General features: G+C 44.2%; 1 protein-coding gene across 3 annotated transcripts; it reads left to right on the top strand.

Moving 5' to 3' along the window:
* Positions 1 to 26880: 26880 nt before the first annotated feature.
* ACBD5 (acyl-CoA binding domain containing 5) lies at positions 26881 to 128118 on the top strand. 3 transcript variants are annotated; one of them, XM_029588651.1, is made up of 13 exons: positions 26881 to 27327; positions 51735 to 51855; positions 61307 to 61379; positions 70530 to 70644; positions 70823 to 70855; positions 91397 to 91537; positions 103440 to 103646; positions 110290 to 110396; positions 111628 to 111901; positions 113033 to 113232; positions 124548 to 124601; positions 126313 to 126422; positions 127512 to 128118. In XM_029588651.1, exons 2-13 carry the CDS (start codon positions 51758 to 51760, stop codon positions 127522 to 127524), a joined length of 1425 nt encoding a protein of 474 aa, XP_029444511.1. In that variant the 5' UTR covers positions 26881 to 27327; positions 51735 to 51757; the 3' UTR covers positions 127525 to 128118. The 3 variants fall into 3 exon arrangements, with proteins under 3 accessions (XP_029444511.1, XP_029444509.1, XP_029444510.1); XM_029588649.1 differs by having other exon boundaries at positions 26881 to 27371; XM_029588650.1 differs by lacking the exon at positions 70823 to 70855 and having other exon boundaries at positions 26881 to 27371.
* Positions 128119 to 144179: the final 16061 nt, after the last annotated feature.

The following is a 144179-nucleotide window of genomic DNA, read 5'->3' as shown; positions in this document are numbered from 1 at the left end:
TACGGGATTTCCTCGAGGGTGATATGGAGTGGTTCTGGATTTAGTGCCTGCTATTCTGCATAGCTCTGAAATGAGTTCAGATTCAAAATTGGCTCCTTGGTCACTATGGATTCGTTTTGGAAATCCATAGTGGCAGATGAAATTCTCCCACAGGGTAACAGCAACAGTTCTTGCGGTCTGATCTCTAGTGGGATATGCCTGAGCATACTTAGTAAAGTGATCCGTGACTACCAAAACATTTCGTGTATCCTTGTCGTCAGGCTCTAAGGTGAGGAAGTCAATGCAAACTAGCTCCATGGGGGCGTAAGCTTTTATATTTACCAAGGGGGCTGCTTTTTCTGCCCTAGCTTTTCTCCGCACACATCTTTCGCATGTCTTCACCCATTGCTCTACCCCATGTGCCATTCTCGGTCAATAAAAACGTGCACGTGCTAAGTCCAAGGTCCGTTCACAACCCAGATGGCCAGTTTCATCATGTACCCCCTCCAGAGCTTTCTGACGATATTTTCTTGGAATCACAAGTTGTTGGTGTGGTCCTCCACTCCTCATCACTTTTCTGAAAAGTACTCCCTCTTGAAGACATAGTTTTTGCCATTCTCTGAAGAATAATCGCAATTCTGGATGCTCCCGATTCCTGTCTCGATCTTCAAATTTCTCACCTCTTTCCAGCATCATTATGACTTGGGATAAACATGGGTCTTCCCTCTGGAACACTCTCCAGTCACCCAAGGTAAACCCAGGTAGGGTGGGTTGTCCAGGCCACAGGTCCGGGTCATCAAAATCATCTGGAACAGCATCTCCTCCTGCAGGTAAGATTTCCACCAAGGCACCAGGACTGCACTCAAACTTGGAAGTAGAATGAGGTGTAATGGGAGTGTCGTAGTCTTCCGAATCTTCTGAAATATGTGTCAAAATAGAGACATCATGCTTCTGGAATGCCGCCTTACATATTACCTTAGATAGAGTGTCCATTCCTTCTTGATCTGTCTTCACACGAGATAGCATCTTGGCAACCCTCTCTTCATATTTCAAAAATTCTTCATCATCTTCTTCAGGATCATGTGGTCTCCTAGACAACCCGTCAGCATCTATATTGGCTTTACCAGATTTGTATCCGATGTCAAAGTTGTACAGGGAGAGGGATGCTAACCATCGATGACCTGTGGCATCCAGTTTAGCAGTCGTCAGGACGTACGTCAGAGGGTTATTATCTGTCACTACTTTAAACTCTGCACCATATAGATAATCATGAAATTTTTCACAAACTGCCCATTTAAGGGCTAAAAATTCCAATTTGTGGATAGGGTAATTCCGTTCACTTTTAGTGAGCCCACGACTGGCATATGAAATCACTCGCAGTTTTCCTTCTTGAATTTGGTAAAGTGCAGCGCCTAGCCCTGTAGTGCTGGCATCAGTGTGTAATACATAAGGTAGCTTCCAATTTGCGAAAGCCAACACAGGGGCAACCGTGAGTTTTTCCTTTATAATTTCGAATGCTTTCTGACATTCTGAGGTCCACCGCGTACCCAATAGCTGCTGACTTTGAATCCGGGCTTCTTTCCTATCCTTTCGACTGTTTGTTAGTCCCACCAACAGATTACTGAGCGGCTTCACCAAGCGTGAGTATTGATTCACGAATCTTCGGTAATAGCCTGCAAATCCTAGAAAAGATCGCAGCTCTCTAATGTTTTTAGGTTGTGGCCACTTAGTAATGGCTGAAATTTTCTCTTCATCGGGGAGCACCCCCTTCTCTGAGATATGATGACCCAAATATTTCACTGACTTCTGAAAGAATTTACATTTAGATGGAGAGAGCTTCAATCCGCATTTCAACAGTCGTTGTAACACCCTCATCAATCGGTCCTCATGCTCTTCCAGTGTGTCCGAGAATATTATAAGATCATCCAAAAAGGCCACAACTTCATGTAGATTAATATCAGTCATTACTTTCTCTATCATTCTTTGAAAACTTGCTGGAGCATTTGTCAGTCCTTGAGCCATTCTCTTAAATTGCCAGTTTCCAAAGGGCGTGGTGAATGCAGTTTTAGGCCTATCCATTTCTTCTACCTCAATCTGATAATACCCACTCTTGAGATCTAGTACTGAGAACCACTTGCTACCTGATAGGAGAGTGAATGTCTCCTCAATTCGAGGCAACGGATAGGAGTCTTTTCTGGTTATGTTGTTCAATTTACGATAATCAACAACCATCCTCAAGGTACCATTCTTCTTTCTAACCAATACCACAGGTGAAGCATAAGGGCTATCAGATTCCTCAATCACTCCTGTGGCTAATAGCTCCTTCAGGTGCTGCCTGAGATCCTCAAAGTCAGCTGGGGATACATGACGTGTACGCTCTTTAAATGGAGTTGGATCCAACAGGGTGATTTTATGCATTATTCCTGGAATACATCCATTATCAAGGTCATGACAGGAAAATGCTCCTTTTGCCTCTTGATTAATTCTCTTTTCTATATGCTGTTTAAACTCTTCAGATATTGGAGAATCTCCGAAGTCTAGCGACACCTTCTCAGACTCCATGTTACCCTCTCCAATAGATTCTAGTTTAGCACCATCCTTATAGGTCGAGCCTGTAACGTTCATGGTCCTCACTATATCGACTGGCTCACCTACACCCAATGTCCTTCTAGGAGGCAAACTGATGCTACAATCCGATATATTCTTCAATAGCACCCTAGCCTTTGTGTGCGACTTACTGCCAGTTCGGATGAGTTGAGGTTGTACTAGTAAGCCTCCGGGTAGAGGATAATTTTCCGAAGCCTCAAGCAATATGGACAAACTCTGACCATGCCTGGGCATTCTCAGAATGCATTCCACTTCCTTCGCTTCATCCCTTTCGAACACTATTGGTCTGGTGCTGGTCAATCTAGCCATCATTGGCCTAGTAACTCTTTGATTGGAACTTTGATGAGAAACATAGGTCTGATATGTAGTTACCCAATTTTTCTCCATGGCTAACTCCTTAAGGTAATTTGGGCCAGCCAGTTCTTTACAGTCATGTATTAGATGTCTGAGAATATTCGTTCCCACTATTAAAGGCAGGGGTTTGTTCTTTTGATCGGGACAGACTAGAGCAAGGACAGAATATTTGTTCCCACTTCCACAGGCCTCCTTGGGAAACTGTACTTCAACTTCAATATACCCCAGATAAGGAACAGGTTGACCTCCTGCACCCGTAACACAAAGTAAGTCTTCTAGCGGGTATAGCTTCCGATGTGATAAATAGTCTTCATAGAAGGTTTGTGTTATGCACGTCACTTGAGAGCCAGTGTCCACTAAGCAAGGGCACTGCACACCATCCAAATAAGCGGTTGCAGAACAAACCTTTCCCACGAGGCGTTTCAAAACATCATCTGGTAGAGGACATGGTGGGATATGATCACTGGATATTTTTCTTTTGGGACTTATCTGAATTGCATTTGGTGCCTTTGTCTGCCCCTCGCAAAAGCACCTTTTTAGTTTAAAGGAGTATTTGAAACCTGCCTAATGCTGGGGTTTTTTTTTTTTTCAAATTTTTCCCGCAATTTCTGTTGGACTAGAGCAGCATTTACAGGATTGATGCATTCTCCCATCATGTGTCCATTCTCTCCACAGTTATAGCAAAATGAAAGTATCTTGGGATGATGCCTCCCTTTTTGAGGCATCTTCTCTATCCAAGAGTTTCTTCGCATCATGCTGTTTGCAGCAGGGCTATTTACTATTTCTGAATTGGCAGCTCTACAATGAGTGATCAATGGCGCGAGCAAAACATTATCTTCTTCTCCTGAAAATGTTCCCAACTCAGATCCCACCTTAAACTCACTTGCCTCTGGTGTCATATGTTGAGCAATGTTTATGTCATTTGCTAGGTAAGTCCTGCTTACAGGTTTAATCTGGGTAACTCCCAATTGACGTATTCTCCTAGATTCTTTCATGTTTCTTTCTTCCTCAATCGTTCTGATTTTAAATAGCAGCTCCGAGTACTGTGGCAGTTTCTTCTGTTGTAGTAATTGCCTGTCTGGGGCGAGCCCAAAGAAAATTCCCCGCTCCACGACTTTCTGTAACAGGACCTGAAGCCTTCTCAAATAGTCTGAAGATTTTTCTTTGCCATTCTGGAAAGTTTCAATAAATTGAAAAAATAATTCCTCTCCATTAGTTACACTGCCATATGCCTTCTCCAGTTCCTCTAAACACTGCTCTGCTGTGGCGCTCTTATCTATGTAAGAGACAATATTTAAAGCTGGAGGAAGGAGACTTTCAATTAATTTCCTTTTTTTTGCACCTGCGGTGAGATCTGGATCCTGCAGTAATTGCTTAATTTGAATATGCCAAGTTTCATAGTCTCCTTCATTACTAGGTTTAGGGACATTTCCAGAGAAAACTTTAATTTTGTAGTACGTATGATTCAACTCTGCGCCCTTTTCCTTAGGAGTTTTGATCACATGCTCCACTATAACCTTTGAAACATCCGCAGGAATAGAAATTGGTGGAATGGAATATTGAGAAGAATTGACTGCCACAGGATGTTGGGTTAGCATAGCATCCTGGCACTTGGGGACTCTTTTTCGGCTTTTAACTGGAGTCTGCAATATATTCTGGGGTGATTGATCCATATCTCGTGTTTCTTTTTCTTGTGACCCCAAACTCTCAATCATGAGAGCGGATGTTCTTTTTCTCAGATCTTGAATATTGATTTTATGACTGTCAGCTATATATGCTAATTCTTCTTGAAGTCGATCTGTCATATCTAAAAGTATGTCACTCACTAGTGGGTCAGTGCATGCTTCAGGGGACATTGACTCAACATTCTGTTCTGATACTGTCTCATCTAAGACAGGTAAAATTATCCACTGACTGTCCAGTTCCCCTTTTAAGCTCATTCTTTCTAAAATAATTATAGAAAGCGGTTCTTCAAACTCACACAAAACTTGATCAGATGACTCAGCTCTTAAACGTTTCAATTTTGTAACTACACCCGCTGGGCTTAATGCATCTTCTACACTTGCTAAAGATATTTCAGGATTTACAGAACTCAGAATAACAGATCTATCAGGAATACAATCATAGTACTTGCAATACTCCATTTTGTATGAGAAAGAAACAAAGAGAATACTGTGCTCATTTCACTAATGATGCTGGGTCGCTCAGTAGCAGGTCAGACAGAGAGAAGAAAAAAAAACACAGCTCCACGTTGATGCGCCAGAATTTGTTGTAACCCTTGAAGTTCAAATTTCTTTATGACTCCTTGTGTCTGAAACCTGCACTTTGATTCCCAACCCAGTATCAGAAATGAATCCACATGCTCTTTAGTGAGTAACAGTTTTATCTTTACTGGAATGAATGACTGAAATAAATCTGTTCACTTCCTAGCATCTGCATTTGTCATATAAACACATGTATATAGTACAAGAGAAAACTCAACTTTGTCATAAACTCATGTTAAGTATTTCAACCAGAATCAGCATGTGATATAGCACCCGACCTTAAGCAGTCTCTGAACAAGCAAAGTCCCAGATTGTATCCTACTGTGTGTCCATTTGAATTTAGAGCTGAAGAGGGCGTCAGTACTGCTCTTTGCTTCAACTGCCAAATCCACAATACAGCAGCCTCTATCCGAAAGAAGAGCTTCAAATCCTGACAGGGCACAGTTCAACTACTCCCAAGTTGTCCACAGCAGGGTTCCAGAAAAGAGAACCTTAATCAGCACAGATAATATTTATTAGTTCAGAGCAGGGCAGGAACTCTGTTCAAGCTGAGCAGTGATCTGTTCGCACACGCTCAATACAATCAAATTTTGAATCTCCTTTCCCCCCTCCCCCTCAGCTCTTAAAGAGACAGCACTCTATTGTCAGTCTTTTCATGTCACAATGATGATTCAACATTTCTCTGCCCTAGTTCCTAGAGGTATGTTACACATGTATTTGCAGCTACTGGATCCTGGGGGCTTCTCGCCAGCCTAGATGCAGAAAAGGCATTCGAACACGTAGAGTGGGGATATCTGGAAGCAGTCCTGAGACAATATAATTTTGGAGATGGGTTTTTGGGGTGGACAAATTTATTGTATAATCCCGCCAGGTGCACATCTTGGTAAACGGAGTTTTATCAGATGTTTTCATTTTGGGTAGAGGCACCAGACAATGGTGTCCCCTATCGCCTTTGTTATTTGTTCTTGCGCTGGAACCCCTGACGGTAAAACTCAGGAGTCTCGCTTCCTTTCAGGGTATACAAATCCGATGGAGGCTGTCAAGCTGAGCCTATTTGCAGATGGCATCTTGCTTTTTATAGAGAATCCTCAGGACTGTTTGCAGGCTATTATTGGAGCAATTACTCAGATTGGGTCTTTCTCTGGCTATCGTATTAAGTTTGGAAAGTCTGAGGTTTTCCCATTGTCTCCTGCCTTACAACGGTCCTGGACAGGTTCCTTTCCTTTGTTATGGGTCGGGGATCATTTTCGCTATTTGGGCACTCATATTGCACATACCCTTAATGAGCTGTATGTACTAAACTTTGATGCTTGCCTGCAGAATGATAGACAGCTGTAGCATTGCTGGTGAGCCCTTCCTCTCTGCAAGTCTTTATGGCATTGTATCAGCAATATCTTTTGGCTAATATGAGGGAAATCCAATACAAATGCCTTCACTGAACATACATTTCTTGGTTCAGGGTATGAAAATGAAATTGTGGGAATCAGATCTCTGAAATAAGTTCCAGGCTCATCCTGGGGATCTTTGCCACATGTTTACAGGGTATTCGAAATTGCAGCCTTTTTGGAGCAAAGTACAAACCTTTTTAGAACGGGTTGTGTGATGCCAAGTTCTCTGGTCAGGGTTGGTTGTATATTTGGACCTCTAGGTTGGCGGGTCCGCTCTGCCCTCCAGCTCTCCTCCTGGCCAAAAAGTCCATTTTGTTGAATTGGAAGTTGGAGGCAGCCCCGACGTTTGCTCTCTGGAAAAGCTTGATGCAACAACATGTGCAGTTTGAAATGCTACAAAAAAAATGAGTTTGCTTCGCTGCATTCTTTTCCTGCTAGGAGGAGTTAGTTACTATATGCTTTGGCATAAGGTTCTGCTTGCGACATAAGCTGCAGGGGCCAAAGCTGTCCATGCTGCATGGCTACTATGGGAGGAGCTACACTCCCTGTTTCCCTTTGCTTGGGGTGGCAGGGGTTAGAACACTCTGGTCTCTCGTGGGTTATGAATGTGGTGGTGTATGTGTATGGTTGTACGTATGAATGTGTTGGGGTTTCTCTTCTATTCTCTTTCTTTTACTTTGCTGTTTTTTTTTGGGAAAGTTTGGCAAGTCACTGGGAAAACTGCTTTGGTCCTTTCTGCTATGGCTGTTTTGCTGCTTTCATGGCTGCTTTTGTTTACTTGTCTGTTGTGGTCAAGAGCCATTGGAATTCCCTCTGACTCAATAAAATGAAGTTAAAAAATATATATTTCACTTTTAAATATTTTTTATGACCCAGGCCAGTTAAAAGATTTATTGAATCAAAATATGACCAGGGTGTGATGACAATGTAGAAACTAAGGAAGTAATTTTCAAAAGGATTTGTGCACAGAAAAGTAGCATGTGTTGTGGCAATTTTCAAAAGCCCATTTACGAAGAGAAAACCCAGTTTTACACATGCAAATCCTTTTGAAAATTATCTCCTAGGTGACTGTTTAGCATTAGACAAGGGTGATTAAAAGCAAGTTTGCTTAATGTAAACGGTGTTTCCTTAGATAGCAGAATGAATCAGCCATGCTGTGTTGGGCTGTCTGTCAGGCCAGGGAAGGCAGAGCTTTCCAAAGCTGTTACACAGAGTTCAACTCTGTGCGTCTGCGCGTGAGTTCCCGCGCAGGAAAAGCAGATCTCCTCAGTCTGTTATATAGCAGTAGCTTTAGTTAGAATGTGTACCTGGATGTCCAGGGAGGTGGGTGGGTCAGCATGGCTGATTCATTCTGCTATCTACGGAAACACCGTTTACGGTAAGCAAACTTGCTTTTTCCCATTGATAGCAGGGCTGAATCAGCCATGCTGTCTTGGGAGTCCCAAGCTAACTTGTCACGCTATGGCAGTTTTGTTATTCGTTGTATCTGTAGCGTGAGTTATGACTGTGGACAGCCAGTGGTACGTTGGGGTCTATATGGTATTGAGTACTGCTCTGCCGACCTTGGCGTTGTCTGTTGATTCCTGGTCCAGGCAGTAATGTGCTGTAAAGGTATGTAGGGAGGACCATGTCGCCGCTTTACATATGTCAATCGGCGGAACATGATTCAGATGGGCAGTGGAAGCGGATACTGCCCGCACCTGATGTGCATTTGGAGTGGAAGAGAGTTGTAACCCCCTCTTCTCATAACAAAATTTTATGCACTGAACAATCCAGCTGGAAATAGTTCTTTTAGCTACAGGTTGCCCTGGAGCATTTGGGTTAAATGTGAGGAAAAGTTGAGAAGGTCTGGACTCACTGTTTGTCCTGCTTTTGTAGTAAGCTAGAGCTCTTTTACAATCCAATGTATGTAGCAGTCATTCTCTCATTTTTATGCGGTTTTGGAAAAAATGTTGGAAGCTCAATAGATTGATTAAGGTGGAAGGTCGAAATTACTTTCGGCAGGAAAGTTGGGTGCGTCCGAAGAACTACCTTATGGTGGTAGAACACCAAGGGGCGGATTTTCAGAGCCCTGCTCGCCTAAATCCGCCCAAAACCGGGCGGATTTAGGCGAGCAGGGCCCTGCGCGCCGGTGAGCCTATTTTACATAGGCCTACCGGCGCGCGCAGAGCCCCGGGACTCGCGTAAGTCCCGGGGTTCTCCGAGGGGGGCGTGTCGGGGGGCGGGCCCGGTCGTCGTGGCGTTTAGGGGGCGTGTCAGCAGCGTTTTGGGGGCGGATACGGGGGCGTGGCTACGGCCCGGGGCGGTCCAGGGGCGTGGCCGCGCCCTCCGTACCCGCCCCCAGGTCGCGTCCCGGCACGCAACAGGCCCGCTGGCGCGCGGGGATTTACTTCTCCCTCCGGGAGGCGTAAATCCCCGGAGAAAGGTAAGGGGGGGGGGTATAGACAGGGCCGGGCAGGTGGGTTAGGTAGAGGAAGGGAGGGGAAGGTGAGGGGAGGGCGTTAGAGGATTCCCTCCAAGGCCGCTCCGATTTCGGAGCGGCCTTGGAGGGAACGGGGGTAGGCTGCGCGGCTCGGCGCGCGCCGGCTATACAAAATCAATAGCCTTGCGCGCCCGATCCAGGTTTTTAGCAGATACACGCGGCTCCGCGCGTATCTACTAAAATCCCGCGTACTTTTGTTTGCGCCTGGAGCGCCAACAAAAGTACGCCAACGCGCCTTGTTTGAAAATCTACCCCCAAGTATTGACTGTAGTGAACTAATGCTTGAATTTCACCTACTCGTTGTGCAGAAGTAACTGCTATCAAAAAGATCACCTTCCACATAAGGTATTTTATGTGGGAAGATTCCATAGGTTCAAATGGATATAACATGAGTTATTCAAGTACAATGTTTAAATCCCATGGAACTGCTGGTTTTCTCACTGGAGATCGAAGATGGGCTAAGCCCGTCATGAATCTGGAAACCATCGGATGCATGGAAATCGATTGGCCATTATGGAGGACATGCAAATCTGCGATAGCACTCAAATGAATCCATATTGAAGCTGTAGCAAGCCCTTCTATATATAATGAATGTAGATATTCTAATAGTTGTTCAGGTGGGCAGCGTCTCGGATCAAAGTGGTGCTGTGTGCACCACATAGTATATCTTCTCCATTTAAACTGGTAATTACGTCGTGTGGACTGCTTTCTAGCTGAAAGTATTACATCCTGTACAGCATGGGATACTCCCATGTCTGCTAGTAATGACCACTTAATCTCCATGCAGTCAGGTGCAATGACTTGTGCATGGGGCATAGGAGAGAGCCCTGATCCTGTGATAGTAGATCGCTGCAATCCTCTAGTTGAATTGGGTCGTCTATGGACAAGTTGAGTAGGTAGGCGTACCATAGTTGTCTGGGCCACGCTGGTGCTATCACAATGAGCTCTGCCTTGTCCTGTATGCACTTCTGAAGAGTGCGAGTGAGTAGAAGAATCGGTGGAAAGGCATACATTAATCCTCCTTGCCAGGGAATGAGAAAGGCATCCTGTCTTAGTGAGCAGAATTTGCATACTTTCTTGTTGTGGTCCATGGAAAAGAGGTCTAAGAGTGGCATATCCCAGCGGCGAAAGATCTGGTCTGCCACTTGTTGGTGCAGAGACCATTCGTGTGGGTGAAATATATGACTTAACCTATCTGCCCGTGTGTTGACAATTCCTGAAAGGTAAGTCGCTTGAAGGTGAATTGAATGAAGAGCCTCCCACTCCAGTATGTGTATCGATTCTTTGCAAAGGATCCATGAACCTGACCCTCCTTGTTTGTTTATGTAGAACATGGCTAGGAATGTCTTGAGTGCATTCCCGATAGCTCTGAGTTCCAGAAGGTTTATCTGGTACTTGGTCTCTCGCAGGGAGGTGATTGAGATGGGTTCACCAACCTTTGTGCGAAGCATCCGTAGTGAGAACCACATTGTGAGGTAGTGCACTGAACAGGGCTCCCTTGGTGAGAGTTTGTCTTTGTAACCACCAATCTATGTCCACTTGCATCTTGTGTGTTAGTGAAATAATTTGTGAGAGTGGTTGACGGTGTTGTGACCATTGTTTCTTTAGTCCCCATTGAAGCCTTCATATGTGAAGACAAGTATTCTGGACTGTATATATGGCTGCTGCCATATGCCCAAGGACTGTACGGATTTGATGCACTGTGGGTCGCAGCTTCTTCTTTAAGGTCTTGAGTAGTTTTCTGAGTTTGGTTTTCCTGACTTGTGGAAAGAACGATCTGCTTTGATGCATTACTAGTTGAGCTCCAATAAACTGAAGAGTTTGTGATGGGTTGAGACTGGATTTTTGGAAATTGACTACTAGTCCCAATGTTTGTAGACAGTGTATCGTTTGAGTGACGTGGGATTGCAGAATCTTGGAGTTTGATGCCACCAAAAGCCAGTCGTCCAGGTATGGAAATATCTGAATTCCCTGTTTTCTGAGGTGAGCCACCACCACTACCATGCATTTTGTGAACACTCTGGGTGCAGCTGCTAGTCCAAACGGTAGTACTCTGTATTGGTAATACTTGCCATTGAACTGAAAACAGAGGTAACGCCATGACGTCGGATGCATTGGGATATGTGTATAGGCATCCTTCAGATCTAGTGAACACATCCAATCGTTGGGTTGCAGAAGAGGCAGGATGGACTTTAAGGAAACCATCTTGAATTTTTCCCTCACCAGGTACTTGTTCAACTCGTGCAAGTCCAAGATAGGGCGTAAATTCCCCGTTTTCTTGGGAATGAGGAAATATGGGGAATAGAAACCTTTGTCCTATGATGCATGTGGGACGGCTTGTATTGCACGTTGTTTGAGTAGTTGAGTGATTTCCTGTGCTAGATGGGAATGATTCTTCTTGTTTTGCCTGGTATAAAGTAGAGAGGGAAGGGGTGGTTGGGATGTGAAATGGAGGCGATAGCCGTGTTGTACTATGTCTAATACCCAGCGGTCCGTAGTGATTTTCTTCCAAGCATGGAAAAAAGATGTAATTCTGCCCACTATGATCATTTGCGGTGGTGGCCCTGCTATCCTTAAAAAGATGATGGAGTCTTGACTGTAGAGGTTGATGTCTGAGCCTGTGTACATTGGGCTCTAGGCCTTCCACGTCTGCTTTGCTGCTGATAGGAAGGTGGATGGTACGGTGGATATGGCCTGTACTGTCTTCTTTGATATGGTTGTCTCCTAGGTGGTGGATAAAAATGCCTGGGAAATGTGGGATATGATGTGGGGTTAACCAGTGATTATACCGCCACTGACTGCTCTTTTAACTGTGAAACTTTTTCTTGCAACTTGTTACCAAAGAGATTGTCTCCCCGACATAAAAGGTTTGCCAGTTTGTCGTGAACATCTTCATGTATTGCACTTGATCTCAGCCATGCAATTCTATGTGCCGCTATTGCCGTCGCGGAATTACGTGAAGATGTTTCAAACGATTCATAAATGGTTCGTAAGAGGTGGCGTAGTCCCCCTTCTACGTCTTGGATTGGTTGAGGGAACCCCGAAGAGGAATCTGAAGGTGGGAGAAGAGTCTTTACCTGTTGTAAGCAGTCGTACAGGTACTGGACAATGTAAAATTGGTGGTGTCCAATACATGCGGTTAACATTGATGAATGGAACGATTTTTTGGCAAAGTCATCCAAATATTTGTGATCTCAACCCGGTGAGTTATTGGAGTGTGTTCGAGTCTTTTTTGCACAGCTGACTCAATGACTATGGATTGATGTGGCAATTGTGGGGTTGAGTAGAATGGTGGCTGTTTCATCTTATACTTGAGATCTGTCTTTCTAGACACGGAAGTGATATTGAAAGGGGTTTCCCAAGATTTCACAAGGGCTGAATCTAGTAAACTGTGAGATGGTACACTAGTTGGCTCAGTGGGAAGGTCAAAGATCTTCAGTAGACCCAAGGTTTCTGAATGAGGGTCAGGTACCTTCTGTATCTCCAATTAAGCGCTGAACCCACCTTATGTATGAACTTTGGGTAAGTAAGGTCTTCTGGGGGTGAGTAAGATTCCTGTGGTTCCTCAAGAGGATCGGATGGGTATCCCGTTGAGGAGGTAGGAGAAGATGGGATAGAAATTGGTTGTTGCGGTTGTAAAAGGGATGTTGGTTGCTCCGGTAGGACCGGTGTTGGAAGGTTAGTAACTGGTGATCCTGGAGAGACAATTTTAGATGGAGATTGTTCTCTTGAGCGGGAGGGAGTGTTGTGAACATCGGCTGCGGCAAGCCGCGACCGGGACTTACCGCTGGTCCCAGGGGCCGAACGGACCGTCGGCACTAGGCGGACTTCGCGTGTTTTTTCAGCGGCAGCAGCCGCTGCTGCCCCAAGATGGCCGCGGCGTCTCTCTCCGCGCGGCTAAGCTCCGCCCCCTGCCAGCTGCTAGGGCCGCGCGGGCGGCTCTGGCTTGTTATTGAAGAAACTCTCACAGGATGTGAGCTGGCTCCTTCCTGCTGCATCCCATTGGCTAGAGACTATTTAAGCAAGGTCTGTACACTCAGACCTTGCCTTGTCTTCTTGGCTCCTGCGTTTGTTTTGTTCCTGGTTCCTGTTCGCCCTCCTGCGTTGTTTTCTGATCCGGCTGACGTTCTCTCTGGCTTCTGACCTCTGGACTGGCTGCGGACTCCTCTGGCTTCTGACCCCTGGACTGGCTGCGGACTCCTCTGGCTTCTGATCCCTGGACTGGCTGCGGACTCCTCTGGCTTCTGACCTCTGGACTGGCTGCGGACTCCTCTGGCTTCTGACCCTTGGACTGGCTGCGGATCTCTCTGGCTCACGACTTCTGGATTGGACTCCTTCACGAGATTCGCGGGGTTTGCTCCTCGACCTGCTGGAGGCGCCAGCATCTGGATTACACGACCTGCTGGAGGCGCCAGCATACTTCTCTGGCTTTTGACCCTTGGACTGGCTGCGGATCTCTCTGGCTCACGACTTCTGGATTGGACTCCTTCACGAGATTCGCGGGGTTTGCTCCTCGACCTGCTGGAGGCGCCAGCATCTGGATTACACGACCTGCAGGAGGCGCCTGCGTCCAGATCTTACTCTTTTCATCAGCAAATCCCGAGAATCAGCCTCGCCTAACGACGGTGGTCTACTCGATCATCGTCGAACCAAGGGTCCACCACTTGATTCATAACAGTAAGACAAGGCCATGGACCCGGCGGAGGCCTCTGCTCTGCGGGCCATTCCCGGCCTGGCTCAGAAGATCATGGAGCAACAGGGTATGCTCGAAGCCATGGCCGCCTCCATGGAACGGCTCAACGCTCGACTAGATGCGGTGGTAGCCAGCCAGCCAAGTGCATCAACCGTAGCTCCACCGGTCGCTCCTGCTCCACTTTCAACGTCCAGCAGCCTTCGACCAGTCCTTCCACTTCCAGCACCACCACGCTACGCCGGAGATCCCCGTCTCTGCCTGGGATTTTTGGACCAATGTACCATGCATTTCAGACTACAATCACCCTTCTTTCCAGATGACGCCACTAAGATTACCTACATTCTGTCCCTGTTGGAAGGCAAAGCCCTCACATGGGCCTCTCCTTTATGGCAACGTTCTGACCCGGTATTGCAGAACTACTTCCAATTTATTGAACTATTCCGCACTACTTTCGAAGAACCCGGAAAACAAGCCGCTGCCGCCACGGATTTACTACACCTCCGTCAAGGAGGACGTTCCCTCACGGATTACAACATTGATTTTCGTACTCTGGCCAATGAACTCCACTGGGAAGAGAGAGTCCTTCGGACCATATATCTTGAAGGACTTACTGCCAAGATCAAAGATGAACTGGCTGCCCGAGAACTTCCGTCCTCCTTAAATGGTACCATCGAACTGGCCACCAGGATCGACCGTAGATTACAAGAAAGAGCACGAGAGGGCGGCAACTGGAGGAGACGGTCTACTTTTTCCCAGATCTCTCCAAACCCCACTCCTCCGCCTCAAGGAGCCCATTCCAATGAGGGTTCCAGGGACGAACCTATGCAGCTCGGAAGAGGCCCGCTGTCTACAGAAGAACGCTTGAGACGGCGCAGATCGGGGCTTTGCTTGTACTGTGGAGGCTCCGGACATCGTTTAGCTAACTGCCCTATTCGTCCGGGAAACTTCAAAGCCTAGGGACTTTGGGGGGTGTTTCCCTGGGTCAGTTTTCTCCACAACCCCCACTCACTTTACCTATCACTCTCCATATGAACGAACATGAATTCTCCACGTTGGCGCTAATAGACTCTGGAGCCGGAGGGAATTTCATTTTACAATCACTGGTGGATAAGCTCCACGTTCCAGTTCGACTTTGTCTGCAACCTCTAATCATTTCCTCCATCCACGGGGAACCTTTACCCGGCAGAATCACGCATCAGACGGAGCCCCTGAATTGTTTTATTGCACCAGATCATTCTGAACAAATTACCTTCTATGTCATCAACAAAGCCATTCACCCTGTAGTACTGGGCATACCTTGGCTGCAGCGTCATAACCCCCAGTTTGATTGGACTTCCTTACGACTGACACAGTGGGGTCCCGAATGTTCTGGGACCTGTTTCAAGGACTCTGGTTCCGCTTCCAATTATGTCTGCACCTCGCTTTTGGGAGAACTACCCTCTTCATACCACCAATTTGCAGATGTTTTCTCGAAGAAAGCGGCTGATGCGTTGCCGCCTCATCGGGCGTTTGACTGCGCTATCAAGTTGATTCCTGGTTCTATACCTCCGCGAGGACGAGTCTACCCTTTGTCTGCTACCGAGACTCGAGCTATGACCGAATATATTCAGGACAATCTACAAAAAAGGATTTATTCGACGATCCACATCGCCCGCGGGGGCTGGATTTTTTTTTGTGGAAAAAAAAGATGGGACTCTACGCCCTTGCATCGACTACCGAGGACTTAATGCTATTACCATCAAGGATCGTTATCCTTTGCCTCTTATTGCTGAATTGTTTGATCGTCTGCAAGGAGCTCAAATCTTTTCTAAACTTGATCTGCGTGGTGCATACAATTTAATACGAATTCAAGAAGGGGATGAGTGGAAGACTGCGTTCAACACCAGAGACGGACATTATGAGTACTTGGTAATGCCGTTTGGTTTAACTAACGCACCTGCAGTTTTTCAGAATTTTATTAATGAAATCTTTAGGGACCTGTTATATACTTGCGTTGTGGTGTATCTTGATGATATTTTGATTTTTTCTAAGGACTTACTTACTCATCGTCAACACGTGCTACAAGTCCTACAAAGACTCCGGGACCATCAGTTGTATGCTAAACTGGAGAAATGTCTTTTCGAAACAGAGTCTTTGCCGTTCCTGGGATACGTTATTTCTAAACACGGGTTCCAAATGGATCCAACTAAACTAAAAAGTATACAAGACTGGACTCAACCGAAGGGGCTAAAAGCCTTGCAGAGATTTCTTGGTTTTGCGAACTACTACCGACATTTTATTAAGGACTTTTCCAAGTTATCTGCGCCCCTCACTGCTCTCACTCGTAAAGGAGCTAATATCACTACTTGGCCCATGGCGGCCGAAGAAGCATTTCAGGCCCTTAAGGATTCCTTTTTACGACAGCCCTGTCTTCGCCACCCGGACCCAAGTCGCGCATTTACTGTTGAAGTTGATGCATCCACCGAAGGTGTAGGAGCAGTATTAAGTCAGACCACTGTCAAGGGTACGTCTCATCCCTGCTCCTACTTTTCAAAGAAGTTCTCTCCCGCGGAGCGTAACTACGCTATTGGCGACAAAGAATTATTAGCCATTAAACTTGCATTAGAAGAATGGCGACAGTGGCTGGAGGGGGCCCAGCATAAAATCACCATCTTCACTGATCATAAGAATCTGATTTACCTACAACAAGCCCAGCGACTTAACCCACGGCAGGCCCGCTGGGCTTTATTTTTTTCCCGTTTTGACTTTGAGCTCCGGTATCGGCCTGCCAGTAAGAATATTAAAGCGGATGCACTATCCCGGTCCTTTGTCTGCGAAGATGGTGAAGAGGTATTGCAGACCGTCATCGACCCTGCCCGTATCATTCTGGCACCTACTGTTCCGGTTCCGATAGGGAAGACGGTGGTTCCCAGCCGACTCCGTAACAGGGTTTTGAAATGGGGACATGATTCCCAATTCGCTGGACATCCTGGACGCAAGAGGACACAGGATCTCCTTCAGCGCTTCTATTGGTGGCCGGGGATGAACAAAGACATTCGGGCATACGTGGACTCGTGTCCCGTTTGTGCCCAACATAAGACTCCAGTGGGCAGGCCGTGGGGACGGCTACAACCTTTGCCGGCACCATCCAAGCCTTGGACACATATCTCCACCGATTTTGTGGTTGATTTACCTGCTTCTGAAGGACACACTGTGATTTGGGTAGTAATTGATCGCTTCTCTAAGATGGCTCATTTTACGCCCCTGCCCACTCTTCCCTCTGCTCCTCGGCTGGCTCAACTGTTTATGTCCCATATCTTCCGCCTTCATGGACTGCCTTCCCACATTTCCTCCGATAGAGGTTCCCAGTTCACTGCCCGGTATTGGCGGAGCCTTTGTGCCAAATTTCAGGTTTCTTTGGACTTCACGACCGCCTTCCATCCGCAAGCCAATGGCCAAGTTGAGCGGACTAATCGTACTCTCAAGCAGTTTCTGCGTGCGTATGTCAATTCCCGGCAGGATGACTGGGCGGCTTTGCTACCCTGGGCGGAGTTTTCCCATAACTACCACCGGAGTACCTCAACCGGCTCCTCCCCGTTTCAAGTTGTATTTGGCTACCAACCTACTCCGCCGGTGCCTCTCCCTCTGGCGGTCCCCTCGCCGGTGGCCCAGCTTACTGCCACTCAGTTCCGGCAATTGTGGGTGCACACCCGCCGCATGCTCCGCAAAGCGGCTCGTCTGGCTAAGAAGTTTGCTGATCGACATAGGAGGCCGGCACCTCAATTTCATCCGGGCGATAGGGTGTGGCTGAGCACCAGGAACATTCGTTTACGTGTCCCTTCGATGAGATTGGCTCCCCGGTATATCGGTCCTTTTTCAGTGGCCAAGCAGATCGGTCCTGTCACTTATCGACTGCATCTACCCACCTCTCTTCGCATTCACAACGTTTTCCATGTCTCTTTGCTGAAACCTCTGCTCCTCAACTGGCCTTCCCGTAAGGTTCCTGTCTCTTCGCCCGTTCAGCTGGAGGACGACTCTACCTATCAAGTCCGTGAGGTTCTCGATGTTCGAAGACGGGGTCGTCGTTGGGAATATCTTTTGGCGTGGGAAGGTTTTGGGCCTGAAGAGAACTCCTGGGAACCTGCTACTAATATCTTGGATAAGGATCTCCTCAAGACTTTTCATACCGCTCACCCGGATAAACCCAAGCCTTCTAGGGGGAGGCCTAAAGGAGGGGGTACTGTTGTGAACATCGGCCGCGGCAAGCCGCGACCGGGACTTACCGCTGGTCCCAGGGGCCGAACGGACCGTCGGCACTAGGCGGACTTCGCGTGTTTTTTCAGCGGCAGCAGCCGCTGCTGCCCCAAGATGGCCGCGGCGTCTCTCTCCGCGCGGCTAAGCTCCGCCCCCTGCCAGCTGCTAGGGCCGCGCGGGCGGCTCTGGCTTGTTATTGAAGAAACTCTCACAGGATGTGAGCTGGCTCCTTCCTGCTGCATCCCATTGGCTAGAGACTATTTAAGCAAGGTCTGTACACTCAGACCTTGCCTTGTCTTCTTGGCTCCTGCGTTTGTTTTGTTCCTGGTTCCTGTTCGCCCTCCTGCGTTGTTTTCTGATCCGGCTGACGTTCTCTCTGGCTTCTGACCTCTGGACTGGCTGCGGACTCCTCTGGCTTCTGACCCCTGGACTGGCTGCGGACTCCTCTGGCTTCTGACCCCTGGACTGGCTGCGGACTCCTCTGGCTTCTGACCTCTGGACTGGCTGCGGACTCCTCTGGCTTCTGACCCTTGGACTGGCTGCGGATCTCTCTGGCTCACGACTTCTGGATTGGACTCCTTCACGAGATTCGCGGGGTTTGCTCCTCGACCTGCTGGAGGCGCCAGCATCTGGATTACACGACCTGCTGGAGGCGCCAGCATACTTCTCTGGCTTTTGACCCTTGGACTGGCTGCGGATCTCTCTGGCTCACGACTTCTGGATTGGACTCCTTCACGAGATTCGCGGGGTTTGCTCCTCGACCTGCTGGAGGCGCCAGCATCTGGATTACACGACCTGCAGGAGGCGCCTGCGTCCAGATCTTACTCTTTTCATCAGCAAATCCCGAGAATCAGCCTCGCCTAACGACGGTGGTCTACTCGATCATCGTCGAACCAAGGGTCCACCACTTGATTCATAACAGGGAGATTGCACTGGATCCAATGGGTGAGGCAACGGAAGTGGATATGCCAATTGTAATGAAGCAAAAAGCCCATATAGAGCGGTGGAAATCTGCGTCAGGGCTGTTGTGCAAGTTCTGGCATTTGAGGAGGTACTGGTGATGGTGGCTCTAATCGTGGTAAGGGTGGAAATAAGTCTTTTGGGGCTCCTGGAACTGGTATTATTGGTCGCGTTGGGAATTGTTCGCTACGCTACATCCCCTTGTCAGATGTGCAACAATGATGCAATTGTTCACTACGCTACATCCCCTTGTCGGATGTGCAACAATGATGAGGTATCCGAGAAAAACTGTAAAGAGGAGGATGAGGCTGGAGATGAGTGTGAGGAGACCTGTAACCATTCTTCTGAAGCTGTGTGCAGCAGAGGAGAGTTTTGGCCAGTTGAGCTTTGTGATACAGGTGCCAGCTTTTTCAGTCGTTGACGTGACGCCTTTGCACTGGTGTAGGGGTACCCGAAGTATGTGGGTACACTGTATGTTTACTCTTACGAGTATGCTTTGCTGGTCTATATTCAGATGGTCTAATTATTGCTGAATGACCTTCGTCCCGTCACTTTTTGGTAGTCCCAGGGAGGTCTGAAGTGCTATGACTTCTCTTATGGGATTTTTTGTGTGAATGGAGTGATGTTTTCACCCGCCCTAATGGGTGTGTCGGTTCCGGTATCGGCACTGATAAATGCATCAGTGCTGGGAAGTTACTCGGTGCCGGAAGATGCGTCGGCGCCGGAAGATGCATCGGCGTTGGGTGTTGTGTCGGCGCCGGAAGGTGCATTGGCGCCAGAAGATGCATCAATGCAGAAGAACGTACCCACTTCGATTTATGTGGGCGCTCCGAGGCACTAGATGATGAGTCGTGCAACGCTCTAGACACTTGCGGAGTTTGCGTCGATTGCGGTTTGGATACTTCTTCCCCCAAAAGGCCTGTATCTACCTTTTCTCGGCGTTTGCTTCCCTCACCCTGGCCCAAAGAGGAAGGACCTAAGGAGGCTGCTCTCTTCTGAACTGGCCGCACTTGTTTCCCTGGTCCTGGAGAAGAGTGTGATTCTGAGGGGGCGGCCTTCGAACTCTGATCCCGTTTTAAATTTGCAATCTTTTCTGCCCTTTGGCATCTAGCCCTCGGCGACATGTTTCCTCAATGTTTGCGGAGAGCCTGATTGTGGTTTGGGCCCAAACACACGTAACAGGCAGAGTGGCCATCCGTCAGAGACATTGTTTTCCCACAGCCTTAGGGTTTGAACCCCAATGGCCTGGGCACTCTACCTTCCCTTCTGCCGTGATAATCCGCTCTTTTTGTGGCTTCCATCATGAAAAATTGTCTTTGTCTGAGGAGATGAGAGCTCTGCGTGCGCGGAAAAAACAGACTGAGGAGATCTGCTTTTCCTGCGCGGGAACTCACCCGCAGCCACACAGAGTTGAACGTTGTGTAACAGCTTTGGAAAGCTCCGCCTTCCCGGGCCTGACTGACAGCCCAAGACAGCATGGCTGATTCAGCCTGCTATCAACGGGAAACTTTTTAATATCTGCTATTTTCAGTTATGTTTGCGGTGAAGATGAAGGCCCGGTGTGCCGTTCACGGTGAAAAGGGAAGGCCCCCGTGTGCCGTGCTCCATTCGCGGCGAAGATGAAGGCCCGGCAAGCTGTTTGTGGCGAAAAGGGAAGGCCCCCGTGTGCCGCAAACAGTGCGCCAGGCCTTCATCTTCGCCGTGAATGGAGCACGGCACACGGGGGCCTTCCCTTTTCGCCGTGAACGGCACACCGGGCCTTCATCTTCACCGCAAACGGAGTGTGTGCCGCGGGATTCGCTCCGTTCGCGGCATGCCGGGGTGTCCTCTGCTATTTTCTGCGCATAATTTGGCAATTCTGCGCAGGGTTGGAATTCTGTGGAAATTCTGCATTCCGCAGTAGCGCAGAATTCCCCCAGGAGTATGATTTAGATAAAGGAAGAGCTTCAGAAAATTTTGAAAATGCTGAAACACAAGCTGCTTATGAGACATTATTAAAAAACTTAATGTTAAAGTAAAGCTCATCATCTCTTTCTTACAGGCTTAAGTGATCCTAGCCCCCCAAATGACTGTGTCATTCTCAGGACGATAGTGCAGTGGTTTGCTGTTGCCTTCTGCAATACTGCAGCACCGGATCTTCCCTGATGGGGTAAAGGTGAAAAGGAGGTTCTGCCCTGCTTTTGGGCTACAGCTTTGCCTCTGAGCCATGCTGTGGCTCCCCTGAGCAGAGGCTTAGCCCCCCCCCCGGAAAGGGCCTGTTTACTCTTCTAATCCCAGACTTCCAACTACGCCCCTGGGGATCCAGATTAGTCCTCAGGAATTTATAAGGGGGGTTGCTGGGAATGAGACAGCATTCCTGACAATTTGAGGGCAGAAGGCCAAGCTCTGAGGATCCAGAGGAGATGCGCGAGTCTTGTGTATCTGTGCTTGTAAGACTAAGTGCTGAATGATTGTATTAATCTGAACTGGACAGAACTGCACTGTGAGCTGGCCTTCTGAAACTACTTAAATTATGGCTGAATTTTTAATCCCTTTGTTGTCCCTGAGGAAAAGAGACCTGTAACCTGATACCTAATATTAGGAGGGCAGCACTTGCTGGTGTCAGGGGGGGGTAGCCCTCCGGCCACTTCGTAAGCCATTTCAGACTACAGGTGGACCCCTGTGTGGTGAAGCAGCAAGACGTACCACTGATGAGTCTGACCACAGGTGAAAGTGCCAAAGAGGGACCTGGGGAGGCTTAACCAATACTAACAGTTGTTCCCTCAGGTTGAGCCCTTGGTGCGGATGACCAGCAGGACTTAGGCGGATCCCAAGACACAATCAGGCACAGACTGAAGCCAGGAGGCAGTCCGGGGTCGAGGCTGGAAGCAGGCAAGCAGAATCCAGAACAGCCCAAGTAAAAGATGGGCATCTAGCAGGCAGAATCCAGAACGGTCCAAGGTCAAGACAGGCAGAAAGCAGGTAGGAGCAGCATCCAGAACAGGCACACAGCAAACACGACAGGAACAGGCCAAGGAACCTATTGCAAAGGCAAGTAGACCAGGTCCAGGCAGGCTAAGTAGTTTTGAGCAAGTAATATCGTCCTTGGGGCAACCACCTGACTCTCTCCCCAGAGTGCACAGAATCATGTGCCCAGATGCTCACACACGCCCTATGCGTTCTTTTGCCGGGTCCTAATAATATGCACATCAGAGCATGAAATAGTGGCTCCCTGCCATGCAGTGAGTATCCAATGCTGAGGAGTCTGGGAAGGAGGTTGAAATCTAACACCTAATCCTGCAAGCATAAACCAAGGCATATTTTTTTTCTGTTAAAATATATTCTAAAATAAAGCCTTGTTGTGAAATCCTAGACTGGAGTAGCTTTCTTGCAGATAGCCCCAGTAACCTGGCACCTATTCAGCTACTAGCCAAGCCTTTTCTGTTTAGCTTCCAAGAGCTGTCAAGATTGGGCTCTCCCAGGAATGTATTGCTGGGGGATACAGATACACCAATATAACAACACGAGTAATTACAGACCCTTCACGACAAGTATATATTAGGTGGGAAGAAATAAAACTCCTCACCTCAACTGGCTATACTATAAGATCTGTTGACTTGGTTTTTCATTTGTATTATGCTGTACATTTGAGTTATATTTAATAAATAGAATGTTTAAAAAAAAAAGAAATAAACCATATATGTATACAAATGATAGACGGGTGTCTGTAATATAGGTGTTAAGGCAAAAATGCTCTGACTGACCTTGAAGCAGGGTCTGCTCATGCAGAGGCTGATTGGTGTACAGAGTCACAGAGTATAGCGTATAAAGCCTGGTCTTACCCTAGTGCCACCCCTGAAGAATCTGATTGGTCCTGAGGGCTTTAAAAGGGAATTCAAGGAACAACCCCAGTGTTCCCAGCAATTTGGCTTGAAGGTTAAGCTGTACAGACCCAGTGAAAACTACCTTGACCCTAGACTAGATTTTTAGACTGATTAAAATCTTGCCCCAAACGAGTGATGTACATGAAACCTGCGTGGTATTTTTACATAACATACAATATACAACCCAATTTTTTTCCTGTTGTACAGCTTATGGGCCAGATTTTCAAAAGGTTACTTGCGCTGGGCCTATTTTCAAAAGGCCCGGCGACGCACGTAAAGCCCCGGGGCTTGCAAAAAGGGGTGGGGAGGAGGTGGTCGGGGGGGGGGGGGGGGGGGGGGGGGGGGGGGGGGGGGTAGTCCGGGGGCATGGCAGGGGCATGGCCAGAGGCTCCCGGCACAGCGGCCATTTGCCGCTGTGCCGGGGATTGCTCGCCGGCAGTCGGCTGAAGTAAGTTTGGAAACAGAAGTTAAAAAAAGAAAAAGGTAGGTGGGAAAGGGCAGGGGAGGTAGGGGAAGGGAAGGTGGGGGTGTAGGGACGTTCCCTCCGAGGCCGCTCTATTTTATTCAGCTTAGAAATGATATTCCTAAGAGAAGACAAAGATGGGAGCCTTAAGATTTGAAAGGGAAAAGACATTTCTAATTTGGCTCATACTGCAACTCAGGGAAATACCAAGATGCTAGATGTGTGCCCAACATACAGCAAGAGGCTGAAGGTCTCAATGGTGATGAGTGGCTTGTAATGAGTGGCTTGTATGTGGAAGAGACTGACCCTGCTACATACCGTACAACAGTTTTGTATTTTGATGACTTCACCATTTCTGCAGATGATCCAATTTCAGTGAAAAATTATTTGGAACTGTTAACAAAGGGATTGCAAGGGCTACTGCAATAGCAGCAGTAGCAATGATTTTTCATTCTGAATTGAAAGTTTTAAGTGGAGGTTTAGACATCGAGCCCTGTAAGTCATTCTCAAAGGCAAAAACAGCACCCTGTATTCCTTATTTCTGATAATTAAAGCCGAAATAATAACTTAGCAAGGTCCTCACCCTTGCAGAAGGGCTGTGAGTTTCCTGACCTGCTCTATGCCTCCAACAGCAGGGAACTTTGGGAAGACCTTAACTGCTTCTCTTCATCAACATTTAACATTCTCCAAGTTCAGGAAGCAGGAAAGCAAAACTCAGAGGACTCTTTTACTTCAGTAGCAAGAATGAGATGTCAGTCACTCATGAGGAGTCATTGCTTTCCTTTATAGGAGAAAGAAAAACCCTTTCCAGGTTTGTGGAAGGAGCTTTGCCCTCTATCTCCCTCTCCCAGCACAGAGATTGTGTCTGATAGTCTCTTAATTAGGGATTCAGTGCACCCAAGCATAGGTGCTAGGGATTTCCATTTCTACGCACTTCCCAGAACTCCATTGTGGTGACCCAGACTATCTAACTGACCTCTTAAGTCGGTATGAATCACATGTTCCTCCCTCCCACAAGGTGCCCAATGTCATGAGAGCAATCTGTGCTGTGCTGATAAGGACCCTAGCCCCGTCCTGTGATTCGATGGAGTGTGCAGGCTTAACAACGATTTACTGCCTGGACATTCAAAACAGAAATTTTCCTGTTTCTTCGCTCCATTGCTTCTGTCCTTTGCCATGCCCCCAGACTACCCCCTCCCCGCCCCTTTTTGCAAGCCCTGGGACTTTTGTAGCTAACAGTTTTACATTTTCTCATAGATAGGACTATGCACCATCTATTATGGCCACGATTGGTAAACAGCCAAGTTTTAATTATCTGTAAATAACTCTTCAGTTCACTTACAGCTAAAGACAATGAATCTTTTATTGGAAAACAAAATTGAATATCGTCCACAAATATCTTAAACTCTAATCCTAAACTCTCCAAAAGATTGCATAATGGAGCGATGTAGACATTAAATAGAAGAGCGCATAGGCATGATCCCTGGAGCATGCCATGTTGACAAGAAGAGGTTTTATTTTCAAAAATAGCCTAAAAACCTCTGTTCAACACAAAAGATGAAAACCATTTTCCCACCGCACCCATTATTCCCAATTCGGCCAAAAGAAAAAATAATAAATGATATTCAATGGTATTGAATACTGATGAAATATCTAAAAGAAGCAACAAATAACTTTGTCCACTATCAAAGGCCCTCAAGATGGTATCAGACAATGGGGCCAATGCAATACATTGCGCTCAGCTACGCGCACTGTTTAACCCGCAGTTGGATGCGGATTGTTTAGGTACATCCACATCCCCTTATGCAATAAGGGGATTAGCGCATCCAACGCGCTGTGAAACTAATAGCACTCATCACATGCAAATACATATTGATGAGGTTATTAGTTATTCATCCTAAATTTAAAAAAAAAAATGTACATCCAAATATGCACATTTTTACACTCAGAAATTAATACCTGCCTAGAGCATGTGTTAATTTCTGAGCACTCCCACAAGCTAGACAGAAAAGAAAAAAATATTGCTTTTCTGTACATCCTCCAACTTAATATCATAGTGCGTTTTAGTTGCATTGGCCCCAATGTTAATAACAGAGACTTGGTACTACTATAGTCTCTTCTGAAACCACACTGACTGGAATTTTAACAGAGAATTTTCCTCCAAATAATCATCACTTATGGCCCTCTGGCTCTTGGAGGAAGCAAAGCTGTTTACCGAGACAAGGACAGCTACATGGCTTTGATTCAGGTATGTGTATGTATTTGTGTGAAAGAGTTCACACCTGGCCTTGGTCCTGCCTCTTTGCACAGCTCAAGCCTGGCCCTACCCACCTCATCCTTCCAGGGTTCCATTTCCTTTTTGTCTACAAATTAAGTTCTGATATATGTATATATTACCTTAAGCTATGCCTTTTGCCTTATCCCTATACAAATATACTATATATACATTCTGCATTCTCATCATCCTTCACCTCATGACCCTTCCCCCTTCATCAATTACTATATTTTATTTGCATCTTTATTATCCTATGCATATAAATCATGTGGTAACCCTGTACCTCTCTCTTATACTATGGGACCAAAGTGCTAAACTGCATTAATGCAATGGTGTTAATACATATTAAACGCTACAGCAAGGTACTTTTTATGCACCAACTAGTTTTCAAGAGTGTAAACAAAATCTATTCTGAGGTAATGAAATTGCAAAACCGTGCATTTACCTATTATGCACATAAAATACTTCACAGGCGTATTAAGATAACTACATCTTTCTAAGGTATAGTTAAGTTTAAGTTTTTACAGTTCCTTGTTCATGCCTCATTTGCATTTATTAACACCCAATAAGCACCGCATTTAGGGACACTAAGGATCAATTCTAGTGTACTTTAGTACATCAGTCCCTGTTTCAAATGGCAAGTATAGTTACCGGAGACAATCTTGTGTGGAGGGACACCTTCTACTAATGGTCCCCGACTCCTGTAGCCCTGATCCCAGCACGCGTCACTCATATATTGTCAGATGTGTCTTTTTTATTTTATTGGTCGTCAGAAAATTCACTGACGGTTGGCAGCCCCGCTTCCGTTCCTATGGTGCCTAAGCGTTCCCCCAGCCGACCTCGGCACATTTCGGGTCGCCTACAAGCAGCCGCTGACTAGCGATTGCCCTGGAGGGGGGCAATCCCAATGCTTAGCCCGCGCTGCTACAGCCTCTTCCCTGCGTGGGGCAGGGGTAAATACTCGCTGCTGCTCCTGCAGCAGCGACGTCTGGAAGAAGGGATTTGTGAAACAAAGAGAGAGAACAGTCGTAAGCAAAAAACATATTAGCCTGATTAAAAACACGCCTAAGCTAAGTTATGAAATAACACGAGATATCAGTAGGGTATGGATGATAGCAGCGGTGCAGTGGACACTCCCCACCAGCGCAGAAAGTCCTTGAAGGCAACGGTAGCTGCTGCATCAACGCCGTACAAACGCCAGAGAAGTCCCAAATGCTTCGGTACCAAGAGCTCACAACTCTTACGTCGCCACGAGGCACGTGACAGGACAAACCAATGAAAACGCAGATCCCGCCCCATAATAAAGAAGGCGGAAGCAGGGCGTCTCAGGTGTCAGAGGAAGGAAACGCTGAGCATGTCCGAGCACATTAAAAAAAAATAAATTAAATAAAGCGCAACTCTATTTCCCACCATCCCCTGCAAGCCGCTAGGATGCGACACTGATGATGGCGTGGTGGTGGTGGTGGTAATGGTGTTCGTAACGTCACCGGGTTGCGATTCAGCCCGGAGCTGGTGACCGGTGGTGCTGCAGTCGTCCCAGCATGAGTCTGCGGGGGCTCTCGCGGTGGTGACAGGAGAGAGAGACGGAGCTGTTATTGCACGCGCTGCTGGGCCGGGACCCCGCTCCCCCCCCTGTCGGGCTCCAGTTTGTGTTTGGGATCTTCCTCCGTGACCCCCGGCGGCGTCTCTGGATCTCTCATGCGACGCCGCTGAGGCCGCGGGCTGAGCGCGAATATGGCGGACACCGGTGCCCTGCATCAGACCAGGTTCGAGGCCGCCGTGAAAGTGATTCAGAGTTTGCCCAAGAACGGTAAGCGCCGGCCCGCATCAGCTTGTGAGCTGGCCAGGGGAAGCGGTGCTGCCGCCGCCGCCACCTTTCGCGTTGTAGAGTCAAACTACATCTAGTAGTCCACATGCATTAAACCTTTTCCTTTGCATTCTTCAGTTTTTGTGATAAAATAAAAATTTGACCAAAGAAGTAAATGACAATTTGCACCCCTGTCACCGACGCCTAAAAACTCCAGCTTTTCCTAGCGTGTAGCAGATGGACTCAGGACCAATGGGTATAGTGTACTCCTGAAAGCAGATAGAGACGGATCAGATTTCAATCTGACCTCAGCCCTAGTACATATACCCCTGCAGGAAGTGCAGCTCTTCAGTATTTTCCGTCCCCATAGCAGTTTGGGACTCTAGCACAGCGTTAGAGTAATTTAGCAAAGAAAACCAAAACAAGAAGAAATCTTCCCTCCACAGACGAGCTCCGCTCTCCTGCGGTGAAACCCATTGGGTCCCTCCCCCAGTTGAGAATTCCTGAGGTGATTTCTGCGATCCCTCGGAGGTAAGCCTCGGTCTGGCGGCTGACCCTCGGCGGGGACCTAGCCCCCCGACATCGGGTAAGGCTGAGAGGCAGCAGGTGCAACTTTGAGCGCGACGGTGAAGGTATTTTCCCTCTCCCCCTGCAGCCGGAGACCGCCCGGAACGAGACTGGGAAGCGCCGAGACAAGGTAAGGTAGAAATCTATTTAAAAGTCTCTGATCTCCGAAGCTCAAGGAGTCGCACAGGTCGCCAGCCGGGACCAGTGCCACCGGGTTGATCTGCCCTAGCAGGGCTAGACCCCGGTCAGATCCGAGGGACCTCCCACGTGGAGACCCTCCGAGGTGGTCGCCATATTGTCCATGTGGTCGCCGTCACCATTTTGATCTGTTCGCCGCCCTGTCCGCCGCCGCGAGCCGTGCGCACAAATATCTTGTGCGCACAACGTTGCGCGCCCAAGTACCGGGCGCACAAGCGATGCACGTACCCACGCGCTTACTGTGCTGGGCGCATGACTTCGATCTGTGCACACAACAGCGCGAACGTCTCCCTAAGCGCGTACCAATCCTATGCGCACAACTTTAACGCACCGGAGCGCATAACTAAGCCACCCGGGCCCTGTATTTTATGTGCGCAAGCCATGGCACCACCGGAAAAGAAGCTCAGGGCCTTTGCCCAGCATGTCACATTAGAGCTGCACAGCATGAGGAGGCTACGGCCCTGTGTATACAGTGCGAGGAGACCCTGGGGGATCCAGCCCATGGCCGTCCCCAGCCGGTACTGGGTTCCAGCTTCTCGAACAGTACGCTGGACCTAGCGTCTCCCAGCGGGACCCTCCCTCAAACAGGGCTCCCCAGGGACACAGTGCCTCTTAATTTAGACCCAGCATCTATCTCCTGGGTGGAATTCTTCAAAGGCCTGCATACCTTCGTCCACATGCAACCGGACCCTCCGATAATATGGCCACAACCTCTGCCAGAGGACCTCAACATCCCAGGACCCTCTATGCCCAGGAAAGTGATTCCAACGCCCAGAAGCTCCACCTTCAGAGATACGGACAACTCAGATGAATCTTCAAGTAGCGGTTGACCGACTTGAGGTCCAGGTTGGGCCGGAACGTTCCTTCTTTCTTGGGAACGATAAAATAGATGGAATAATGTCCAGTATTTATTTGTTGTGCAGGCACCGGTGTTATAGCCTCTAAGGCTAGCAATCTGGTCAGTGTAGCTTCCACTGCCATCTTCTTGGAAGGGTCGTGGCAGGGGGATTCCATGAACTTGTGGAACTTAGTGGAAATCCAGGTAATATCCCTCTCGAATGATGGCTAGGACCCACTTGTCCGAAGTTATCTCGACCCATCTTTGGTAGAATAGGGCAATTCTGGAGGAAGGGGAACTCTTCCGGGGACAGAGCCCCACCGAACCATGAGGCGCTTCTTCATCAAGGATGAGCTTCCAGACCTGGATACACACAGCTTGAAAACTCGCTATCCTGGGCACAAGTGCCTCGGGGGAGCCTATGGCGAATCCCCTACTAGCAGGACTCCGTCAAACCTCCCGTCATTTACCACTATTACAAGCCGTCCAGCAGCTAACTGACCTGGAATAGGATGCTCCCCGGTTCAAAGGGGGGCGTGCCCTGGCAGCCATGTACCCTCTGGACCCAGCTGCCAAAGATCTCCTGGCATGTCTGAAAGTGGATGCGCACTACTATCCCAGTTGAAGGAGGAGCAGCACTCAAGGATGCTCAAGACAGACGTCTGGAATCCATCCTCAAACAGTCCTTTGACGTCTCCGCTATGTGTCTACAGATCGCGGCCTGCTGTGCCATGGTGACACACGCCTGCTTATCACAGACCAGGAACAACACTCCTGGAGAAGCCCTGGAACCAGCAGTATCATTCCTCACGGATGCCGCTTCTGATCTGGTGCGCACCGCAGCTAGAGGAGTGTCATCAGCCGTGGCAGCCAGAAGACAACTCTGGCTCCGAAGCTGGTCGGCCGATGGATCTTCCAAAACGAGACTCACAAGGATGCCCTTCAAGGGAACTCTCCTGTTCGGAAGCGAGCTAGAGAAACTAGCTTACAAATGGGGAGAATCCCCACTGCCGCGGCTACCGGAGGACAGGAATAAGAGAAACCAGCGACCCTTCCCCCGAACTTCCAGGGGCAGAGTATCAAAGCGCTTCAAACCATACAGAAGCACATATCAAGTGGCTCGCCCCGCAGGCAGGAGCCAGTCCTTTCGGAACAAGCACAACAAAAGGGGAGCCGGCTCGGGCCCAGGCCCCAGCCACACCCCACAATGAAAATCAGCCGACCCGTTCAAAGGAAGAAGCCATAGGGGGCAGACTTGCCTTATTCTACCAAAGATGGGTCGAGATAACTTTGGACATGTGGGTCCTAGCCATCATTCGAGAGGGATATTACCTGGATTTCCACCACCTCCTTCTGGATAAGTTCGTGGAATCCCCCTGCCACGACCCTTCCAAAAGGATGGCAGTGGAAGCTACACTGACCAGATTGCTAGCCTTAGAGGCTATAATACCGGTGCCCGCACAACAAATAAATACTGGACATTATTCCATCTATTTTATCGTTCCCAAGAAAGAAGGAACATTCCGGCCCATCCTGGACCTCAAGTTGGTCAACCGCTACCTGAAGATTCCTCGCTTCCGCATGGAAACCCTATGCTCTGTAATAAGGAAGATACAACCGGGAGAGTTCCTTACATCCCTGGTTCTGTCGGAAGCTTTTTTGTAACTGTTTAATTTATGTGTTTTTGTTTGACTTTGTAAACCATTATGATGGCTGAACCGAATGACGGTATATAAAAATGAATAAATAAATAAGCCTACCTACACATTCCGATCCATCAAGAGCATCAGTGTTTTCTATGCTTCATGATCCTGGACCATCACTACCAGTTCCGGGCACTACCATTTGGGTTAGCCACAGCACCCTGGACGTTCACCAAGATCATGGTGGTAGTAGCAGCAACACTGAGGAAGGAAGGAATCCTCGTACACCCTTATCTAGACGACTGTATGATCAGGGCAAAGTCCCCAGAGGAAAGCCAACAGAGTCAAATCTCCACTGGAGAGCCTTAGGCGGGTGGTCAACACAAACAAGAGCTGTCTGCAGCCCTCCCAATCTCTAGAATACTTGGGAGTCCGGTTCGACCCCCAAACAAGACAAGGTCATCCTGACACCGACAAAGAGATCAAAACTGATGACCCAGTTGCGAACCCTGTTGAGCGAGCTTTGCCCCACGGCATGGGATTACCTCCAAGTCCTCGGCCCCATGGCACACTGGCAGTAGTGCCATGGGCAAGAGCTCATATGAGACCCCTTCAGCGCTCACTACTATCACGATGGAATCCGCTGTCCCAGAACTACACCGTACGTCTTCAGCTCCCGGACAAAGTTCAGACCCAACTACAATGGTGGCTACAAGAAGGTCATCTGAGCCAGGGAGTGAGACTATCCTCACCAACCTGGATCCTGCTCACCACGGACGCCAGCCTACGAGGATGGGGAGCACACTGCCAGGAGCTAACCGCCCAGGGGCAATGGAACAAAGAAGAGTCTGGATGGAACATTAATCGCCTAGAAGCCCGGGCAGTCAGACTAGCCTGCCTACGGTTCGGTCACAGACTCCGAGACAAATCAGTCAGAGTAATGTCGGACAATGTCACAACAGTGGCCTACATCAACCATCACGATGGAACCAGAAGCCAACAGGTGTCTCTGGAAATAGACCCCCTAATGTCATGGGCGGAAGCGAACCTTCAAGAGATCTCGGCTGTCCACATCTTGGGGAAAGACAACGTCGCTGCGGATTACCTCAGCAGAGAAAGTCTAGACCCAGGAGAGTGGAGGCTGTCGATCACAGCATTCCAATTGATAGTAAACCGTTGGGGAACACCAACCATGGACCTCCTGGCAAACCGGTCCAACGCCCAATTGCCCAGCTTCTTCAGCCGCAGACGGGAACCTCAGTCCCAGGGAATCGATGCCCTGGTACAGACCTGGCCACAGGAAGCTCTATTATACGCCTTCCCATCGTGGCCCCTATTGGGCGCAATCACCCACAAGATAGAACACCACAGGGGACCAGTACGTCTAGTGGCCCCAGACTGGCCAAGAAGACCATGGTACACAGATATGCAAAGGCTGCTGACAAGGAGCCCACTACTGCCACACACAGACCTGCTCCAACAAGGGCCGATCCTCTATGAGGATCCAGCTCTATTCTCTCTTACGGCCTGGCCATTGAGAGGACTCGCCTGAGGAAGAGCGGATACACGGGGGCAGTAATTGACATCCTGCTCTGAGCACGCAAGTTCTCCACATCCCTAGGATACATGGATTTGGAGAGTATTCGAAGCCTGGTGTGAGGACCGCGACATCGTTCCACGTTCAGTCAAAATTCCTGCGATTTTGGAATTCCTGCAGAACTGACTACAGAAGGGATTGTCTCTCAACTCCATCAAGGTACAGGTGGCCGCATTGTCATACTACGGAACCAAGAGCGAGAGCGGCAGCCTAGCCTCTCACCCAGATGTCTCGCACTTTCTGAAAGGAGTCAAGCAGATCCGACCACCCCTAAAGTGGCCGGTGCCTCTTTGGAACCTCAACCTGCTCATAGGTTTCTTAGCAGGAGCCTCCTTCAGACCTCTTTGCGGCCTGTCTCTCTGACTATTAACATTGAAGACAGCCTTCCTGGTGGCAGTCTGTTTGGCCCGACGTATGTCCGAGCTACAAGCACTGTCCTGCCGGGAGCCGTTCCTTAGACTCACCCCGGGAACCATCTAGTTATGCACGGTCCCGTCCTTCCTCCCCAAAGTGGCTTCTCACTTCCATCTCAACCAAACCATCTCACTACCATCGCCAGATGAGCATAAGAATTTGGAAGAGTCTCGCAGTCTACGCCACCTCAAAGTCGGCAGACTCCTAGTCTGATACCTGGAAAGGTCAGAATCCGTACAAAAGATTGACCATCTATTCGTCCTTCACAGCGGGGAGAAGCAAGGGGAAGCGGCCTCGTGAGCAACCATAGCCCGCTGGATCAAAGAAGTCATCAAGGCAGCCTACGTAGAGCAGGCAAGCCACCGCCTTTTCAAGTCAAGGCCCATTCCCCTAGAGCCCAGGCAGTGTCTTGGGTGGAAACCAAAATGCTGTCACCCGCCGAGATCTGTCGGGCGACGAAATGGTCCTCCATCCACACCTTCCCCAGGTTTTACCGCCTGGATGTTCAGGCTCGAGAGGACACCGCATTTGCAAGGGCAGAACTAAGTGGGCCACGGGCAGCCTCCCACCTGGTTCGGGAGTAGCTTTTATGCATCCTATTGGTCCTGAGTCCATCTGCTACACGCTAGGAAATGGAGAAATTACTTACCTGATAATTTCGTTTTCCTTAGTGTAGACAGATGGACTCGGCATCCCACCCACGGCTGCCGTTATTCATGGAATTCGCGAGTGACATCCCTGAGAGCGAGTGATTCACGGGTAAGCCATGCTTTCCTCCAACTAGGACACCCATCCTACTGGGTGTTGACATTTCTTGGTTGAGGGCACTGGCGGTTTCCAGCTATAACCAAGTCAACCAGTTCAAATTAATCAAGTTATCCAAGTTATTCAAATTATTGCTTTTCGAGGAGAATACTGAAGAGCTGCACTTTCTGCAGGGGTACATGTACTAAGGCTGACGTCAGATTGAAATCTGATCCATCTCCAACTGCTATCAGGAGTACACTATACCCATTGGTCCTGAGTCCATCTGTCTACACTAAGGAAAACGAAATTATCAGGTAAGTAATTTCTTCATTTTGGCACCCAGCGGCTCATGAGGGTATCTAGGTTGCTTTACTGGTCAAATACTCCTTTTTTTTTTTTTTTTTTTTAAACTCTAGCATTTGGTCAGGGAAACTTATGATCGGACTGAGTGCTAAGGTTGTCCAAATTCAGATTCAAGTCTGGGGGCTCATATTTTTGGTACTTAGCCATTCCTCTGCTCGTTTCTTGCATCCTCTTCATACATTCACTTTTCTCTCATTTCCTGTGCCTCTTTCTCCCTCTCTTGGCATCCTTCCCTCAGGGGCTATTCATTGTTAGATCTCTGTCCTCTAAACCTTTTGCCCCAATATCAGGTCATCTTTATGTATACATGTGTTAATGGCAACTTCAAATCCACCAGTTCTGATTTTTGTGCAGTATTTTGCAATTATATTTTAGCTCCCATTGATTTTGTAAAAATGCAGTTTTGGGTAGCTCATGATGAGAATTTGTTCAGTCACTATTATCTTAAATCAGTATCATGTAGAAATGTATATGGCACATTAGTGCAATAAGTAAATGACATGATGAAAATGCATCACCAGATTTATTACACTGTCAAAGTTCAGTAAGCTTATTTGATATGTACAACCCCTAGTTATATTTTGTAAAGCAGTATAAGTTTCCATACTGGATCAGACTCTGTGGTCTAAGTCTAGCATCCTGTTTCCAACAGTAGCCAATTTAAGTTAAAAGTACCTGGCAATTACCTAAACATTAAGTAGATCGTAAGCTACTAATGGAAGTAATAAGCAGTTGCTATTCTCGAAGTCAACATGATTAATAGCAGTTTATGGACTTCTTCAGGAACTTATTCAAACCTTTTTTAAACCCAGCTAAACTAACTGCTTTAACCATATACTCTGGCAATCAATTCCAGAGCTTAATTTTGCGTTGCATGAAAAAGAATTTTCTCAGATTTGTTTAAATGTGCTACTTGCCAATTTCATGGGGTGCCCCTAGTCCTTATATTATCTCAGAGTAAATGTCACATTTACCCGTTTAAGTCCTTTCAGGATTTTATAGGCATATCATATCCCCCCCTCAGCCATCTATTCTCCAAGCTGAAGGGCCCTAATCCCTTTAGCCTTTCCTCATGGGGGAGCCGTTCCATCCACTTTATCATTTTGGTCGCCCTACTCTGTACCTTCTCCAGTGCAACTATATCTTTTTTGAGATGCAGTGACCAGAATTCCACATAGTATTCAAGGTGTGGTCTCACCATGAAGTGATGCAAAAGCATTGTGACATTCTCTGTTTTATTCACTATTCTCTTCCAAATAATTCCTAATCTTCTGTTTGCTTTTTTGACTGCTGCAGCACACTGAGCCGAACATTTCAATGTATTATCCACTACGATGCCTAGATCTTCTTTTTTCCTGGGTAGTAACCCTTAATATGGAACCTAACATCCAGTAACTACAGTATGGGTTATTTTTTCCCTATATGCATCTCCTTGCATTAGTCCACATTAAATTTCATCTGCCATATGGATGCCCAATCTTGCAAGATCTTCCTGCAGTTTCACAATCTATTTGTGATAACTACTCTGAATAATTTTGTGTCATCTGCAAATTTGATCATCTCATTTGTTTTACCACTTTTCAAATCATTTATAGATAGATAGATTAAAAGCACCAGTCCAAGTACAGATTCCTGAGGCACTTCATTGTTTATCTTTTTCCACTAAGAAATAAAAATACAAAACATGAAAAGTATAAAATATATAATGAATAATATAAATTGACATCTCATTCAAGCAAATTCAAAAAGGATAAAACACTCTTGTAAATGTAAACTGGTTATAGGACATTGGGAAGTTAATGTAGCTGGGTTTAAAAAAGGTTTGGATAAGTTCTTGGAGAAGAAGTCCATTAATTGCTATTAATCAAGTTGACTTAGGTAATAGCCACTGCTATTACTGGCATCAGTAGCACGGGATCTACTTAATGTTTTGGGTATTGTAACTTGGATTGGCTATTTTTGGAAACAGGATGCTGGGCTTGATGGACCCTTGGTCTGACCCAGTATGGCAATTTCTTAAGTTCTTAGAGTTAAAAACAGTTCTATAAAAAAAAATATGAATTACTAAAGGTTAAACCTAATCTAGCTATTGAGCAGTATTGTCCTAATTCAACTGATAGAATTCAGGTATTAAATACTATTGCTGCCGAATAGTATTGCTTTGAGTGCCAAAAATCTGCTACCCATGGAAGTAATTTTGGTTCCTTGCCAGATGTTGAATCGTTGTCAAATGCTATAACAGTATGTGGATCTGTTCTCAACTCCTATTGTTAGTAATAGACAACTGTGTGTCTTATCTGACATACTTAATGAAATCATAATCCTAGTTATGCCATAATCCTAGTTATGCCATAATTCCGCTGATTTGGTACTTTCATGACATGTCTAGTGCTATAAAGCATATTTGCTTACCTATAAGCAGCATATTTTCTGGACAGCAGTACTAATCAGCTACACAAGTGGGGTGACATTAATCTAACATGGAAAAAAGCTTTCCCTGTTTCCAAAAGACTGAGAGAGTCTCTTCCTGAGCATGCACGGGAGTTCTAACACCGCTGCTGCCACTGGAGCCATTTCAGTTATGTAAAGGCTAAGTTTCAATTTAGGGAGGCAGGAGGGATTGTGTATCTGATTGGATCTCCTGTACATGAAGAACACTTCTTAAAATAAGCAAATATGTTTTCTCCATGGACAAGCAGGAACAAATAGCTACACAAGTAGGGACTTAAAACCAGAGGAAGCAGCCCACTTAAAAAAAAAGGTAAGTTGAAGCTATTAATGAAATACATTTTGAAGAACTTTATGTCCAAATACAGAATTGGTAGTCTAAGCAATAGTGTTTTGTGAAAGTGTGAATGGAAGTCCATGTAGCAGCCTTTCAAATATCCTGACTAGAGGCTTGTTGAATTTGGGCTACAGAAGCTGCTTTTGTCTCTTCTTGCTGCACTGTTAACCTTTTGTGAAAGATAAATTTGTGCTTTTGAAAAACAAAAGGAAATACATTGAGGTAACCATGATGCAAGTAGTGTTTTTGTTTTTGGTTTTTTTTTGACTGGCAATACTAATTTGTTTACATCATCAGAAATAGCTGAGGCAATTTTCTGGTAAGTTGTGTTTTTCCCAAATAAGTGATTGATTTCAATAGGATGGACACCACTTTTGGTAAGAATTTTTTTGGATGTGTCCTTACCATGACTTTTTTTTTTATTTGGAAAAATTTGAGTATATGGAGGACATACCACTAAAGCCTGAAGTTCACTTATTCTTCATGCTTTGAGAGAGAAGCTTCCAGGTTAGCCATTTTAACACTATAGAAGCTTATAGTGATCAGGGCTTATAGAGAGAGGGGAATTCTGACTGGAGGTTTTAGGTATTTATTTAAAAGTTTTTATATACCGCACTAGGGGTAGTATCTTAGCGGTTTACATATTAAAACAAACATAATATCTTAACATAACAAGCATAATATTGGTAGGCCTTGAGGCTATTGATGGGTTGCGACTGCAGTCAAATTCTGACTGAATTTGATTTCAGCTTTGAGTTGGAAAGATGTAGTAGTTGAAGTAAAGTTGATTCTATACATGTAAAGAGGTCTATCTTTTAAAGAACACCACAAAGAAAATCTTTTCCATTTGAAATTGTATGAGCGTCTGGTGGGTCACTTTCCTGCTAGTAAAATGTCTTTAATCTGTCAGGAATGACATAGGCTTTACTATTCTGCTTTGTTTCCATGTTGTGAGGGCTAAAGATCAACGATTGAGATGGAGAAGATGTCCTTTGCATTGAGTTAGAAGATTTGGAAAAAATAGGAAGGTGGATTAGCGGAACCACCGCTAGTCGTTTTAGCCATGAGTGTGCTTTGATTATTTTCCCTTTTTCCTTCTGTAAGTTCAGAAGAGTTTTGGGAATGAGAGGAATTGGTGGAAATCTGTACATGAATTCTCTTTTCCATTTGAATAAGAATGCATCTGATACTGTTGCATTTTTTTTTTTTTTTTTTGCCTTTCTCTTGGAGCAGTAAAGGGGTAGCTTGTGATTCTAAGAGCATATGAAAAGGTCTATCCAAGGAGTTCCCCATAGTTGAAGGAGACAGTTAGCTTTGTCTTTATTAAAACTTATTGTTTATGCCACTAGGCACTAACCGATGTACATCTTTCTACATACATAATATAAAATAAAATATTGAACAGTTGTACAATTTCCAAAAATGACATAAACAGTAGAGAAGTTATTACAAACATTTTCAAAACTACACACATAGACTCCTGGAATATTTTGAGTGTCCCTGAATGCCATTATTACAAATAGAATAGCTTAAATAAATGGGTCTTCAGTAGGGACTCGAATATTTTTGGCCATGTTTCTAAACGTAATACTCAACAAAAGAATTCCACTGGATTGGGGCCGCAACTGAAAAAGTGCAATCCCACTTTTCACTTGAGATGAGTGTTTAACAGAAGGAACATCTAAAAAGTCCCTCTGGGAGGATAGCAACAATCTTGTGGGCTGATAATATTTGTACGATAGCAAGTTGAAAACGTCTACTAATACAATATCCCTGTTTTGGGATTGCCCAATTTAGAGAGCTTCTTCACATAATCCTGCCAACCCTGTATCTCCCTTTTTATGTAAAACATTGCTACCTGACTGTCTGTCTGAATCTGTAATAACTCAAATACCAGGACAGCATTGTAAATGGCCTTGAGTTCCAGAAGATGTGCGGTTCAGTTTATTTTGTGGACCGGCTTCCTTGAGAACATAGATTGTGGAAGTGAGCTCCCCATCCGTGCGGAGATGCATATATAGCTGACATGCTGAACTGATGGAGGATGGAATGACCTACCATGAAGAAGGTTTTGTCCAATATTTGAATGACTTGGACAGACTGGTTGCGATTTTCACCTTGTGAGAGAGTGGATGGAGGTACTGATTCCATTGGCTTTTTAGATGCCACTGAGCTCCTCGTATGCATCCGTGCTAACAGCGTAACTTGGGTTGTGGCAATTACTGCTGGACAAGTTGAGATGTTGCGCACCACCTTGATCAGGGTGCACATCCTTTGAGGTAGGAAGGTTTTTCCTAAATTGGTATTCAAATTGGCACCCTTGAACTCCAGACAAAGGATCTGTTCTAGGTGAGGTTCAATGTAATACCTAACAGTTCTAGAGTTCTAGTTATAAAACATTTATTGCTTTTGGATTCCTTATTTAGCTAATTTCCTAAATAAGGAAACACCAGGATGTCTGAGAAAGAATGCTATGATGACTAGATACTTTGTGAATACTCTGGGTGCTGCTAAGAGACCAAACAGAACAAAATGAAGGAATTTTTGTGTGGAATATGTGAATAGAGATGTGAAGTTAGTTATCATTTTAGAGCTAATGTAGCTAGCCAGTTGCTCCTTCCAGCAAGAAGTATTGTACCCAAAGAATTCATCTTGAATTTCTCCTTTTTGAGATAAGTATTTAAATCCCAGGGTCCAGTATTTGGACATAAACCTCTTCAGTTCTGGGGGAAAGGAAGTAGCTGGAGGAAAATCCTTTTCTTCTTTGGAACTTTCTGTTGTACAAGCTCGTAAAGGGATTTTATTTCTTTTTGAATTATTGAAAGCTGGTCCTTTTTATGATCAAAGGAACATGACATTGAAAATGAGACACAACTTTAAATACAGAACAGTGTTCAAAAAATGAAAAGAATGAAATTGAAGAAATTCAAAACTGCTTGAAAAAAACTTCTAAAAATGCAGCAACAGCAAGAGAAATTTAAAATTTTTCTTCTTTGGGATGCTTCAGCAGGTAGCTGAGGGCATCAGTGCAGGATCTCCTGCACATGCTCAGAACGATCATCAGTCTTTCTGAGCTAGAGAACTTTTTTTCTGGATTGGCGTCACTAGATGTCACCCTTCTTGTGTGGCTATTTGTTCATTTGTCTATAGAAACAGCTTTGTACGTTTTCTAGCTGAGTTTCAATTAGCAAGTGGGAAGGGTAATTATCTTATATGATCTGAGCTGATAGGCAGCCTCCCAGCCAACAGAGGTCCTCTTGGAGCCACCCTCTCTCCTGAGCTAGCCAACTCTTTGATGCTCCTATGATGCAGCAGGGTCAGCCCTATCTAGCCCTGCCTCTCTCACAACTCAGCATCTCTTCAAATCACTTTGGCTCTTTGCATTGGCCCACCTTATTTTCCTTTCTTCTGGGTGGCCCCCTGTGGTCTTCTGCCTTGCTTTGTGGTCTCCTTGGCCTTCTTACGCAGCCTTTATGGCCTTTGGGCCTACTAGCCTTGCTCTGCCTTGCTTTGCGGTCTGCCGAGTGCTCTTTGTTTGTTTCTCTCTTGTCTTGCTTTATATGTACCTTACTTTGTGTTTAGTTTCCTGATAGCCTTTGTCTGTATATTCCTTGTCCTGTTCTCATGGCTCTCTCCAGTCCTAGTCTTGTCCTGCCCATGGGCCTTCGTTTTCAGCCCTTGTCTCTCTCATCCTCCTAGCCTCCACTTTCAGTCCCTGTTTCTGGGCCCGGGGCATGCCTCCTGTTCGAGCCTTTGTCTCCTGTGCCAGTCCTCTGCTCGTGATTGGTTCTCTTGTGCTATCTCACCTTGCCTTGCCTTCCCTGTCAGCATTCCTAGGACTGATCTCGTTGCTGACTCGGACTGTTTCTGGTCTTGATCTTGCTTGTTCCGCTGCCTGACCTGATCTCCTACATCGACCTGTCTTTGCCTGAGCTCTACCTGCCCAGACCCCTGCCTGCTATGTACTCCTCCTGAAAAGCCCTGTCAGCCACCAGAACCTGCAGGTTCAACCGGGGGTGGCTGGTCATGCGGAAGATCCTGTCCGGCTGTGCCCTAAAGTCTGGCCCTGCTCCTGCAGGGGAAATCTCCCATCCAGCTGATTCCCCAGTCTGTGACACTTTTATATATAGTAATCTTCATGCAATTATAATTTAAAAAATGTTCAAATATTTATACATTTCTTAATTTGTAGTAAAGTTGTTAGTTTAAAATTAGCAAATGTCAGCCATGATCTGGAGCCTTCTGCCTTCCCACTGTGGTGTGGGATCCAGGAAGAAAATACTTTTTGAAATGTCTTGCAGCAGTCCGATAGCACCGTATCTCACTTGGGAAAGTCGCTTCATACAAATTTGAATTTTTGGTCATGTGTTAAATTTTATTTTTATTTCAACATTTCAGTGAAACAATCAAGGAGGCACTCCAAACAAATTTCAAAATGAATACAATGATATTCCCTCCCCTTCCTCCCCTCCCCGTTATTACCCTCAGTTTCCTGAAAATTGTTACCTTTGTCTTTATCCCAGGCTTGAAAGATATTCCAAGTTCTTTCAAATTTAGCTATAGTGTTTCTCCGAATCACTGAGAGTTGTTCCATCTGGCAGTTGTGTAGAAGCCACTTGCATACAGAAACTTTATTGGGTAGATTCCTTGTTTTCCAGTGAGCAGCAAGTTCACATCTAGCTGCAAGTAATATTTGAGTCACTAATTTGTCTGTTTCTCGGCCTCCCTTCAGCTGAGGCCGATAATATAAATACCATTGGGTTGCTGCGAGCTAGGTAATGACTGTAACTTACACACCATGTCCCAGTAAGGAACAGTCCCAGGGCAAGTCCCGTTCCCCACATTCTCTCCAGCATCGGTCAGTAACATTGAGAAACACGCTTTTCAGTCTGACCGGGGTATAATACCATTGCAGGTATACCTTTTTAAAATAATTTTCTGCCAAAGAAGCAGAGATGGACTTTTTTTGTACTCGTCCCTTCATATTTTCCCATACTTCTTTGTCCACCGAACAGTGGCATCTAAAAACCCATTCCCTTTCTCAGTCCTTCTCATGTCTGAGTAAACCCTCTGGAGGTTGATTTAGTACCTTCTAAATCTTTGAGAGGAATCCTTTAAGAGGCAACCTTTTTACATACAAAGCTTCAGAAAAAAACTACCCTTTTCCCAACAGTTTTTTGCCCAGCTTTTGGTGAGCATAGTTTCTTATTGGTAGATAAGCAAACTGGTCCTCATCCTCCAACAGATATTTTTCCCTCAGATCAGCAAAAGGCCTGCAGCCTTGCAGACCCAAGAAGTGTCCTATTGGGGGAAAGTCCCTTTCCTTTCCCATACTTTACTTTAAAACTGTGTCTCTTCCAGTCCAGCTGGGAATTCTCCATTATACCAAATGGTCATTAATGGTGAACATGTCCCCCATGAGATCATCTAATCTCTCATGGGTTCTCCTACCTCTTTAAGGTTCATCTTGTGAATGGGTTATGGATTCTCCTGCCCAGTATTGTTCTTACGTAACCAGGGGTAAGCATGTAATTGAATCCCATTTAAGAAATACTCCTCAATGTTCACCCATTGTTTTCTCACTGGGCCATTCCAATATCGCTCTAATTTGGGCCGCCTTGTAATATCATTCCACATTCGGGACCCTCAGTCCCACCTCACCATATATTATTTTTTTAAATGATTTACATTTTGGCCATGATCTCTACAGGTACTTTAAATTTATGATAATCAGATCAGTACTGTGTGCCTGCAGACCTTTCTATATCTCTGCAAATAGGAAGACTGTGGAAGACAGCTAACAGAATAGCTAGTACCCATTTTTTTTCGTTAGTTACATGGCTTAATCTGTTATTGTGGTGATCCTTGGGCACTGAAATTTTGTCACACACAACAAAATGTACTTCTTAGTTTAAAAACTTGTACTGTCTCTTGTACTGCATCGTAAACATAGTAGGTCTCATGCAGTGTGCAGCTTGGGTTTAATTACTCATCTTTCCAAATTCGAGCTCATGGCGAGTTACAAATTTAGGTACAGTAGACAGTTCCCTGCATATAGTCTAATTTGTAGATGAAGCAAGAGAGGGTGAAGTGTCTTGCCCAATGTCACAAGGCGCAACAGAGGGGAGAAACAGGATTTGAACCCCTGCTCTAACCACGAGGCTATGATGTGGATGCCTAGAGCCCTATTACAGGGCTGACTTGTGATAAAGAGTAGTAAATAGACAGTGAAACACTTTGACATGTCACACAAGAAATCATTACTCTTATTCTCCTAAGGTTTTTCTATTTTTGATCATAAGTAGCTTAATTACTAACAAGTATTTTTATAGCATTTATGTTTCAGTTTTGTGCTGTGTTTTTGCAGACGCCATAGAAGGGGAAATGCTGTATTCACAGAAAAGTACTGGGCCCCAGGGTTACAGAAGTTTGTTTAGAAACACCAAGGTTGTACTGGTACTTCAGGCCCATAGATAGCATTTGCACACACAGCGAGGGTGAATTTACATACATCTGTTTAAATTATTTATAGTAAAAAGCTAATCATAGAAATGTTGACAATTGTGCAACCTAATTTAGGGTTGTAAATTTACAAGTGTAAATCTTATTAATGTCTTATCAGTAAAATCATTTGTGAGAGTTTTCTACTGGTGTCTTGTGTGGTACTCTGCCAGTCTCTCCCCATAAGATATGCCTTTTTTTTAAAGATTTAATTAAAAGAAAAAAGTTTTTCTCCACAGCTGTTGGCTCTAAGTGGCTATTTATTGAATATTAACAGTTACTACTCCACATTGGGGAAGAATGCTGACCTCCTATGGTTTCAGTATCCAGGAAGTCCCCCCTGAAATTCATCTGAGTTGGAATATTGCAGATTTTTTATTGCACCTGTGTGCTGTCTCAAAAGGACATTGATAAAATTATGAGCCAAAACTTCAAAATATAGCAGCCTGGGCATTTAAACTGCTGGGGGGGGAGGGGGGGGGGAGATAGACAATTGGAATCATTACAGTGGTTTAATATTTGAAAATAGAAAATGTTTACTCATTTACAGGGGTAATTTTCAAAGCCTCTTTTTTGTGCAGTGTAATGTTTACGTGCACTCTAAGCAATTTCCTGAGTGTTTTTTCGAAGTAAAGTTGTGTGTAAGTTTGTTTATCCTAGCTTGTAGCCAGATGGACTCGGGGCCAATGGGTTATGTGCTCCCCTGCTAGCAGATGGAGACTGAGTCAGATTTCAAAGCTGACGTCATCTTAGATGTACCCTTGCAGTGACCTCGGCTATTCAATATTTTCATCAAAAGCCATTGTGGACATAATATTGAAAAACTTGATTAAAATTTGATTAAAACTTGATTAAAAAAAAAAAACTTGATTAAAAAAAACTTATTAAAGACCGAGAACAGTTAACTGTACTCAACCAAACATAAGCCCTGATTGCTAGTAATATTATAGATGCCCTGATCTAGGGAAAGGGCGAAGGCTTACCTGTAACATCTTGGAATCGAGATCCATCTCATGGGCGATTCCTTGGCCTGTTCATGGGAATCCATGGGCGGGATGCTGAGCCCATCTGTCTACACTAAGGAAAACAAAATTCAGGTAAGTAATTTCTCCATCTCCTAGTGCAGGGGTCAGGAACCTTTTTGGCTGAGAGAGCCATAAACGCCACATATTTTAAAATGTAATTCCATGAGAGCCATACAATATGTTTAAAACTAAATACAAGTAAATGTGTGCATTTTATGTAAGATCACACTTTTAAAGTACAATAAGTCTCTGAAAATATTACACCAGGCCTTAAGACACCAATACATCTCCTATTAGGAAAACGGACCAAGTCAGGCTGCTATAGAGTCCTACACAGAAACTACACGCCAGCAGAAAACCTCACCTGAATCACGTGCTGTCCCTCACCTAACATAGAATAAAGAGACCAAAACGCATAACAAGAAGCATGCAGACAAAAACTGAATTGGAAACTGCAACAAGCCAGAGTCTCTGTATGCAGTGTAACAAAGGAAAAAAGAAACATCACACATCCTTATAAAACAAATCAAGAAATATAAAACCATCAGCAGTAAAACTGTACTAACAAAAAGAACATATTTCGAAACAGCTGATGAGTGGAATATCCAATAATTAAAAACTCATATAAAACATTTCCAGATACCAACAAAATATTTCAAAATAGCAGACACAAAGATCCAGTAATGAAAAATAATAAGGATACAAAAATTTTTTTGCTCTGCATACCTGGGAACGTTTGATATCCAGGTGTCCTGAGATTGTTCTGAATTAGCAGGAGGTGGGGTGGTTTGCTTGGAACTTTCTCCTCTCTCAGTCACATACCAGCGCTCTCTCTCACACTGGCTCTCAATGACACACCTATACACACATGCTCTCAGTCACTCGCATATACAAATGTTTTTTCTCTCTCACTTATATAGGCTCTTAATTACACATTTACACACATGCTGTCTATCTTTTCACGCTTACACACACACAGGCTTTCAATCACATAAATACATGCTGTCTTTTTCTCTCACACACAGACTCTCATTCACATGCTTACAAACATGTCCTCTCTTTCTCTCATTTACACACAGGCTCTCAATCACATACTCACATGCTCCCTCACCTAAATCAGCTCTCAATCACACACAGACACACATGGTCTCTCTCTCTCATTTAAACACAGGCTCTCAATCACATACTCACATGCTCCATCACCTAAACCAGCTGTCAATCAGACACAGACACACATGATCTCTCTCTTACTTATACACACAGGCTCTTAATCATACATACACATGATCTCTCTCACACACAAAGGATCTCAATCATACACACATACTCTTTCAAACAAACAGGTTTTCAATTACAAACTTACACATACAGGTTCCCAATGGTAAACTTACATTCATGCTCTCTCTCTCACAGGCAGGATCTCAATCACAGACATACTCTCTTTCACATATACAGGCTCTCAATCATTCACATACATGCAATCTCTCACTCACACACACAGGATCTCAAACACACATGCTTGCTCGCTCATTCACTCTCTCTCTCCCCCCCCGGGAACTCGCGGCAGCAGCAGCCACCTCCCAACGCTAACCTCCTTCATTTTCAGCCCTCGCGGAGGCGAAGGCGGAGTCCCATCGGCCGCGGTTGAAGATTTTCATTTTCCTCCGAGCCGCGCTGCAGTCTTCTTCCCGCGCAGGCACCCGATACTCTCCACTTCCTCTTCCGGGCCGCGGGAAGAAGAGAGCACCGGCGTGCTCTCTTCTTCCCGCGGCCCGGAAGAGGAAGTGGAGAGCATCGGGTGCCTGCGCGGGAAGACCCGCGCAGGCACCCGATGACTCCAGCGCTGGCACCCGGATGACTCCAGTCGGCGTGCTCTCTTCTCCTCCCCCCCGCGGCCCGGAAGAGGAAGTGGTGAGCATCGGGTGCCTGCGCGGAAGAAGAGACCACGCTAGTGTGGTCTCTTCTTCCCGCGCAGGCACCCGATGCTCTCCACTTCCTCTTCCGGGCCGCGGGGGGGGGAGGAGAAGAGAGCACGCCGGTGCCGCTGACTCCAGCTGTCCTGCCGCGTTCCGCCCGGGCTGACAGCATTTTAAGCCCGGGCGGCGGAGGACCGGGGAGCAGCTGGGTCAGCGGGGAACCGCGAAGTATGGCGACACGTGTCTGCGAGCCAGATGCAGCCCTCAAAAGAGCCATATCTGGCTCGCGAGCCATGGGTTCCCGACCCCTGTCCTAGTGTGTAGCTAGATGGACTGAGGACCAATGGGATGTACAAAAGCTACTCCGAAACGGGGCGGGATAGACTGTGCAAAGGTTAGCATCGCCCTCGCAAAGACTGCGTCCTTTCGGGCCCGGATGTCCAGGCGATAGACCTGGAGAAAGTGTGTAAGGAAGACCACGTCACTGCTTGGAAGATGTTGACGGGAGACAGTAGTTTAGCTTCCGCCCAGGATACTGCCTGGGCCTTAGTGGAATGAGCTTTAACCTGAAAGTGTAATGGCTTCCCTGCCTCTACATAAGGAAGTGATCACAAGAACTTGATCCAGTGAGCTATGGTAGCTCGCAAAGCTGCCTTGCCTTGTTTCTTTCCACCATGAAGGACAAACAAGTGGTTCGTCTTGTGCACTGGTTCCAAGATTTCCAGATACCGTACTGAAAGCCTACTGACATTTTAAGTGACATAGGAGGCAGTAGTCTTCCGTGTCCTTGTGTCTAACTAGGGACGGTAAGGAAATGGACTGATTCAAGTGAAACTCCGAGACTACCTTGGGCAAGAAGGAAGGAACGGTGCGAAGCTGTAATGCTCCTGGAGTTAACTGGAGGAATGGCTCCCTATATGACAACGCCTGCAGTTCCGAGATGCGACAAGCTGAGCATATCGCCACCCAGAACACAATCTTCAGCATTAACAAGCCTAGGAATAGACTGTGCAACGGTCGAAAGGAAGGCACTGCTAAAAAGTCCAATACTAGATTAAGATTCCACAGGGGAACTGGCCACCATAATGATGGTCGAAGATGTTTAACCCCCTTAGGAAATGGGCCAAGTCCGGATGTGCTGACAGCCATGCTCCATTCACCTTGCCTCTGAAACAGGAGAGAGCCACTACCTGGACCTTCAAGGAGTTGAGGGACAGCCCTTTATTCAGTCTGTCCTGTAAAAATTCCAGAACCGTAGGGATTTTGGCCGTCCAAGGGGGCACCCCATGTTCTCCGCAGCAGGCCTCAAATATTCTCTAGATCCACACCTCTGCTAAGGACGTAGAGACCTTCTGCGCGCGGAGCAAGGTGGAAATTACTGCTGCCGAATTTCAAAGCTTTATCAGGCGAGCCTTCAGGGGTCAGACCGTAAGACAAAATAGAGTTGGGTCTTCGTGAAGGTTTGGACCTTGTTGGAGCAGGTCTGCATACCACGGGTGTCTGGGCCAATCCGGGGCAACTGGAAGGACTAGTCCTCTGTGGCATTCAATCTTGCGAATGACCTTGTTCAACAGAGGCCATGGAGTGCCTTGTTCAGCAGAAGCCTTCCTCTGGTCAGGTCTGAACAAGGGCGTTGATCCCTAGGAATGCTGATCTCTTCTGTGATTGAAGAATCGGGAAACCTTCACATTGTGAAATGTGGCTAGCAGGTCGATGGACAAGAGGCCCCAGTGATTTACCAGAAGCTGAAAGGCTCCAGCCGACAACACCCATTCTCCTGGATCCAGAGACTTCCTGCTGAGAGAGTCTGCTCTGACATTGTCTTTTCCAATGATGTGGGAGGCCGAGATCCTCTGTAGATTCAACTCCGCCCATTCCATAAGGGGAGCTATCTCCAGAGACACTTGCTGGTTTTTGGCTACCATTGTTGTATTGTCTGACATCATGCAGACTGCCTGGCCCTGGAGTCTGTGGCTGAATTGTAGACATGCTAATCTGACTGTTCAGACTTCCAGGTGGTTTATGTTCTAGCACGCCCCTGGGTTGTCAATTCCTGACGGTGAACTCCCCACCCTCGGAGGTTTGCGTCTGTCATGAGGACTATCCAGTTGGATGGGGCAGGCTTACACCCTTAGGTGAACTTCATGTACTTCTGTCAGTAAGTGGAGGTGAATCGAGTAGTCTTGAGACAGTGGGTTCCAATGTGACAGCAGGGAGTGTTGGAGTGGATGCATGTGTGCTCTCACCCAGAGTACTACTTCCAGGGTTGATATCATCGGACCAAGGACCTGAAGATAGCTTCACACCCTGGGTCGCATAGTGCTCATCAACCGACGCACTTGGCACATCAGCTTCCTTATCCTCTAGGGTGGGAGGAAGACTTTGTCCTTTTTGGTGTCGAACCAGACTCCCAGATACTCTAAGGACTGGGTGGGCTTGAGACTGCTTTCATCCATGTTCACGATCCAACCAAGCTCCCGAAGTAGGAACGTCACCCTGCTGGTCACCCAGAGGCTCTCTTCCAACGACTTCGCCTGGATCAGCCAGTTGTCCAAGTAAGAGTGTACCAGGATCCCTTCTTTCCTCAGTGCTGCCACCACGACTACCATAATTTTGGAAAATGTTCTGGGAACTGTGGCCAGGCTGAAGAGCAATGCATGGAACTGATAATGGTGGCCCAGTACCACAAAGCATAGGAAATGCTGGTGGTCTTGATGGATTGGAATATGAAGGTAAGCCTCTGTAAGGAATCAGGTAGGCGAGAATAAGGTAAAAGTAAAATAATGTTTATTGATATACAATCTTAATAATTCTAAGTATTAAAGGTATACAGTTCTAAGTACTAAAATATACAATTCTAAGCATATACAGTTCTAAGCATTAAGAACAATTCTAAGCATATACAGTTCTGAGCATTAAGAACAATTCTAAGCATATACAGTTCTGAGCATTAAGAACAATTCTAAGCATATTCATCTGTATTCGTGCACAATATTTTGGCCAATACTCACAACACCCTTTTCATCAGCCTGCCTCAGAGAGAGAGCCCACCACAGGCAAAAGGGACCCAGTCACTTCGTACGTCTACAAAGTGACACGCAGCACTCTGCATGCCAGCAAAGTGAAAGTATGTTTTTCGCTCTCCCCACCTTTGGGCCAGAGCTGTTTGCCTTTTATAGCCTGATGTCAACAAGTGTGCGTGCCAAACTAGACTGTGTGTTTGTGGGACAGGATTAGTCCCTAATCTTGCCAGCAGTCTCAGTCTAAACAATCCAGGCTCAAGGATGGATGGTCAGGTCATCTTTTCCCAGGCCAAATGTCAGTGCTGCAGCTGATTCTGCAATTTCCCTTACAGCCTCCGAGATATCTAGGGAGGTTAAGGACTTTCCCGGTTGGATGGCCATTATGAAGGAGCATAGAGTTTCCATGTGGAAACAAATTCCCTGTAGATGACGATTGCCGCTCTTACAGTCCAGGATTGTGCGAAAGGAACCATCCTACTTCGGTACGATGGAATAACGCCCCATGTTTTCCTAGGGTGTAGGTACTGGAATTATAGCCCTCAAATTGAGGAGCCTTATCGAAGTAGATTCTGCTGCCAGTTTCTTGTGCTGGGTGTGGCAAGGTGATGTGATATGAATATGGCCTGAGGGATGCTGCGAAACTCCAGAGTGTATCCTTCTCATATGATATCCAGTACTCATTTGACCAACGTGATCTCGACCACCACTGATAAGAGGGATAGTCGAACCTCCTCCCCCCCCCCCCCCCCCCCCCCCCCCAATCTCGTCCAGTGGATGGGTTGGCAAAACTTCATTGGGAAGTTCAGGCTGAACCTGAGCCAGCGCCTCTTTTTGGTTGTCTGCTTCAAAAGGACTGAGACCTTCCCGAGGGCCAAGGTGTCTAAAAAGACAAATTTCAGTAGGGCCGAAAGTGTTTGGGAGCCCCTGGCCTGCCTCATCCCCTCATAGATGAGGGGCACTGCAACCTCTTTCTCTTATCTTTCGGTAGCTGCGGCACTGGAGATTCACCCCATTTACTGGCTAACTTTTCCAGTTTGCTTTCGAATAGGAGGGATCCCTTAAAGGGCATCTTTGTGAGGTATGCCTTAGAGGTCGCATCCGCTGACCAATTTTGAAACCATAGTTGTCTTCTGGCCGCGACCACTGAGGCCACTCCCCTGGCCCTGATGTCCATAAATATAAGCTCCCTTAAGCACAAACTTATGCATCCAGTTGTGCACAAGAGTACGCGTGCACTTATGTGCGCGGATTAGACGCACAGCAGAACCAACCCGCACAGCATGTGCCGACGGTCTATAGGGCAAGATGGCGCCGCTGTGGCCTGCCACATGGAGTGCCCACACAGCTTGAAGCAAGGCCTAGCCCATCCGGGGAGGGGGGGTTGAGGCCGCTCAATCCGCTCGGAACCCACTTCCCTTGCCCCCAGTGGGGTCGGGAATGTCGTCGGTACGGCGCGCCAAGCAAGAGACCAGAGGAAAAACTTACCGAAGCCCTTCCATGTCTCTGAATCGGAGGAGTCCTTCTTCACTTACCTGTGCTCAGTGCTTACTGGCTGAATACAGAGACTATCTCCAGCTGTAGGGGGGAAGAGGGCTTTGGCTGTCACCGCCATGCTCTGCTTCCTGCACCCGCTGCCTTTCAGCTCCCTCAGCAAAAAGTCCAAGCTGGAAAACCAGCTACTGAACCAAGGCACACCTCTGAGGGATCTTGGAAATCGTCTCAGGAATTCTCAACTGGGGGAGAGACCTTTAGGTATCACCGCAGGAGAGCAGGGCTCAGTCTTTCTTCAATTGAAAGGTACATTTTTTTTTCCTTTTTCTAACGAGTACTGCAATCCCGCTAAACCACCAGTGCTGGTGTAGGGAAAGCACGTCCACATCTGCTAGGAGACTGAGAGATACTGAATGGCTGAGGTCACTGCAGGGGGTCTCTCTAGGGTGATAGCTTTGAAACTTAACTCTCTCCATCTGCTAGCAGGGGAGCAAATAACCCCTTTGGCCTGAGTCCATATGTCTACACTAAGGAAAATGAAATTATCAGATTTAGTAATTTCTCCATTAAAAATGCTTGGTAAGATAATTGTGTACAATATACGTGTAGTCTTCATTGCTATCCAGCTCTCCTTGAAAATTACCTTCTATATATTTTCCTGTATGATTGATATTGTATTTTTCAATATGCATCATGACTAATAAAAATAACCTGGAAAAAAGTCTCAAAACAATTGTGACAGTCACGTGTGTGTGGTTTTTTTTTTCTCTTTGCATGTTAATCAAGATAACAGAGCTTTTACATGTTTGCAAGTCTGCAATTACTGGTGTGTATGGGTGTGTGATGGCATCTCTGCAAGGCCGACCTTGGTGGGGTCCAGGCTGGGAAATCCATCCTGTGGCTGGTTTTCTCTCCTAGCATGATCCTTTCCTGGCAGCAGGAGGAGTGCAGTGCTTCTTGCTTACATCTGCCTCTGATGTCTGAGCTTGTAGTGCCAGGGGGCCCTGCATGATTCAAGTAAGAAGTGCTGCTCTCTTCCTGCTAGGGAAGGAGGGGCGAGAAGGAAGATGATTGGGAGGCATTGTTGTTCAGTGCTCTCTGGTACAAAGCATGGGGCCTATGGTCACCCCAATTCGCCTGCATATGATGCATTCAAGTGAAAATGATTTAACTTAGTATTTATCTGACTGTTAAAATGAGTGGTGTTTTTCTATTTACTTTCACTCGGTGTACAAATATTTTTGCATTTCTTTTGTAGGTTCATTCCAGCCATCCAATGAAATGATGCTAAAATTCTATAGCTTTTATAAGCAAGCCACCCAAGGACCATGCAATGTGCCAAGGCCTGGTTTCTGGGACCCTATTGGTAGATACAAATGGTAATAATTTATTAATAGTTAATATACGACCTCGGAGTTTGAACTTAGACTGGTTTATATGATGAACAGGTCCTTTTTCCCCAAGACTTCTCTGAAAGAAAATGTATTTTCTCGCTAACACTTTCCTGATTCATGAATTGCACAAACTGTTTGGATTATGTATGTTGAATCGAAATCATCACACACAAACCCCCCCCCCCCACCCCCCATATAAGGCTCTATGTGATATCAGTTCTTTCTCTATAGCTACATAATGTGTGTAATCAGGACTCGCCTTAGTGTGTGGGGCCCATGGTGAATGAACTGCAGAAGGGCCCAGGAACGCTGGCTTACAGGAAGTTACAGGAGATGGGACTAGCATGGCTGTATGGGGCCCAAGGTGATTGCTCCTGTTTGTCACCCACCCACCCGAGGACAGCCCTGTATAAAACAGCATATGATTAAAACTGCTCTCCTTGTCTTCATAAGAGAGGGATCCTGCATTCAGCTTCACAAAAAAAGCTTTCATTTTTATAAAAATGTTAACATTTTAGGTAACTTACTGTTTCTTTGATTTTGTTGAGGACTTTATTATGCAGATGCTGCTAGTTAGATATTGGTTAAGTTTTGTAATTGTTTCATGATGGTAACTACCATCAAAGGAGACCTTTTCTAGTGGAAAGCAAGTCTGAGGCTGAAATGGCCTTAGGAGTGATGTAAGGAACTATTTCCTCACAGAAAATTGGAGGGAATAGCCTCCTAGTGAGGGCAAGAACAGGATGAGATAAAAGCAGCTGGTTCTTTAGCTGCAGGGAATACCGGATGTGAAGTAAGATGTTGGTATTATAAGAGGAAGTGAAGATTTGCAGACAAGATGGACCCTGTGAGCTTTATCTGCTGTTTGTGTTCTGTGGTTGTATTACTATCTGGAAATTGTCATCGGGAAAACATTTTATATAGTGGAAGCAGGAGGAAGACAGATGGGTGAAATACAGGCCATATAAGGATGGATGCGGAAGGGGAAGGGAGGGCAAATGGAGAAATGAAACCAAAATGTGCACAGATGATATAAGTAGCTTTGTTAAAGTAAAATTAAAGCCTAGAGCATTTTGTTGGTTTTGCATACGTTATCTGTGAGGTGAACAGATTGTATTTCAATAGCCAAGGGTAGCAAAAGTGGAATACATCAGTAAAATGGAATGCTTTCTTTGTCAGCCTTTCTCCAAAAAAAGAGCAATGTGAATTTCTTTTCTTTTGAAAAATTTATTTGATCAGACTTCTTAACCACTAATCCAGCAGGGGAAAAGTAGCATCCAAAATATGCAACAAATAACTAAATACAAACCCATATAAAATCTACAAAAACATAAGACAAATAATTGATTAGTAAGTTACATATGTAACATACAGACAAAACGCTATTTTGGATGGGGATTACTTGATATAATGATTGAAAAATTGAAAAATCGGTTTTCAGAATCGGCAAATGCTGGCAGTAGATAGGTCTGTCATGATCACAAAATAATAGTGCATATTTATTTCATCTTGGCCACTGTGTTGTGAGATAAATCAAAGGCAAACCAGTAATCGAGTAAGTTAAATAACATTTATGCATGTACTGTTTTCCCTAACAGCTGTCTCTGCCAATAACCCAAGTTAATAAGTTCCCTTCTTCAGCAGAAAACAGCTTTGCTAGTATCAAAGCTGGCATAAAATTGTTTTCCTTTGCACAGAGAGATACTTTGAACTTCTCCCTACAGGTTACAATTGTAGAAAGGACATCAGGGTCTTGTTTAATTTCCTTAAAATTAGATCCATGATGTGTTTTTTTTTTTATTATTATTATACGGTTCCCCTGGGGCACCTCATGATGCAGGGATGTATTATGACTTGACAGTATCCTTTGACTACCTACCCTACAGTGCTTGACTGTTTGAGAATATCATGCTAACCATCTCAAAATTGGCCATATTGAAATGCTTCTTACAAGTGTAGAGCCTGAATTATGATTTATGCAAAAAGCTTGTAAGTTTGCATAAACAGTTTAAATCCTTGAGCAAAAGATGCCGCTTTTAATTTCCTGTATAAGGAAGTGAAAAAATTCCACAGAAGAAATTGAGCAGACAAATGATCTCACAAAGTCCTGGGAAACTTTCCCGATCCTTAAATTTAGCCCTTTTGGTAAAAGCCTTCAGAACTGTCTGCTGTGTTTTTCTTACATTTTTTTTTTCCTTTTTGAAGTTGTGAGAAATGCACTATTTTAAAATAATACAAATTGAAGCAGTCTTAACTTCTTACCACCACTCCAAGAGGGCATTCCAGGCATCCACCACCCTTTCTAGGAAAAAATGTTTCCTGATGATCCTGGGTCTATCCCATTGGAGTTTCATATAAATGACCCCTAGTTTTACAACTTTTTTTTTTTCCACTGAAAAAAGTTTGCATATTATGTGGTAATATCATTCAGGTATTTAAATGTCTCTAATCTGTTGTATTTCATCATTAAATGTCTCTGATAGATTCAGCAAGGTTTGGAGTCATAGGGGTAGTTGGGCATTTGGCATCCAGAAGAAAGGCCTCTGCCTATGCTTTATTTATTTTTTTTTTAAGATTTTCTCTTTTTGCTGCTGATGGTGTTCTACTTTTAGCACAGTACATTTGTGGACGAACCCTTTTGACAAGGTCAGCTTGAGTCAGCCATGCTGAAATGTCTCTTCAATAAAAACAAATGCAAAACACCTTGGTAGGGGCCAGGATTCTCTTCTGTCGGATGTCTGTCTGCTGAACTTTGTGCTGCAAATAAGCTGGTGTTCACAGTTTTGGATTTTAATGGCTTTGGGTCCACAATTAAAAAAAAAAAAAAAAAAAAAAAAAAAAAAGTGCAATTGGTACCTTAATTGGCAGATTATAAAAAGGCTAATGATGGATTGAGCGCAGAAGAGAAGGAGCACGTCGAGGCACTACTGACAGAAAAGTACATGGAAGCTTGCACTGCTGTTGCTATTCTACATTTTATGAATAATGGAAATCTTTAGTTTTTCTATGCTGTTTGGTATATTTTACAAACACTGAATTAGATTTATAGAAGTATATACAATATAAGCAAACAACTAAGAGCAAAACATTTTGACTGCTCTGTTTAGTCCTGTTTGTAGATTTTTCTCTTGAAGAATTGGTGCTTAGTGAATGCTGTTAGTTATCTTTACCATTTGCATAGTTTATTCAGGAATACCCCAGTGTGTTTAGAATGGAAAGGGTGGAAGACCAGATGAATCTTAGATGGTAATTCAGATTGATCAGCTCTACTTCCTTATCCTCCTGCTACACCAGTCTAGACTAATGTTATCTCCACTTTGTAGCAGATGGGACAGAGGTCACACACTTTTCAGTGACCTCATCACTTGGTGTATATAGGCTGGTACTACACCAGCAGTAGCCAGTATTTCTCTGGCTCTGGCAGTGATCCCTCCTAGTCTTTCCACAGAGTTGGTCATTTTTTAATCAGTAGATAAATCACAATTCAACAAAAACCTCCCCAATGATGATCACAAACCAGCAAAAAACCATTGGTCACTAATTATCTATTTCTTTTTCCTTTTAACTTTTACTCTCTCCAATAGAACAGAAGTCTTAATAATACTGAGATTAAATTTAAAAGTACTGCAAAAAAGAAAAACTGAAAGGGAAACACTTCAGATAGCCCACACTGGATTCAGGCAAACCCCATAAAAACAGACATAAGACTGCTATCACATGGGGAAAAAAAATACCTTTCAAATTCAGAAATCTTGCATTACTTATTTATCTAAAAAAAACATCCAATGTGTCAAACTAAGTATTCAAATAGTAAATAATGTCTTAAGTCCCAAACACATTATTTATCCAGTTAAACCTCACCATGGGACATGTTTTGCTCCATCTGTTTCAGGGGAATCTTCAGTCATTTTATTCCACATCACAATAAATGAGTTCATGCAATGATTGACTTCAGCCTACACAGTGACAAAAGAGTGTAACCAATGCCTCCATTGTTGCTCATGCTGGATAAAGTCATCCTTAATCTCCACCATGAGGATGCAGATGTACTGCATCAATCACACAACACAGACGACCAATAAAGGAATGCTGATTTAATAAACCCTTGCTCTGACCCAATATGGCAATTTCTTATGTTCTTATGCTCAACAAGCGGCGTGTCAGTCTTTTGCCTTGCAAAACAAATTTTATGTTAAGACAGTTGGGTCTTTTGCTTGCGGGTTGTCTTAACAGCGTACGGTAATTTACATGGGCATTTGATTATATAAACAACATAGGAAGTATCCCAAGATCAAGAATGTCTGTCTTAAATCAACCAGACTGGTTGGTTTCAATCATTGCCTGGACTCTGTTACTGTTGATGTGGAGTAAAATGATTGGGTTTTCAATTTGTCTTTCAGATTGAAAAATCAGAGGCACCTTTTTCCAAGGGGTTCTCTGATGCGAGATCATATGTTATAAGGTTTGCCATATGGAAACAATAGAGTATTGTGAAAAGATCACCCAGAAGCAGCAGAAATGAAATGTGGGCCACATTGGCATTTAAATGGATCACTACTACATTTGAATGCATTTTTAAGTATTGTGTTTGGGACTTTATTTACTATTTGACCATTTAAGTCTGGATGCACAAAGACATGATGTTTTTTTGTGGGAAAGGCCCCACTATCACGGGGTGGGGGGGGGGGGGTGGAGCTGTGATAGTGGGCCCTTCCCCTGAAAATTATTGCAGCTCTATTGCCGTGTTTTGTCTTGCCATTTAAATAAACTTAATATTGTGCCTGTGTTGAGCCAAACGAGGCTTCCTTTGTTAATGACAACCGCCGCCGTAAGTACTTAGCTGTAAGATCATGGCGTCTCTTAGGCTCAGTTCATATGTCAGTAAACCCCCGACTTGTACAAGTTTCGAAGCCATTCTTTTTCAAGGGTTGTCCAAACGTTGTTCATTCACTGCTGGGACAAAATTTGCTCTCAAAATTCATCGGTGCTCAATCCTTACTCCAACATTTTAAAGTCACCCGGGTGTTGGAGTAAGGATTGGAGTGCCAGACCGCCGGTAACTTGCTGGGAAGGGGGCGATTGAGCACCGATGGATTTTGAGAGCGAATTTTGTCCCAGCAGTGAATGAACAATGTTCGGTCAAGGGCAGGACAACCCTTGAAAAAGAATTGGCTTCAAAACTGTACAAGTCGGGGGTTTATTGACGTATGAACTGAGCCTAAGAGACGCCATATCTTACAGCTAAGTACTTGCGGCAGCGGTTGTCATTAAAAAAAGGAAGCCTCGATTGGCTCAACACGGGCACAATATTAAGTTTATTTAAATGGGATTATAATTTAGTAAAAATTTTACACATTTGGCACAATAATAGAAACATATATAGGAGGAGGGTTGGTGCAATAATGCTTAAAAAAAAAAAAAAAAAAAGCGGCATGGCCTGGATGGCCATAGCTTGAAAGCAGATGAAACCACCACCTTCACCCTAAAAAAATGTTTTGAAAAAAAAAATTGAATTGAAAGTTGAATAATATCTCAGGTGCTGTTTGTGTTTAAATTTAATTTAAATTAACAAGGTTGGGTTCCACAATTTTTGATAATTTTCATATACATGATGGAACCCATACCAGTGATCTTGCAATAGTTGGTGTTTTGTCTTGAGGCAGAATACTGTTGGGCCAAACATTTTGGCATGGTCCCTTTATGTGTGATGTTGGGCCCCCAGAGCAGGCAGCCACTTTTGCTTTAAAAAGTCCATCAAACAAAAAAAAAAGGCCAAAATATTCAAGCCTTATGCAGGGGTTAAATCTGACCCTTGCCCCAGGGCTGCCACTTGAGACAACCCTAACAACTAAATTAAACACATTTTAAGCAAGTGGTTACCCAAGGATGGCCCCTGCTCCCCCTAACCCAATTACCAAGTAGGCCATTATGGCCACAGGAACACCCCCCCCCCCCCCCCCGACCCTCCAAGTCCTTGAGATTCAGTGGTTTCTAGCGGGTGGACATCCTACCCTAGACCTAATAATCATGAAATCCATGTAAAGAAAGGGTCTGGGTTGTCGTTTTTCAAAATGGTGCAGACTTGACCTTGTCCCAGTCACTGGACCTCGGTCACCTGGGGCTGGGGCAAGGTCAGATCAGTGCCTTTTTGAAAAATGTTGCAGATCAGGCCCGGGGCTAGGATGTGCTCCAGGCCCTTTCTCTTCATGGATATCGTGATTTGGAAGTACTGGGATGTGGTAGGGGGTGGTGGCCTCCACTAGAAACCAACAAATGTTTAGGATTTGGAGGTATCGGGGGGGGTGGGAACCACCATAGACCAACTTCTAATTTTGGGGAGCTAGGGGGGAGGGGGTTGGATCTGAGGTGGGCTATCAGATATTTTGTGTTGTGCAAGGGGAGAGAGGGGTTTCCTTGGGCCGTAATGGACTACATGGTAACGGGGGGACCCAGTCGGCATGCAAAATTTTTATTTGGTTGTCGGGGCCACATTTGAGTGGCAGCCCTGGAGTTGAGGAGGGGGATCAGGTTTGAGCCCTGCGGAGAGCTTTACATTTTGCCACTTTTTGTTTGTTAGAAGGGCCCTTTAAATCTAACACCGGAGCATCAGGACCTGCTTTAGGGTCTCTGTTTCTCCATTACATTAAAGTTTCTCAAATAGGTATAGTTACAATATGTATAAGAGACAGTGAGACAATAGCTCATCTGAAACAAAAAAATGTCCTTTATTTTATTCTAAGATTTGAGATTGTGGGGCTCCCTTGAAACTGTCCAAGAATAATCTTTTTTTTTTTTTTTTTTTTTTTTTATGATAGACAAGCCCCTTTTTCCTTTGTAAGAACTTTTCCACCAGCTGTTAGAGCTGACAATATTTTTAGGTCCAGTTATTGCTTTCTCTGAACATTTGTCATATGTCAGGATTGACAGGGCTTGAACTGGCAGCCCTAGAAGGAAGAGGCTAGGAATCTGCAGAGGAGGCAGAGAAAGGTGAGGGGACATTGCTAATTGTCCTGCTACACTAGTCTTCACAAATGGGTTATCTCCACCTACCAGCAGATGGAGACAGAGGACACTTCAGTATCTAGGATGGTGCTGTGCAGGCAAAGGCCAGTATTCTCTGACTGAGCAGATGAATAGGCATGTGAATGATGGTACAGTAGGAAGTTTTGGCTCCCAGGCCCTCAGCCTTTGAGCCTTATCCCTGGTGAAGTGAGATCCCAGGACCATCATTTTTGCACGGTTTTCCTCTAGCAGGCTTCTAGGGCAACAACTTTCAGGCTGGTTATTTTTCCCCTAGTAGAGCAGGATGCCTGCTCCTAGGGCAGTTGTTTTCCCTAGTGGCATAAGTCTTCCTTCTAATTTTCAGAGGTTTGGCCTGGTTAGTAGCTCCATAAGCTCCTGCGGGACCTGGTTGAGCCTTGTAGGTGAGGTCCTACAAGGCTCCTTTTTCATGCAGTCAAGCAAGACTTTTCCAGGGCTTGCTTGATTGCATGAAAAAGGAGCCCAGCAGGCTTTGACGTGGAACCTTAAACAGGCTACTTTCCTTCTCTAGGTTGGGCCTTTCTCTGCTCCTCCCCAGCCCTTGCCCTTCCCACTTCTCTCTTTTTCCCCTCCTACTCTGCTCCTTTTTTTACCTCCTTAATTGGCCCTGCTATCACAGCAGTAAAGTTGTTTTATTTGAGGAGGAAAAAAAATCAAAGCAAGATGAGTCTAGCTGCAGATACTTCTGGGGGCTCCCACAGGGAAGGAAATTACAGCAGAAAAGAAGGGAATGTCTGTGTTTGGGAAGCACTCCAGGCTGTCTTCAGATATCAGCAGCAATGGAGAACCTTTTGGACAGCCTTCAGATAAGTCTGTTTCAGTCTTCGTTTGGCCACTGTGAGGGTGAGGTCATTATAATGGGTCCCCTTACAGTTTTTTTTTCAGCCAAACAGTTTTCTTCTGACGTGAAGCAGGACTGCTGTGTCTCCAGCATGGTTGGATAAGTTTAAAAAGAAAAGGAAATTTTCCTTCCTAAGTGGGTTCTCCATCTTGGGACAGCCTCAGTTACAAGTGGGAAAATGGAGTAGGCTGTCCCTGCCCCCCCCCCCCCCCCAACACACACAGCGTACTGTGCATTGGCAAGAGCAGCAGCTTGTGGTTCCCCTGCTGTCTTGCTCCAGTTTTGCATGCATGGTGGTTCCCCCCTCCATTTCTGGTTACTGTGGAAGGAGGGCTAGTGAGCCTTTAAGGTCCCTGATTGTAGCAGGCAAGCTGTGCTGCCCAGAGGCCTAGTGGGGGGAGAAAATCCGAGGGCTGCATGACAGGTGTAACTTTTCAGCCTCTTTCATACAGGGGTCAGATTCTGTGCCTAAGCATGGTATGGGAGGTGTTACACCTGCCTTCTCCCCCACTTCTTTCCCAGCGGGTTGGCGCAGGAGTCCAAGGTGGCTAGTTCCCTCTGAACTCCAGATGTAATGTGTGAGTTCTGTTTTCGGTTTCGTTCAAAGGAGATCTATTTCTCTGGTATCACATACCAGGGTGAGGAAGCTCCCCTGGAAGACCCTGAATTGAGGGGGGGGGGGGGCTCAGAAACCCCTTAGTCTTTCCTTCCCAGAAATCATGTGTTCTTGGGCAATTTGCTTCAGCTCCCATTGCTTCAGGTGCTCACTTAGATTAAGATGACTGAAACGCAGACAAGACTCAATGGATATCAGTCTATCTGTTTTGGAGGCTGCTGTTGATTCCACAATCTGCCATAAGGTAGACATCCTGGAAGGTGTGGGAAACGTCTAGTGAAGTTTGAGGAATGATCTAGAGTCTGGCAGCTAAAATTTAATGCTAAAAGAAAATGCAGGGTCATGCAGTTGGGATGCAGAATCACAAGGGATGGAAGTTTCTGAGTTCAAAACAGGAAGTGAAGGTGATCATATCTGATGATCTTAAGGTGGCTAAACAGGTAGATAAGACAAATGGTAAAAGCCAGAAGGATGCTTGGGCGCATAGGCCTGTCTCCTGTGAATTTATTCTTTGGGGGTATTTAAATGTCTATCACATCTCCCCTTTTTTCTCCAGGGTACGTGTTTAGATCTTATATTTTATGAAAACAGATGACTACTTTTAGTAGCTAACCTCTGGACAGACTCCATTCAGTTTGACAGAGTGTGTGTGTGATCTACAGAATTGTATTCAGTAGTCCAAATGAGGTCTCACTAGAGATTTATAGAAAGGCCTGTGATGGTGCATGAGTACATTCAAGAATTCCAGACTGGTGTCCTGGTAGATCAGGAATTGACAGATGTAAGTCAAAATCCCCATTTTAAATTTGTATGTGCTCATTCTACCAATAGTAACACTGATACAGAATGTTCTTTCACTGGGGAACATGATTTGATTTGGGGAAATCATGGAAGAGCTTACCTGAACAATATTAATTAAATGTTTTTTATGTTCCTAGGGATGCTTGGAGTGCCCTGGGAGATATGGCCAAAGAAGAAGCCATGATTGCTTATGTTGAAGAAATGAAAAAGGTAAGGAAACGAGAATGCTCGGGACAGAGATGGATAGACCTGAACACAGATGCGGACTTGCTTTTATTAACAAAGCAAGTAAAACCTGGGCTTGGGGCTTACTGGGTAGTAAAAGGTGAACCCTGAGGGGCTTCCCACTTGTTCTTTGAGCATCTAGGAACGCCCCTTTCTCCTACAGCTAAATCCAGCCTCCTTGTGAAATCTGACAGCTAGATTTATTTGCTAAAATGAAGGGGGGGGGGGGGGGCAGTTTTCAGCCCTAAGGTTTGTCCTGATAGTTAAACAATTAAAATAAATTGTATGTACAATACAGAATAACTTAAATATAATTCAACAATAAAATTTTAATTTTTCACCTATGAGTTTGTTTCCTCATTCTGTGGTACTCGGTTGTCTGATTCCTGAACCTGGTTGTTCTTTCCGTGTTAGTTTTTGTGTGTGTTTTATTTATTTTTTTTTCTGCATCTCTTTCCATTTCTCACTGTCTTGTCCAAACATTTCTCATTTCACTTCTCTTCATCTCACTTCCTGCCCTCATTACCTCAACTTTAATCGTTTTCTTTAAAAAATCTCACATTTTTTCACTTTCTTTTGCCCCCACTCCCTTTCCCGATCCTCCATTTGCCCCCCTTTGTTTTTTCCATTCCTTGATTACTCTCTTCTTTCAGCCTCTCTCTTTCCTGCCCCCAGTTAATCTCATTTCCTCAGGGCCAGGGCAGCAATCTGTCAGGGGGACAAAAGGAAGTTGCAGCAGGGATGCAATAACAGCAGGAGCTCTCTGCTCTGGTATCCTTTATAATAGGAAGTGCGAGGGAAGGAGAGGAGCAGCCATGGGAACTGTCGACGCACATTCGTATTGCATCTTCTGCCACAGCACTCCTCCTCCCCCTCCTCTGACTGGAGCTGATATGGTTTGGTAGGACATCTGCGTATAATACTTAGTACTGTCCTTTTTTTTTTTTTTTTTTTAATAAACTCTTTTATAGGCATTCAGTGTACAACAGCAAAAGCACAGAATATCAGAATAAGTATACAATGATTGTAAAACTTAACATATAAAACCCAATAATTTAAAAAAATGAGACATTTTGGATAAATTATAAGCAGCATACAATGTTAGAATAAAGTACAATTGGGCTGCTAGGAAGAGAGAAGAGCTATAAATCCAATAAGCAAAACTCAAAGACATCAGACCTATAGTGCTGATGATGGATCCCCCATAATGTATTGTATCTAAATTGCTCATCTTTCAAGGTATTATGAAGACACTAAATACTGGCAATTTCTCATTCTTGAGCTCACCAATATTCTAAGCATGGGTTACATTTCCAAAATGTAGCTATGGTGAAGCAGGCTGCCAACAAAAGCTGGCCAACTAGTGACCTGTACTGTCCTAATTTTGAACTCTGCCAGCAGTTACGCTTTAAGAGCACTACTTGGATTGACTGTTCCATTAAGGCTATGAGTTTGAGTGAAGAAACTGACTTGTCTTACACTGGTTTCCTGCTTGGTAATTGAGAAGACCAGTCACTTGGCATTGAGCCTTCCTGAAGTGATCGTTAATGTTTTATATTGAATGGTTGGCAAACTTTAACAAAGAACAGAATTACTGTTTGAGGTATTCATGCCACATTCTGTACTCTTGTTATGAGCTGGCACAGAGATACAGAATTGTTCACCTTTTAGGTTGCCAGTTCAGGGACAGCAGGCAGGTTGGTAGTGACAAAAACCTACCCATCTAGAAGCCAGAACATTAAAGGTGATCATTACTTTTATGAGCGGGCTCAGCAGAGAAGTCAGAGACTGAATGGACACTCACTCCTAGAGGTCATCTGTCCAAAACAGAGCTGAGGTACATTAGAGCAATGTGAAGAAGCTTCCATTGCCGCTATGTTTATATTCTGTAGATAAATGAAGGATTTTTATCTTTGGCACGCCAGTCAGTTGTGTTTGTTTTGTGAACACAACAATTCACTAGGAAAAACATTACAAGGTCCATATTGAGCCAGCAGATAAACTTACCTGGGCAGCTTGCACTGTTTGTTCAGTGGCACAGATGCACTGCTGAATATACCCAGACAAATCCCAAGCTATCCAGCTAGATTTACCTAGATAACTAAATGCCTCTCCTCCATTAATTCTTTTCTGACATCCATCCATCTTGCACTCAACACCTCAAAAACTGAACTTCTTCTCATCCATAACAAACAGACTATCAAGCTCTCTCTTTCCAATGACCCTAAACTCTCCACTCTCCTGGCTCCATCCCCTGTACGAAACCTTGGCGTCTTCGTTGATGCGCATTTGAGCCTGAAATTCCATATTACCTCTGTCATAAAAGGAGGATTTTATAAGCTCATGGTTATAAAAAAGCTCAAGCCCCTACTCCACACGCATGATCTCAAAACTGTCATACAAGCCACCTTATCATCCAAGCTTAATTACTGCAACTCCCTCTACTTAGGTCTCCCCCTCTCAACTATCAAGCCCCTACAGATTCTGCAAAATGCTACTGCTAGGATAATTAGTAATGCTCGTAAATCCGATCTCATAACCCCCATACTCAAGGATCTACATTGGCTCCCCATTTCATACCGTATACTTTTTAAAACCCTTACCTTAATACACAAAGCCATTCACGAACATAATCCTTCATGGCTTAGCGTTCCATTGAAACTCAAACACTCGACCAGACCCACTAGAACGAACCGCAATTTTACACTACTAGTCCCCCCACTTAAGAAAGCCAGTCTTACAGCCACAAGGGCTCATGCATTGTCTATTGCTGGCCCAACACAATGGAATAACCTACCTTTCAATCTTCGCCAAGAGTCAAACCTTTGTAAATTCCGCAAGATGTTAAAGACCTGGCTCTTCTACCAGGCTTTCCCAGACTAATTCCCGCCGACTCCTGCCCCTCCTTTTCTGGCATTCGATTCCAGCCTACTGCCTCATGATGATCTGCCATACCATGTTTTATGAAATATAGTTACTTCTTTTGAATATCTTGTTTTGTTTTTTATTTTACCCTCTCTGGTTTCGTACTGGTAAACTCCTACTTCTTCACTGCTTCCTATAAATTATTCATTGGTTGTCCTGTTTGCCCCCCCCCCCCCCCCCCCCGTTTTATTGTAATTTCCACCTTTTTGTTAAATTGTAAACCGATATGATATGATGTGTATTTTAATGTCGGTATAAAAAAAACTGTTTAACTATAGAGTTGCCTCTTGGCCCAACTGACCTTGAATATCTGAGCTACTTGGCTAAGTTAGCTGGGTAACTTCAACTAACACAGAAATGCCGCCCCCCCCCCCCCCCCCCCCCCAAATTCTTATCGGGATACATTTTACCCAGGCGATGAATTAAGCAAGTAAAATTTATCAGGTTAGAAGCTCAGGAATTTAAAACTTAGGGGTTGTCTGGGTAATTTGAAAGATGCCTGGCCAAATACCTTTTGAATGTGGACATCTAAATATGTAAATTTCAGATGCTTTATTTCTTAATTTCACATATAAGTATCCTGTTGCTGGGCACAGGAATTTGAATGTTATCAAGCCTGAACATGGCACCCAGTCAATCACGCGATGGACATGTGATTTGAGACCTGATTCATGTCCTAAACCTGGCCTAGCACTACTTCTCATCAGCACAGAAGGAGGGCGGAGTGAAACACACACACACGTAGATAAATCACAACAGAAGAATGTGTGGCATCAAAATATACTGGACAATAAAAATTTAACATCAAAAGATTACTTTTATTTTACACATGCACACTAGACAATGGCACGAAACTCAGTTCACATTAAACAGTTGTGTAAATGTGAAGGACCTTGACGCGGCCGTGTTTCGCATCAATCTGCGTCAGAGGGATCGGAAGATTCTAAGGTTGTATAAAGAACAATATATTTATTAACAGCTGAGGCACCCGCTGGAAAAACAGCTTAATGGTCAAAATGGAAGAGTTATTAGAGTTTAATTCGTGACATAAAGCTCAATTTGGATCCTGAAAACATCATGAGGAAATTTGCTTCAAGGCCCCCAATGTTTCAAAAGGGGAACTTTATTGGGAAGAACAAACCGGGTGGATCTCCTAACGAGAGGGGTAAGTAAGTGATGAGACCGGCAAGTCTCTTAACCCAGTGTACAAGAGATTTACAAAGTTTAAATCATGATCAAGACCGGGCACAGGAGCCGGCATGGAAGAAATTGTTGTAAATACCCGATATCTTGGAAATTGGAGGTACTAGTAATATTTAAATTTTTAATATTTATAAACCAGACCAGAAGGTTTCCAAATGTCAAAGTGAGGGGGAAAAGTCAGCAAATGTTTCAGCTGCGATATATAACAGCTACTGTTTAATGTGAATTGAATTTGGGGTCCTTCACATTTACACAACTGTTTACTGTGAATTGAATTTCGTGCCATTGTCTAGTGTTTATGTGTAAAATAAAAGTACTTTTTATGTTAAATTGTTATTGTTAGTATATTTGATCCCCACACATACTACTCGTCAGAACATGATAGGCTCAGTTATTTTGTGGTACAGTTACGATGATTTTTCTTCTTGTTCTATGCAGTTCTATTTTTGTTTTTTTTTTTGTAACTTATTTTTATTGAGTTTTGAACATAGAAATCCAAAATGTAAAATGTACAAGCAACCCACAATAACAGGTCTGTTACAATAACGACAGACAACGCAATGACACTTGTAGCAATGACATAGGATTCTGTAAACCACATGTAGTCAAGAAGCGCCAGCATATCAATAAAGCAAAAGGTTCTAGGTGTGCGGGTTCCAATCTCAAATACTAAATCAACCGATATCATAAAAGAACAAGGCAGACATAATGGGGAAGAATCAGTAGCACACACTTTGGCATTCAAGATAAACAGTTATAAACAGATTAACAGTTCCAACTAATCCCCAATCCCCCCTCCCCTTCCCCTTCCCATCCCCCCCCCCACCCCTGGAACTTGTGTGAGGGATAAGCCATAGTACTGGACTAACACAGCAAATACCTGGATGATGTACGAAAATGCCCATGGGTGTGAGTCTAGCTATGAGTGCGAATTACTCCACTGAATGATTCCAAGTGCCCACAAAGACCGTTCCCCATCCAGTACCTAATCAGGGTATTATGTTAGGCTTAAGATATAGCTCCAACGGCTTCCAAATATTACCCATAATTTTCTGTCTGTGTTCAGTAGCTGTTTGGGCACAGGTATACTCCAGAGTGAATAGCTTGATCAACAACCTGAACCATAAGTCATGTTGAGGAGGATCTGCGGAAATCCAACAAGCTAAAATGGCCTTTTTCCCAGTCAGGCTTACTCTACGTAAAAATTGCAGCTCATACTTTCCTAGTCCCACAGTGGAAGTCTGCATCAGCCCAAAGAGCCAGAGAATAGGGTCTGCAGGGAGCTCCATGGAGAGCAAAGAACTGCAGGTACCAATAAGTTCCGTCCAAAACAAAGAAATAGCATTACACGACCAAAATTGATGGGTAAAGGTGCCCGTCATTACATTACACTTGGGGCACTTGGCAGAGGACGTAATGTGGGCCAAGAAAGCCCTGTCAGACGCCATATAATACCGTCTCAAAAATTTAAATTGGATCTCCCGATACAGCACATTCGCTGACCATTCCGGGATCTTCTCAAAGCATGATAAAAACTCCTGACTGGTAAGAGTGAATTCAGGCCATTGCACCCATTGTTGCCAGATTTTGGTGACTACATCACTCTGAAGATGTAACAGTAGGGCCTGATTGAAAGTCGCAATCGTGAACTTTTGCGGTTTGTGAATAGAGACTACTTTGTGAACCACCCAGAAATGAGGCGTAATCAGCGAGGTCATTTATGCGTATTACAAAAATCACGCAATTGCCTATAGGCAAAATGGTCTGAAGGCGCCAGGTCGAATAATTGTTGCAAGTCCGAGAAGGGATGAAACTGATCCCCCTCAGAAGAAAAACACTGATACAACCAGGTTAATCCCTTCTCCCTCCATCTGTGAAAGACGGAAGTAGACATCGCTGGAGGAAAAAGTGGGTTACCACAGATCGTTAGGAAAGGTGTAAGTGACGGGGAAAATTTCGCCTGAACGCATAGATACGCCCAGGCCTTCCGACTTGCCCAAATCAGCGGTTGCGTTAGTAACCCCGCAGGCATTTGGGCTCTAGAGAGTTGGAGTAGGGGGTTTAAGGACTGCTGTTGCCACCAAGAACAAAGGAGTGCAAGGGGAGTGTATTGTGACGTATTACCCAGAATATCTTTCACATATCTGAGAAGGCACGCTAGATTATATCTACGTAAATTGGGACATCCCATACCTCCTTTTTTGGGGGGCTGAAATAGAATCGTTAAGGATAAACGAGCTTTACGTCCATTCCAAATGAATTTCCGAAATAGAGCATTTACCCCCCTACAATCCCTCCCCGTCAGCCAGATCGGGGTCATTTGTAGGACGTAAAGCCATCTGGGGAGAATCATCATTTTGAGTAATTGTATTCTTCCAGAGATAGACAAGGGTAAACCTTGCCATTTCCTCAATAAAAACGATGTAGCCTCTAAAAGTGGTTCCACATTCAATCTATGGAAATCCCGCACATCGGACGGTATCTGAATACCAAGATATTTCATATGTGTAGTTACCCATTTAAGAGGAAAAGGGCCTCGCCACATAGGCTTCACTCTACCCCCAACATCCAGAGCTTCCGATTTATCCTTGTTAATACGGAGGCCAGCAAATTCCCCATACTGCTCCAGGATACCCAACAAAGGAGTTATGGACCGCTGTGGTTCCGTAAGGTATATTAATATATCGTCCGCAAAAGCAGCGATAGAGAATGTTTGATGGACTGTGCCATAACCCGGTATGGAGGGAGAACCCGCTATTTTCCTAAGTAAGGGATCAATAGCCAAAATGTACAAAAGGGGTGATAGGGGGCAGCCCTGTCGCACCCCTCGTTGTATAAGTACCTCTCCTGACTTACCACCGTTAGCCGTTATGTGCGATTTGGGCTGAGCATACAACATATGAAGATAGGTCAGAAAGTGTCCCTCGAATCCGTATCTCCGTAATACAGAGAATAAATATGGCCAAGACACTCGATCGAATGCTTTTTCCGAGTCTAGACCAATCACTAAGGCTGGGGAACACTGCGAGAGGGAGGAGCTCATAGCTGAAAGCAATTTAAGAATGTGCTTACAGGCTGGTCTGTTTTTAACAAATCCCACCTGATATTCTGAGATTAATTGCGGGAGTATCACGTTAAGTCTGTTGGCTAAGAGCTTGGCAAGTAACTTTAAATCACAGTTCAGCAGTGAGATAGGGCGGTAAGACGCCGGAAGTAGCGGATCTTTACCGGATTTGGGGAGAACCGTTATATATGCCGTATTGAAAAATGAGGGGAATGCCCCCTTATGGACTGCATCATTAAAAAAATCAGTCAAATGGTTGGCAACATGATGTTGTAGGAGCTTGTAAAAATCAAAAGAAAAGCCGTCAGGACCTGGCGCCTTCCCCAGTTTACTAGTTGAGATGGCAGCTAAAACCTCCAGGGGTATTATAGGTCGGTTAAGGAACGATATCTGAGATTTAGTTAGATTCGGTAACTTAAGATTCACAAAGAATGCTTCTTCTTCTTCTCTGCCTCCTTCTACGTCATCTGTGTATAATTGTTCATAGAACTTACGAAAAACCTCACAGATTTCAGCTCGGGAGGAGACCCTAGTGCCCCCCTCAGTACGCATGGCAGGAATAAAGGTCTTCCCTCTATGAGCTCTAACCAAATTGGCAAGATGTTTCCCCGCTTTGTTACCAAACTTAAAAAAGTTCCTTTCCGCTACTTGAAAGGCCCTTTGTGCCCTCTGATGTAGAACACAGTTCAGATCCCTCAAGACAGCGAAATACGCCCTCTGAGAAGTAGGAGACGGGTGGGAGGCAAACTCCTGTTTTAGCTTACCCAATTTACCTTCCAATTCCAGAATAGTTTTGTTAAGATTTTTCGTTCTAGCCGCTACAAAGGAAATAATTTCACCCCGTATAACGGCTTTAGCTGTTTCCCAAAACAGTTGCGGATTCGAGGTATGTTGGCTATTGTGATTGACAAACTCTTCCCATTTGTTTTGCAAAAAAGTTTTGAAGTGCAAGTCAGAGCGAAGAAACCCAGGAAATCTCCACAGCCTTTCTCCACTGTCCCGAGCGTGAAAATGTATATCCACCCAAATTATTGCGTGGTCAGACACCCCCTGTAAGCCAATCACAGCATCAGAAACAAAATGTAGCCCTTCTTTCGGTATCAGGATATAATCTATACGTGATAGGGAGGCATGCACCCTAGAAATGTGGGTAAAATCTTTTTCTGTGGGATGTAACGTCCGCCATATGTCCAGTAAAGAGAACTCAGAACATAAGAATGGGACCCCCTTACCCTCCCTGTTAGGGAGCAAGGCACTCGAAGGCGTCTTGTCTATGCAAGGATCCGCTGGTAGGTTGAAATCCCCCGTCACAATTAAATAACCCTTGGCGTGTTCTACCAGCTGTTCCAATACAAAAATGAAAAAGGGGTGAGAGTAGGCATTAGGAGCGTAGAGAGTGCAGATAGTCACTTCTTGACCATTAAGATGGCCTGACACCAAGAGAAATCTACCTTCCTCATCTCGCACCGTGTTAGAGACAGTAAAAGAAGCAGCTTTATTTACTAAAATAGCTACTCCCCCTTTCTTCCCTTTAGCCTGAGTGTAATAGCAATCACCCACCCAATCCCTTTTGAGTTTACTGCTTTCTAGTGCAGAGAGATGGGTTTCCTGCAAACAAGCGACCGTCGGTTTATGGGATTTAAGTTGTTTGAGGATTTTATAGCGTTTAACCGGTGATCCCAGACCATTGACATTCCAAGATATTATTCGGGTGTTATCAGCCATGAGAAAAATAAGGACCCATTGTAAGATAAGGTAAGAATCACAGTTCTATTTTTAATCTTCTACTGGCCAATGTCAGCTGAATTTTGATGTGCCAGGTATTTGACAGTTTATAGGTGGGGCTTGCCTTTTAATCTGTCGGGGATTGACCATGACTCTGTAGGCAAGTGTACCTGTTCTGTATTGTGGTATATGACATTTGCTGCTTTGGACACATGCAGATCCTCGAGAGTATGCCGGTGACAGAGAAAGTGGAAGAATTACTCCAAGTGATTGGTCCATTCTATGAGCTAGTGGAAGACAAAAAGCGAGACAAAGGATCTGATATAACATCAGGTTGGAATACTGAATTCCCTTTATTTTTCAGTACACATTATAAAGCTAATTATAGATCATGAAGATTAACTTATTGCCTTAAATAACTTTTTTTGTTCTAATCATTTTTTTTTATTTTTTTTTTTAAATATCTGTATAAATAAATTTCCAATTTGTTTGTATTCCTTTCCCATGCCAGTACGACTGGAGAAAATCACACAATCTATAGAAGGTAGGAATGAAAATCTATGTATATTCATTCCTATCCTTTGTTTAATGTGCTGGTATCCCATCTGCTCTTATTTTTAAGTTCTCTGTCATGGGCACAGAATGGGAAAGAGCTTTTTTAAAGAGGGTCTCTGTAAAAAGGATGTATGCAATAAAGCAGGCTCTGTCATGGAGTACTAGCTTCCATTTTTACATGGTCTTTCTGCCATCACGTTTCTATCAGCCTATCTTATCTGCCATCCACAACTACTACTTAGCCCACTCCCCCAGAGATCCTATGTAATTTACCATGCTTTCTTAAATTCAGATACTGTCCTTCTCTCTACCACCTCCACTGGAATGCTGTTCCATGCATGCACTGCCCTCAATCTAAAGAAATATATCTTAGATTACTCCTGAGTCTACCCCCTTTAACTCATTCCAGAGCTTCCTTTCCACTGAGAGGCTGTTCATGGATACCTGGAGGTATTTAAGTGATTTTCATATCTCCCCTATCTCACTTTTTCTCTAGGGTATACATGTTTAGATCTTTAAATCTGTCCCTGTGTGCTTCATAGTGAAAAACATTGTCCATTTTAGTAGCCACCCTCTGAACCATCTCCATCTTGTTTGTATATGGTTGAAGGTGCAGTCTCAAGAATTGTACCCAGTACTCCAAATGAGGATTCACCAAAGACTTATTTATACAGAGGCAATATCAATTCCTTTTTCCTGCTGGCTATTCCTCTCTCCCTATGCACCCAAGCATTTTTTGGCTTTTGCCATCACCTTATTCACTTGTTTGACCACTTTGAGATCATCAGAGAGAATCACTCCCAAATCCCACTCTTTTTTTGTGTATAAAACAATTTCACCTCTATGCTGTACACTCTCCCTGGGGGTTTTACAGCTCAAATGCATGACTTCAGATTTTAGCATTAAATCTTAACTGCCAGACTCTAGATCATTCTTTAGTCCTCATTAGATCCCTTGTCATGTTTCCGCAACTATCTGGGTATCTACCCTGTTGCAGATTTTGGTATCATCAGCCAAAAGATAAATCTTTCCTTTTTTTTATTTTTATTTTTTTTAAATTTTGCATTTATAGATATATTACAATATCCAGAAACCATAGAAAATAGAGATTATACAATATATTCACATAAAGCAACATAATCAAAGATTTCTCATGTATTTAAATCTCTAATCGTTAAGGTAATGGGGGAGCCATGAATTAGTAATAAGGAAAAGGAGCTCAGACATTTATGAAATAGCATTGGAAATATCCCACTCATAAGATACCAACCACCTCCTTTTTTTTTTTTTTCCGCTTTACACCTCATACTCTCCCATCCAGAAAACCCCTTAATTGTTCTGGTTCTAAGATTACATATTTTTCATGATATTGTACTAGACATCTGCATGGATACCTTAGTATCATATTAGCCCCTCGATCTATTACTTCTGACCTCATAGAAATAAACGTTTTCCTACGCTCTTGTGTCGAACGAACTATATCTGGCTATATCCAGATCTGTTGTCCGTGATAGTGAGTCGTCCTATTTCTAAAGAAACATTTCAGAACTAAATTCCTGTCATATTCAAGCACAAAGGAAACTAACAACATTCCTCTTGTTAAAATTTCGGTTTGTATCAACATCTCCAATATCTCCGTGATGTTCATTGAATACTGTTCCTGTGTTTCTGTTCCCTGCAATGCTATAGTTTTCCTGGCTATTCCTCCTCAGGGAGGAATAGCCTAGTGGTTAGGGAGGAGGAATAGCCTAGTGGTTAAAAGTAGTGGACTATGAACCAGGAGACCAGGGTTCAAGTCCTGCTGTCGCTCCTTGTGACCTTGGGCAAGTCACTTTACCCTCCATTGCCTCAGGTACAAACTTAGATTGTAAGCCCACTGGGGATAGGGAAATACCTACAGTACCTGAATGTAAACCGGTGTGATATCTCGATTGAGATCAAATGTCGGTATATAAAAAAAAAAAATATAGATATATAGATATATAAAGCCTTAGTTATCACTGGAATAATCTCCTTAGGCATTTTAAGGCATTCCGTCATGTATGTTTTAAACATATCCACTGGCAACACTTTTTTTCAATTCTGGAAAATTAACCACCTGGAGATTCAAATATCGAAGAGAATTCTCCATATTTTCAAATTTTTTTCTCTGATACTATCAGATTTTAATTAAATTTGCTTGTACTTTTTCCATCTATGTTTTTTCTTCTTGTACTTTCTTCAGCTTTTCTTGACATTGAGTTACAATCTTTTCTATGTTTAATCCTCATTTGTTTGTCTCTAGAAATGCCTGAGTTAGTGTTGATATTGCAGACTTAATAGACACCAAAGCCGACCATACAGAGTCCAAAGTCACAATCTGGGTTTTCTCAAAGAGAAAACCAGTACCTGAAATTAATTTTTGCAGTTCCTGAGGCTTGCTGGTCTCTGTTCATTGCCGGTACAGCCATGGGGGGCTTGGTGTAGACGTGGTTCCTCCCAGTGGGATACTCATGTCTCCCTCACTTGCCTCCTCTCCATGCAGATCTGGGGACGCTGATTCTCTCTGCCTCAATCTCGGGGATCGCGTTAGCTCGTCCTGTTCAGCCCCAGTCTGACCTTGCGGCGGAGATGGCTTCTCTGGAGCTCCCGGGCTCAACAAGATCATCTCGGCCATAGAGAAGGAACCGAGCTCCTGGTTCCCTCTCTCAGCAGCCCTCGTTTCCAGAGTCTTAGGGGTGGAATCAAAGAAACTCTCTCAGTTTGTTTGCTGGATGCCTTCTTCTTTTCCAGGTAAAATGTTCTTTAATTTAGCTTTATGCTTTGTGTGTGGCATCTTGCAAACTTCCAAATTGAAAAGGAAATTTGAAGAAGAAATTGAGAAGTGCTAAGAGTTTCTCCGGCATGTCTTATGGGTCGGTCATTTTGGCTCCCAAGATAAATCTTTCCTGATAGCCTTTCAGCAATATTGCATATGAAAATATTGAAAAAAAATGGTTTAAGGATTGCCTGCAGCACACTACCTGTAGCACCCCTTAAGAGACAGAGACAAGATGGAAGCGGTACAGAGAAGGGCGACCAGAAAGGTGGAGGGTCTTCATCGAATGACATACGAGGAGAGATTGAAGAATCTAAATATGTACACCCTGGAAGAAAGGAGGGAGTAGGAGTGATATGATTCAGACTTTCAGATACTTGAAAGGTTTTAACGATCCAAAAACGACGACAAACCTTTTCTATCAGAAGAACCAGAGGTCACAAGCTGAGGCTCCAGGGAGGAAGACTAAGAACCAATGTCAGGAAGTATTTCTTCACGGAGAGAGTGGTGGATGCCTGGAATGCCCTTCCAGAGGAAGTGGTGAAGACCAGAACTGTGAAGGACTTCAAAGGGGCGTGGGATAAACACTGTGGATCCATCAAGTCCAGAGGACGTGAATGAAGAGGGGGTGGCTCGCATACACTATGCTGAACAAGCAGCAGCCCTCAAGATAGAAGGGCTCAGAATAGAAGAACAACAGTAAGCCGCAAAACACTGCACGGAGCGGCAGTAGCTACAGAGGCATTCAAGTGGGATGCCAGTGGTCGGTGTTCCACCTTCATGGAGTGGAAGGCTGGAGTGGCATTCACGGAGCAGGATGCTAATGGTATACCACCTTCACGGAGCAGAAGGATGGAGGGCTGCCGTCTCCAAATAAAAAAAAAAACCAGAGGGGTGGGTAAGAGTATGTAAATTTACCGGTTAGGACATAGGCTATAGGTATTGCCAATTATTAGGCTTGTTCAATATTTGTTGATTGTTAATGTGACTCGCGAAAATGAGGGCTACTACCTGGAGATGGTGCCCTTGTTCGATGTGCATGCACATGGTTGGTGAGACTCCAGCGTTGCTCTGGGCTTCAGCAGCAAGAGGAAATGTGGAAGAAAAAAAGGTTTTGCATTCACACAATGAGATGTGGCTTGCTTGTTACGGCAGTTGCTTCCCCAAAACCAGATAAGCCGATGCTTTGCTTTCGCTGCATGTCCAGCGTGGCTCTCTGATACAACGGCAGGGGGAGTGTGGAGGGGAGGATCTGTATATGGACGGCGACCAATAGGGTCAGAGTTGCATAGTCTGGGTGGACAGAGGCATGGGTGTGGCTTGCTTGTTGCTGCGGTTACTACCCCTCGCTCTCTGCATTGATGGTGGGGTGGAAGAGAAATAGAACTAAAGGGTACTAAAAACCAAGAGTAACAAGTATGTGAAAAAAAAATACATAGCTTGCTGGGCAGACTGGATGGGCCGTTTGGTCTTCTTCTGCCGTCATTTTCTATGTTTCTATGTTTTTCCTCTCCCAATCCTTTAATATATTACTGAAGTTGTGAGAGGCCTATGCTGATAAGACTATTTTGTTTCTTTCTGAGGCCTTTGATTTAGTCAGTGGTTAGGGGCTATACCAAATTTTCCTTTTACTCCTGTCTCTGAAATGTGTAAACTTGACCTCTGTAGAATTTGAGTAGAAATTTTAAGTTATGGGAATTATGCTCCTTTCAGGCAGCCTTAAAGCAAGGTGCCTCCTAATCCCATAAATATAGTATTAAATATTAATATAGGTTAAATGAGGAGAGGGTATGGTGGTATTTCCCCCCAAGCTGCATTTTTTAGAATATACTGGGCCCAAGAAAACTGCTGTACCTCTTTCCCCTTTCCTGCTGAGCTCTGACTTATTAGAGGCCAATCCAACAGTTGGTGTGTAGTATTTTATTTTATTTTAAAATATTTATAGTCAACCATTGGAAAGAATAGTTCATGGCAGATTACAAGCCTTGTAGAATCAAAAATATTCAGAAGCATATCCCCATTTCGTCACAAAAAGAATACTAAATTTGAATATCTTTTTGATGTACACAGTGGTATACTCCTAGCTTGGTGTACACTCAAGGAGCACTTCACAAGTTAGCTAGCTTTGAGTTCTATCTTTAAACAAATTATTTAAAAAGTATCCAAAGTTCAGTAGTCAGAATAACTTTAGATTAGACAGATTAAATCAAATCTAAATTTTTTCTAAGTGCAGTTGTTAGCAAATCTATATATATTCCTTTTCCCTTTGGACTGAAGGTAGAAGTGCAGAAGCTGGAAACAGTTTTGGTAAGAACATGACCATACTGGGTCAGACTAAGGGTCCAAGCCCAGCATCCTGTACTCCAGCAGTGATCAATCCAGGCCATAAGTACCGTGGCAAGTTACCAAAACTAAAGTCTATTCCAATGTTAATACTGTTGCTAGTAATAGCAGTGGCTATTTTTCTAATTCAATTTTATTTAATAGCAGGTAATGGACTTCTCTCCAAGAACTTATCCCAATCCTTTTTTAAACGCAGCTACACTAGACTGTACTAACCATATCTCCTGGCAACAAATTCCAGAGTTTAATTGTGCGTTGAGTGAAAAAAAAGTCTCCAATTAGTTTTAAATGTGCCACATGCTAACTTCATGGAGTGCCCCCTAGTCCTTCTATTATCCGAAAGAGTAAATAACAGATTCACATTTACCCATTCTAGACCCCTCATGATTTTAAACACCTCTATCATATCCCCCCTCAGCTGTCTCTTCTCATAGCTGAACAGCCCTAACCTCTTTAGTCTTTCCTCATAGGGAAGCTGTCCATCCCATTTATCATTTTGGTCGCCCTTCTCTGTACCTTCTCCATCGCAACTATATCTTTTTGAGATGCGGCGACCAGAATTGTACACAGTATTCAAGGTGCGGTCTCACCATGGAGCGATCAGAGGCATTATGACATTTCCTGAGTGAGCAGTACGTTTCTCATATGAAACGCATTGATTTGGGCTTTGTCTTGCAGTGCATGTGTACTGTGTATTTGGCTTGAATTTATTTACTCTTACGCCTGAAGATGTAATTGACTTTTGTGGAGAAAAAAAATGTTAGTGGATGTGCTGGTATGCTTTTTGTTCTTAAAACTCAAATTGCAACGCCATCTACAACAGGACTATTTAAAAAAAAAAAAAAAAAAAAAAAGGATAAAATCAAGGTACTCCAAATGATGCTGCAGGAGGAGGAAGTGATGTCATTGGCCCAAATGGAAGCTTGACTTGGAACTCCTTCCTCCATCTGGCAGAATCCTCAGCACATCGCAGCCATCCACAACTTTTCATTTGGGAGAAATTACAGAGGTAAAACAAGTGAAAGATGGTAGTGAAAAAGAAAGCAATGGACTTCTACTGCTTTTCATTTGCCAAAGTGGGTGGGGAATCTAGCGAGGACTGTGGCGGGTTTGAGACAGGCCGTACTTAGCCAGAAGAGTAGACTCTAATGGGCACAGATCCCATGGCAGAGAACGGTATACCCTCACGAGCAGATTTTAGAGAGTGGTTCTGTGAGATTTCACCAGGTTATAAACAATAAACTGAGATAATGGAATTGATGGCAGAAAATATGTGAGGGAGAAGGCAGATTTAGGATGGAGGAGAAAATTATATCCACTTAGATGCGCAAGCTGACACTATTGAATGGCTGCAGGGTCAGTGCAAAGAGCTGGAAGAGAAACACTTATTCATACAGAGAAAAACTGGAGGACCTTGAAAACCAATCTCACTGCTGCAACCTCAGTTTCAGGGGCGTGGCAGAGTCTCCTGAGTATAAGGGCAGCAAATAGTGGCTGGCACTTGCAAAATCATCCTGAATGCTAGTGGAGGTGCTGAGAGTGAGTCAGAGATGATATCGTGCTAGAACACATACCATCAAGCACTGAGCCCACGGATAATAAGCCAAGTGACATAATAGCATGTTTTTACAGCTCTTCCTTCAGGGAATGGATCCTAGGGTGGCTGCGCAAAGCCAGATGACCTGGCAAACAGGAAAGGCCTATGATTTCTCCTGCATTTGCCGATTGTTTTTTTTCTCCCAAAGCTACTTACTTCCAAAGGTAGAGGCAAGACCTAAAGGAAGTAGTCGAATCTCTCCTTCATAAGGAAAAACCATCAATATCACTGATTACATCCTTTTGGCCTCTCACTTACCTTAAACGATGCCACAGCCAGAGTGAAAACTGTGAGTGAGGTTAGTGCTTATGCAAGCAGGTTTTGCAATTAGCCGTAACTACAGTTAGCTAACCTGCCACTTTGTCTAGAGAGGATTATCCAACAGGCAGCACATGGGCAAAGAGGAAGGCATCTGAGCAAGCACTCGGGAGGTCTGCTTCATCTAAGGGATACCACATTAAAAGAGAAGGTGATACACAGGAATTCATCATATTTCCATTAGGGACTAATGTACATATTAAGCAGAGGGACTAGTTGTTGTTTGGAGTTATTGGGCTTATGGGGGTTTACCTTGGGGTTACCATTTATGTGCAAAATTTGTGGACTTTTAAGAGCCGTTTGCTTTATTTGGTATTAGTAAACAACCAACTAGCTGCCTGTGTGGAGTTGAGAACCAATTGGAGGAGAGGATCTGCATCACGGAGGTGGCAGATCACCATGGGAAAAGAAACTAAAAGGATGAGGTGATTTGGAAAATGTTTTGTATCATTGTGGGAGGTAGAGCTGAAAGTAAAAAGGGTGTATATGTGGATATCCAGGGTGGGAGTTGCAGTGTTAGGAGATATGACTGTAAAGAAAACTTAAGAACGTAAGAAATTGCCACACTGGGTCAGACCAAGGGTCCATCAAGCCCAACATCCTGTTTCCAACAGTGGCCAATCCAGGCTACAAGTACCTGGCAAGTACCCAAAAACTAAGGCTACCCCATGCTACTGATGGTGGTAATAGCAGGAGGTATTTTCTAAGTTAGCTTGATTAATAGCAGTTAATGGACTTCTCCTCCAAGAACTTATCCAAACCTTTTTTAAACCTAGCTGCACTAACCACATCACCTGGCAACAAATTCCAGAGTTTAATTGTGCGTTGAGTGTGAGAATGTTCTCTGATTAGTTTTAATTGTCCTACATGCTAACTTCATGGAGTGCCCCCTAGTCCTTCTATTATCTGAAAGAGTAAATTAACTGATTCACATCTACCCATTCTAGACCTCTCTCGTGATTTTAAAGACCTCTATCATATCCCCCCTCAGCAGTCTCTTCTCCAAGCTGAACAACCCTAACCTTTTTAGCCTTTCCTCATAGGGGAGCAGTTCCATCCTCTCTATCATTTTGGTCGCCCTTCTCTGTACCTTCTCCATCGCAACTATATCTTTCTTGAGATGCGATGACTAGAATTGTACATAGTACCCAAGGTGCGGTCTCACCATGGAGCGATACTGAGGCATTATGACATTCTCTGTTTTATTCACCATTCCCTTCCTAATAATTCCTAACATTGTTTGCTTTTTTGACTGCCAGAGTACACTGAGCCGACAATTTCAAAGTGTTATCCACTATGACTCCTAGATCACTTAGTGAAGTATGGAGGGGATTAAGATGAGTTGAATGAACAAGATTGGGTCATGTTAAATAATTTTTCTTAATCATGTCCAAGTTTAGATTACCCTCTATGATCCAGATCTGCCCACACTGGCACCTTATATAATCCCGCACCTAAACGCACACATCTAATCTCCACCAGAGACAGAGCTTTTTCCATTGCTGGCCCCTCTCACTGGAACTCTATGCCCCCTGATCTATGACTAGAGCCCTGCACTCAGAAATTTAAAAAGAAATTAAAGACATGGCTCTTCAAACAGGCTTTCACTTAACTCCCCTCCATCGTTCATCCACCATTAAACAACTTCAAGCCTCCTGTACAAAGTTTCCTTTTAATTGTAATTTTATTTATTATTGTTGCATTGTTTCACGTTCAGTGCCCTATCATTGTTCTCCCTTCTAACTCTTATCTAAGACACTAAGGCTTTAACTCTCCTCTTTATATTGATTGCAAACTAGATTATATTGTTTGATGTAACTTCTTCTCTTCTCTTTCCCCCTCATTTTTTCTATCTGTTAAATGTAAACCGATGTGATGTACAAACGAACTTCGGTATATAAAAGCTCTAAATAAATAAACAAATGTGAATGTCTGAATTCCTATCGCAGATGGCAATTTTATAGAGAACTAGAGTCTTGAAAGGCCCCTGTTGTGCTGCTACAAGAGACATGTTTTAAAAGGTAGACATGAACACTGGATGGGATCCAAGGCATATCCCCACAGATATTTTGTTTCATGTTCTAAGAGTGGGAAATATACAGGGGTGGGAATATTGTTTGCCAAAGATCTTATTTTTGAGCTTATAATGTACTATATGTATCATTTTGGTAGATATCTTATAGTGCAAGTTGTAGTGGGAGGGGAAATATATACAGTGGTAAATATCTATGCACCAAATAAGGACCAAGGAGCTTTCTTTGATTCTTTGGGGGCCATATTGATCTCTAAAGTAGAGGGCCTTTTGATCCTCTGCGGAGATTTCAACTTTACAAGAGCACCTACCTTAGATAATTCTTTTGGTTATGAGTCAGTCAAGCAAGTGCATTGAAATAAGCTCAAAGTGTTAATGGATAATTGGAATTTAATGGATGTATGGAGAGTGTGTCACTCTACATCTAAATATTATACTTTTTTCCTCTGGATTCCACAATTCATACACTGAATCTATTTTATTTTACTGGATAAAGGGTTAATCAGATAGCTGAGGCTGAACTGGAATCCATTACATGGTTTGATCATGCTTCTATATGGATTGTCATGCTTTTCTCAAATTGTGACATGAGACAGCAACATTTGAGGTTAAATGATTTATTAACAGATGATGATTTTAGCGCACAGCACATGAAGGACATGCAGGAGTATCTGAAGCTGAATGGAAATGGCAAGATGTCTCCTGTGGTGTAATCTGATATTTCTTAAAAGCAATGGTTAGAGGGAAACTGATCTCGAGCAACCTGCAAAAAAAAGAGAAAAATAAGAGGAAATTGCCTCGGAGAAAGATAGCTTGGCTGGAACAAATGCACAATTTTATCAAAAGTCGTACTTCGATTAATAAGAGCTAGAGAAAAACTTAATATGGTAGAAAACAATACCATAGCATATCATTTGGAATTGGCACATCAAACATTTTTAGGAGGGAAATAGGGCAGGCAAATGTTGGTATGTAAGCTGAAAAAGATCAACACAAAATAATGTGGTCAAAATTAAAGGACAGGTGGGAGAGATGTTAACCTCAAACCAGGAAATAACCCAATTTTGTGCAGATAGATCTATCAAAGTAGATGAGATAGAGAAGTATTTAGATATAAATCTATCAGGGCTACCCGGGGAGCATCAATTGCTGCTTGACAGGGAAATTACAATCTTAGAAGTTGCTCATGTCATTAAGAATCTCCTGTCCAGTTTTCATTTGAGCAGCGTTTGAGACGTATGGGTCCAGCAAGAAGCATCTTTCCTAACCATTTACCTGTAAATTACTCCTGAAGAAGCGATTGATATATCGCGAAACACTGGCCACTGTCGGGGGGATTCATTCTTCAAGTTGGTTTTCGGGGAACAGATGAAGTTGAGTTTGATTTATAATTTGCAAATTTTGAAGAATTTCTACAAAAAAACAACTCACCGCAAATGACGAGTGGTCCGGACGGCAAGTGATTTTCACTGCCGTTGTCTGGCTTGCTGATGCGGTATTAACATTTATTTAGAATAATTCTGTGTACATCACAGCATAGAGAATTAATATACTTTTGTCTTTTTGTTGCGTGGATTAAGAATATCAAACCAGGAAAGAGCCCAAGATTGGATGGCTTTATGGCCACGTTTTACCAGCAATTCTCACACCCTGTTTAATTGACAAGAATGTTTAATTTCCTTAGACATGAAGGTTCTTTACTTCCGGGAGCCAATATAGCTGGCATAACGATAGCCAAGCCAGGAAGAGGCCCAGCGGCCTGTGGGTCTTATAGACCGATTTCACTTTATTAATTTAGATTTAAACATTTGGCTAAAGTCTTAGCAAATCGCTTGAATGGGTTAATAGCTTCAATAATTAATTCGGATCAAGCAGGCTTTATCCCAGGTTGGATGGCTGTGGATAACATACAGAAAACTATAGATTTCATCTGGTGGGTGAAAAGAGAAAATTGTCTTGTTTTTTAACTGTCTACGCTGAGAAAGTGTTCAACATGATTCATTGGTCTTTCCTTTTTAAAACTTTGGAAAAGATTACTTTTGGGCAGTTCTTTATTCATTGGATTCACAAGTTGTATGATACCCCTAGAGCAGTGGTTCTCAACCTTTTTTCATCCGGGACACACCTGGCAGATGGTTCTCTCATGCGTGACACACTGAACATGTGACCGTCATGGGGCTAAAGTAAATATACATTTTGCATCCACAAGAACCCCCAACAATGGGTGCAGAGTAGAACTAGGGCATTACCTGTACAACTCAGCAAACTAAAAAAATATTCTGGTTCTGATGACATCTCAGTAAAAGCAAAACAAACTCCCTTTACTGGCAGGCACAATACCCCTCCTTATGAAAAGACAGTAATTTACCACTAATAAAATTTGCAGATGAAATAAAATTATCACCTCGTTCATTGTTCAGTTTTCCAGATCATGTATAAACATAGTAAAAAAAAAAAAAAAAAAAGCATCTGTCCTAGTACAGATCCCTAGGGCATTTCACTGTTTACCTTCCTCCATTGAGAAAAGTGACTCCTATCCCTTGCCTTTTTAGTTTTCTCTGGAGTTTCTCATATGAGGGACTTAATGTATTTGGATTTTCAGAAGGCATGGCTTGCCATTATCCATATGTTTGTTAAACCTTTAAAAAAAAAAATGTAGCAAATGACTGTCATTAGAGACAAAACATACTTTTAAATAAAGATGGGAGAGGCAAGACTTAATCCATGTTGGCTGTGTCCCATTAAACCATGTCCTTTATATGTGTCCTGTGATTTATTTTTTCTTTAGAATAGTTTCTTTATTTTTTCCTGACAATGAAGTCAGGGTCACTGGTCTGTAGTTTCTGGATCACCCCAGAGCCTTTTTTAAAGATTGCAAGGTGACCAATTTAACACCAATCTTCAGGTATAATAGACTATTTCAATGATAGGTTACAAATGACTAGTTTAACGTGCAATTTCATTTTTGAGTTTTCAGAACTCGTGTGTATATCATCTGGTTCAAGTGATTTACCACTCTTTAATTTGTCAGCCTGCCCTGTTACATTTTCTAGGTTCACCATGATTTGTTTCAGTTCTTCCAAATCAACACCAATAAATACCATTTCGGCATAGGTACCTCTTGGGCATCCTTTTCGGTAAACACCAAAGAATTCATTTAGTCTTTCTGCTATGGCATTGTCTACCATAAATGCCCTTTTAACCCTTCTATGATCTAATTGTCCAACCAACCCCTCGCAGGCTTCCTGTTTCAGATGTACTTGAAAATTTTTAGTTTATTTTTGCCTCTACAGCCAGCTTCTTTTCAAATTCTTTTTGCCCACCTTATCAGTGTTTTTCATCTAACTAGGTAGTGCTTATCCTTTTTCCTGTTTTCTTCAGTGGACTCCTCTTTTCATTATTAATTTTTCTTTTTAAAATAAGTTCTTTTGGTTAAAATAGCCTCTCTTACATCACCTGATTTCTAGTTTGAGATCTTTCAGGGCTCTAGGTCACCCCACCGAATCACATTTTTGTGGTTGTGTTCCTTGATCTGCCTTCTCTCACATAAGTGAAATGGGCATACAAAAACTTCTTCTGTGTGCATATTTGATGTCTAATTATTATAATAAAAAGTGATACATTGGGTTTTGTGTTTTCTTTTTTGTTTGTTTTTTTTACTTGTTGACTTGCAATGCTAGAAGAGGTATTGAACTTTGAAATAGAGTTTAGAAATTTTATGATATATGAACAATTTCCTATTAAGACTAGCTCTTTTTAAAAGGTCCTGCATACCAAATGCTTTCACCCATTTTGTAGTTCTGATGAAAAGGTCTTATGGAGTACACCTCAGGGCGGTGATTACATTCACATTATCTTCCACCAGTTTTGATACATTCTAATGCATGCTTTGGAACACCAAGTTACAGCACATACAAACCCATGTACTTGTGTATCTAATCACTGAGTACCTGTAACGGCAATGCTTTTGGCCCTCCTGGTTTCATGGGGGTAGGTCTGGCTGAAATTAATAGGTGCCTGCCGAAAGAAGACTGAAGATAGTTATGTTGTATAATCTCTGGTCTGACAAGACCAAATTTGATTTTTATAGTATTCAGACAGGTTAATTCACACCAGTGGGTTATGCACCTCTACCAGCAGATGGAGACAGAGCAAAGCTGATGTCACAGTATATATACCACTGACTGACATCAACCTGCCTGTATTCTGTCTCCAGCAGATGGTGGACCTACATCTCCCACAGATTGCTTAAAAAAAAAAAAAATGTAATTCATCCCGCTCTCCTATGATGATGCCTTATGGTCCCTACCTCAGTTGAGTTTTCCTGATGTGATATTTGCAGATCCCTCCCTAAGAGTCCCTCTGTCCAGTAGCTGGTTTTCCAGCATGGACTTACCTGTAGAGAAAGATACAGCTGAGAGGCTAGTGGCTGCAGGAAGCTGAGCCCGGCGGTGAATGCCTTTACTCTCTCCTCCTGCAAGCGGTGACCAACTCTATACTTGAGCAGGACAGGCTGAGCTCAGGTAAAGAGTTTAAAAAAAAACCAAAAAAAACCCCCAGGGTTTCCATTCCCCTTCTGGTCTCCGAGCCTTTGCGTACCAATCGGATGTCCATTCCCACCTCCAAGGGAGTTTGGGTAGTCATGGCAGCTTGGTGGGTTGAGCAGCCTTTTGGCTGGGCCCCGCTCTCAGGCTTTGCTTAGACGCCTCATGATAGTCCACAGTGGCATTGACACACTTTTACACACAAGTCTGCCGCAAAAATGTCTATCAGTTTGCATTTGCACGCCTGGGCGTGTGCTCAGGTGAGCGCTTACCTGGATAGTGTATTATGCGCCTATATTTTGGACACTTATTGGACAGACCTTAATTTAGGGTGTCCTGTCCACGCTCGCTTGTGTGGCTTGCACCTGGGCACACAATTTTCAGACACTTTGAGAGCATGGTGCTAGTTAGTGTTTACTTTTGTGTTGCTTGCCATGTTCCAACATCTCAGCTGGGCACCCCCCCCCCCCCCTAACTTGGAGGCTCAGGAAGAGTTATCTCTGGCTGCTTTTATTGAGCCCGCTGTTCCCAGCATGATGTGAGAATGGGACCAGAGGGGGACCTGTCAGAGGTTTCTCCTGGTTTTGGGGATCCCCTAACTGGTTTGTCAGCGACAGAAGGCTACTCAGTGGATGCAGGACAGATGCCTTTTTGTGGTTTTGGTATGGACTGCGATGGCATGCGCTTGCTTTTCTATGCACAAGTCTGTCGCGAAACAACTTGGTGGGTTGCGCAGCCTTTTGGCTAGGCCCTGCTAACAGGTTTTGCTTGGTCGCCAATGTGGTAGGCCTAGAGTTTAGGATCGCAAATTGCAGATCCCTGCACGCTTGCTACTGCACATAAGCATCTGAGTACATCTACACCTGCTGCGGGTCATGGAGGATGAAGGCAATCCTTACTCCCAGGAGGATGGAAAATACCTCCGGGGTTGGAGCTGTATAGAATAATGTTGCGTTTCTTCATAGAGATGAGTTGCTGGCTCGGATCGCCCAGGCATTGAAGATGCTGGGGTTGCCGGGAACTGATGCCATGTCTGAGCAAATGAATCCCACTTAAACTTCTTATGTAAAGCTTCATTGATGCTATTCAAGAATTGATTGATCTTGAATGGGGTGCCCTGGCAGCTAATTTTTAAAAGGGAATGAGCCTTAATAGCGCTGTACCCCCTGGATCTGGCAGAGAAGACAGAGAGAAAGCAGTTGTGCTTTCTGAAAGTGGATGTGCTGGTGTGTGCCATCACCAAGAGGACGACTATCCCTGAGGAAGGGGGAGCAACTTGGAGGTGCAGGATAGAATTGAGGTTAGCCATAAGCAGACCTGGAGGTGGTGGCAATGAATTATAGATGGCTTCTTGCCACTTCCTGGTGGATCACCTTTGCTTGCTCTCTCTCAGGAAGTTGATGAGCCTGGTTTGAATTTCAAGATAGTGTCCTACAACCTCACCACCCTGGATGTGCCTGATCTCTTCTAATCTTGGAATAAAATCAGGGTTGAGCATCAGCTATGGCTGATGAATTGATACCAAGGCAATTTCAAAGTCTAATCTTATGAAATGGCCTTTTAAAGGATCCCTCTGGTTTGGGAGTGAGTTTAAAAAAAAAAAAAATTCCAATAAGTGGGGTGAGTCCCAGCTCCTCAGTTACCAGTAGTTTAAAAGCAGGCACCACGCTCATTTGGCACGAGAGGTTATGCTAGGGGTTTTTCAAATGTTTTCGACTCTACAAGGAGCGGCTTCTCATAGGTTTTGACCTTCTGATAGGTCTCAGTCCTTCATCCCAGGTAGCCCAGATGGGGGTGCAGGCTTGAGTGGTAATGCCTTCCCCCCCCCCCCCCCCCCCCCCCCCCCCCGTGTCTCCTTTTTATCAGAGGTGGATTGAGATCACGTCAGACCAGTGGGTTCTGAGTTTCTTAGTATTCCTTTGGATGTTTTTGTGGTGTTTCCCTGCAGCTCTCTGCAGAAGAGACAGTGGAGTGTACTTTGTCAAGACTCCTCAGCCTGCAGGCTGTGATCCCAGTTCCCATGTCACAAGAAAATACAGGCCGATATTCCAATTATTTCATTGTACCCGAGAAGGAGGGTTCCTTTCGCCCCATCCTGGATCTCAAGGGAGTCTAATGGCTTTTGCAAGTGACACTTTCCTGCATGGAAACCTTATGCTCACTGATAATGGTGGTACTGTCGTGGGAGTTTAAGTCTTTGGATTGTCCGAGGCGTATCTGCATATTCCCATCCAGCTGGAACATCAACTGTTTTCTGTATTTTGCTGTTTTGGGGGGACATCAGTCTTTGAGTGCTACCCTTCGGTTTGACCACCGTGCCCAGAATCTTCTCTAAGGTGTAATGGTGGTAGCAGCAGTGTTGAGAGAGGATGGCATTCTTATTCACCTGTACTTAGAAGATTGGCTAATTCGGGCCATGAGTCATGAAAGAGAGTTTTCAGGCTTCAAGCAAGGTGATCTCCTTGCTAAGGGAACTAGGTTGGGTGGTGAACTTTGCCAAGAGCAATCTGCAACCATCCCAGACACTGGAGTATCTTGGTGTTTGTTTTCGACATGAAGCAAGACAAGCTGTTCCTGCTGGGGGTCCTCATTCAAGAATTGAATGAGGACCCCCATCAGGGTGTGGCGCAGGTGTGATTGACAGAAACAATACGCCCGGCAGTGTGTTCTTATCTACAGGTGTGTGGGTTGATGGAAGCCATCCTAGAGTTGGTTCCATGGGCAAGGGCGCATATGCATCCTCTTCAGCGCACACTGTTTGCATGTTTAAGTCCACAGTCTCTGGTCTACTCGATACGACTTCAGTATCCAGTGGAGATCAGTATCCAACTGCAGTGGTGGTTGCAAGCGGATCGTCTAACGAACGGTGTTTATAAGGGAACTGGCTACTACTTACAATGAATGCAAGCCTCTAGGGTAGGAGGGGCTTCCCATCGGGAACTGACAGCGCAGGAATGCTGGAGTACAGAGGAGTAGCTCTGGAGCATCAATCGGCTGGAAGCTTATGCTTGTTTGGTTGGCATGCATGTGGTTTGTCAATCGCTTGCAGGGTCGAGCAGTCCGAATGATGTTGGACAATACAGTGTTGGCTTATCTCAGTCGCTAGGGAGGAGCCAAGAGCCAGCAAGTGTTGCAGGAAATATACTTCTGCCCATTCCATAAGTTGGGCTATCTTCAGGAGATAGCCTCACACATTGCAGGAAAAGACAATGTAAGAGCTGACTTTCTGGGCAGACAGAGTTTGGATCCAGGAGAAATGGAATTGTACAATGAAGCATTCTAGCGCATAGTGGCTGCTAGGACCTCCCATTCCTAGGCTTGCTAGTGATGACATACAATGCGAAGGTTCCTTGCTTCTTCAGTTGCAGAAGAGATCTGAAGTTTTCGGGCATTGATGCCCTCATGCAGAACTGGCCTTGAAGGCAAGCTTCTACATGCCTTTTCCCCATAGCTCATGGTGGGCAGAATGATTCGGAGGTTCGAGCGACACAGGAGGTTGATACTTCTGGTGACGTTAGATTTGGCCCGGGAGTCTATGGTATGCAGATCTGCAAAAGTTTGTGGTGGAATATCCTCTCCGATTACCAGTCCACGAGGATCTGCTACAACAGGTGCCTATTGTTCTTGAAGATCTGACTTGATTTTTGTCCTAGTGTGGCCATTGAGAGGGGCTCAGTTGCTGAAGCTTGTAGTCTACTGCTGTAATTTCTGCCTTGCTTCGAGCGTGAAAGTTATTCTCTTCCTTAACCTATGTTTGCGTTTGGTGAGAGAGGCTTTCTGTGAGGAACGAGGGGGTTCATCCTCATTGGTTAGAAAACTATTCAGTTTGGATTTTGCAGGATGGGTTGTTTTAAGGACTTTGCCCTTAATTCCTTGAAGGTACAAGCTCTTGCATGTTTCCAAGGTCACGTGAATGGTGAACCCTTGTTAGCCCATCCGGTTATGGCCCGGTTCTTGAAAGGGGTGAAGCATTTTTGTCCCCCCTTGCAGTTGCTGGTGCCCTTGTGGAATCTTAATCTAGTTCTAGATTTCTGACTAGTTTTACTTTTCGACCACTGCATAACCTCTTCTTGAGGTTACTCACCAGAGGACTGTTCTGCGTGTAGAGTTTCTGAGCTGCGGGCTTTGTCTTGTTGGGAACAGTTTCTGCAAGCGTCTCTGGGGGCAGTTCAGCCGCGAACTGTTCCGTCTTTTTTGCCAAAGGTGGTCTCTGGTTTTCACTTGAATCTATCATTTCTCTGCTGAATCTGGACAGGGAGAGAGATGTAAATGAATATCGCCTGCTATGGACCTTGGGTGTCAAACAGCATATCATGAGGTATTGGATGTTTCTAAACCTCTCAGGAAGATGGACTGGCTGTTTATACTCCATGATGGGAGTAAACAGGGTGAGCCGGCAGTCATGGGCTGCGATAGCCCAATGGATTAAGGAGGCTATCATGGCCACGTATGTGGATGCTGAGCAGCCGTTGCCTAGTCAGGTTAGGGTTCATTCCGTTAGTGTTCAGGCAGTGTCATGGGTGGAGATTAGATCGATGTCTCCCGTCGATTTGCCGAGCTGCGACATGGTCTTTCTTACACAACTTATAGGCATTATCACCTGGATGTGCAAGCCCGTGAGGACGCAGCCTTCGCGTATGTGGTGCTGATTGATTGGACTGTGGGTAGCCTCCTACCCTGTTCAGGAGTAGCTTTGGTTCATCCCACTGGAATGTATTAACCTGTCTGAATGCTAAGAGAGGACAAATTACTATTTACCTGACTATTTCCTTTTTTTTTTTTTTTTTTTTTTTAGTGAAGTCAGGTTAATCCACCTTCCCGCCCTTGGCTGCTGGACGGTGGTGCTATTGCCCTTTTGAGTAGCTGTATTTCTGGGGATTACTGGTAAGTGTCAGATCCAGTCCCTAGATTAGTAATATTACACTCCTTGTCTGACCTCTAGTGTTTTTCTGTTAACTGACTGTTTTGAATAGTTGTCTCTAATAGTTATGATCATGTATTGGTTAGTTGTCCACACTTGGCTTTTGCAGAGAATGCTGAAGGGCTGATGTCAGTGCAGGGGTATTTAATACTCTGATATGAGCTTTACTCCATCGCCATCTGCTGGTAGATTTGCATAACCCACTGGTATGGATTAACCTGACTTCACTAAAGAAAATGTAATTATCAGGTAAGCAGTAATTTCTCCTTACATATTGCCCTGAAACACTGAGAATCTCCTCAGAATTTGCCAGGTAGACAAAGGGAAATTCTGAGTACTGATATTGCATGAAATAGAAATGAAAACATTAAGGGAATATAGAGTAGGTATGAAGAAATGTGGACCTGTCTGATATTTTATAGTTACCTGTGTCAAGGCATGATTTGTTGGTACTAGATGAGGCAAAAATCTGGCATTGTTTGTCATAAGAAGTTAGCACAAACTTTTCACATCCTGGTTAAGGTAATAAGTGCAGTACAGGAGCCAGGGATAAGCCTTTCATAGGACCTCATTTGCAATGTTCTACCTGTCTAGGTCTTAATTTCTGTAACCTTAAATTCTATCTATATGCCGACGATGTCCAGATCATCATCCCCATCCAAAGTTCCATCTCTGATGCCCTAAAGCACTGGGAGAAATGCCTTGATGCCATCAACTCTCTCCTTGCCAACCTCCATCTAGCACTCAATGCCACCAAGACTGCGATCCTACTTATCTCCCCTCACGCCACCCTCCCCCCACCTTTCGCCACCGATCCCAACATTAACATCACCACCGTCCAACCATTCGTCAGGGATCTTGGAGTTCTCCTTTGCCAACAACTCAACATGAAGAAATACATCAACTCCATACTCAAAGAAGGCTTTTTCAAACTAAACGTCCTAAAAAAAACTGAAACCCCTGCTTTACCCCCAAGACCTTCGTACAGTGATCCAGGCCACCATTGCTACCAAACTGGACTACTGCAATGCTTTCCTCCTAGGCCTCCCCTACGCCACAATTAAACCCCTACAAATGTTGCAAAATGCAACAGCAAGCATCATCTCAATCACATGCAAATACGAACATATCACCCCGATTCTCATAAACCTTCATTGGCTCCCCATCCCCTCTCGCATCCACTATAAAGCCCTTACCATTGTACACAAATCCATTCATTCGTACAACTCCAACTGGCTAGATATTCCCTTCACCCCCCACCACTCCTCCCGCCCGTCTAGAACCACCAATAGTGGCACACTACGTGCACCCTCTCTAAAGGTAGCCCGCCTTTCCTTCGCCCTTGACCGTGCCCTCTCTATTGCTGGCCCTTCACTCTGGAACTCCATGCCCCTCACCCTGCGCCTCGAACCCTGTCTTATCAAGTTTAAAAAGAAATTGAAAACTTGGCTATTCAAACGAGCCTACCCAGAATAGACCATGTTACCAAATGCCCCTAGATACGCACCTAAATCATGAACCCCTTATTTCAGTCTGCTAAACCCCATTATTATCATCTTAGGTTACTGTTATATCCAAGGTTACTAGTGCTGTTAATGCTTGTTTCAATGTTTATCGGCGTTGTTCACTATCCTTCTATGCTTCGCTATTGTTCCCCCCTGCCAAGTTTCCTCGCCTTGTTAATATGTAATTTCTTATCTGCTGTTATTATGTGAACCGGTGTGATGTCCCCACTAACGCCGGTATATAAAAGTTTTTAAATAAATAAATAGAATAATCCACTTTAAGACAAAACCTGACAAAGTGGAATATCAAATGTACATAAACAAATTAAATAAGTAAATATTGGATGCATAAGTCACCAGTCCAGCACCAGCATTGATGGGTTCCAGAGGAAGCCGCCACCCTCTCCCCTTGCAGACAACTGTAACGTTCCTTAGTAAAATAACATTTTTAAGATTTTGGTATTTATCTTTAGATCTTGGCAGCATCCTGACTTCCACACCAAATTTCAAGGCTCTGAATGGTAAAGCAGAAAGCAGTGACAGTGGAGCAGAGTCAGAAGAAGGAGAGGAAGAAGCAGATAAGGAGGAGGAGGAAGCTGAGCTAAGTGAACAAGGTACATTCAGTAGGCTTTCATGCAATTTCATATGCAACTTCTGGATAGCCAAATGCTATGCCACTGATTAAAATAGAAAATGTTAAAACTATTTACTGTATATATCCTGGAGGAAAAGGAGAAGGTGTGTCACAGTGGAAACTGACAACCTGAAAGATGTCTGGGTAGATTGTCTACCATCATTTACTATGTTATAAGTAATGTAGAAATGTTAAGAATGGGTCATGCTTTGAAACTGATGTGGGGGTAGACTCTGGGCACCATAACAAAGCAATACGAATGGAGGTGGGGTGGGGAAATGGTGACTGAATTCAGTAAAGCTTGAGAGACCTAGTAATAGAGAAGCCAGGGTGAAGGCAGTGATAAAATAAGGCTGGTATTATTCCAGTAGGAGTGAAGAGTAGGGTAGATGAGATAGGCCAGGTAGTAGTCTTCTATCATGCTCATTTATATTCAGTGGAAGTGTGTGGGGTTTGTTTTTTGTTTTTTTTTTTAATAGTGCTTACTTGTATAACTGTGTAAAAAACCATGAACATAAAAGTACTATATTCCACTCTTATTGTGAACTTAAAACAGTTCTGTACTGTAAAGTAGGAAGATTCAGTGAGTCAAATAGAAAAAGGGAAACTTTGAAAATCTGGTCTAGCCTACTTGAAATGAGCAGAACATTCAAAACTCAAAATCAGGTGATTAAAGAGAAGGTTTAGCAATCAATGAAACTAATCCAGGAGAGTGGCCATCTTAGTTTCCAAAAACCTCCAATGCCTATGATGCATTGTGGATGACACCAGTTGGACAGAGCTGCAAGATCCATATATGAATGTCTACCACAGAAAGAGCGAGTATTGGGAGACATTTGTTTTGATACAGTACTTAGTACTGGAAAGGTGCAATCCAGGAAAAGAATGACTTTTTTTGCTTTGAAAGCAAAATGCTTGCAAAACTGAGAAGTACTGCGATACCATTATATTTCTATTTCAATGCTGCCAGTTGTAGCACTGACTGCTTCAAGTATTTTCTGTCTTTCAACAATGCATCAGAAGCAGCTAATTTCCACCAGGAATTTTTTCTGATTGGTAACAGAGGAACAAGATGTAAGAAGAGCTAGGAAAAGTGAATAGCTATCCAGTTAAATACTACCCAAGATGGAGGAAGTGACGTCACTCCTCATGAGAGCAGGCTAATTCTCTGTCTCCCGGCACACCGGACTTTTAGCATGCCGTTTTCAAGCGAAAAAGAGCTCAAAATACTCGGGTGCCTCTCTGAATTAGTCAGGCAACTATATCTGATGTCTGCAAAACAAAAATCCACTGATTTACGGAAGTACTCCTATTCAAAACTTGGAGAAGGTCCGGAGGACCCGGGATCCAAAATGCGATGGAGGAACCCATCGCCGAAATGGAGGAAGAAGCATTGGGACCCAGTGAATCGGGCGGCGATTGCCCCACCAGAGCACAAATGAGGGGATGGTTCGTCGAGCTGTGACAGGACCTTAAAAATTATAAATCAGAAATGTATGCTGTCATAGAAGAAATTTGGGAGGACACAGCAGAGATAGGTCGTAGAACAGACGAAACAGAAAATCGTCTCGAAGTGCAAGAGGAGGGCTGGAAGGAACTTCGTAAGGATTATGACGCCTTGCAAACAACCTGCCAATCGCTCACAGATAAACTTGAGGATATCGAAAACAGCAGTCACCGGAGCAACTTAAGAATTCGCGGTGTTTCTGAAACTGAGGAGTTTGCAGACTGTACGGAAGTGGTAAAAAAAATTTCTAAATTTATACTAGAAAGTGGAGAAAAGCCTGTGGAGCAGTCAGATGTGATTATTAAAATCGACAGGGCTCACAGATCTCTGGGGCCTAGACTGGAGAACAAGCCTCGAGATCTTGTGGTGTGCTACCACTCATATGCCCAGAAGGAAAGGATACTAGCGGCAGCTAGAAAACAACGATCGTGGATGTGGGAAGGCTTCGAGATTTCTATATATCCGGATCTTTCTGCCGCCACCCTTAGAAAGAGGCAAGAGTTTCGCTGCGTTACCACGAAGCTGATAGCAGCCAATATTCGCTATCGCTGGCTCTTTCCCAGTGGCCTGGCATTTACCGTGCAAGGGATTACTCATCGCGTCTCTACCAATGAGGAGGCAGTTGCAGTGATGAAGGAGGTGGGCATGCCTATAGAGATCAGTCTACCAGAAAGGAGCACAGTGAACAAATCGAGCGTCCCTCCTTTGAATACACCCAGATGGCAAAGAGCTTCCAAAGGCAGGAGACGGCTGCAACGGCAATCTGCTGGGTCTAGCAAGGACAGTGACCCAGTGTGATATTCGGCTCCTTGACTGGATTATCTAAACATAAATATCAGTGAGACGGCACTAGACTTATTATGTGTTGATCTAAGCTAAGTTTGCTGGTTGTGTTTTGACCTGCTAGGGGTCATCTTTTTCAGAGCTCTAAGTTTCAATTATGAATGTTTAATTGGCAATATAATGCTTTGTAAATCTTACCCGGGACAGGGAGCTGGAGGGAGAGTGACATGGCTTCCTCCAAATTTCTTTGGGGTACAGGAATGACATCCCAGGATAGAGGGCAAGGGGAGTGGGGGGGGGGGGTAGGGAAGGGAATTAGTCACGACCACAGTAATCCTGAGCAGATGACCTACCCTGTAAGGGAGTGGTCTCTTGTACTACCACAGTTTATATATCGCCATTTAGGACTTCCACGGGGGAGACTGAACTAATCCGTATCTATGGCGACACTTACATTTCTGTCTCTCAATGTTAAGGGCCTCAACTCCCCTAGGAAACTGAGTCTGTTGTTCAAGGAACTAGATAGGTTGGGAGCCACTGTAGTGTTTCTTCAAGAAACACATTTAAGGAAATGATTTTTGGCACTCATGAAATCAGATAAATACTCCCATCAGTTTTGGGCAGCGGCAACTCCATCCTCCAAGTACACGGGTGTGGGCATCTTGATCCACAAAGATTTGCATTTTGATCTGAAGGAAACTCAGTCTGCTAGTGATGGTCGTTATGTATTGGTGAAGCTATGTATTGGAGGGGACCTTTACTCTTTGATTTCGGTGTATGGTCCCACAGTACATAAAGATCTTTTTTATCAGTCTTTAATTTCAGAATTAACCATTAAAATGGAGGGTTATTCGGTATTGGGAGGAGATTTTAATGTAACTCTTAATCCATCTTTGGATAATTCTGAAGGACAGAGCTCTGACTCCAAGCCTTCCCGAGTAGCCCTGAAAGCCCTTATGAACAGTTTAGGGATCAGTGACATTTGGAGGTCTAGATAGCCTAGGTCTCGTAATTATACCTTTTTCTCACACCCCCACGATAGTTATTCCCGCCTTGATATGTTTATGGGTAGTACCGCTCTACTACCATGGGTAATGGGACTGATATCAAGCCTACTGTATGGTCCAATCATTCTCCCATTTGGTTTACTTTGCAAATCCAAGATTATGACAAGGGCCTCAGGTTTTGGAGACTTAATGATTCTCTCCTTGATGATGATGTTTTTGTGACCCAAGTAACAGCTGATATCAAAGAATATTTAGATTTAAATGACACCGGGGAGATGAATTATGTAGTCATTTGGGACTGTTTAAAGGCAGTCCTACGGGGTAAATTTATTGCACGGGCGGCCTATGTAAAAAAGCAGAGGGAAGCAGAGAGAGTATATCTTTTGTCCAAACTTAAAGATCTAGAGAAACTCCATAAGACCTCCCAAGCTCCTAAGGCTCTTAAAAATCAGTTGGCTACATTGCGTGGGCGTATAGCTTCGCTAGACTCTGCTTACATAGCCCACCAATTAGAATTGGCGAATCAAAGATACTTTGAAGGGGCAACAAAGCCGGGAAGTTGTTGGCTACTACTTTAAAAAGACGGCAAGCCCAATCTATCATTGTAAAGGTGAAACACCAAACTGGGGCAATGTTAACAGATAACACATCCATACGCCAACGATTCCATCAATTTTTCTCTGAGCTATACTCTGAGGATAAAGAGATTAAAATGGAGGACATTGATCTATCTTTGTCACCATTAAATCTCCCTATCCTCACGGAAGCGTGAGGATAGGGAGTCTTGAATAGGGAAATCTTTTTCCCTATTCAAGCAGTCTTGAATAGGGAAATCTCTGAGGCTGAAATTTCTGTAGCTATAAAATCACTGAAACACGGGAAATCTCCAGGACTTGACGGTTACACGGGCCGTTTCTATCGGGTCTTTGCCACCTCGTTAACTCCCATTTTAGCCAAATATTTTCAGACCCTAAGGGATGGCACACCCCTTTCAGCTACAGCTAACACAGCGGGAATAACGGTGTTACCCAAACCAGGCCGTGACCCGACCCAATGTGGTACTTACAGGCCAAATTCTCTGATAAACATAGACTTAAAATTGTTAGCCAAAATATTAGCGACTAGACTGAATAGTTTTATTGCTTCCATTATTCATCCTGATCAAGCTGGTTTTATCCCAGCGCGACAGGCCAGCGATAATGTCCATAAAATCCTGGATCTGATATGGCATGTACAAAAACACAACCAACCTTCATTGGCTCTCTCGGTTGATGCCGAGAAAGCTTTTGATATGGTGCACTGGCCATATTTATTCACATTACTGCGGAAAATGAACTTTGGACCCTCTTTTTTACACTGGCTTCAACAGCTTTATAGGGAGCCATTGGCCTGTATAAAAGTTAATGGTGGGTATTCTTCCACTTTCCCCGTGAAGCGGGGCACCAGGCAAGGTTGCTCCCTGTCGCCACTTCTGTTCGCTATTTTTTTGGAACCTTTTGCTACAACGGTGTGGAACAATTCGAGTATCAAAGGTGGGCCAATTTATTTCTAAATTGTCCTTATTTACTGATGATGTCTTGCTTACTATTACGGAACCGGAGATTTCCCTACCTAGCCTGACGTCCGCAATGGAAGACTTTAGTAAGGTTTCTGGGTTCCGGATCAATTGGGAAAAATCTGAAATTTTAAATATTAATACACCAACTAATACGGTCCATACCCTTAGGTCCAAATTTAAATTTAAATGGGCTTCTAAACAGATTAAATACTTGGGAGTATACTTGAGTGCCACACATGATTTATTTCAATTAAACTACGATGCACTATGGCTAAAAATAGTACGTGATCTAGAAGAATGGAACAGATATCGAATATCTTGGTTAGGAAGGATAGTGGCTCTCAAAATGACGATTTTCCCAAATTATTTTTCAGACTCTACCAATCCCAATCCCGAAGCCCCAGCTTCGAAAATGGCAGAAGAGACTTATGCTGTATATTTGGGGTGGAAAGAGACCTAGAATTGCAAGGTCTGTTCTCTAACACCATAGAGCACAGGGAGGTTTGGGGGTTCCCAACTTGGAGCGATATCTAGCTGCACAATTTAAAACACTAGTGGAATGGCACAGAATACCCAATATAAATCCTTGGGTGTTTTTCAGTCAGCAACTTATGGGTGACATACCCATATCTAGTATATTGTGGCAGTCACGGCAGACCTGGAAGGTAGATCCTATGAAGTATCTCCCCCCTCCTATGACACTATCGCTAGCTATACCTCTCTCTGGTGGGAGATAGAATATACTATAGAAGTTAGAGATGTGAATCGGAACTGAAATCGGATCCGATTCTGGTTCCGATTCACATCTATAATAGAAGTACATATTTATATGCGAATACTGCCTTTACCCCAGGGTATATTAGCATGGTATTTGGGATCTGGAAATCTAAGAATATTTGAAACTGGGAACATCTATGGTCGGGTAGGGATCTACTCCCATTCGGAGCCTTGCAGTCTAAATATGATTTACCCGATAGGGACATTTATCCTTACTTGCAATTACGACATTTTGCATTGACATATGGGCTCCAGGGCCAATTGCAGCGAGATAAATCAGACTTTGAGATTCTTTGCCAGAAAGCTGATCATGCCCGTAGACTGCTATCCACATTATATTGCTTGCTAGGAAAGGCTATGTTTAGCAAACATCCACATCTCCGAGCTTGGGAAAGGGAACTTCAGACAACGTTTACTCAGCAGGAATGGGAGAAGATCTTTGCCCGCACAGGAAAAGGGATGATAGCTTCCTCAATGATAGAAAATGCCTATAAACTGCTATATTAATGGCACTATTGTCCAGTTCGTTTGCATAGGATGCTGCCTACAGTTTCTGATAAATGTTGGAGGGGATGTCTTGTAGTAGGCAGTTTTCTACATATGTGGTGGGACTGTCCACCTATTCGTAAACTGTGGATTGATATTGAGTTGTGGGTTGGTCTGATGCTCCATGCACAGTTAATGATTCAACCTCAACATGCCTTACTGGGTGTACAGCTTTTCCCCCTAGAACATGATAAGGTATCTTCTTATATACTAACAGCGGCTAGAGTGGAAATTGCCAGGAATTGGAAATCACCTGTTATACCATCATTGGGAGTGGTTCAAGATAAAGTGGCAAAAATTTATGTATTGGCAGAAATTACGGCCCGAAAACACAAACAGCTTGGAAAGTTTCTAAAGACTTGGCAAGCTTATCGAACTTGGCAAGAATCGCTTTCAACACCTCCATGTGGTTCAGGAGATCCTACGGCAAACAACTGACTCGCTCCTTTATAATTTTGCTATCTAAGTGTGGTTATCTGAGCAGGGAATTCTATGAGACCATCGTTCGGTGACTAAGGGACGGGGGGTTGGAATGGGTGGGATATAGAGATAACTGACACAGTGCACATATGTTTGAAACGACAATGTTAAATTTTATTTATTCTTATGTTTCTATGTTTCACAAACTTATATACTTGGTACAATTTTAACTTGTACTTTGTGTGCCACAATCTTGTAAATTCTAATTGCATTTACAGTAGTACAATGGCCAATACTTTAAGCTTTCAGTACCTTGTTATATTTATATCACAGTGTTTGAATAAAATCTTAATTACAAAAAAAAAAGAAATACTACCCAAGATATGTAAAATATAAACTACTTGAAGAATAAAGACAGACATCCTGGCACTTGCTATGCTTTGAGGAAAAATAAAAAGGAATGTTCTTGTCAAAGATGGACTCATACCTTTGAAAATTCTAGTGACGAGAGTGAGGATTTTAATGTTTTGTCAGATTCTGAGATGTATTTAACATGGACAGATGGAATGGGAGCGATACAAGGTTAAAGATACTTCATCAGCCATGGTGTATGTTTGAAAATGATTTAAAATGTCAGTACTAAATAGGAAAAAATTATTGCTGTTCCATTTCCAAAGACTACTTGTAATCTTATATTTTATTTAAGCATTTTATATACCATCATTCCAAAAGAAGATCACAACAGTTTACAAAAGCGACATTCATAATATAGGTTAACATAATACTTAACATATTAACTCAAGGGTTTATAAAGTAAATTGTACTACACAATTTCGTTTTCAGAAGTCTTCATACATTAGTTATTTTAGGATACTTTATATCGCTCATTCATTGTCATTCATTCTTCAAGCATTGTGCATAGTGATATATTCTATAATGCTATTCTCGTAACACCTTATTTTTTCCTCCCTGCCTGTTGTATTTAATTACTCTCCTGTTAACTATATATCATACCAATTGTTCCATGTAAACGTTACTGTTTCTTGTAAACAGATACGTTGTGCAAATGGTTATCGGTATATAAAAGCTCTTAAATAAATATTATGTTAGATTGTATGCATTTCTGAAGAGCCATGTTTTCAGTTCACGATTGAACTTATTTCTTTCACTTAACAAACGTAGCAACTCTGGTAGAGAATTCCACAGTTTGGGGCCTGCTATAGAAAACATTCTTTCTCTTATTTGCATTAGATGTGTATTTCACGTTGATGGTACAGTTTATAGTCCTTTATTTTGTGATCTTAGAGTTCGCTGTGGTGTGTATGGTTGGAGATCACACCTATTAAGCAGTATTTTCTGTTGTTAATGTTAAAAATTAGAGTTAGAACTTTGTATACTGGATTCTATCTTGTACTGGCAGCCAGTGTAGTGCTATCAGTGATGGGGTCGAATTCCTTGCCCCTAATAGGAGTCTTGCAGAAGCATTTTGTAGTAATTGTAGTGCTTTTAGAAGTCCTGAAGAAAGGCCTAGTAATAGGGAGTTGCAGTAATCTATATTGGAGAAAATTAGTGTTTGTAACACAGCACAGAAGTCCTGGAACGTTAGTAATGTTTTTAATCAATGTAGCATTCTCAGTTTGGAGTATCCAGTTTTAATTGTTTGTGCTTTTTCGTTGTGATGTTCTCATCAATCTGATTTCCTAGGACTTGTACTTGTTCAGAGGGTGTAATCTGAAAATTACCCAGGCCAAGGACTGGTGTTTTTACTGTGGAGGGGTTTCTCTTTATGCAAAAATGGCGTGAAGATCTAAGGGAAACGTAGTGATACAAACATACCTATATTCCACAAACAACTCAATGCATTTACAGCACAGCCATCATATTAGACACTACCGGTAATCTAACCTTCTTTGCCTTATTTACAATCATATGGCGTGATCAAAGTCAATTTTTTCATTTTGGATTGGATGCACGTTTAAGTTAAGTTTTATCTTCAAATAAAAAATGAAAAACTTGACTTTGATCATGCCATATGATTATAAATAAGGCAAAGGGGGTTTCTCTTTAGCCATACAATTTCATTTTTATTTGTGTTTAGTGTTAGTTTAATCTTTGTCAGTTCATGCTGTATTGCCGTCATATATGTTGAGAATGTTGATGCTGTATTTTCAATTGATTTGGGGTAAGGAATGTAGAACTGAATGTCATTTGCATATAAGAAGTTGATACCTAGTTTTGCTAGTAAAGCACACAAAGGAAGCATATAAATGTTGAAAAGTGTTGCTGATAGTGCTGAGCCTTGAGGGATACCTATATCGATAGGGAAAGCGTCAAATGTGGTTGCCCAGTTTGACTTGGAATGTCCTATCAGTTAGGAAAGAAGAGAGAACCATTTGAGCACACTTCCTTCTACTCCAGTTTTCTCATCTGGTGGCATAGGGTATGGTCCACAGTGTCGGAAGCTGCTTTTAAATCTATTAGAACCAGGATATAAGATTCATCATTGTCAAACCCCTGTAGTACAGGGTCAGTTAGAGATGAGTAGAGTTTCTATTGAGCGATCTGGGTATAGAATAGCATTGTCTTCTAGGTGGTTTTCTAATTGAGATAGCACTGCCTTTTCTGGTACTTTTGCAATAAAAGTTAAGTTGGATATGTCTGTAATTGTCCCAGTCGTCTGTTCTGCCAGTTTTTAATTTTTTTTAGGATTGGTTTGATCACAGCTTGCTTTGCCTGATAAGGGACCAAACCTGACAGCAAGGGGTTGATTATGGTTGGGGTGATTGCGTTGTGTACTAATTTCAGGGAACTCGCCAGAATTGGGTCTAGTGGGTGGATCACTGGTTTAATTTTGGTAATTTGATTTATTTCCATTTTAGAGACTGTCTAAGGTGTTCCATATAGGCTGCATTTGCTTTTCTTCAAGTCTTTAGATGGCAAGAAAGTAGAGAATTGTATTGTTAAGTTACTAATTTTATCTAATAGTGAGGTAGCATAATCGTTGCAGGCATTCTTTGAGAAGTTGTAGTTACTAGAGATGGATGAAGATGGGTCCTTGATTTAGGTGTGTTATGTTTTCGAAGAGTAGTTTGGAGTTAAATATTACTCCATGAATCTGCTTTGCATAGTAGTCTCTCTTCAATTTGATTTGTTCATGGTATTTTGCTAGAAGGGATTTGTATTTTCCTTGAGATTCTGTAGATGGGCATTTTCACCATTGCTTCTCTCATTTTCTCAGTCTGTTTGGTTTGACTTAGCTCTTCGTTGTACCATGGTTTCTTTTGTTTAGAGTTATTCTGTTCATTTTGGAACGTTTTTGTCTGTATAGGGCTTAGGTAGTCTGCAATATCATTGATGACTTTTTCTCAGGAGTCAAAGGCTGAAGAGGTATTAGTTTGATTAAAATCAATTGGTTTTATTTTTTTGATTCTTCAAGTACATCTGGTTTTCTTTCTGAAGGTGAAGTTTGGTGGTGGCTGTTATTTGTTAGCTTTGAGATGAAGAATGTTACCTTGGTCCAATCACCAACTAATAAAAGCTAATATTTTGTGGCAATATTGATTAGACAGTTATTTTGGTTGGCTGGCAAATATTAGATTTAGGATGTGTCCTGCTTTATGAGTAGGGTTGGTTTCAAATTGTCACCAACCCATTGCTTTCACTGGGGCCAATGCAATATTATTCGCGGAAATCGGGCGCTGACTTTTCAGCGCCCACTTTCTTAATACAAGGGGGGGGCCATGCAATATGTAAATAAGGGGGTTGTGCTAGAACAAGACCCCGCAGTTACCTGTAGTCTGATGGTTAAGAAAACAGACACTGAGGATATCTGCGTCTGTCTTCAAAGTGGCTGACAGAGATTTTTTCTTTTTTTTTTACTTTTAAAAAAGTACAGAAAAGCAGTTTTTTCTGCTTTTTTGTACTTTTTTCAGTGCGCTCAGCTTTTCTGTACTTTTTTTTGAGGCAGGTGTTAATAGCTGAGTGATAAATGTGTGTCTGAGATGCACATTTATCTTTTTGCATTTGGAGTGAATGAGTAATAGCCTCATTCACATGCATTTGCATGTAATGAGTGCTAATTCATTCACTCCGCGTTGGACGCGCGTTAAATAGGTGCTAATCCCCCTATTGCATTAGGGGTAGATTAGTGCCTCCTTAACCCGCGTCAGACAGACACTGTATTGCATCGGCCCCATTGTGTCTAAAAAGATCTCGCATGCTGTGGTTTTTGGTGTATTTTTGTCTAGGTTAAAGTCGCCTACAGTTATTGTAGAGTCAGGTGTTGGAAGTGCTTGTAGTAAAAATTGATTAAAGGTGAGCCGTCTTTAAGTATTTCAGGGGAGCAATAGACCAGTTCTATGTTTGGTTGTGGAGATTTTAGTATTGCCACCTCATAGGGTGGGTTGATCTGAATTTTGTAAGGGGCACTTTCCTTTGTTGCACGTCTCACGGCGCAAGCACCTCCAGCGTGTGTGGTGCTCTTTTCCTCCTTCGGTGGTGGTGGAGAGGGTTCAGTGTGGTCCTGAGGGTGGGCGCAGGCCCTCTGGTGCCGGCTTCGGGAGGGGGCACCCCTCAGATGACAGAACTGCTCCAGGTGCCTCTGTCCTCCTTCTCCTGAGGGAGAAAACCTCTGTGCTGAGTGCCAGTTGCGCTGTATCCCCCAACGTGTGTGGCGCTCTTTTCCTCCTTCGAGGGTGGGCGCAGGCCCTCTGGCACCGGCTTTGGGAGCATGAGGGGCCGACCCTGTGATGGCGGAGCTGCTCCTGATGCCTCTGTTCTCCCTCTCCTGAGGGAGAATGCCACTTCGTTCTCTTTCCTCTGTGTGCGCATATTTTAAAAATATACACACTAGTATATTGTGTATATGTAACTGCTCGACTGTTTACTGCATCCGTGCATGGTTAGCAGCTACATAAAAGAAACCAGACCTGCTGGGTACTTTGCTCTGTTTTGAAGGTGCACATGCAGAGTTGTAATGCAGACTCTGTAGCATTCTCCGTTCCACTGGTCAGTTAATTATTCCTTCAATTCTTTAATCTCCCCTCCCCCCCCCCTTTCTAAGTAGCCAAATGTATTGGGAAGATGTTGGTAAGTTAAATTATTTTCATCTATGGATTTGTATTCACTGTGAGGGTAATTTTATTACAGCACATGTGTACTTAGCGCAAGTCTGCTTTTAAAACTAGCAGGCCTGCACATATCCCCGCATAGCATGCGCGCGCACATTGTACTTGGATTGTTCTGTTAGGTGTAAAGTACTGAGACCAGGTTTGTTCTTTCTCAGAAGCCGAGGTTATGAAGCAGAATTCAGCGACTGAGAGAAGCGTGGAGGACAGCAGAGTTGCCAGTGACTTGGATAAGGATGAGGCTGGCCTTGTTCCAGACACACAAACCAAATCCTGTCTGAATGGCAAGAACCCTGACGGGGATCCCAGAGAAGAGAAGCAAATTATACAACTGGTTCAAGTAATTCCTGGCATCCCTGACAAAGGTAAATTGACAGGTTAATGCTGTCGGGGATGTGTCCGTCTTACTCACTTTAGGAAGAGGCATCCCAAGGAGGCTAAGAAAAGCTCTTTAAAAATGTGCATTGTAGAAAAATGTCTGTCCAAGAACAAAGCCATTATTAATTCACCTGTGGTTAGATGTAGTAAAACAATCATATTGAATAAGAAAGCTGTCAGGAATTTTAGTTCCCAAAACTAAAAGCAGACATGTAACTTTGGGATATTTTGGATAGCTTACATATATGCATCATTCATACACAAATCTACAGTTCACCTTTTCAAAATTAGGCAATGGCATTTCTCACAGGACAAGCAGGATGGTAGTCCTCACATATGGGTGACATCATCAGGATGGAGCCCAATCACGGAAAACTTCTGTCAAAGTTTCCATAACTTTGACTGGCCCCTACTGGGCATGCCCAGCATGGCACTAACCCTGCAGCCAGCAAGGGTCCCCCTTCAGTCTTCTTTTTTCCACGCAGCAGTAGCCTCGCGGTTTAGGAGCTCTGAAGAGATTCCTGACTGGAATTTTTCTCACGAAGTTAATTAAATTTAAATTGCCCCACAGGGGCCCCTCCTCTAACTTTTCTCAGGCCGCGTTACTCCGGTAAGTTTTTTGACAGTCTTTCATCGATTACCGTCGAGTTTGGCCCTGGCGGCCTACTGGCAGTCGACCGTACCGCGGCTTGATTTTTTTCTATGGCCATGGCGTCAGGGTTTCGTCGGTGCCCGGACTGTACTCGCACCATGTCTATCACAGACCCTCATGGAGTCTGTGTGATGTGTTTAGGCCGTGAGCATGATGTCCTGACTTGCACCAAATGTGCCCTCATGACACCAAAAGGTCGCAAAGCCAGAATGGAGAAGATGGGACTCCTCTTCCGTTCTCATACCCCGACGCCATCCATCGCATAGACGTCATCGGAACCGGCACAGTCGAAGTCGCACCAGCATCGACCACGGTCCGGTGACCATCCACCATCGACGTCTTCACGGCCATCGACTCCCGTTACTCCCCCCTCAAGATCGAGGGGATCGTAGGGAGAAACATCGCCATCGGCATCGTAAGTCTCTGACTGTCGAGGGAGCGAAATCATCGACCAAGCCACCATCGAAGAAGCCCCATCCAGGAATGGCACCGACCATTCCTGCGACCGGGACATCGTGGCCACCTTCACCCGATCGGGGTTTGGGAGTCGCGATTCCGCCTGTAAAGGTGGTCCCTCCAACTGTGCCTCCACCTCCCTCTTCTGTCCCGGAGCCGGGGCTGCTTGCTCCAGGTCACCGGGAAGAACTGGACCGGCTGGTCCAGGAGGCCATCGACAAGGTGATGCAACAGCTCCAGGTTCCTCCGGTACCGACATCGGCACCGAGAGTGGAACCGGTCACCGACCCGATTGCAGCGGTGCTGGCACCGCTGCTATCCTGGATGGAGGCGCTCATGACCGCCCTTCCACCGGTGATTCACGGGGCTCCGGTGCGCTCCCCGTTGATAGCTTCTTCGGGAGGAGAAACACCGTTCCGCATTCCTCCTTCGGGAGTATTGCCTCAGCCATCGATGCCATGTCGTCCCTCACCACCGATTTATTCATTGGGGGCGATACGCACATCGGCGCCATTGATGCCTTCGATGCCGGCACCAATGCCCTCCAGGGTGTCCACGGTGCCCCCGGTGATTCCTTCGATTTTCTTGGAGCCTTAGCCGGGGCCTTCGGGTATCCAACCCCCTTCTTGTCCTATAGGTCAGTCTGCTGATCCTTGTGACACCTGGGGTGATGATACTTCCACAGACACCCATGACTTACCTTCACCTCCCTCTCCTACTGAAAGTAGAAAGTGTTCTCCTCCAGAGGACCTTTCTTTCATTAATTTTGTGAAGGAAATGTCTGAGTTGGTCCCTTTTCAGCTTCAGACGGAGCAGGATGATAGGCACCAGATGATGGAGCTTCTCCAATTACTGGATGCCCCTAAAGTGATCATTTCTATTCCCATTCATCAAGTTCTTCTTGACCTCCTCAAAAAGAACTGGGAGAACCCTGGATCCATTGCTCCAGTACACAAAACGTCTGACACTACCTATTTAGTGCAGTCAGTCCCTGCCTTTCAAAAATCTCAGCTCGACCACCACTCAGTTGTGGTAGAATCTGCTCAAAAGAAAGCAAAAAGGACAAAGCCTCTCTCTTCTACCCTTCCTGTTAAGGAACACAAGTTCCTAGACAATATTGGTCAACGAGTGTTCCGAGGGGCCATGCTCATCTCCAGAATTACTGCTTACCAGCTGTATATGACCCAAATCAACAGGGTCATTTTCAAACAGATACAGGACTTCTCTGAAACCCTGCCTGACCAATTCTAGGAACAGCTTCAAATCCTTGTCAACAAGGGGTTTGAGGCAGAAAAGCATGAGATAAGAACAGCTTATGATATCTTCGACACCTCTACTAGAGTATCTAGAGCTGCCATTTTGGCAAGACGCTGGGCCTCGCTCAGATCTTCTGACCTTTGCCCAGAAGTACAAGACAGGCTATCTGACCTACCATGTGTAGGACACAATCTGTTTGGTGAACAGATCCAGCAAATAGTGGCTGAATTAAAGGACCATCATGAGACCCTTAAACAGCTCTCATCGATACCTTCTGACTTCCCCCTCAAGACAGCCCTTTAGGAAGGACTCTAAGACGTCATTCTTCCATCCAAGGAAGTACTATCCTCCACCAACAAGGTCCCGAACTACGAGGCTTTATCAAAAACCTCAGCCTCGCCATGCCCAAAAGCAAAAGCCGCAAGCAGCTCCCCAGCCGGGGCTGCTTCAGGTTTTTTACTTTCACTTGGAGAGCAGAAGCCTGATTCCTCTGCCAAGCATACCAGTGGGAGGTCGATTGTGCCACTCACGGCATGTGGCAATCAATCACAACCAACCAATGGGTGCTAGCAATCATTGCTCAGGGTTACCACCTAAACTTTCTTGCTCTTCCACCGGACTCACCACCTCTGCAAGCGTGGGGAGTATCAGACCACTCTGTCCTTCTGGAGCAGGTGGTTTCCCTTTTTCTCCATCCAGTTAAGAGCAATAGAACCCGTCCCACTCTCGCAGCAAGGCCTAGGGTTCTATTCCCGGTACTTTTTGATCCCCAAAAAATCTGGGGGAGTTCGTCCAATTCTGGACCTACGTGCTCTCAACAAGTACCTTCAGCGGGAAAAGTTCAAGATGGTAACTTTGGGATCGCTTCTACCTCTTCTACAAAGAGGAGACTGGCTTTGCTCTCTGGACCTTCAGGACGCGTACACACACATTGCGATAGCTCCAGCTCATCGCAAGTACCTCAGGTTTTTAGTAGGCCCAAAGCACTATCAATACCGAGTGCTTCCGTTCGGCCTAGCATTGGCACCACTAATCTTTACCAAATGTCTCGTAGTTGTCGCAGCTTTTCTTAGGAAAGGTGTTCACGTCTACCCCTACCTGGACGACTGGTTAATCAGGGCTCCAACCCAGCAAGCCGCTCTGTCGTCCCTCGATTTGACCCTACACACTCTAATTTCTCTAGGATTTCTCGTCAATTACGAGAAATCCTATTTAGTCCCATCTCAAACCTTGTCGTTCATTGGGGCAGACTTGGTCACCTTGCAGGCAAAAGCCTTTCTACCTCAACAATGAGCTCTAACCCTCGTGTGTCTCACTCACAGTTGCAGTCTCAGCATACAGCAACAGCTCGCCTATTCCTCGTCCTTCTAGGACACATGGCGTCCTCAGTCCGTGTTACACTAATGGCCCACCTGGCCATGAGACTCATGCATTGGACTCTGAGGTCACAATGGATTCAAGCTGTTCTCAGCCTCTGTCGACCATTGTCCACATCACCGACTTACTCCGTCTGTCTCTCGCCTGGTGGAAAGATCAGAACAATCTCCTCCAGGGGCTGCCCTTTCAAGTGCCAGATCCTCAACTCATTCTCACCACCGACGCTTCCACATGGACAATCTACAGACCAAGGGTCTTGGTCTCCAGGGGAAGCCAAACATCAAATAAACTTCCTGGAACTTCAAGCAATGTGATATGCTCTCAGGGCTTTTCAGGAACGCCTATCAAATCATGTCATCCTGATTCAGACGGACAACCAGGTGGCCATGTGGTACATCAACAAGCAGGGAGGCACAGGCTCCTTCCTTCTGTGTCAGGAAGCTGCGCAGATTTGGGCGGATGCGCTCTCCCACTCGATGTACCTCAGGGCCACCTACTTGCCGGGAGTGAACAATGTCTTGGCAGACAAACTGAGTCGCGTCTTCCAACCACACGAGTGGTCTCTCAGCCCCTCGGTGGCGACCTCAATCTTCCGACAATGGGGATACCCCCAGACAGACCTCTTTGCGTCCCCTCAGAACCACAAAGTGGACAATTACTGCTCCCTCATTCACAGCAAACACTCTCAGCCCAGAGATGCATTCTCCCTCTCATGGGCAACCGGTCTGCGTTATGCATTCCCTCCACTTCCTCTTCTCTCGAAGACTCTCGTGAAGCTGCGTCAGGACAAGGGAACCATGATCCTGATAGCACCTCACTGGCCACGCCAAGTGTGGTTTCCCATACTTCAGGATCTCTCCATCCGCAGGTACATTCCCTTGGGAACGGACCCGCATCTGATCACTCAAAACAATGGATGCCTACGCCATCCCAATCTACAGGCCTTGTCTCTGACGGCATGGATGTTAAAAGGTTAATCCTTCGACCACTTAACCTTTCAGATTCGGTTTCTCATGTCCTGATTGTTTCACGGAAGCCTTCCACAAGAAAATCTTATTCCTATAAATGGAAAGGTATTCATCATGGTGCATCTCGTAGTCCCTTGATCCCTTTTCCTGTCCAATCCCAAGGTTTTTGCACTATCTCTGGCATTTGTCGGAATCGGGTCTAAAGACCTCTTCCATCAGAATGCATGTCAGTGCGGTAGCCACCTTCCATAAAGGTGTTGGGGATGTTCCTATATCGGTACAACCCTTCGTAACACGCTTTTTAAAGGGCTTGCTCCATATCAAGCCACCTTTACGTCCTCAGGCCCCTTCTTGGGACCTTAATCTGGTTCTCGGTCGGCTCATGAAACCACCATTCGATCCTCTTCAATCCTGTGACCTGAAATATCTCACATGGAAAGTGATTTTCCTTTTGGCTATCACTTCAGCTCGCAGGGTTAGTGAGTTACAGGCCCTAGTTATCTATCCGCCTTACACTAAACTCCTGCAGGACCGGGCGGTACCCCGCACTCACCCTAAGTTTTTACCCAAGGTAGTTTCGGAGTTTCACATTAATCAATCCATCATACTACCTACCTTTTTCCCAGGCCCAATTCCAATCCAGGGGAACAGGCTCTGCATACCCTTGACTATAAACGGGCTCTAGCTTTTTATCTAGACCGTACAGCTGCCCACAGGAAGAGCACTCAGTTATTCGTCTCTTTCCATTCCAACAAATTAGGGCAACCAGTGGGTAAGCAGACTCTCTCCTCCTGGTTGGCGGACTGCATAGCTTTTTGCTATCAGCAAGCAGGCATTCCTTTTCAAGACCATGTTAAAGCACACTCTGTGAGGGCCATGGCGACTTCAGTAGCACACCTACGATCGGTGCCGCTTCCTGACATTTGCAGGGCTGCCACCTGGAGTTCTTTCCACACTTTCGCAACCCACTATTGCTTGGACAAAGCCGGAAGACAAGATTCCATCTTCGGCCAGTCTGTCCTGCGTAACTTATTTCCAGTGTGACATACCTACACCCTTCCGCCTGCCCGGTGGGGTTCAGGATGCCCTCTACCAAATTCCACCCCAGTTGTTGTGCCTGTTGCACGCCGTTGGGTACATTTGGTGAATGTTCGGACATCCTCAGCTCGGTACTCACCCATATGTGAGGACTAACATCCTGCTTGTCCTGTGAGAAAGCAAATGTTGCTCACCTGTAACAGGTGTTCTCACAGGACAGCAGAATGTTAGTCCTCACGAAACCCGCCCGCCGCCCCACGGTGTTGGGTTCGTAACGTTTTGATGTTGTATTTTTCGGCACTGCCTGTAGCTTTCAAATAAGACTGAAGGGGAACCCCTGCTGGCTGCAGGGTTAGTGCCATGCTGGGCATGCCCAGTAGGGGCCATTCAAAGTTCTGGAAATTTTGACAGAAGTTTTCCGTGATTGGGCTCCATCCTGATGATGTCACCCATATGTGAGGACTAACATCCTGCTGTCCTGTGAGAACACCTGTTACAGGTAAGCAACTTTTGCTATCTTTTGAGGACCAGGCAGCTTATTTTATGCTATTTGCTGATGTACAGATTTTTTCCCCTCTGATCTGTTGACTCTCACAGCTGTTTCCACATTTTAGTCAGGATTCCTTAATTTGCAAAAAAAATCCTTGAAAGCAGTACATTCAAATTGTAAACACGTTTTTAGCAATTTGTGTGACTAGGAATAATACCACTGAGGTTGATAGAAAGTATAGCCAAATAGGTAGTCCCAAAAGCAGGAGGAAAATTGATTCCAGAATCGTAGAGTAATTCCAGAAATCATTGTGTCCTACACGTCTGCCATCCAGTTTTGTTTGTTAGCCTGAAATAGGTTGGATCCTTCTCTTTGGGTTTTTGTGTGTGCAGATACAGAGGAAGACCATCTGGAAGAGCTTCCAGGCATGCAACACCTGACAAGTGATTCAGACAGTGAAGTTTATTGTGATTCTATGGAACAGTTTGGACAAGAGGAGGTAAGGAAACACTGCTAAATGATTCTTTGTATAAGCAGGGCGTAAAGAGAAATCATATGGGTGTCCGGATGGATGAACCTTCTTCCAAGGTATTTTGAATCCATTTTTAGATCTGCAGGTAGCTCACTCTTATTTGAATTATTGGTGTCTTCACCCATTTCACGTCTGAATGCATTTTTAATCTGTTTACTTCTCTTGATTCCAATTTAGTAGCTTATAAAATGAGGCAAATCTGCCAATGTTAATATCTGAAGCAGATTAAATAAGTCAGGACTAGGAAAATGCACTTACTTAAGTCATCTAAGTGAATTGAATTTGTTAAACTCTGTTCTCAGCATGTCCTAGTGCAGCTGATTAAAGTCATACTGGTTTGGATAGGGCTTGTACTTAATTGATTTGCCCATCTGAATTCTGTAGCTCAGAGTGAGAGTCTATGCTGCTGGAGTAAACATGGGTGCTGTAAGCTTATAAAATCATTCAGGAGTTCCTAAGCATTTTGTTGATTTCAGTGGTTTAGGGCCTGGAAAAATAATCTATGCTTTTTCCTAATAGTACAGCTTGTTTGTTTTTGACTTTTGGAGAACCAGTGTTTAAAAATAACTGTAGTATGAAAAGCAAATGACTGATTATTGCTAACATAAGAGTTACGATGACACTGAATTAACTGCTTAATTTTCCAGAGTCATTTCCATTGAGTAGCCAGTTTATCTAAATTAATGGAATTGGCATAGGTCTATTTTGGCACCATAACAGAGTGGGGAAGATATTCAGCAAACTGAATTATTCAGGCAAATATATTAAAAAAAAAAAACTTGAATAAATCTAATAAAGATGTACATAGTGCAAAAATGTCTTCCTATACATGTGGCTGTAATGTTTTTTTGCAGAGAGAGTTTTAGACTGTCCCATAGGATCTCAAAGATGAATATACACCAGTGATAATCATCCATTCCATCCCATGAGCAGGGCCTCTGATCTTTCATGTGTTGTGCTTCTAACTTTTTGTGAATGTTTCTTTTGCATATGAAAGACTTTTTAATGTTGTGATACAATTTTTACTAGCTAGTGGAGGCTGGTTCCTAAAACTGATTTAGAAAGATGAACAAAAATGAGATGAAAGATCTTCATATGTGTAACAGAAGATGTTACCTTTTGACTGGTAGTGTTTGATCGTTTGGTAGAAATCAACTTCTAAGATGTTAGATTAATTAAATGTTTCTCTTATTTGCAGTCCTCTGAAATCTTCATATCAGGTCAGGGATCTATACAGCATTCTTCACATTTATTAGTAGATCATAGTAGACTTTTAGAAGATGCCGGTCTCCCTGAAAATTCCCGTATGCCTTCTGGGACTTACAAGACTGGGGCTGTGAGAGAGAGAGTAGTTGAAGTGAAGGGGGAGGTCAGAGTTGGAGGAGAAGATGGCAAAACCAGTGGTCGAGGACCTCAGAAAGAGAAGATGAGCATTGAGAGAGGGGAATTCTCTGGACCCCGCAGAGGACGAGGTAGGCATTTCTAAAGAAATCCTTATTTGAGTAGCATAGGCTAAGACAGGACATCTTGTAGTACCTCAGTTTTAATAAATGATAGGGTGACCTGCATTCTGACAGTGTCAGTTGTAAGTTTAAATTATACGTACTTAATGGCTCAGTGGATAGAGAGAACCTACTGGAAAGCAATGATGATGGAAAGTATGTTGACCCACCTGAGCAGACAGTGCATGTGGCCTACAGTCAAGATGTGAAGATATTTAGTATTGGAGCTCTTTGTTACTTGTATGAATTAGATTTTTGAAGTTCTGTAGTTATGTGTAAAAAAAAAACCAAAAAAAAACTATAAAGAGTGATTCAAATGTGTAGTGATTTTGGTATTTTTCTTATAGTTTGTTTGATACATAATTTTCTTTCATACTAGGTCTGTAGACAAAATCTCTGAAGGCTTAGGTTCTTCTAAACAGTGACTTATAGGAACATTTTATTTTTAAATAGTCAACACTTCATAATGAAATGCTCTTTAAAAAATTAAGTTTGCTTTCATGCTCTAACTGTAGTACTCAAGTCATCGTATTGGTCCTATAGAAAACTGGATTCTCTGCAGGTTATTAGAGCAAAGTTAGACTTACCCAATAAAGGAGGAGAATCAGCTTTTTGAGGCCTTATTTGTTTCTCCTGTTTGGACATGAGAGCTTGGAACAAGCCTTTGGTCCTTTTTTTTAAATTTTACTTCTCAAAGACTTTTTATTGTCTGTTTCATGGCTTGGTTCCAGGTGACCTGAGTGGAAGTGGCTTGTGGGATATGTGGGCTTCTTATAGAAGTAATGTACTTGGGCCTTAGATATGAGGAAGTAGGACTAAGGGCTATATTCTGAAGACAGGGGAAAATCTGGAAGGATTCAGCCTTACAGAACTCTGCCAGCAGGGATTAGTATTAATTCTACATCACAGCCTGAGAAGTGAGAGAGAGAAAAAGGTGAACAAGTTTATAACCTATTTCGTCTTTTGCCCCTCAGTAGTATCATTGAAAATGGAGAAGTAAGGGGAACTTTATGAAAGGATTAAAATATGCAAATAAGTCTTGAAACTTTAGTTAATGAAATTTAGGAGCACTTTTTTTCTTTCCTTTTTTTGTGAACCTAGTGAGCCGTATGCAGCCTATAGGTGCGGGTGCTCGGGGTGGAGAGATAGGTAATGGTGGTGATGGAGAACGCGGAGGCTCTGAAAGAGGACCAAAGGACAGTCTGAATGAACAGATCGCTGTTGTACTTATGCGGCTGCAAGAAGACATGCAGAGTGTTCTTCAGCGGCTCCACACGTTGGAGGCCTTAGCTGCCTCTCAGGTAAATGTCTTAACCATTTCTTCTGTTTTCTTCCCTAGTCACTCCTGTTGTGTTTTCCTTTGCACCATTCACTGTAACTACAATGTTTTGACATTTAAATACAAGCTAACTGGTACGTTTTTAATCATATTGGCCTTCTGCTTCACCCCTTGCTGATGCCTTCTCAATGTTGGCCCCCACAGTCCAAGGGCAGGCTCTGCAGGGCCTTGGAGTGCAGGTAAGAGGAATGCACCAAGTCCCTATCATGGAGGAGAAAACATTTAGAAATCCATATTGAATGGTGTAGTGAGTGAGAAGGTACCTGAGTAAAGTCAGGATATTCCCTGGTGCTTACTCAGATAAGTCTGCTGCTAAATATATCTCCCTAAAATTAGCCTGCTAACTTTAGAATTGTGATTTACCCGATCAGATTTATCTTCCTAAATTTATCCAAATAACCCTAGATATTAGTGTTGTTTGCATAAATATAGGCCATGCCCCCCCCCACCCTCCCCCGCCTCTTTATCTGGCTAAAGTTTGCCCAGTAAAAAATTACCCAGATAAAATTTCACACATGGGCAATTGAAATCTTGGAATTTGTTACCTGGACAAACTCTTTTCAACACTGACCTCTTAATATCTAAATTCTATCCTTTTTTTATTTATTTAATTTTTTAAAGATGTACAATACAGTATTTTGGTGCTACATACTTTCAGAGGCATTGCAGAAATATCCACTTATCTGCCTGTTGGCAGGGAATACTTTTTTTTTTTTTTTTTTAACTTGGGCATTAGCCAGAATTTTTAGCAGTCAGGGAAAAATATGATTTTCTTTCTTTACTTTAGATGTATTTTTATTCTTGGCTCTTAATATGCTCCTTTTAGGAAGGAGTTGCTTCTTTGTTTCTCTTCCCCCCACCCTGCACCTTTCTTCACCTTATCTGGACCAGGTGCAGCAGTAGCTCCTTTTCTCTGACCCACAGACCGCTCTGGGCTGCAGTGGTGACTTCCTCTTTCTGTAGGCCTGGTGGCAGGGGGCTGCTCCAGGCCTCAGGGTTGGCTCATGTATTGACAGCAGTGGAAGGTACCAGGTTTTGGTGCCAACCATTTTACCGTTTGCAGAAAAATAAAGGCTTTTTTCATCTAGTAAGCTTTCAAGCAGCATTCTCAAAGGTTGATCCAAGACTCTAGCACTAAACTTTCAAAAGGGAAGCTTTGATAAAATGTGAAAAATAGTTTTAAAAAAACCTGAAAGGTACAGCTACAAAGGTTAAGAGTGTGCAACAGGCATGGACATTGTTTAAAAAAAAAATAAAAAATCTTAGAAGAGCAGTCCAAATTTATTCCACACATTAAAGGTGGAAGGAAGGTCAAAGTATTACAGGCATGGCTAAAAAGTGAGATGAAAGAGACTATTTTGGCCAAAATATCTTCATTCAAAAATTGGAAGAAGAATCCATTAGAAGAGAAAAGTATAAAACAGAAGCATTGGCAAGTTAAATGTAAAACTTGAGCTCTACAAACTCTGGAAAAGACATACCTAGCATGCTCTTAGTTGGTGGGAAAGCAAGGAGGTCTGCTGTCAAGGGTGAAACCTTGGGAGATGCTTCAGTTCCAGGCCCTCTCCAGTAAGGAATGGCTGGATAAAATGACTATTTGTGTGCAGAACATGCACTAGGAGTGGGCAAAAAGGGCGACCACCTTCCATTGCAAACTGGTAGGGGAGTGTGCCACACTGTGCTTTTATTTGGTCTGTGGACCACAAGTCTGAAAGGGAAGGTGGGTGCTGTTTTGTTCAGTGACTGCCCCGGTTATGTGTGGGAGTGAAAAGAATTTCTGCACAAAGAAAGGTGGGAGGTATGGATTTTGAAGACTACAGAATTGGAATGAGAAATGTTTGTTCCTATTGAGAATTAAAATTTAAACTATGTGAAAATAAAGGTTAACAGAAAACAAGACATTGGTGCAAACATCTTCTCCCTAAAAGGAAAAATGCATACCTCTCTTACCTACATAATTACAAGAAACATAGATCAAGCAAAAAAATCATACCATGCTGATAAAAATACAAGCTGCCAACGGCAACTGTACTGTTTTATTTAACATCATAAAATCTTACTGCTGTAAAAAAAAAAAAAAAAAATGCATCCTCACATCATATCTCCAACTCCTTCTGTGATAATTCTTTAGAGACTAAATACTAAGACACTCCTTTAAACTTCTTGCAGCTCTCTTCTCCAACAAGTAACCTTCTGCCAGCAACTAGCTCATGGACCTTTTTTCTCCTCCAAACCCTTCTACCATTAAACATGTTCTCACCAAACTAAAAACCTCAAATAGTCCATATAACCCCTGCCCAGGAAAACTATTAAAAGAAATCAGAGAATTTATCTCTCCACTGCTAGCACAACTGGTTAACTCATCTCTATCTTTGGGTCTCTTTCCAGATGCGTTAAAGCAAACATCAATCTTTTCCTATCCCCAAAAAGAAATCTAACTATCCCTATGATCTTCCTAACTATCGTCCAATGGCCTCTTTAACATCACTAGCCAAAATAATTGAATCTATTGTATTACACCAGTTAACCTAATACATTGACAACAACAATATCCTATATCCAGATCAACATGGGTTCCATAAAGGACATAGTGTGGAATCCCTGCTTCTTTCTTCCTTTGCTCTATACTTCATTGCTTTGACTCAAATACAGATTACATCATAATATTTCTTGACATTTCAGCCGCTTTTGATATTTTAGATCAGGGGTGGGCAGGTCCGGTCCTCGAGGGCTGCAAACCAGTCGGGTTTTCAGGATACCCCTAATGAATATGCATGAAATAGATTTGCATACAACTGAGGCAGTGTGTAATGAGGTCTCTCTCATGCATATTCATTAAGGATATCCTGAAAACCCGACTGGTTTGCAGCCCTCGAGGACCGGAATTGCCCACCCCTGCTTTAGATCATAACATTCTGTGCACTAATCTTCATTATATTGGCATCAACGGTACTGTTCTCAACTGGTTTAAATCCTTTATATCTCACAGACCGCAACAAATCAATATAGGACAATATTCTTTTTGGTACTACACTGATTCTGGTGTACCGCAAGGATCCACTTTATCTGCCCTCCTATTCAATATTTACATGTTACCTCTTTGCCACCTTCTCTCTGGTCTCAATATGAAATTCAAAATATATGCTGATGACATCCAGTTCTTTTTACACTACTAAGTCTCTATCTAAATACAATAAAAATGTGGATGTCACATAATCTACTAACTCTCAGTTCTGCAAAAACAGAAATCTTATACTTATTAACCATTCCTAATAGTTCCCGTGCTCCACCATCTGAATTCACATTTGATAACATTCAAATTCCAGTATCCAGTTAAGTACGTAATGTAGGTATTATCATTGATTCCGATTTATCCATGACCAGTAATATCTCCTCTGTTACCAAAAATTCATTTTACAAACAATTACTCAAAAAACTAAAACCTCCTCTTTACCCATCTGATTTCCACTCAGTCTTTCAAGCATTAATTGTAACCAGTCTTGATTACTGTAACTCACTTTACCTCTGTCTTCCTGATAATACTGTTTCCCTGTATGTACCCGGATCAGTCCAGACAGTGGGTTATGTCCCCCTTCCAGCAGATGGAGTCAGAGCAAAAACCTGTAAGGACAGCCCCTAATAGGTTGGAGCACCCTCTGCGTCCCTTCGTATTACTCTGACTCCAGCAGATGAAAGGTGGCACCTGCGGTCCCCCACTAGATATTGGTTAAGGGGTGGGCTTTTTTCCCCTCTCCTTCTCTAGTTTTAATTGCTTGGTATGGATGAAATTTAAAAAAAAATTTTTTTTTTAATTATATATTTACTTTCCTTGCTCACACTTGAGTTTGCAGGCTGAACTGTCAGGGACAGTGGTCTAATAGTTTTCTCCTTTGGGGGTAAGTTTTTTGTCTTTTTCCTTTTCAGTTAGCTTACCTTGCTGTCCTGGGGTGTAAGTTATTGGATCCGATCTCTTCCCCCCCCCAGCCCGCCCTGAGAAGTCGCTTCCTCGGGGCAGTTGGGACAGAGAAGCGCCATTCCTCTGTCCCCTGTTTCTTGCTGCTGACAGCTTCGGGAGAGTGTTAGAGGTGATTTACCTCTCCCATGCCACGTCCATAGCGATGTTCGGCCTGTGGGGAGTCCGGGTCCCGACTCTCCTGCGAGGGCCTCTGTCTCCGATGCTTCCCTGGTGGGGAGGGCTCCTCGAGCCAGGGGGGACGTTCAGTTTCGCCCGCTTCAGCCCACCCGCTGACAGATTGGCCCTGTTCCTGTCTGAGGCGGGAATGGTGGCCATCTTGGATTTACAGCTGCCTGCTTCTTTGCCTCCTGATCTCCCTGCCGATTCCAATTCTTCACACCCCCCCCCCCCACCGATTTTAACTCCTGCGGTCCCACCGGAGGTCCCTTCAACATCGGGGCAGTTAAATATGACCCTCCCCCCGGGGCCCTTCACCCCGGAGTTCATTTTATTAATTCATAATGCATATCTCCTCTCTCAAGATGCAGCAAAGCTCTCACCCCCACCCAAAATTCCAAGGATTGAAGGGAGTGGGGATTCTCAGGAGATCATCCCAGTTCCTGCACCCCCCTGCAATCTCAGGGGCAGGGGTCCCTCACTTGCTGCTGTCTGGCGCCTCTAGGGTAAGAGTGACCTCACAACCACCCAATCCAGACTCCCTACCTCCTCAGAATCCCGACGTGGATCCAGACGAACCGACCCCACTACTGGAGGGAGATGATCCCTGCGTCTTACGACTTTCTCAGAGGGAGAAATTGGGTCTTCTCATCCCCCAGGTCCTTGAGGAATTAGACATTGAGGCTCTGCAGGAGCTGGTAGGAAGAGGGATCCTGTACTGGTGGGTCTCCGTCCGCCAGCGAAAACTTTTCCTTTTCATCACAGACTGCTTCAACTGTTGTCCAGAGAGTGGGATGCTCCTGATGGTTCTCTCAAGGTCGGCAGAGCCATGGACAAGCTCTATCCATTCCCGGAGGAATCTTTGGAATTCCTCAAGGTACCCAGCTTGGATTCTTCGGTGTCCGCAGTCACCAAGAGAACTACTATTCCAATTACTGGTGGTACCGTATTAAAAGACATTCAGGATCGTAAACTTGAAGTGTATTTGAAAAGAATCTTCAAGGTTTCGGTTTTGGGGGTTTGAGCGGCTGTCTGCAGCTCTCTCATGCAATGAGCGGGACTGCGTTGGATGCAACAATTGCTAGGGGCTCAAGAGTTGCCTCCTGACGAAGCACGGCAGGCAGACCGCCTAAAGGCAGCGATTGCATATGGGGCAGATGCTCTGAATGATCTCTGCGTCCTGGCCAGATCCATGGTCTCTGCAGTCTCAGCAAGATGCTTGCTTTGGCTTCGCAATTGGTCGTCAGATTCTTCATCCAAAGCTCGACTTGGATCCTTGCCCTTCAAGGGCAAGTTGCTTTTTGGGGAAGAATTGGAACAGCTCATCCAATCCCTTGGAGAAAATAAGGTGCATAAGTTACCCGAAGATAAACCTCGGAGTTACAGGGCCTTCAGCTCCACACGCACCCGCTTCAGGGGTCAGTGTCATTTTCGTCAAACCAGGTCAGGTCCCCAGAGACCAACTTCTTCTCGTTCGCAGTCCTGCTCCCATTCCTTTCGTGGCAGACGACAGTCCAGGGATAACCCTGGCCAAGGGACTTCCAAATCCTCACAATGAAGTATTGCTGGCCCACTCTTCAACTCCCAAGGTAGGGGGTTGTCTAACCCTTTTTCACGAAGAGTAGGTCAAGATCACCTCAGACCAGTGGGTCTTGGATATCATAAATCGCGGCTACGAGTTAGAATTTGCTCGGCACCTAAGAGACAGGTTTGCCTTCTCCCTCTGTGGCCGTTAAGGAAACAAGTCATTGTAAGGCAGATGCTAGATCGTTTTCTGAGCTTGGGGGCCATCCTTCCGGTTCCCTTGGAACAAGGGTCAGGCCACTACTCCATCTATTTTGTGGTTCCCAAGAAAGAGGGCTCCTTCCGCCCGATCCTCGACCTCAAAGTGGTCAACAGAGCCCTCAAGATACTGCATTTCCGCATGGAGACTTTGCAATCGGTGATCGCGGTTGTTCACTCAGGGGAGTTTCTGGCCTCGCTGGACTTGACTGAGGCTTACCTACATATTCCTATACGTCAAGCACATCAATGCTTTCTTCGCTTCAAGATTCTCAGCCAGCATTTTCAATTTCAGGCTCTGCCATTTGGGCTGGCGACCGCACCAAGGATGTTTACCAAGGTCATGATATAGTAGCCGCCACTCTCCGAAAGGAGGGAATCCTAGTTCACCCCTATCTGGACAACTGGCTCATCCGGGCAAAGTCCAGAGAACTGTGTCAACAGGCTGTCGAGAGGGTTCTCCCTCTCCTACACTCCTTGGGTTGGGTTGTCAACTTTGCCAAGAGCCAATTCACACCCTCACAGAAGATCGATTTCCTGGGAGCTCACTTCAACACCAAGCAAGGGAAGGTGTTCCTCCGCAAGCAGAGGGCAGATGCTCTCATAATTCAGATCCTGTACTTCCAAGATCTCCCCTTTCCCACGGCCTGGGACTATCATCAGGTTCTGGGATCCATGGCTTCCACTATAGACTTTAGTGTCTTGGGCTTGTGCCCATATGCATCCATTGCAACAGGCATTACTCTCTCGCTGGAAGCCGGTGTCCCGAGACTTTCAGGCTCCTCTGCCACTCCTGGACCTGGCCAGATGCAGTCTACGCTGGTGGACCAGCCCAAATCACCTATTGCAGGGAGTGGATCTGGAGATTCCGCAGTGGGTGATCGTCACCACAGATGCCAGCCTCTCCGGCTGGGGAGCGGTATGCGAGAGGCAATCGACTCAGGGTCAATGGACTCCCCTCCAATTGACGTGGCCCATCAATCGGCTGGAGACCAGGGCGGTCCGGCTGGCCCTGCACCATTTCCTTCCTTTAGTCAGAGGCCAAGTGGTACGCATTCTCTCCGACAACGCCACAATGGTAGCATACATCAACCGTCAGGGAGGCACCAGAAGCCGACATGTCTCCCTCGAGACAGATCAGTTGATGGAGTGGGCAGAACTCCACCTCTCCCGCCTGGCGGCCTCTCACATAGCGGGGGTGACTATGTCCAAGCAGACTTCTTAAGTCTCCAATGCTTAGATCCCGGAGAGTGGGAACTCTTCGACGAAGCCATGCAACTTCTAGTACGGCGCTGAGGGACTCCCCATCTGGATCTGATGGCTACCCAGCGGAATGCGAAAGCCTTACGCTTCTTCAGCCACTGAATGGGAACAAGGCGCGGAGGGAGTAGATGCTCTGGTTCTCCCATGGCCGTGGGACCTTCTTCTATATGTGTTCCTCCCCCTGGCCGCTGGTGGGGAAAGTATCGTGGCCCAGTAATCATGATGGCTCCGGAATGGGCTCGAAGACCATGGTTCGCAGATCTCATCAACCTGGCAGTGGACGGTCCCTTGAGACTGGGACACCTTCCGCGCCTCCTTCGACGAGGTCCGGTATTTTTTGACCGGGTATTTATTTATTGGTTTTTATATACCGCCGCTCATCAGATATCACGTCGGTGTACAGAGAACGAAAAAATACGCAATTGCGTTGTACATAAAACAGTATGAAAACAACTGGGAACCAATACATTAAAACAGTTAAATGCATTAACAAAAACAGGTTATACAAATATAAATAGATATATATAGATAATATATTATGGATTAGTTATAATAACATAACTTATTATAGTATCAAGGGAAGCTGTAGGAGAGAAAAAGGAATGAAGGGGTATAAGTTTAAATAGGGGAAAATGAGGGTGAGGACAGGGAGGAAAGGATTATATACAAGTGAAGCAGTTAAGTAGAGCAAATTCTTCAGTTATATGAAATAGCAAAGAAGGTGGTAGGGATGAAAAAGATAAAAAGCGTCTGGAGTTGACTGCTGTAGGAAGGAGGTAGGGGAGAGGGGTAGGGGAAAAGGGGTGGTATCTTCAGTGGGATATTATGAAATAAAGAGGGGGGGGGATAAATAAGGCTAGGAAGGAACACGTGAAAGTCATGTGTAGGCTTTAGTGAAGAGCCATGTCTTGAGCTTTTGCTTGAAAGTCTTTGGGGATAGTTCAAGACGTAAATCAGTAGGCATGGAATTCCATAGCATAGGGCCAGCTAGAGATATGGCACGAGCTTTGGTGGATGCGTATTTGAATAGTTTTGGTGAGGGGGTTTTGTAGGGTGGCTATGTATGGGTTTCTTGTAGGCCTGTTGGAGTTATTGAATTGAAAAGATTTGGAGGGCCAATTCATTTCTGGGTTGTGGAGGGATTTGTGGATAAGTGATAATATCTTGTATTGTATACGATAGTGGATGGGGAGCCAGTGTAATTCCTTAAGTATGGGAGTGATGTGTTCCTTTGTGGGCGTGTTAGTGAGAATACGAACTGCAGTATTTTGCAGGATTTGTAATGGGTGTATGGAATTTTTAGGCAGGCCCAATAGCAGAGCATTACAATAATCAATTTTAGAAAATACCATAGCTTGTAACACAGTACGAAAATCGGAGAGGTGTAATAATGGTTTAAGTTTTTTGAGTGTATGGATCTTGAAAAAACACTCCTTAAGGGTAGCATTGATAAATTTTTTGAGGGACATTTGATCATCTAATAAAACTCCTAGATCTCGGACTTGTTGGGAGAATTGTGTGTGTGGTGGGATAATGCGTGATGTGGGTGTAGCGTGTAGGGGTGTAGGAAGTGAGATAACCATGAGTTCAGTTTTTGTAGAGTTAAGGGCAAGCTGGATAGAATTTAAGAGGCTGTTAATTGAGGTAAGAGTGGAGTGCCAGATTTCCAGGGTAGATCACTTCTGTCTTGCGGCCTGGCTTTTGAACGGCGAAGGTTGAGGACGCACGGGTATCCGGACGAGGTTATGTCCACTCTCCTCCAAGCATGCAAGCCTTCTACATCCATTGCTTATGTGAGGGTTTGGAAAGTTTTTGAGTCTTGGTGTGTCAATCTTCAGGTCTTGCCTCGGCAGGTGTCCGTTTCAAACGTCCTTTCCTTTCTCCAGGCGGGTTTGGAGAAGGGCCTGGCCTACAATTCTCTGAAGGTCCAAGTGGCGGCCCTCTGAGCTCTGCTTGGTCGATCGGACGGCCTTCGCTTATCGTCCCATCCTGACATTATTCGATTCTTGCAAGGGGTAAAACACGTCCGTCCACCGGTCTGCTCCCTATGTCCGGCCTGGAACCTGAATCTGGTTCTCAGAGTTCTGTGTGGCCCACCGTTCGAACCTCTGTCCGCAGCTTCCCTCAAGGATCTCACAACCTCTGTCCACAGCTTGCCTCAAGGATCTCACTCTAAAGACTGTCTTCCTGGTCACGATTTGCTCAGCGCGACGGATTTCAGAACTCCAAGCCTTGCTATGCAGAGAACCTTCCCTCCGATTTTCCGACTCGGGAGTTTCGCTACGTACGGTACCTGCTTTCTTGCCCAAGGTGGTTTCCGCTTTCCATCTCAACCAGTCTGTGGAACTTCCTTCATTCCCGGACGACAGTCCCAGAGACCTTAAGCAACTTGATGTGAGACGAGTTCTCATCCACTATTTGGAAGCTACTAATCCTTTTTGTCTTATGGATCATCTTTTTGTTCTTTGGGGTGGTCCCAACAAGGGCCTTAAGGTTTCCAAATCCACGATTGCTCATTGGTTAAAGGATGCAGTTTCTTCCACTTATATTGGTTCGGGACGTACGCCTCCTGCGGGTATCAAGGCGCATTCATTGCGCTCTCAGGCTTCCTCTTGGGCGGAACGCCAATCTGTTTCTGCTCATGAGATATGTAGAGCAGCTTCCTGGAAATCGTTGCATACTTTTGCACGTCATTATCGACTGCATGATCCGTCTCAGAGTTTGGCTCCTTTGGTGCTCAAGTTCTTCGTGTTGGGCTATCTTCAGCCCACCCTACGTAGGGAAGGTTTGGTACATCCCACTGTCTGAACTGATCCGGGTACGTACAGGGAAAAGAAAATTATTACTCACCTGGTAATTTTCGTTCCTGTAGTACCACGGATCAGTCCCGACTCCCTCCCTTTCTGGAAGGAGCCCAGCTCGAAGCTTGTTTTCTACTTGATCAGTCTGTATATCAGTTCTTCATTATCAGTCTGTATAACAGCTCGTTTTGCAAGTTTGCAGATTTTTCACAAGTTCCATACGAGTTATTACCCTTCAAGGGTGTTTACTACTCAAAAGTTCATATTTGTTGATCCATACCATGTATTTTCTGGCTTTGATATTCTCTATACTGAAGGGATGCAGAGGGCGCTCCAACCTATTAGGGGCTGTCCTTACAGTTTTTGCTCTGATTCCATCTGCTGGAAGGGGGACATAACCCACTGTCTGGACTGATCCGTGGTACTACAGGAACGAAAATTACCAGGTGAGTAATAATTTTCTTCTGTCCTCTGCAACTAGTTCAAAATGCCGCAGCTCGTTTATTGACTAACATTAAGCAAAGAGATCATATTACCCCGATTCTCAGACATCTCTACAGGTTACTGATATGCCAACGCATCCTTTACAAGATCCTTACCATCATTCATACTTACCTATATTGCTGATGGGTTATAAAGTAATGCTCTTCTCTTTGCCTCTATCAATCCCCACATCACTTGTCTCTATAGACAAAAGCTACCTTGAGATTTCAAATATTAAAATAGCTAGACTAGACCTCACCCGCAGACACGTTTTTTCTGTGGTAGGACCCATACTATGGAATTCACTTCCAACCCCTCTATGCCCACTGACGAACACAAAAGAATTCAAAAAAGCCATAAAAACCTACTTATGTTCCTCAGTTTTCAATAATCCTCAATCATAATATCTTCAACCAGAACTGATCACACCCGCTTCACAACCTGAAACTTTTCACTGAGTCCTCTATCTTACATGTGGTGGTGATCTTTTTATTAAGTTAGTTTTTGTGATGCTATTCTTGTGGTTATGGCTTTAAAATTGTAATTTCTATTTATTTGTTTTACCTTATAAGTTCAATTATTATTTTTACCTTTGCTTTAATTAAGTATGTTAATATTGTAAACTGCTTAGACCTATATTTGAATAGGCAGTATAGAAGAACTTTTAAATAAATAAAATAAATGTTTTGCTGCATAATATGAAATCCTTATGTAGGGGTTTGTTTTTTTTTCATATCAAGATCATAGATAATGTTTTTGCGTTGATTAGATTTACCAAATTGTTTGCCAATTCTGAGTCTTGCTTTATATTTGAAGGCAAGATCGGTAATGCTTCAATCAACCTATCCACCCGCCTCATCTGCTAATAGGGTAAGGTTGTTTTCCTGCTCACTCAGGCCAGGATTCATCATTCTTCGCAGAATGATGAATCTTACGGAAGGGGGGGGGGGACGGGCCTGCGAAAGCCTGCAGCCTTCGCACCACGGCAGTGCGCTGGCTGCCAGCTTTCTCACCGAATAGCGCCACCATGAAAGGTGGTGCTGTTCGGTGTGCTACTGCAGACGATAATGTTAGTAACGTTATCGCTGGCAGCGAAGACACTGCCAACTCCCCTCCCCCTAATTTGCATGATATTGCATGGGAAAAGGCCCTTTTCGCAAGCGATAGAGGCTTATCACACGCGATACGGCCGTATCGCGTGCGATAAGCCTTTGATAAATGACCCCCTAAGTTATGTACTAATGACATGAACACTTCTATTCCACAGAATGGTCTTCGGTTTACCTTATACCAAATACCATCATCTTGTACTCTGTGTCCAAAAATGAATAAAAAACAAATACTGTTTCATAGGGATAAAATACTATTAACATAAGCAAATTGTGGTAAAAAGTTAATTTTGAAGGCCAGATTTTGTGTTGTTTGTCATTTCCATCAACTAAGAAGCATTAATACCATCACTTAGTGCAGTAATACTCTCACTGTCTTTGTGCTTCTGAGATGCACTAACACATTGCATTTTGTTCAAATTAAGACATGTAAATCGTGTTTTACAGTTGGTATGTTGTAGCAGGAAGAGCTGAAATGCTGATATAATAAAACCTGTGCTAAAATCTGAGTTAAATTTTAGTGTGGGTTTTACTTAACGCATTCATTAAAGCAGGGGTCCCTGCAAGATGATGTAAGCTAACGGGATGTAAATCAAATACGAGTTAAAAAAAAATGCAGAATGAAAAAAGTACATTGAAATGTATTAACCTGAAAAATGTACACTAATGCAGAGAAGTGCTTTAAAACAGGAGTAAGGAGGTAAGTGCTTGAAGATGGGAATATGACCAAAATGGCACCGGGCATCCTGACAGAGTTTACACTGCAAGATTATGCCCAAGTTGGGATGCCCGGTGCCAGTTTTGTATGCAAGGCCATTTTGGTCATACTCCCATCTTCAAGCACTTTTCAGCTGTAGATGCCGGTGCGACCGGTCACACACATGATGCAGCGTCCCCGCCCAAGTGCTGCCATCTTTAAATACCAGCTTGGGATCTGATCAGGTTTATGCCACTCTCTACAAGATGATGATGAAGATCTGGAGATCGTATTGAAGCGCACTGAATTATGATTGAAATCTTCGTTACTAGATAAGTCCCCTGATGCAGGGAAACCAAAACACCAGCTGATGTCAGGGTTTTGCTTTGTCTGTTAGAGTGTTTCTTTTACAACCTTGTGGGGCATGTTGCTTGTCTTTTTTAGACTAGAGATCTTTGTGTTTTGTTTTTTTTAATGCAATTCAAAAAAATATTTTCTCTTTGCACACCTTTGTGACTTTCCTTTGGGTGGATGATTGAGAGGTCCAGGCAACCACCCTAGAAGTGGTCCTACACTGGTTTCCCGGTTTGCTGACACCCTTTATTATATATCTTATAACTGTGTGCTCTTAGATACAGTGCTTTGGCTCCCGTCTTGGTTTATTTGGATATTGTTTGACACAGGATTAGTTGGGATTTGAGGTTCTTATATATAAATGAATACATCTTTGACCTGGTAAAATCATTAAATGCTTCTTTCTTTTTCTTTTGATTAGCGACCATCTTGGTGGCCCTTTGAGATTTCCCCATGTGCCCTGATGTTTGCTATTGTGTGGCCATTTGTTACCCAATGGTTGGTGCGCATATATTTTCAACGAAAGCGAAGGTAAAGAGTGTGTGTGTGTACAATTTGGGTAATATGGTGCAAAAGTAGGGTGGCCAACTTTTCCATGGACCATAATTGGACATCCCACTAAACTTCATGCTTTGGGAGGAGAGGCAGGGGAGTGGGAAGGTTACAGACTGTCAGTTGTCCATCCACTCATTACTTGGCTTTCAAGTACCCCCCCCCCCCCCCCCCAATATATTTGGTTTTATAAAATGTTATTTCAGCTATCTTCATAAACCACTCGCACTCCCTTGTGCCACCTGTCAATGTGCACTCCTGTCTAGTCCTCTCCCTCCTTCTTCCCTCCCCTGTGCCTTCCTCTATCTCCTTTGTGCCTCTTTTCTCTCCCTCCTTCCCTCATGCTCCTGTTGTGCCTCTCCCTTGCTCCCCATGTGTCTCTCCCCTTTCCCCATCCTGTGACTCTGATTGTGTCTTACTCCAACTTCCTTTCCTCTGTTCTGGTATCCCTTGCCTGGCTTGCTGCTGCACCTCTCTAGTTCCTGGCTTAGCACTCAGTGAGGGAGGGGGAGGGTCCAGGGGCCATTGCTGCAGAGATCTGTGGAGCCTCTGGGAACTGAGGGCTGGGCTGTGCCCCACCTCATCTCATCCAATCACAACATAGGCAAGGAGGCAAGAGGGCAGGGACACATTACAGCTCTTGTCTCTTGCCCTGTGATTAAGAAGCTGTGGGAAAGAGGAGTCTCTTGCAAAAACAGGATTTTCATTGTCTGGTCAGTTCTTCTGACCGGACACTGACCAGCACAGCTGAAAACTGGGCAGTTGGCAACCCTATGCAATTGTTTTCTTCTCCTGGGTTCTGCTTCTTGACTCAACTACTGTGTAATATGGGTGAATCTGGTCTAATTTCTTAGTTCACTCAAGACTAGCACTCCCCAGAAACCTTTTGTTTTGTGTGTTTAATGGTCACGTCTGTTAGTGTTGTCTGAGAACATGAAGCCTTTGCATTCACAGGCCTTTTTGTTTCCTTTGAGTTCATTATCATTAAAATACAGAATGCTTGTTTCAAAAGCAAAAAACAAGGAAACTATTCCTTAAATGAACTGGCCCTTTGTTTTGCTCTTATAGAAAACTGAACTGAGAAATCTTGCTGTTTGTGGTGAACTAGGGTTTGAAGGACCCTGAAGAGAAGGCACTGAGAAGTTCCCATGAGGTTCTTCATGGATCAACGGTGGTTACTTTTGCTGCTTGTAGTAATTATCTTGCACTATTTGAATGATAGCTTTATAAGGACTAATATTACTGATCCTTGAATGAGTAATGTCTACTAGTTTGCAAGTAAGAAAAAATGTACCACCACCTTTGAAAAACATGAAAATGTTTTAAATTATTAAAGAATTTTAGAATGTCGTTCCTGATTAGCATTCCGCTGACACCAACCATACATTCAGATGCTAGTTTCATGGATGGTATGAAATGGAAGATCTGAACTAGAGAATTTCTTAATGTAAAAAAGAATTTGACACTGATAACATCTGATTTATTTTTTTTTCTTTTTGCTTATTTTGAGCACCAATTAAGATTCAAGGTTCTGTCTCCTTTCAAAGGCTGACTGTGAGGCTGCACATGCCACTGCCCCTGTGGATTTAATTGGATTGTCACAAGCAACAATATTGTTGATAGATTTTTTTTTAAAGCAAATTTCATGTAAATTAAATTAATTTTAACAAGATAATTTCCTTTTGTGTTTTTTTACCACTCATACAACTCCTCCACACCATACAAGCTCTCACAGTTTTTATTTATGTACTTTAAAATGTATCCTTGATTTGCTATCTGCTGCTTTTTCTCTTCCAAATGAATTCTACTCCCCTCCTAGTATAACTGAGTGGCTATGTTTGCTTGTTAACATCCTCAGGCACACAGAATGCAACATGGTGTTAGAGGCCAATTTGAATCTATTGGCGACAGAACTTTGGCGTTATGGAGCAGAAACATAGCTTAGCATCTTTGGGGTCAATATTCAAATGGTTTGTCCAGCTAGATTTGGGACTTAGCTGGTCACCCCACCGGCTTTTAGAATTCTCGTACTTTGACCACTTCCAAATTATCTGGCTAAGCAGTTAGCCAGATAACTTGGACTTTAGCTGGCTATGTTCAGCAGCGCACCTGATTGACAGCATTCTGCTAAATGTCCGGGCTGACTTTAGCTGGATAAACTTGTCCGCTGTCTGTGCTGCTGAGTATTGGGCTTCCTTAAGTCCTTGAATTATAATCATAGCCTGGGGAAATTCTTGTGAAGTGAGAAAACCCTTTCATTCAAAGTGAAAACAAGCACTTTTTTTCATAGCAAATTGTCAATATAAAGCATTCACTTTTTTGTGAATAACTGCACAGCACAACAATTAATCCAGAATATATATGAATGAAAGATAGAGGAACTTATCTCAAATGGCTGACAGGGGCATCCCATCTTCCTTTCTTCTGGCGAGCAAGCATATGCAAGCACCTCCATCTTCTTTCCCAACAATATTCCTGTTTCCGAGGCTCTGTCTGTTCACCCATTTCTTAGGCACATGACTTGAATAAATCAATCATATCAACTAAAGATAAGAGGCCATTTTTAAAGATCCATTAAAAAAAAGTCATTAGACATACATTATGGGAAAAGGGAAAAGTTACCAGCTAAACCAAAATATTATATGACATGTATGGTCTTCAGATTTTGGAGTTATATCAGTATTTCCCACTCTAATTCCAAATTCAGGAATTAGAGTGGGAAATACTGTTTAATTTGAAAATCCATTTGAGTTCTTTTTCAGATAATAATCTAAGTTGCCACCTTTCTACTCAACATGAACACAATTAGTGACACACCACTGAATATCATCAGAGTTTTGTCCCTTATCCAAACAATGTTGAGCCACCAGTGCAGATATCTGTTGAGTCCTAATATAGCTAAACGGGTTGGTGTTCATGGTCACCCCTGCAATAACGCTTTCATCTCCCTTGGGTTGAGACAGTGGGACTGTGAGCCCAAGCTTTAACATAATAATTCTCTTATTATATTGGAAACTTGCTTCAGGTAAATTTTTAGTAGCAGCTCCACAAACTGAAAATGAGAAATGGACTTTAGTGTAAGTCAGATGCCATCTTTGAATAATTTTTCTGTTGGCATAATAAAAAGTATTGCAGCCTGGACCAGGCTCCAATATTTATTATGCCCACATAATTTTCGCCTGGACCAAGTTGGGTATTAGCGATCTACACTTACTAAAGTTTAATATTAACAAACAAGACAGTTGTTATTGAGCATAACACTGCAAATAAGCTAGTGGCTGAAAGGTGGAAAATAAGTCTTAATTTCCCTCTAGTTGAAGCTGTGAATATACATAGTCAAAGATGAACTCTATTGGTACTGTCATACATGCTTGCCCAAAGAGTAACAAATCACAAACTAATCCTGCAAGGCTGAAAAAGGAGCTGAAATACAATTATTTTTTTTTTTTTAAAATAGTTATGTGCATTACTTAAATCATATAAGGTAAGTAATTTTGTAAGTTCTCTGTGAAAGTTTGAGTTACTGATTTACACAAAATCTAGTGTCCATACATAGGGATAAGTAATTAGGGAGGTTCTGTCATAGGTGTAGTTTGTCTGATTGGTTTGAGGGGGGTAAGAACTAGGGACTTCAAATTAGTGGATGAGAAAAGGAGGGATTGACTCAGCACTAGCCCAGAATGTTTGGAGGGGAGTGACGCTGATCCCCATGGTCCCCGTCCCCCCCTTCCCTCCTACAATAAACTCTACATCTATGACTCCTACCCATCTACATGTGCCGTATCTCCATGCTACGTAAATGCACATCTTTTACTAGTGTCTGCAGTTTGAAGTGTAAATCTTTAAGCTGTATTAAATCCTGCTCTCTGCATTCTTTGCATGTGTGCATTCTCCATAACAATATGCTCATCTGATTACAAATGACAGTGGAAAGGAATGTGAACCATCACTAGGGTTCTTGTAGGGGCCACAATCACCAACATGTTCTTCAGTACCACCTGCCTCCAATAGACTTCCTATTCAAGAACAAGAATCTGTTCTTGACTAGGAAGAATTTCCTCCACTCACACTGGGTCAGAACTGCTATCTGATCAGTCACTCGATCAGATAGCAGATCTAGTGAGATATTTCTTTACCTCTGATTAAGAAGACATAAGGAATTATCCATATTCTCCTATCCAGCATTGCTGCAGCCATCCTCCACCATACTCTCCCATTTTCACCTAGGAGAGTGAATACATGTAAGGAGTAGCAAGTGTGTGAGCCCTTAGTGCAGCAATGTAGTTGATGTAGCCTCGTGGGCAAACCCCCAAGGTCTATGCCAGCAGCTGGTGAACGCACCCTGTAGCAGGACCGTCTGGCGCTTCACCTATACTAGCCACCTCCTCAGCAGGTTGAACCCATAGATTCTGGCAGCAAACAGAACTTAGGTGGGTTCCTAGGGTGGAGGTGTTAACTAGAGTCCAGAGACATACCAGAGTCAGAGTAGCTAGCAGGTTTAGAGGAGTCTGAGAAGGGCCAGGCAGTGAGCAAGAATAGTGATGTCCAGGTGGCAGGCAATCATGGTCAGGTTCACGCAAGGTCAGATCCAGAAGGTCAAGCCAAGAGTGAATGAAGACACTGGACAGGACAAAGAAGAAAGCAAGGCTGGACAAGGTAGAAAATCAGGAACACGTACCACACTGCTAGGCAGGAGCCCCATTGCTGCAGCAAATTACTAGAGTTGCGGCTGGTTTGAAATATCCATCAAAATTAAGACATGCCATGCAAAACAGGCTGGTACACTGATTAACATTATCAAGACTCATTGTCATGTATTGACTTTACATTCCACATTTCAAACTGGACCAAAGTTTGCTTTTTTTAGGGGCCAAAATATCAGAGATATGGTGGTGAAATCTACATTTGCATTTACAATAGTGCCCCAAGTATCGGGTGGCCACCAGGTGTGTGGCCACTGTGACATGTGTGTCCTGGCAGTGACAGGGAGTCAGTGGCAAGTGCCTAATTCTGACAAAGTCTTACGTTTAAATGGTTTCACAAATTGTGAGTCAGAGAGGGTTATCTATGCCATCCAATGCCCATGCAACCTGCTATATATTGGTCGGACCAAACGAAAGATCAGAACAAGACTAATTGAGCACAGAAGCTGCATAAAGACAAAAAATAACAGCTCCAATGGTGCAACACTGCGTGGCATTACATCATAACTTTGTAGATTTGAAATGGCTAGTCTTAGAACAAGTGCAATGTGGTCCACGGGGGGAAGACATTCAAGAGCGCTTAAATATGCGCGAACAATTCTGGATCTACTGGTTAAATACAGTGGGATCCAGGTGGACTTAATGAGAAGATCAACTGGTATTCCCTCATTAATTGCTGATTGGCCACTGTAGATCTTGTCTTATAAATATGCTGAGGATATATATCTAGTTTTGTAAATATGCTGAGGACATGGAATGGAAAATTTTGAAGCCTTGAGATCCTGTAGTCTTTCCGATACGCTGTACAAGGATCCGGCTTTGCTCTTCTGAAAAAAGAGCTCTTATGCTGTACAAGGACTCGATCTTGACTACATGCTGATATGGGAATAAAGAGCTTTTACTCTTTTGAGCGTGATGAAATGACCAGCTGTGATATGATGGACAACCCGTGTTACAGCTTGGTGAAAGAAAGAAATGATGATGAGCTAGGAGATTCCAGGAGATCAACATGATGGTGGTCTTTAGTATAAAGTTGAAGCTGATTTGACTGATGAGAACACTTGTATGTGGATTATACATAAAGTTTAAGCTATCGATGAGGACGTTATAGAGAACTTAAAGATTATACATAAAGTTGACGCTACCGATGAGGACGTTATTGATAACTTTGAGAATAATGCGACTATGATTAACAGCATGAAGGAGGCTGAAGTACTGGAGAGTTGACTGAGGTGACATGAAACAAGATCATTGAGGAAGCTAGTGGAGTTTTGGTATTTTGTCTGAATAAACCTGAATAAATTAGGTTTTAAGTGATGAATATGCGGCAATACTGTGCAAAAAGAGACAATCCGGATGTGAAAGGGGACTGAAGCCCTTGGTGACGTAATTTCCGGTTACGGGGTACAAAAGGATCACTGTCTGCGGGACGCCATTTCAAGAGCAGACGCGGCTCAAAGAGGCTGACGTGGAATCAATGAAGAATATACAAGCCATGAAGACGAGAGGATGAAAATTGCATCATTTAATATGGGAAGATGTTGTGAGAAATAGATACCGAAGGAAACCCCCTGAAGCAGGACTTCTCGTTCGAAACACGTGCGTGTCGGGAGATTAACCAAGATTGGAACAGATGAGTATTATCGTTCCTCCTGTATCTTTGAATATTGTGGTTAAAGCGATAAGGAATAATTGACTGAGATTGAGAAGTAAAAACAAGTTTTAATATAAAAGAAAAAAACCTTAAAAAATGTTATAATTAAAGTAAGGTGACCCCATACCGCATGGGAGTCTGTGGTACCATACAGACCCTTAGAGTGAGGGGCCCACATATGTACTTGGCAAAAAATTCTGTTATTAGTTAACATTGACCGGTGGCACTATTGTCTTAATTTTGTGGATACACATTAAGGTACACTGGAATACAGTGGTTTGTGGGTGAAAAGTTGTGATTGAAATATCCATCTACATGATGCCATCAAGAGGCACCAAAGTTGAGGTTTCTTAGCGTGTAGCAGATAGACTCAGGACCAATGGGTATAGTGTACTCCTGATAGCAGTTGGGAGATAGAGTCTGATTTCAATCTGACGTCAGCCTATATATACCCGTGCAGGAAGCTTAGCTCTTCAGTATTTCTCAGTCTCCTATGCAGTTAGGGACACTACACACACTTGCACAATGTTAGAAAATCCAAACCAAAGAAGAGAGAAAATCTTACCTCTACAAGACTAGCCCTGCTCTCCTGTGGTGATACCTAAGGGTCCCACCCCCAGTTGAGAATTCCTGAGGTGATTTCCAAGATCTCTCAGCGGTAAGCCTCGATCTGGTAACCGGTTCCCGGCGTGCACTTAGCCCCAGAGTGGCTGAGAGGCAGCGGGTGCAATACCGAGCACGGCGCTGAAGGTATTTTCCCTCTCCTCCTGCAGCCAGAGACCGCCCGGCACGAGACCGGGAAGCGCCGAGACAAGGTAAGGTAGAAAACTTTCTTAGTCTCTCCAGTCTCCAAGGCTCAACCGCACAGATTGTCCTTCCAGCATCTGTTATATCGGGTTGAGCAGCCCTATCCGGGCTAGACCCCGATCCGGTGCGAGGGTCTTCACAAATGGAGGGGGTTTGCCATCTTGCCCACATGGTCGTTGGCGCCAATTCCCCCTCTTGATCGCTGTATTGTCCGCACAACTGAGCCGTGCGCACAGCGACGTGTGCATCTGTGCCAGGTGCACAGATAGGCTTGTGCACACAGCAGCACGCGCATCTCCGCTAACAGTGCAAATAGTGGCCTGCACGCACATCTTCTGCATTCTGCACACACATCGGCGCACCCGGAACGCACGACTAAGACTCCCGGCATGCACCCCTACGTGCACAGACTAGTTTTGAGCCACACCATGTGCACAAACCATGGCACTGCCGGCCAAGAAAGCCAAGGGATAAGCCCTCTGCCCAGCCTGTCACCTGAGAGCTGCGCAACCCGAAGTGGCCTCTGCCCTATGTCTGCAGTGCGAAGAGACTCAGGAGGAACCCAAACAGCCCTCCTCAGTCAGTAGAGGAATCTGGGTCCACCAATGATAGTACCCTGGACCTCTATCTCTGGCTTGGCCCCTCCTCAGATGAGCACCTCGGGGAACTCCGCTGGATTCAATATGGACCCAGGGACCTTTTCCTGGGTGGAATTCTTCAAAGGGCTGCAAACCTCTTGTCCAGGTGCAATTGGTACCACCTGTGACACAGCCAGTCTCCACCAGAAGAGCAAGACCTTACAAGCCCCTCTCGGATCCCCCAAGACATGCCCCTTCCGGGCAAAAGCCTCCCCTTAGGGGATACAGACACTTCGGGGGAAGAGCCAGACTCCCAGGAGGAAGGGGAAATCCCTGCAGGGATGGAACCATACCGAACCATGATGCGATTGTTTTCCAAAGACGAGTTACCAGATTTCATGTCTCTGAGCCTGAAGATGCTGGCCATCCCAGGCGCAAGTACCACAGCGGAGCCAAAGGCAAACCCAGTTTTGGTCGGTCTCCGTCAGGCCTCATGCTGTTTTCCAATGCTGCAGGCCGTACAACAACTGATTAACCTGGAATGAAATGCCCTGGAGGCCAGCTTCAAAGGAGGATGGGCCCTAGAAGCCCTATAGCCCCTGGACCCCACGGCCAAAGAACTCCTAGGGTTCCCAAAAGTGGATGCCATGGTCTACGCTATCTCAAAGCGCACTGCCATCCCAGTCGAAGGAGGAGCTGCACTCAAGGATGCCCAGGACAGACGTCAGGAATCCATCCTTAAACAGTCATTTGTCGCAACAATGACCCTGCAGATCGCTTCCTGCTGCGCCGTTGTGACACGTGCCTACTTGCTTCTCTCCAGGGATGCAACCACTTCCGCCAAAACACTAGAACTGGCAATATCTTTTCTCATGGATGCGACCTCTGATCTGGTGCACACCTCAGGCAGGGGCGTCTCATCCATAATAGCAACCAGAAGGCAACTATGGCTCCGAAATTGGTCAGCCAACGCGACCTCCAAGACTAAACAAAAATGCCTTTTAAAGGATCCCTCATGTTCGGAAGTGAACTGGAGAAGTTAGCCAACAAATGGGGCGAATCCCCAGTACCTCGGTTACCGGAAGATAGGAACAAAAGGAAACCAGTGCTCTCCCTGAAGAACCAAGGGCAGAGGAGCCCAGCATTTTAGACCATACAAAAACACATACCAAGCACCTCGCCCCACAGGCAAGGGGTCAGTCCTTTCGGAACAGACACATGAAGAGAAGAGCTGGCTCAGGTACAGACCCCGGCTGTTCCCCACAATGAGAATCAACAGACCCATCCACAGGAAGAAGCCATAGGGGGCAGACTTACCCTCTTCTACCAAAGATGGGTCCTAACCATCATTCGAGAGGGACACTACCTGGACTTCCACAGCATCTTTCCAGATAAATTTGTGAAATCACCTGCCACTCCTTCTCCAAGAGGGCAGCAGTGGAAACCACACTGACAAAACTACTCGCCCTAAAGGCGATAACTCCAGTGCCCACGCACCAATAAAATATTGGGCACTATTCCGTCTATTTTATCATCCCCAAGAAAGAGGGAACATTCCAGCCCATCCTGGACCTCAAAACTGTCAATCGCTACCTGAGGGTACCGCACTTCTGCATGGAAACCCTTTGCTCGTTCATAAGGACAGTACAACCGGGAGAATTCCTGACTTCACTGGATCTAGCCGAAGCCTATCTCCACATCCCAGTCCACTATGACCATCGGTGCTTCCTATGCTTTGATACTGAACCATCATTACCAGTTGCAGGCACTACCCTTTGGTTGAACTACTGCTCCTTGGACATTCACCAAAATCATGGTGGTAGTGGCGGCGAAACTGAGGAAGGAAGGAAGGAATCCTCATACATCCGTCTCTGGACGATTGGCTGATCAGGGCAAAATCGCCAGAGGAAAGTTACCAGGTGACCATCAGAGTCAAGAATCTATTGCAGAATCTCAGGTGGGTCATCAACACAGCCAAGAGCTGCCTGCAGCCCTCCCAGTCTCTAGAGTACCTGGGAGTCCGGTTCAACACCAAACAAGACAAGGTCGTCCTTCCCCCTACAAGGATGGATCGATTTCGAAAACTGTTGAACTATGCTCGCCCCAAGGTATGGGACTACCTCCAAGTCCTCGGTCTCATGACATCAACCCTAGAAGTCATCCCATGGGCAAGGGCCCACATGCGCCCACTACAGCGTTCCCTACTGTCACGATGGAACCCGATGTCCCAGAACTACTCCATTCGCCTCCAGTTAATGGCAGAGGATCGGACCCAGCTCCAATGGTGGCTACAAGAAGACCATCTGAGCAAGGGAGTAAGACTATCCCCCACCAACCTGGATCTTGCTAACCTGCATGCGAGCCTGTGAGGGTGGGGAGCCCACTGCCAGGAACTGACTGCCCAGGGGCAATGGGACAAGGAAGAGTCGGGATGGAACATAAACCGACTCGAAGCTAGAGCAGTAAGACTTGCCTGCCTGCAATTCTGTCACAGACTCCGGGGTGAATCTGTCAGTCAGGTCTGACAATGCCACAACAGTTGCCTATATCAACCGCCAGGGAGGAACCAGAAGCCAATAAGTGTCCCTGGAAATAGACCCCCTAATGGCATGGGCGGAAGCAAACCTGCAAGGGATCTCAGTTGCCCACATCGCGGGAAAAGACAATGTCACTGTGGACTACCTCAGAAGAGAGAGTCTAGACCCAGGGGACTGGATGCTGTCGACCACAGCCTTCCAGTTGATAGTAAACCGCTGGGGAACCCTAGCCATGGATCTCCTGGCAACTGGGTCCAACGCCCAGGTTCCCAAGTTCTTCAGCTGCAGACGAGAACCGCATGCCCGGGGAATGGATGCCCTCGTGAAGACCTGCTGTACGCCTTTCCCCTATGGCCACTACTGGGAGGGATCATCTGCAAGAGAGAACACCACAGGGGGCTAGTATTTCTAGTGGCCCCGGTCTGGCCAAGAAGGCCATGGTATGCAGACATGCGAATACTTCTTGTGGGGAACCCTCTGTGCCTACCTCCACTAGGGACCTTCTCCAGCAAGGACAGATCCTTCACGAAGACTCAACTCTATTCTGTCTTACTGTCTGGCCATTGAGAAGATTTGCCTGAAGAAGAGCGGATAGGCGGGGGCAGTGATTGATACCTTGCTCCATGCACGCAAGTTTTCCACATCTCTAACTTACATACGAATATGGAGAACATTCGAAGCCTGGTTTGAGGACTGCGACAACTTTCCGCGGATAGTCAAAATCCCCATGATCCTGGAATTTCTGCAGGATGGTTTAAAGAAGGGTTTGTCTCTCAGCTCCCTCAAGGATCAGGTGGCCGTGTTGGCCTGCTTCAGAGCCAAAGTGGATGGCATCAGTCTATCAACCCATCCAGATGTTTCCTGCTTCCTGAGAGGGGTCAAACAAATCCGACCACCATTAAAGTGGCCGGTGCCTCTATGGAATCTCATTCTAGTACTAGACTTCCTAGCGGTAGCTTCCTTCAGACCTACAAGTGGTCTGTCACTACGGCTCCTGACTTTGAAGACTGCATTCCTGGTGGTAATATGTTCAGCCCGTCGCATTTCTGAACGTCAAGCACTATTCTATTGGGAACCGTTCCTCAGATTCACACCGGTATCCATACAGCTTCGCACTGTCCCCTCCTTCCTTCTGAAGGTGGTTTCTCATTTCCATCTAAACCAAACCATCTCACTGCCATCTCCACACGAACATAAGGACTCGGCAGACTCGCGCCTTCTTCGCCATCTTAACATCGCCAGACTCCTAGTCCGATACCTGGAAAGATTGGAATCCGTACAAAAGACGGACCACCTATTCGTCCTTCATAGTGGGAGGAAACAAGGGGAAGCAGCCTAGCAGGCAACCATAGCCGCTGGATCAAAGAAGTAATCGAGGCAGCCTATGTAAAGGCAGGGAAGCCTCCACCTCTACAAGTCAAGGCACATTCCACAAGGTTCGGAAGTAGCTTTTATACATCCCATTGGTCCTGAGTCCATCTGCTATACGCTAGGAAACGGAGAAATTACTTACCTGATAATTTCATTTTCCTTAGTGTAGACAGACAGACTCAGCATCCTGCCCACTGCTGCCCCTAAATCCAGAAAGCTCGGGCGACAATCCCTGAGAGCAAGACAAGCACGGGTAAGCCAGGTTTTACCCCTAGTTCAAGATACCCATGGTTGCTGGATGTCTGTGTTTTTTGTTTGAGTGCACTGGTGTCTCCAATTGGAAATCAGTTTAACCAGTCCTAGTTAATCAAGTTAGCCAAGTTAATTAAGTTATTAATAAATAAATTAAAACACACATATATCCACAATTGCTTTTAGAGAAGAATACTGAAGAGCTAAGCTTCCTGAATGGGTGTATGTAAGCTGCTGTCAGATTGAAATCTGAGTCCGTCTCCCAACTGCTTTTACGAGTACACTATTCCCATTGGTCCCGAGTCCATCTGTCTATACTAAGGAAAACAAAATTATCAGATAAGTAATTTCTTTATTTCCTGCTGTGGGGCCTTTAAGGCTCAGAGTGTTGTGTTTGCCTATGGAGCAGTGAAGGAAGGGAGGCTGGCAGTGTCCATGCTGCGGGGGATGGTCTGCCATGTTCTCAGCTGGCAGGATTGTCCTGAGGTGAGTGTGGCAGCTCACTGGAGTGCTCTGTGAGCCACTAACTGTAACAGTACCCAACTCCTTAGGTCTGTGTGTACTAGGGAATTTGCTGTGGAAATCTGATAATAGTTGTGGGGCTTGGAGGTTAGAGGCTGGCTCTCAGGACTTTTCCTCAGTTCTTCCAAGAAATGAGGTACTAAAATTGATTTCAGACCCTACGTCAACCCAGAATTTCTTGTACCTCAAATTGGGTATATTCAGTGGTTTGGAAGGGTGGTGTGCCTAACCAAGACAGAATGGCTGGTGTAATAGAGAGACATGGAATAGGTCATGAATTCTCAAGGTCCAGTGCAATCTCGGCTTGTATGCTGCAGAACCCACTTGTCAGTCGACAGGGAAAGGATCTATGGATTGTGGGGTAAACTTCATAGAATGCATCTTAAGTCTTATGTTCTTAGTCTAGCTTAGCATTAGACTTCCTGGATGCAGCTGAGGTGCAGGATGACGTTTCCTTTTGGCTTGTTTAGAATGTTTTGCTGCTTTGTCCAGAAGACTATGTCTCTTGCCAGAGTTCCTGGAGCTCCTGTCCCATCAAGTTAGCTGCTGGACAATTGTCAGACATGAACTGATCTGTGTAGATATAGGGTCTATGTAGAAAGGTGAAAATCCTGTAGAAGTGGTCACAAGATTGTAATAGGCAAATCTGGCTTATGGAAAGAGAGAGGCCCAATTATCTTGCCATGGGTTCATGTCTGCCTGCAGAAAGGCCTTGAGACTTTGATTCACCCATTCAGTTTGTCCATTGCCCTGAGGGTGATAAGCAGAGGTGAAATCAAACATAATTCCGAACTTTCAGCATGGACCTTTCCAATATTGGGCTGTAAACTGAACCCCTCGTTCAGAGAGGATGTGAAGAGGCAGCCTGTGCATACGGAAGATGTTGCACAAAGAGTTTAACCACAAAAAACCGCCCAAATACTCCTATATTCCAGAAACCCTTACAAAGTGTAACACACTCACAAAAACAGTAGGTTTCACTGGTCAAAATTTTTTTCTTTTCAGTTGTAGCCACATATCTAGTAATACCAATACATTGTTCGTAGGACCCACACGCTAGGAGTTTGTATTTCAATCAAACTCAAGCTGGTTATGGTCCATTTACTTTATTTAATTGTTGACTCTTTTTTATATTTTTATGTTTCAAAATTTTTCTTAAAAATAAACCAACTCGAGCTGACTCACTAACCCCACTTGTCAGTATCTCCTCGGATCAATGAAGCGAATGAATAGGTATTCCTTTATAGTTCTTTATAATCCTTAGGAAACAATCCCATATCTCCAAGTATGAAACAAACTGCAGAGTAATATTCATCTAATATAGCAAACAGTCCCACTTCAAAATAATACTCATCTGATGCAGCAAACAGTCCCAGTCCCAACACGATCGTGTTTCGGACCACCCGGTCCTGCCTCAGGGGAAAACGCTCATGAAAAGGCTGCACTCCATATCCTGTGACAGCTCCAAATGCTGTTCATTCTCCAAAACATCTGTGGTTAATTCAACAGTTCCTTCTCTTCGCAGTCTGGCTTCAGACCCGCTCTTGATAAAAAAAAAACAACAAAAAAACATGGCAGACCCCCCCCCCCAGCTTTTTATCGTAAAACTGGAAGTGCTTACGTCACATCTCAGTCCTCAATTGGGTCGTGGAGAACTCAATCTACTGTATCTATCTCTTCTTAGTTTGCAACTCAATACTAGATATATAAACACTATATGAGCAATAGGGAAAAACAGACACTTCTATAAATCTTTCAGGACAAAAAAAGTTAAAGCATACCAAAAATATAGTGAAAAACAAATCCTTCAAAGCACCAAAAAGGTCCCAACCAGGTCCGACTGTGCAAATAAAAACCCAAGAAGGTCTCAACCAGGTCCGATTATGCAAATAAAAACCAAAAAATCTAAGGTCTATAAGGACTTGAACCCTGGTCTCCTGGATGCAAAGTAGTGATGCTCACCACTGTACTAAACCAAGGTGATTATCGCAATCCTAAAGTAGTGGCAAGAAAGAAGAATGTACAAATTTCAGTTAACTCAGCAAGTACCAATTAATTTTCTCATTTAAGCCCAGAGGGCACACAGAACCAAGTTTAAAAATCCAGAAATGTTCATGTCTTTTAAGCCGAGCTTGAATGTCTCCTCCTCTGTTACTCATCCGAACTTTTTCCAACACAGACCAAGGCAAATCCAGAAAGTTGTGCTTAGCATCTAAACAATGCTGAACCAGAGGGGCTGTAAGTTTGGAAGTCTTGATACAGCTTCTATGCTCTATAAGTCTCGTACGAATCATCCTCTTGGTGCGTCCCACATAAATGTTTATCAAGAGCGGGTCTGAAGCCAGACTGCGAAGAGAAGGAACAGTTGAGTTAACCACAGATGTTTTGGAGAATGAACAGCGTTTGACTGGAGCTGTCACAGGATATGGAGTGCAGCCTTTTCATGAGCGTTTTCCCCTGAGGCAGGACCAGGGTGGTCCGAAACACGATCGTGTCGGGACTGGGACTGTTTGCTGCATCAGATGAGTATTATTTTGAAGTGGGACTGTTTGCTATATTAGATGAATATTACTCTGCAGTTTGTTTCATACTTGGAGATATGGGATTGTTTCCTAAGGATTATAAAGAACTATAAAGGAATACCTATTCATTCGCTCCATTGATGCGAGGAGATACTGACAAGTGGGGTTAGTGAGTCAGCTCCAGTTGGTTTATTTTTAAGAAAAATTTTGAAACATAAAAATATAAAAAGGAGTCAACAATTAAATAAAGTAAATGGACCATAACCAGATTGAGTTTGATTGAAATGCAAACTCATAGAGTGTGGGTCCTACAAATAATGTATTGGTATTGCTAGATATGTGGTTACAAGTGAAAAGAAAAAAATTTTGACCAGGGAAACCTACTGTTTTTGTGAGTGTGTTGCACAAAGAGTTTAGTCAGTTCATGTGCAGATGGGATCCAGGAAGAGGAATGAAATGTGCCATCTTTGAGAATCTATCCACAACCACCCATATGGTGGTTGTGCCACCAGAGAGGGGAAGGCCACAAATAAAATCTGTGGCTATGTGGGTCCAGAGTTTTGTGGGGGCCAGCAGTGGCTGTAACAACCCCCATGGTTGGGCTCCGACACCTTTATGCATAGTAATGTAGAGCAGAATCCTATAATGCTGAATATCAGTCTTCATCTGTGGCCACTAGTAGTGTCACATGAATAATTCCAATGTCCAGGTGATACCTGGATGACCAGATAGATGGGAGTCGTGCCCATTCAAGAATCTTTTGTCCTAGATGCTGAGGCATCACAGTTTTATGGGGAGGAACTGTTAAAAGTGGCAGCAACCACAATCTTGGCTGGGTCAATAATGTGCTATGGAGGTTCCAGAGTTCCTTTAGTATTGAATGAGTAGGAAAGAGCATCAACTCTATGGTTCTTGTCAGCAGGCCATAGCTTGAAGTCAAACATTTAAAAAAAACCAAAACCAGCAAGCTAGCCTGGGGTTCAGCCTGAGCTTGCATCAGATGTTGCAGGTTTTTGTGATCTGGTTATTTGATGCTTATCCCCCTTCCAGCAGATCTTGCCATTCTTCCAGGGCTAGTTTGACTACTAGCAGCTGTTGATCACAAATGGTATAATTCTTCTTTGCCAGAGAGAATGTCCTTGGAAAATAGGGGCAAGTCAGGAGAGGACCAGTATGGATATGTTGTAGGAGAACAGCACCTATATACTGAGTAGACACATCTACCTCCAAGCTGAATGGCTTAGACGGATGTGGGTTGTGTAAACACGTATCAAGAGAACTCCTTTTTCAGCTGTTCAAAGCCTCAATAACGTCTGAGATCCAATTTTTTTTTATAGCTGTTTATTGCATTTTACAATTTAAGCATCAAGCAATATACAACTTGAGTTAGATTACAGGTTACATAAATGAGAAAAAAGAAATCTTTACCCACTAAATAAATGATAACATAGGGATTTGACTCCCAATCACCCAAACCTTTCAAGCCCATCATAGTGGATCCAGGACATCACAATTTCAATCATAAAATATACACAAAATTGTATAATTAACCAAATCAATCCTAACTTTGGGATGGTAACCTAATATTAGAGAGATCATTTCACATCTAAGGAGCGCTTCTATGTGGTTCCTGGTGTTGAGCTTAAAGCTGGGTTCACTCTATTAGCAATAAACTGGGTTAACTGTATCAGTTGAGTAAATATATGTGTTACCTTCAAACTTTATTACACATTTGCAAGGGAATTTCAGAATGAAATACATTCCTAATTGTAATACTTGCGGTTTTAACAGTAAAAACTGTTTCCTATGCTTTTGAGACGATGGTGCTAGGTCGGGGAACAACTGGACCTTGCAGCCCAGGAACTCTTTAGACCTATTCAAAAGGTATTTCCTGAAAACCCAATCTCTATCAGATTCAAGCATAAATGACACCAATAATGTTGAGGGCTTCACTAAATTTGATTCTGATTTTTCCAGAATCTCTGAAATATTAAGGCTAGTATCTTGAATTGGCTGTCTTTGCTGCAATTCTTGCATTTGAATATTTCCTACACTGAGATCCAATTCTTGGTGTCTAAGCCCTTCCTAGTAACGCCTGTGAGGGGCTACCAAGGAGGAGCAATCGGGGATAAAGTGCCTGTTTTTAGTTTGAGAATCCCAGGAAGCATTGTAGCACCTATAGGCCGTGGCCACTCCATTGTGGCTTTTAATTTTTCTGGGTCCATTCAAAGGCCTTCGCATGAAATATATCCCAGAAAGGGATACACCTCTCTCACTTGGGGTAGAGATGGTGCTCACTGCGTCTGTGAAGGATCTTTTTCACATGATGTTGGTGCTCAGACAATACGTTTGAGAAGATTAGGATGTTGTCCAGGTAAACCACCACATGGGAGTTGAGCAGGTCTCAAGATCTTATTTATAATAAATTGGAAGACTGTGGGGGCATTGCACAGTCCGAATGGCATTACAGGGTACTCATAGTGTCCAGCATGGCTATTAAAAGTAGCTTTCCACTCATTGCCCTCTTGGCTTCTGATCAGAGTGTATGCCCCCTGAAGGTCCAGTGTGGTGAATACTTGTGTGCCCCAAAGATGGTCAAAGAGCTCTGAGATCAAGGGAAGAGGATATTGATGATTCTTTGTAATATAATTGAGACCTCTATCAATGCAAGGATGTAACAATTGGTCTTTTTTCCCAATAAAAAAGAATCCAGCCCCTGCCAGTGAGGAAGAGGGATGAATAAAGCCTCTGTCCAGGTTCTTTAATGTATTTATAGTCATAGCCTCTGTT

Source organism: Rhinatrema bivittatum, chromosome 2, assembly GCF_901001135.1.
Source record: "Rhinatrema bivittatum chromosome 2, aRhiBiv1.1, whole genome shotgun sequence".
Classification (NCBI taxonomy): Eukaryota; Metazoa; Chordata; class Amphibia; order Gymnophiona; family Rhinatrematidae; genus Rhinatrema; species Rhinatrema bivittatum.
This window is presented reverse-complemented; position numbering and strand designations above follow the sequence as displayed.

Excerpts from the sequence above, each read along its gene's own strand:
- ACBD5 (XM_029588649.1), top strand. The coding sequence starts at position 27,296 with ATGGCGGACACCGGTGCCCTGCATCAGACCAGGTTCGAGGCCGCCGTG. Across the intron at positions 51,856-61,306 it reads CCTATTGGTAGATACAAATG|GGATGCTTGGAGTGCCCTGG; the intron begins GTAATAATTTAT and ends TTATGTTCCTAG. Across the intron at positions 111,902-113,032 it reads TGGACCCCGCAGAGGACGAG|TGAGCCGTATGCAGCCTATA; the intron begins GTAGGCATTTCT and ends TTGTGAACCTAG.